Here is a 120,317-nt window from a genome sequence, read left to right as displayed (position 1 = left end):
GGAATATTGACACGTTTTTTGTGGACTTTTATGGACCTTTCTGTCTCGGGCGCCATAGACCTCCATTATTTGAATGTCAGCAGACAGCAAGAAGCCTCCCAGATCTCCAGATGCATTTGAGATATCAAAAAAGTACTCCAGAGTGTTGTTCAGCATGGGGGTGAGTAGAAAATGAAGGCTAATCATGTTTTGGGTGTACTATTCCTTTAAAGGAAAGGTCCGGTCATATTCAGAACTCAAACTTCTGAAAGAACTTTAAATCTGATCCATTGATTATTCCTTGCTACTGTTTGCAGCTTTTAGCAGCGGCTCAGATGGAGGCTTCAGCAGCAGCTGAACCAGTGGATCTTAGTGGATTCACAGTTCCAGAAGCTTCTAGCAGCTCATCTGGGAACAGAGATCAGATGTTCTGTGGGTCGACCAGGACCGGGTAGTTTCTCATCTGCATCAGCAGGTGGGTTCCCAAAAAACTGCGTGCAACTTGATTTGAACCACAGGAAAAACAAGACTACGTTCGGCTCCTCTGAAACGCAGGCAGCGTGGAACCTGATTCTACCTGCTTTGGTGGCTAGGAGGTAGGCGTCAGTCTCACCTGTAGAGGCCCGAGAGCCACAGGTAAGAAGGCGGGATGGGGGTCAGCTGCTTAAGTTAAGGGAAACGGCATATTTTCTTACATTGTTTCCTTGATTTTCCGTTATTCCATCATGTTCTACTCACCCAGATGAGTTTAGTGTCATTTGGAACCGTTCTGAAGATATTCCGTTAGGTTATATCCAGTAACGTCTTCCTATGGGCAACGACTTGAAGGCACAAACTAAACTGTTCATCATTTATTCTTTATGGTACGCCAGCATTCAGAACATGGAGGCCAATCACTGTCCCCCAGAAATCCGCCGTTTGATTTTTATATTTATATCTTTTAAAACAAAGCGGCGCCGTGTATGACGTCATCCGCGCGGTGGACTGTAGTAGTGACAGGCAGCCCGGGTCACAAGCGGCTACGCTCTACCCCTTCTATTCATTCTAGCTCATCTGAATCGTTCATCTGGAGAGCGAGATCATCTGTGGTAGCAGCTCTAGACATCTTCCAGGCATGGGAGGAAAACTAGCATCAGTTCAGCGGACAGGATGAATGAACGGTAGCCGGCGCGCGCTGATGATGTCAGGGGGGGTGAGTAGAACATGATGGAATAACGGAAAATCAAGGGCTAAATGTAAAGAAACGCCGTTCTCCTTTAACAGCGACACACGCAGACGATCTGGTTTCTGGGTATAAACCAGGCTTCATGAACACAATGAAAATTATTGATTTTATTTTTTATACTGATTAACGCTAAATTCATTAAATTTACGCGAACGTTTTAGTTTTAGGTATAAATAATGTTCCATTCATCATTCTTTGCTGACTGGACTTTTCCTTTAATACTGAGGCTGTTTAAGTTCGGTCACATGGCGGGTAGCGAGGCTCCTCCCCTAAATGAAGCGCGGTTCGCAGAAACGCCCCCTCCGCTCCGCACGCGCCTCGAAGCCTCAGCTCATCTCATAACATCACTGCTTTACAGTTTTCTTTATCTTATTAATAAACATCTTAATATTCTAGTTGTTCCATTAGCATGTTCTCCCAGTGTGTATCGGTGTCCTCTCAGGGTACTCTGACCTGCTCCTTTGTCCAGAAAGGTGTGTCTAGATTCCCCTCAGGTGTGAGTGTGCGTGGCTCTGCGTGGCTCTGCGGGACAGAAACCATTTTAACAAAGAAATGGAGAATAAAACCATCAATATGACAGATTTCTAAAACAAAAATAAAAAAAAAATCAAAACAGCAAAATCAAACCGAGACCATCTGAACTGATGTGCTATTCCGCCCCCTGCTGGTCAAAGCTCAGACAGCAGCTGCTCTAATTTCTCCTTGGATGGAGGGTGAAGGGCACCAGGAGGTGTGTGTGTGTTTACCCGTCTAGCGCTCAGAGTGAGGACCAGCTGTTGCAAAGGGAGGACATTTAGCCGGTCCTCTCATGCTATTTATCTAATGGTCAGGTTTAGGGCTAAGGTGTCAACTGGTTATGGTTAGGGTGAGCTATGCATTGGTAATGGTTAGGTTTAAGGTTAGTTTAAGGTTAGAGCAATAAAAGGATTAAAAATGACTGAAAATCAATGAAAGTCAATGGGAATCAACACATGGTCCTCACTATGATGGCAGAACCAGTGTGAGTGTGTGTGTTAGCTTGTGGGGACAGTGTGAGTCCAGTTTCCCTGGAAGATGCTGCATTGTGGGGACTTCCTGTTGGAAGGGGGTCTGGTTAAAAATAAAAACACAGAAACTGAACATTAAGAGCAAAATAAGTTTAGAAGATAAATCAACAACTTCTCATCATTGATGCTGATTTTTAAGAAGCTGCCATTAATTCCTCTGAATATGCAGGTTTGATGTCTGAATGTGTCAATTCAACATTATTGAATTCACTAGTTCCTATGGACAAGGACCATCAGTTTATTTTATTGTACAAAACTAACAGATATAAAAGTTAAAAGTAGGAGTCTATGGTTGCCCTGGCAACCTTGTAGCTGAAATAGGGAGTTAAAACTCAGGCGTGGACCTCTGCCCTGACTGATCCGCCTGTCTCCTGGTATTCTGCCCCCCTCCCTCAGCAGCGTGTCTGTCTCTATCACCTGCGGGATCATCGGCGCTCTATACGCTCTATATCTAGCAATGTTACAATAAACCAGAGGAGGAATCAAAAATAGTGATGCTTGGGGCCCATAGAGCTGCATTGATGCACAGATCGTTTCCAGGAAGTCATGTGACCGATCCAGCAGCTGTTTCTAACTGAATGACTCACTAAATAAATAATAATTAAATAATTTCTGTCAACATGATGCATCTGCTAAAAAAAAAAAAGTCTCATCTTTTACGGTTTATCATTAAAATGATCCAGAATTTTGGAGCCTAAAAAAAACGATTCAGCCGCTGGGTTTTTATTTTAAATTTTCTCTTTGTTTCATCCTTTTCCTCTCAGTTATCACTCAGCTTATCTGAATTAAAGTTCATTTCAAATTGACTTTTAGTTTATTTACTGTTTTTACTGCACTTATTGTTTTAAAATTATGATTTAAAATCCTGGTCCAGCAGCATCCTCATTCATATTTTCATCTAAATTTCCCCATAATATGTTCACATTATTCATTGGCTGCATCTAAAAATATCAAAGATATTTTCAGTTTAATCATAGATATAAAATAATAGAATATAACCTCCAATAACTTCAATGATATCAGTGCTGTAGGTCATCAAATTAATTCAGTTTATTCTGTCCAATCAGCTGCCTGTAGTGTCTTTAAATGTCCAGCAGGTGTCAGTATTCTGAGAAACAGAATCAAGATGCCCCAGTAACCATCACTAGTCATTAAGCATCACTAGTCGTTAACCATCACTAGTCATTAAGCATCACTAGTCGTTAAGCATCACTAGTCATTAAGCATCACTAGTCATTAACCATCACTAGTCGTTAACCATCACTAGTCATTAAGCATCACTAGTCATTAAGCATCACTAGTCGTTAACCATCACTAGTTTACCTCCAATAAACCAGAGGAGGAATCGGAATCATTCTCCCGCTCATTCCTCAGTGGGAATCATCTTCTGGGATCTGATCTCAGATTTACCTGCTTTACCTGTAAATCCTGATGACCTGCTGCTCTCTGTCACAGCGAGAGGAGGAGGGCGCAGCACCAGACTTCCAGGACAAAATGCCCGGCTAATTATCATTTTGGCCCCCATAGCAGTTTGGAGAAAGTTGCAGTGAGCTGTTTGATCCCTAAAGCCTCCCCTCTGGGTCCCTGAGTAAGACCCTTAACCCCTCACTGCTGTCAGATCAATAAAGTTCTGTTATTATTCCTTGTTTTCATTGGAAACAAAGTCCAGGTTGTTTTTTTTACTTTTTCGGATTAACCAGAGGTCAGATCTGAAGTCCCCAATCAGAGAAATGTGTTGTTGGGGCGCTGATGTTCTACAACAAAGGTCTTCAACAGGGGGTCCGCGACCCCTAGGGGGTCCACGGAGGTATTGCATGGGGGGTCAAACAAATTTTGTTTTTTTTATATATATATATATATATATATTCCCCCCTGCATTTTTTTTCCACTAATTAAAATGTATTTAAATACACATTAACATGAATTCAACATGAATTCATCATCATTTCATTCACACCTGTCCCATTACGAGGAATACGCATCAGAAATACTTTAAAGGAATAGTACACCCAAAACATGATTAGCCTTCATTTTCTACTCCCCCCCATGCTGAACAACACTCTGGAGTACTTTTTTGATATCTCAAATGCATCTGGAGATCTGGGAGGCTTCTTGCTGTCTGCTGACATTCAAATAATGGAGGTCTATGGTGCCCGAGGCAGAAAGGTCCATAAAAGTCCACAAAAAACGTGTCAATATTCCTCCATACTGCTCGTCCAATGTATTCCAAGTGTCCTGAGTGGGTAGCGTCCAGAATTTACTCTAAACGAAGTCATTTAGAATGTTTTTAGAGCATAAACAGTAGTGTATAGGATTTCCTGAAAGCGCGTTCACGACGCTACGGAAACCGCGGCAGACCAAACCAGATGAAAGTACGCATTCAGCTCGGCAAAGAACTCATGCTCTTCCTCAACACTAAAGTCCTCAAACATTTTTCTTTCGTCGTTTCTTTTTTTGCACAGGTAAACAGCACATTTCTTCTTCTACGCTTGCATTATTGGCAGAGCAGACGCTGAATGCGCACTTTCATCTGGTTGGTTTGCCGGCTTCCGTAGCGTCGTGAACGTGCAGGCTCGCGCTTTCCATAGACCTCCATTATTTGAATGTCAGCAGACAGCAAGAAGCCTCCCAGATCTCCAGATGCATTTGAAATATCAAAAAAGTACTCCAGAGTGTTGTTCAGCATGGGGGTGAGTAGAAAATGAAGGCTAATCATGTTTTGGGTGTACTATTCCTTTAATAATCCCAGGGCGAAATTACTTTAGTTACATCACTCCATCTGTAATAGAGTGACTATAGGACCAGTTTGATAGAACACTATTTCAAACAATATATATAATTAGGGGGTCCCTGCTTCATCTCGCCATCAGTTTGGGGGTCCTTAGGCTGGAAAACGTTGAAGACACCTGTTCTAGAAGCAGCATGAAGGCCGTCCTCCTGAACCAGTCTGGTCGTCTCTGATTTAAACCGGTTTACTGAGAACATGTGCAATATAATAAAAGTATATCAGATAGTTTTTTAGATTAATTACAAAAAATACTTTTTTTTTTTAAAATAAATGGTTTTAACAGACATTGAGTCAACTTTCACTGAATGATTCACTTAAACATCTGCTCTGGTTGTCAGGTGTCTGCCTCTCTTTCCCTAGCGGCCTGTGGGGGGGGGGAGGGGGGGGTCGGGGGTCAGAAGCTGCTGATGTTACCTTTACATTAGTGAGGAACATTTTCCTCAACCAATCAGATTAGCCCTACAGGATCAGCTAGAAGCCCCGCCCCTACGTCAGCATTTCCTGTCCTCTGATTAGTCAGTTAGAGCTGAACGTTTAAAGCCAAGTTAAGCTAGAAACAATCTGCATTTTAGATTAGCTTTAGTTCAAAGTGTTTCTGAAACTAAAATGGAGAAACTAAGACTTCCTGCACAAAGAGGGAAGAATCTGTTAGTTCTATCTCTATTCTCCCACTCTGCAGAATCTGTTAGTTCGATCTCTAACGTTCTGCTCTATCTGCTTTTTCTCATAGTAGCTTCATCTGGTTGGCCTGTTTTAACAACAATCACAAATTCATCATCATGTTAGCCCCGCCCCCATGACAGTTGTATAAATTCAGAGTTTGCTACATCCCGTAAATTTAAATTAAAACAATTTTTGAATCTTTTCCTGCTTTAATAAGCTGATAGTCACCTTGAAGATGTATTAGCCATTTATTGAAGTGGGGCACTTGTGGGCTTCCGTACCATCCTGGGCTCAGGGTTTTATCTTTTCCATCTGGGAATCAAACTCAGGAAATGGGAACTTTTTCTCAACTATTTATTTTCAGTACTCAGCAGTAAGGGTTATAGTATATGGACAAGTTCTCTGTTAAGAAATGAATTATCAAAACATAGTTTATAAAAGTGTATAGTAAGCATTACATCATATATAGGCATGAAAACAAAAAGTTAGAGCATCAAACGGACGATTACAGCTGCTCCCAACTTTCTTCTCTAAATCTACTGAAATGCAGGCAGGAAGTGTCGGAGGAGGACAGACGGGGGGTGGGGGGTGGTACTTCTGTGTTCTAGATCACATGGACTCCTACAGCACTTGACGGTCACTGCACGGCTTTCACTTTATTTTTTTAAACTAGCACCGGAGCTCCTGGACACGCTGACAGACACACACAGGCTTCCAACAGTTAAATAAGGGAACGGGAAAGAAACACCAATAAATACAGGAAGTGGGACAGAACCGGGACGTCCTGCCGACTGGGTCGGGAAGTCCGTAAGGAAGCAGAGAGTCTGCAGGACGTCCCGGGGAGAAGAAGGCGGGATCCGGATGAGTCCATCAGCTCCCAGAGGAGCGGGCTTTATATCCGCACGGCTCTACGGTCACATCCTAAACACTACGGCGGTCCAATTACTAAACCCGTCCTAAACCATACTGCGACTTAATAATCCACAATCGGATTCATATAAATAAACACCATCTGCTTCCTTCTTACAAAACTGCAAATATACAACAAGTAGGACACAGGGGGGGGTCCACCGGCGTCAGGCAGCCGCATCGGGACCAGATCCAGCATCAGACTGGGATCAGTGTCGGTTTGAAGCGCCACAGCTGGGCCAGAAATGTCCCGTTCACACACATGGACTCATCCAGGAGCTAAAGGAGCCGCTCCGTTTCTTAACAGGGTAACTCGGCTCGGTTCTAATGAGGTTCATCGGTTCATTAAGGTCCAAAACATTCCTGTCTGCTGCCATCAGGTGGCGCTGTGGGCCGTATAAAGCACAGCAGGGACGCTAAATTCCGATTTTATTTTTGTGAAACCCGTTTTTTTTTGACGTTGCCGTTCATAGTTCTAGTATTATTGGATTGTTAATGGAACCGTCAGGTGACCCGCTGGTTCTGGGCTCAGAAACATTCAATCAATCAAATATTGATGGAAGATCCAGAGTCTGGGTTCAGAGGGACCAAACAGAAAGCCCTCTGGGTCAGAGGTCACCTGATGAAGATGTCAGGTTCTGCAGAGATGTTTGGAACCAGATGATCCAGATCGTTTTGAAAACAGAAAACGTTAATTAACTCTTTAAATTCTAGTTTTGGATAGAAAGATCCGGAAACATCCACTGAAAGCATAAGACGACTTTAACCCTGAGAGAACGGATAGGGGGGAAATGTTTCTTCTTTAACCTCCAAGCAGAGGCCTAAAGGTTAAAGGTCAAAGACGCATTGATGCTGGTCCAGAGCGTCTTCATGTGGCGCCGCTAGTGGGCTACGCCCGAAATCACACATCCTCCGCCCGCTCCGTTCCAAACCACCCGCACAGAGCAAAGCCTCCATGGGTCCATCTTGCTCCAATCCGACCTCCTTGGAATTTGAAGACAGTTCGCAATATTATTTAATTCATAGGAGCAAAAAAAATGCGTTAACGAATGCTTAATTCATTACGACATGATGAAAAGTCACCATGAGCAACGATCTCTGCTTCTGGAAGGTAGAAGTACCGATAGTTTGCATCCAACAATTTAATTAAAAGCTTTTGGTTTTGGGGAATATATAAGAAATATGCTCTAAATTGTAGTTACCGATCTGTCGTTACCATATTTTACTTTGACAAACTGGATCGTCCGTCTTGATGTTTTTTCCTGTTTGGTGCGATTGCAGCGGTAACGAACCGGAACTGAAAATAGCTCGGCTGAGAATTTAGACGGTGAAGAATAGAGAAAACGTATGTGGGCGATGGCGTGCGGAGGAGTAGTCGTGGATGTGGAACAGCTGTCGTTGATTAACATGACAGAGCGGTTCTCCGCAGGACGTACCCGAGCGGAGACGGAGGATGAGGAATCTGGAAATAGGTCATTTTTAAAAGACTGAGAAGATGAAGCTCAGAGGACTGCGGACCAGTTAGTTATTTCTTAACTTAGCTTGGCGTCTGCAGTTTATCTTGATCCATGTCATTGTTTAGCAGCAGCGGCCATTCAAAATATCCCCTCATTCCTTGATGGGTCCTTGGTTGGTCCCCTGTGGTTCCTTTTTAAACCTCAATCTTTGTTCTATAATATTCTGTCATGATTTGTGGACATTAGGATCTAAAGAGAAGCGCCATCTGCTGGTCAGACCCTGTAAATCAGTGAAAGGGTGGAGTCAGGGTAAAAAGTTGGCTGCCGTCCTTTGGACTGAGAAAGGCCTTTTTGAAAAGCTGCTACTGTATGTTTTAAATAAAGTTAATTAAAAATGATTTAGAGGCCTGAAAAAAGCTGTCTGAATGGAAGCCAGTTCTGTTAAATGTGTCTTTATATCTGTAAACATGATGAATTATTAAAGCGTTTCTGCAGTTGGGAGCCTTTTAGTGCCGATCTAACCAACGGAGTTTATTTTAATCCTTTAATGTCAGCTGTCAATCAGATGCTAGCTTCTGCACTGTATAACCAACCAGTGGGACCTCGGGCTTTTCTTCTTCCTTTTGCAGCCCTAAACGTTGCCATGGCAACAACATAAAGGAGGAGCAACAATCCAACAGCTCAGCAGCCCTGAATCTGGTCCCTGAGGTCTCTGAGCACCGCAGCTGCCAGACGATAACCGAGCTAAATTTTGGCCATAAAGTTTATAAAAAATTTTAAAAAAAAGGTAAGAAATCCTTTGAAACTAGAAAAACACTAAGAGAGCAGACCTATAACTAAAACACACACGATCTGGATCATCACCAAAATAAGAAATGGATTAAAATCCCTCCTTAAATTTTCCTTTTCCTTGGTTTAAGCCGGTTTGTTGGAAGCATCTTGCTAACCAGTTAGCAACTTAGTGCTAGCAGGTTCCCAATGGGAAATTCCATTGGGACCAAGTAGCACTAAATTGGTGACTTAGAAACGACGCTGTCAAGGAACGCTATGGACAGAGGAAACATGCAAGAGGAGGAGAGTTTAGTGTCGGAGGTCGTGGATGAGTCTCCTCCGTCATCCATTTTTTATTTAGAGGAGGAAAGCGGGGACGAAGATGTTGTGGAAGAGGACACCAGGGCGGCAGAAGCTTGGTTTGGTGTAGAAGGCTTCCAGCCGTACATGTTTGAGCCCTTGCCTCGCAACGCTGCCAGTTCTGTTAGCTCTACGCCTGCTGAAGACACAGACGTCCATCCCCGTGGACACTGGGACGCAACTCAATGGGAAAGGAAAGGATTCTGATTTCAACCGTTGCGTATATTAGCTGCGACCCTACAGATTTTAAGGCAGGAGAACAAACTTCTAACTCACCTGCAGTTATGATGTCGTTTGCCTTAACGTGTCGCTGTGACAAAGGTATGAAAATGAAAAACAAATCTAATCTGACCCAAATAAAAAAACGGGAAAAAGATTTGAAATGAAGGAAACTACTTTTCAGAATCAAGCTCTCTATATCATCTAAGCCCCGCCCACACACAGCAGTTCAAAACTGAAAATAAAAAACTTAATTAGAAAAAAAAAAAATCGGAAAAAAGATTAAATCATTTTTTCAAATCTTTTTTTCTTTATAATTTTGTTTAAGCAAACTTTATGGCCCTAATTTGGTTCCACAGATGGTCCATCGACGTCTTTCTGAACCCAGAACCGGTCAGAACTTCCAGCTCCTTCATAAACACCAAACCGTTCCCTAAAGATTTTCCTCCAGAACCTTTTAACTAACTTTGAGGGTTCGGAAAGTTTAAATTTTTCTGCGCTTTACTCTTTGCGTCCTGCAGGATGAACCGAACACTCGCTTCACAGTACGGGATATAAAAACACATCTATGGTTTGATCAAAGCCGTGTTAGAACAGGCGCATTACCATGGAAACACAGCTGTTACGCTCTGGGTCCATGTGTGTGAATCAAAGAACAGGATCTGGTTTTTCCGCTGCAGCAAATACGCGTCTAAAGTCTGATAATTCCCATGAGTCATTGCTGCCCGGCGGTGTGGGCGAAGGTCCAACAGCTGAGCTCCACTCGTGCTACATCTCAGAAAGAGGCGGCTTTAAAACTCTGACAAAAGGCCACCAGAGGAACCAGCAGCGACCCGACGACCCCGAGTCCAGGTCGGTTCGGATGCTGTAGCTGTAGGCGGGGGGGCAACATGCAGCGGGGTGAGGGGGGGGCTGTGAACAATCTGTGTGTTCGTCTGTCCTCACACAACCAGGAGGAGGAAGTAGGCTACGCTTTGGCATCGCCAGACCCCACAGCCGGGTCCCCTCAGCCTAAACAAAAGGTCCGCCGGGCATGCCCAGATAGTTGGGCAAAGCCACGGCCGGCGGGGGCGGCGTGCTGCTGCTCCAGTGCACCTTCATGTGGTGCCGCAGGTTGGACTTTGAGGAGAAGCGCTTGTCGCACTGCTGGCAGGAAAAGGGCTTCTCCTTGGTGTGGATCCGGCGGTGGCAGATGAGCTGCGTGGAAACCCGGAACGACTTCCCGCAGTCGGGGCACTGGTAGCGCTTGGGCTCGGTGTGAATGCGCCGGTGGTTTTTCAGAGACATGAGGTTGGGGAACTCCTTCTGGCAGGAGGAGCAGAAGAAGGTCCCGGTCTTGTGGCTGTTCTTGTGGTTCAGCAAAGAGCTAGCGTGGCGGTACGAGCGTCCACACTGGTTGCAGACGTGAGGCTTGGTGACCTCATCGCTGCCCTCTCCGCCACGGGGTTTGGCCAGGCTGGTGGGATCCAGTCCTTGTTCCTGCATGAGGGTGTGGTCGAGGCCCGACCCCCAGCCCAGCTCCTGGGAGCTCCCCGGCCGGTGCTGCTGGGGTCTGGGCTGGCGGGGCTGCGGCACCTCTCCGTGGGTGATCTCCATGTGGAGCCTGAAACTGGCCTGCGTAGGAAAGGCCCTCTGGCAGGACCGGCAGGTCAGCTCCCGCTGCTTCTGGTGGACGCGCCGGTGGTTATACAGCTGGGAGGAGACGCGGAACGCCTTCCCGCAGTCGTGGCAACGGTGGCGGCGGGTCTCGGAGTGGATGCGGCGGTGGTTCTTGAGGGCGAGCAGGTTGTTGTAGGTCTTGAGGCACACGGCGCAGTGGTAGATGCCAACAGTATGGGTGTTCTTGTGGTTGAGAAGGGAGCTGGCATGGCGGTAGGAGCGGCCACACTGATCACATCTGTGCAGAGACAAACGGTAAGGGGGAGCATGGGGGAGCAGAGGGGGGAGACGGGGGGAGCACGGGGGAGACGGGAAAGAAAAGCATAGATTAGTGATGGGATGCAGCTACAGAACGTTGCTGTAACATCTTGATAAAGTTCACATACAGGTATATGATCTGAAATCCGGCTCAGAGCTTTCTACAAACTGGTTCACCAGCTAACGTTTCTACACAGGTCACTGGGGGACTGCTGGGTGTTACGGATGAAAGAGGGGGGGAGGGGGTGGACATACAGGTGGAAGGAAAGGGCGAAGTATCTGCTGCTTCCTGCACTGCACACACAGCTTGTTTAGGCGGGATCTAAAATGATGCACTGAGCGAGTCTGCAGTGTGTGGGGGGCGGGACAGTCGATGCTACGCTAGGTCTGCGGCGGACATGTGCAGTGCAGCTAGCCCCAAATACTCTCTGCTCTTCCCAAACAAACATGAGGTTGCAGCAGCCTCGTCCTGCTCTGTTCGGCGGCCATCAGATCAGACACAATCAGAGGAACACACACAAAGCTTCAGTCAGAGGAGAGAACAGCATGTAAACAACATCTGAAAATGACATGATTGGTTAAAGGCAGCCTACAAACTACAGTGTGTGATATATGCTAACTGAAAGCAAACGGGGATGACTTATCTGGTCTCTAATTCAATCTGTCCAAACTTCTGAAAAATCCGAATTCCGGCACGCGTATGGTCCCAAGGAAGCCGGATTGGAGATCATATACCTGTAATAGACACGCAGACACCTAAATTTATCCGCACTACTAGTTCTTTTTTTTCCAACTTCGAAGAATCACAAACAACTGACGGGAACTCACGTGTACCGACACTCTTCTCCTTCTCCTGGGGCTGCAGCGGCCTTCCTCCTGACCTCCATGCCTACCTGGTTGTCCCCGCAGCGGTGCCGGGCCAGACCGGACCTCCCCTGGAAACTCTTCCCGCAGCTGGGGCAGCCAAACGGGGTGGCGCCCTCTTCGTGCACCTTCTGGTGGTTACGAAGGAACCTGGCCAGTCGGAAAGCTTTCCCACACGTGTGGCAGATGTGTTTCTTGCGTTGCGTGTGGATGCGCATGTGATTGCGCAAGGCCATGTAGTTCGTGTAGGGCTTGTCACAGAAGTTGCAGCGAAAGTTGCCCGTCTTGTGGGTGTGCTTGTGGTTGAGCAGCGAACTGGCGTGTTTGTACGTGCAGCTGCACAGGTCGCAGGCGTACGGCCGCTCATCCGAGTCCATGTCCACCGAGTTCCTTTCCATGCTAACATTGGCCGAGCTGCTGGTGGAGGAAGACGAAGGAAGGTGCTGGGCTGGACAGTCGTGAGCCGAGAGCTCGTCGGCCGTGGCGAAGCCTTCGCAGCAGCCGTCGCACTCAAAGTCCATTTGGACCCCGGGGCCCTGTGGTCCTTTGCACAAGCCTGCTGTAGTGTGTGTGGCGAGCTGCCGCTGCGTGCGAAACCCTTTGCCACACTCCTGGCAGTTGTGCTTCTTCTGGGCAAAGTGGAGGCGCAGGTGGTTCTTCATGGCCAGCCGGTTGGGGTAAGTGGAGTTGCAAACATTGCAGTGGTACTCCCCAATCTTATGAAGGTTCTTGTGATTGGCCAAGCTGCCAGCATGGCGGTACGTCTTTCCACATTCCTCACAGGCGAATGGTCTTCGCCCGCTTTCAGCAGGGTCAAACTTCTGCGGCCTGGAGGTGCCGGCTGACGAGTAGGGCTTCTTAAAGCCTTGATGGCTGTACTTGACCCCCCCCATGGCAGGGCCCTTTGAGGACTCGGCTCTCATCGCCTGCATTTGAGATGGGCCAGGCTGCTGGAAGCGGGAGCCGTTGGGTCCGGTCCGGACAAGACCTTTAGCCCGGTGCTCCTCATGGAGACGGAGGTGGTTGATGAGCTGCTTTTGAATCTTGAAGGCTTTGCCACATTCCTCACACTTGTGCCTAGAGCAGGGAGGAGACCAGGTGAAGGAGACGCATAACAACCACAACATTCCAACAAGCATAGAAACATGGCTCACATAGTTTCTTAGACTTAGGGATAAAAAAAATGTGGCTCAGAATTTTCTGCAAGGAACCCAAGTCAAGGAACAACAATAGATCCAACAATGGATCCTCAGAGATCCATTGTTGGATCCGTTTTTTTTTTTTTTAAGCAATCTTAATGAACCACCTTTTTCATATCCTTAAGAACTGCGATACATATTCAGTTCCTGTATCTCTCCAGCTAAACTAACCCAAATGATAAAACTGTGGAACCAATATTCTCAATAAAACCCTCAATGAACAATGATTTGATAAGTTGGTGAAGATTCTCAGTCCTGCAGGTCATTGTCATAACCAGTGTTGTGCCTGAACGCGTTCATTGAACGAAAGTTCATGAACTCGTTCATATTTTGGGCGAACGTGAACTGAACGTACTGCATTACCGCCTGATGAACGTTATTGTGAACTCGTTCATTCTGGTGTCTGTGAACGGCTCGCTCTCTCAGTTCAACTCCGTTTAATAGGTTGCCAGATTTCTATAGAGCCCTCCAGGCGAAACCCCGGCTAAATCACACCGTAAACAGGCCTTAATATGTAGCGGGAAAAACACCCAATCTGGCAACAGCAGCTACCAGCGTCATAGCGTGTGTCATCAAAACAAAATGCAGCGTTAAAGCTGCAGCAGCATGGAGGCGACCGTTGAGGCGACAAAGCAGCAGTATAATCACTTAAAACAGGTTTATGACCAGGTGGTCGGTGAGGATGATGGCAACAAGTTTGCCCGCCGGCTTTCAGTAAAAAAATCCGCACTTCAGTAACCTTAAATTCCTACCTCAGCCTGGTCCCTCAGTTTGTGTTAGTAAAATCTTCTTGAGCGGAGGTCTTTAACAGGGGATCCGCGACCCCTAGGGGGTCTACGGAGGTACTGCATGAGGGTCATGGTTAGTTGATATTTTTATAGTCCCCCCCTGCAATTTTTTTTCCCACTAATTTAAATGTCTTTAAATAATCATTAACATGAAATCAACACACTGTAGTAAACAGATAAATGGAGGCAGAAGATGTCTTTCAGTCATCAATGCTCCCATTCAGCGACACACAGGAGCTCTTTCAAGCTGGGCACCGTTTCCTTCACAACACCTGTCCCATCAACCAGGAATCAGAATCAGAAAAACTTTAATAATCCCAGGGAGAAGTTAATTTCTTTACATTACTCCACCTGTAATAGAGTGACTATAGGACACAATTTCATACAATATATATAGTTAGGGGGTCCCCGCTCCATCTCGCCATCAGTTTGGGGGTCCTTGGTCTGGAAAACATAGAAGACCCCTGTTCTTGAGGGTTTTACTATCCATGTAACTTGTTTGTTAAACCTGCCTGGTATAATTTTCCAGGATTCCAGTATTCCTTTTTAGTATGTATTGAAATGGAATTTCAAATGGAAAAAATTATTAAAATAAAAAAAAAACATTTGCACCTTAAAGACTACTTTCCTATTTTTCTTTTAATAATTACTCATAAAAAAGACCATTCAAGCAGCACATTTTTCCTGATGTTTTTGAGAATATACTGTAGGGGTGAAAGCTGCAGCTGCTACTAGTGTGAAGTGAATGGACAGCAACAAAGCATTAAAGCAACAATGGGGAAATCTGTCCCCTCAATGCTAATGTAAACCCTGGTTGGATAAGGATTCAAAACTGCATATGAAGATGAAATCTGACGCACAGTTTCAGTGTTACAACTGATAAAATAATTGCTGTCTGTGGTTCTACAGTAGGCTATGGTGTAATTGAGCAATATATGAAAAAAAAAGAACTATGAACTAGTTCATTTTTTGGAATTATGAACTGAACTAGTTCATTTTAAAATGTGTGAACTGAACTTTGAACTAGTTCACGTAGAAAGAGAACTTTCCCAACACTGGTCATAACCTGGATGGGACATTTTGAATTGACAAAGCTTCCTGGATGGGAATAAAAATGTTTTCAAACTTGGAAACAAAGTCCAGAGGATTGTTTTTTAACTTTTTTGGAATGACTTGATACAGGGATGCATTCACTGTTTGCTGGAAAAGGCAGGAATCAAAAGTCTTATTTCTACTTCGTGGTCCGGTCCAAGAGACCACAGTTTGGAAGTGTTGATTCGGTGCTCTGTCAGATGAGCATACCCCGTCAGACCAGCATACGGATAGTAAGCACACATGCAAGACGTCAGAATTGCGAAAAATACACTTTAAACTACGTCAACGGGCGTGTATCCCTTTAGCTATGTACAAAAAACTATTTAAAGCCAGCTCGCCATACGCTTCAAAAAACACATAATACTAAGTAGTAAAATTTTTTGTACATGACGAAAGGTTGAGGTAGTTTTAAGTTTATTTTTCGTACAAAACTAAAGGGATAAACGAGTATTGACTACGGGTATGCTCATCTGACAGAACACCGGCCAGTTCAAGAGAGTGCTATGACCACTAGTCTCTCTCTGCTAGAGATATTCGAGGATTAAACCAATACCATTGCCTTGCTTCCAGCCGTAGGATGGCATACTACAGTCCACCACTCAATAACGGCACTACTCTCACCCTAACAAAACTGAATCATCATTATATAGAGCTACGTCATAGTTATGACCTTAAACTATCTGCTTTGGTAGAGTGGGCCAGCTGAATAAAGCAGACATGTTTTGTCAGACTGGACCAAAGCGCGGTGTGCCACTCAGTGGAAAACAGGCTTAACAGACTTCCTACCAATACATGGAGACTGTTGATGAGAACCTGTTTACTCAAGAAACATTATTTAAACGTAAGACCAAATAATCAATGAGGACCTAATCTTTATTGTTCTAGCAACAAAATCTTTCCCAAGTGGAAAACAAACAAGCTAAAGTTACAGGGTTACAGTCTTTATTGCTCAAGCGAACGACAACAGACCACATCAAACTAGCCTAAGCTAGACTATTACAGGCAAAGAAAAAACATTCACGCCTGGAACAACTACGGCCGTTTAGAAGCCCAAAGCCTACCCTAGTGTGGCTGTTTGGAACGGCTGAAAGAAACAGGTCCTCGGTATAAAAACAATATGGCAGGTGGAACTGGGTTTTCCACGCTGCATCTGAATGAAGGACAACACTAGTGGAACAACATCAAAACTGAAAGTTGGTCCAAGATAAGGAGGAGGCATGCTTTTAAAGAAAGCTGAGACAATCATTCAGTCCACAGGTATCAAACATCGGTCCTCGAGGAACGCTTTCCTGCACCATGAGATGCATCTCTCCTTCAACACATCTGAATTAAATAATCAGGTCGTTAACAGGACCAGGAAGAACTCCACTGCAACCAAGGAGGCAATCAGCCCCTGGATTCAGGCGTGTTGTACCAGGAAAGCCAGCCCTCTGGGACTGGAGTCAGAACTTCATTCCTAGGGGACCAGTTTGAAGGACATGGAGCCAAATCATGCGACACCTATGACTCCTTCTCCTTGGACAGCAAAACAAACCTTTGGTACAAAGAAAACGACCTTTTCTCCAGATGACATTGGCAACACCAAAAAATGGTAACTGTGTGCTCAGCGTATGGGTGTACGAACCAACCAGGAAGGAAGGACAGCACCTTGTTTTATTGCTTCCCTAAAAACCCTGAAATACGAGCGAGATGTTTGCTGCTGTGAAGAGACAGAACTATAACTAGCAGAATTTGTAGCGATCACTTCTACTTAAAGTCATTGGGAAATCATATTTAAATGTCAAATCATTCTGGCTTAAACATTTATATAAATGTTATCTTTATCAGATCATATTGTCCCAAAATTTAGAAAATTTCTACCAAAAAAAAAAACAAATCCTGTCTTAAAATCTGTGTTGGTTTTTTTTCCATTATCTTCTGCAGGTCAGTTAGTTCTACGTCAGCCTGAACACCTAAATTCAGCCAATCATATATCAACGGTCACCTGTCCATCAAATATTTTCGGTCATATCATCTTGATTCATATGTCGCAGCTAATATACGCAACGGTTGAAATCAGAATCCTTTCCTTTCCCATTGAGTTGCGTCCCAGTGTTCACGGGGATGGACATCTGTGTCTTCAGCAGGCGTAGAGCTAACAGAACTGGCAGCGTTGCGAGGCAAGGGCTCAAACATGTACGGCTGGAAGCCTTCTACACCAAACCAAGCTTCTGCCGCCCTGGCGTCCTCTTCCACAACATCTTCGTCCCCGCTTTCCTCCTCTAAATAAAAAATGGATGACGGAGGAGACTCATCCCTGACCTCCGACACTAAACTCTCCTCCTCTTGCATGTTTCCGCTGTCCATCGCGTTCCTTGACAGCGTAGTTTCTAAGGCACCAATTTAGTGCTACTTGGTCCCAATGGAATTTCCCATTGGGAACCTGCTAGCACTAAGATGCTAACTGGTTAGCAAGATTCTTCCGACAAACCGGCAACAACCAAACTTGCTTGCGAACCTTTCGCCAGAACAATCCCGCCCCCTTGATAATCGACCAATCACATTCACTTTATTCACTCGTGTAAAGCCGGTCACCACTCGGGAGAATTCAGAAATGCAACAATTGGAACAGCCACTCCCCTACGACTTTAAACAGTTGGTGACGCTGAAATTACTATTGTAGAGGTTTTTTCATTTAGACAGATGTAGAAAGTACCTGTGGCGCTAGTTAGTTTAATCTTTTAGCAGGCATGCAGGGTTTCCCCCAGCGTATTACAAGCATGGCCGTCTATCTTTGTATTATAAATGCATCGATGTTTGAAAGCAACATAAAACAGAGGGTAAGGTCCCACTCCCAGAGAAAACCTCCTGGTCTGAAGAGATAAGATGCTAGCTGTTAGTATAGCTCAGTGCACAGTATAGGTGCATGTATTCTCCTGCAGCGTGTGTCGCAGTTAGCTTGTCGCAGGTATGATGCAGATATTTGTGATTTATGCCCAATTTTTAAGCATGGTCTGCGCTATGTTATTCCACGCCACAACGCCAGAGGGCCAATCAGCAACTAGCTAGGACTGTGGGTGTCCGTGTCGGTTTGACGAGCTGGTTCGCTGTCTACAACCCCTCATCCAAAGCTGGACGACACACAGTTCACCCGAGTGTTCCACAAAGACTGGCTGTGGTCCTGCAGCGCATCTAGAGCAGCTGAAGCAGCGCCTCATTAGCTTCTGAAGCGCGTGACACGCTTCACAAGTTGCTTGCTGCTGGACGCACCTCATCAACCAATCAGAGAAGCTGATCTGGGAGCTGGCAGGGAGTCAGACACAGCACTGCTGATGCAGAGCGCTATGATCACTCCTCTGAAACAGTTTATTAACACCTAAATTAACTTCAAATGTAGAAACCTGCCGGCAGAATATGTTGGCTTTTCTTATCCTGCTGCCTGCAGTTTGTAGCACAGACCTGAAAAACGCTAACATCTACTTCCAGCCGCCACCAACAGTAGGGGAAAACCCCCAAGAGGCGAGCGGGCCTGAGGCAGCTGCTGCTGGGGATTCCCAGTGACAGCGCAGCGCCGGAATGTGGGGGTCTGAGCGGCTCCCACAGAGAAATAATCTTTGAAGGCAGGATGTTAATCTGGATGAACTGACTGCACAGACCATGTTTTCAGGAGGACCTCTCTCACTTCAACATAGATTCTAACTACTTTTTACCCGCTGATCACAGCTAATATAGCAAAGCTGCTCTCTGGCATCGAACACAGGAGCAGCAGAAGCATCTGGACTCACTTTACTGGACGGCTGACCTTAATGAGGATCAGAGATGAAGCAGCAGAAGCTTCTTTGCCACTCAAATTGCGTTAGGTGTGAACGTAGCATTAATCTTTCACAAACAAAAAGCCAGAGTTGTATAATGATCAGATATAGTAACAGTTCTAAGCGGAAAAAATGGCCACCATCAGTCCAGTAGTGTTTTCACTAGGACACACCAGGCTGAGCTGAAACTCAAAGCAACAGAGAGGCCACCAGGATCTGGGTCTGAAACTTTATGGTAACTTTCTTGCAGGCATTGATCCGTGTGCTAGCTGCAACTTTTTCCCCTTCTATGTATGAAGCAAACTAGGACTGAAAGTCGTAGGGAAGCGAATCAAGATGCTATGACCAAAAACATTTGATTGACAGTTGATGTATGATTGGCTGAATTTAGGTGTTCAGGCTGACGTAGAACTAACTGGCCTGCATAAAATAACGGGGGGGGGGACTGATTTTAAGACAGGATGCAATGGTTGAAATAAGAATCTTCGAAGAGTAGCGGTGACCGTTAGAGGAGTATAGTTGGAGAGCGAATTGTTGGCCATTTGTCAATTCACAAGAACACGAGTATGGACTTGTGTCCTCGCCAAGTATGTTTTTGAGGAGAACTCAGGAAGGTCTGGACTTGGGAAGCACAAATCAAATGAACATTTTAAAATTAAAACAATCAAACCTCCATCAGAGCCAGCGGTACTTCACAGAAGGCTATGCAGAGAGAGGGCTGCTGCAGACGGGCTAACGTTAGCCCTGGCTGCTGCAGACGGGCTAACGTTAGCCCTGGCTGCCGTTAGCCTTGGAGGTCCGCTGGTTGCTACAGTCCTCTCAACTTTGGAACATTTTTTTTTGCGCATTAAATCGGTAAACAGGCCATATAGTGAAGATTAAAGTATAATGTTCTTGCTTTAAATTATCTTAACGTACTTTTATTGAACAACAGCAACAGAAAAGAGATGTGAATACTCTGAGCTCAGTGAGAGCTCCATTGAAAGGAGACGGAGGAGACTCATCCACGACCTCCGACACTAAACTCTCCTCCTCTTGCATGTTTCCGCTGTCCATAGCGTTCCTTGACAGCGTCGTTTCTAAGTCACCAATTTAGTGCTACTTGGTCCCAATGGAATTTCCCATTGGGAACCTGCTAGCACTAAGTTGCTAACTGGTTAGCAAGATGCTTCGAAGAAACCGGTTGCAACCAAACTTGCTTGCGAACCTTCCACCAAAACAATCCCGCCCCCTTGATAAACGACCAATCACATTCACTTTTCATTCTTTTCACGGTTGGAACAGCCGCTTCCCTACGACTTTAAACTAAAATTAAGTGATTTGAAAGAGATTTGAAAATGGAGTTTTGTTATGTTGTAATTATACTGCAAATGCAATGAATTACCCAGGTCTAGATCCAAGGCCAATGGCTTGGCCTGGATGAATGGATCCAAGGTTTGTTGCAACAACAACAAGACACTCAATATGCAGTCCCTGATATCAAGGGGGCGATAGAGACCTTCTCACCTCCCTGCTCCCTTTACCAAACCGCTTGGGCAAACCCGCTAAACTCGTCACATAAATTGGGCACATGCCGGTGATTTCATGACGATGTCCCTCCTTATCAACCTACTGTTCCCTTGCCAAGTTTATCTCCTCTGCCCTAGATTATTAAATCCCACCCGCCTTGTCCAGGGACTTGTTGAGGCTCCATGTCAGGATGGACATGGGGGTTTGCTCGTTAAAACTGACGTACTTTCAACACTTTTGAAAAACAGTGTTGAGTCTTTGAGAACAGAAAACCCAAAACTAACTTGGAAAATTCTCAATGTGAATAAACCGAAGCGTTTTATCACATGTAAAAGTGAACCAAAGCGTACCTCTTCAGGTCAAAGTGGGTCCTTTGGTGATTCTTTAGAGCCAGCAGGTTGTAGTAGCGCTTTTGGCAAACCAAGCAGCGAAAAACTCCAGTCTTATGGGACTTTTTGTGGTTGAGGAGCGAGCAGGGGTGTCTGTATCCTCGCCCACACTGGTCACATTTGTGGGGCTTGTCGCTTTGATCGACCATCGGCCTGCGGCCATCACCGCTGCTTCCAGCCACGCCGTCACCTCCAGACATCCCTTTGCCACCATTAAGGCCAGGCTTGTTCATTGCTCGGTTCTTACCGGGACATAAGTGAGTGACCAGATGGTGCTGGTCGGCAAAAAACATGCCACAGTCCACACAAATGTGGTTGCGTCCATCCATCTTATCGCCGCCATTGGCTGAGCTGCTGGTGATACCCTGCTGCTGGTTGTCTGGCCTCTGGGGGCCGTGGATCAGCTGATGATTCAGAAGGTCCTGCTTCCTGGAGAAGCTCTGGCCACAGGTTGAGCAGATCATCCTCCAGTCCTGATCTAGATTTGATGGTACTGCCCCAACGGGGTTATTGGCGTGGCTGCGTAGGTGGCTTCTGAGAGCTCTGAGGCTGGCATAGTGATTGCCGCAAACAGAGCATTGATACACCTCTCCATCATCGTCATCTTCTTTATCGTTGCTGCCCATCCTCTTCCCTCCGCTCTGGGAGTAGGGTCTCTGGCTGCCTTCTTTAATGCTGCTGGAGCTCCCCGAGGGCATCGACGTCCCGGTGGAGCTGTGGTAGTTCATGGTCCCCATGAAGCCGTTTGCCATGTTGCTTTGCTGCTGTGGCGGTGGCTGCTGCTGCTGCCCGCGGCGAGGACACATGTGCGACTTGATGCCCGAAACATCCCCGTACATCTCACCGCAGTCGGCACAAACGTGTCTGTCTGCCTGGCGGTGAGTAGAGCTGCTCTGGGAAAGCGAGCTGCCATCAAAGCGATCGTGGAAATCTAGGGAGTCCAACCCACTGCTGTGGCCGCCGTCTGGCACAAAGTGGGCGGAGTCCGCAAGGTTTCCAGGAAGTGAGATGGGCGTGTTTGTGGTGTTACCCTCCTGGACATAGCTCTGCTGGGAGTCCAAAGTGAGCGGCTCAGGAGAAAGCCAATCGCTGCTGTCGTTGTTGATTGGTGGGTTGGAGGGGCGGGCCTTGTGGCTTCGCAGGTGGCTGTGTAGTGCTGCCAGGTGGGGGTACTGCTTACAGCAGATGGTGCACTGGTAGTGGCCAGTCTGGTGGCACCGTTTGTGGTTCACCAGGCTCCCTGCATGTCGATAACTTTTGCCACATTCTCCACACTTAAAGCGGCGCTCTTCATCATCTGGAGAACTGGCCTGAGGCACGCGGCCGCCAGAGGGGGAGGCCACCGAGCCCTGAGAACCAGAGCTGAGAGTGTCTGAGTTTAGTATGGAGCTGTCCTGACTGTGGGAGGGCGGGTGAGGATCATGAGTCAGATAATGAACTTTTAAAGTCTCAAGGTCAGGGTGCCCCGCCCCACAGTATGCACATGTGTAAATGGGATTGTTGACTGGAGGGCCCATGATTGGATCGTACGGGCCCCTTTTATCTGCGGGAAGAGGGGGCAAGGGCAATGGGTCCCCGAGGGCCGGGGTGTATGCAGGGGACCGAACGGCGCTCAGGTTGTGCGGCATGATGCCAGGGAAGCTGCGCGTCAGTCCCAGCGAAGGCGAGGCCGTGTTGTGCAGCAGAATGTGCTCCTGGAAATCGCTCTTGTTCGGAAGCGCTATCTGACACAGGTGGCAGAAACAGGAGGCGGATTCGTCGTTCTGAGATGACTGCGAACCGGCGCTGCGCTCCGAATCATGGAGGCTGCTGCCGGTCCCGCCGCTTACCATGGTGGCACCCGGCGTCTTGAACTTTGAGTGAGTTCTCTCGTGGCCGTTTAGCGCAGCCAGGTTGCTGAACTGTTTAAAACACACAGAACACTTAAAAGTTCCTTGTTGGTGACACTTCTTGTGATTCACCAAACTACCGTGATGCCGATAGGTTCGGTCGCACTGGTCACACTTGAACGGTCTGTCCCAGGCGTCGTCGGATTCAGGGGAGCCTTTTTTCCCGTGGTCGTCTGTGTCCTGGCCAGGCAGGATGCTATGTCCCATACCACTGTTGTTTAAATGGGAACGGCCAAATCCATCCGCGAGGTCCTGGGTGAGGCCGAAGTTCCTCTCGTCGTGGCCCCCCTCCTCAGGGGCCTCCTCGTTCTCCTCCTCAGCGTGCGCACTGCTTGGGGATAGAGTATGGATTCGAAGGTGATTTTTCAGAGCTACCGCGTTGGGCAGTGTACGAGTACAGACTGGACACTGGAAAGAACCTACTTCATGAGATTTCTTGTGATTAGCGAGGCTGGCGGCGTGCTTGTAGATCCTTCCACACTGTTCACACTCAAAACGACCGTTCTCTTCTTGCTGATAATGTGCTTTCATATGCTCTAGAAGACTTGGAGTACTCGGACAGACCATATCACATTCTTTACAGGGGAATCCCTTGGCACGACTCATATCATGCATTGCCATAGTACTCTGCACCGGCACAGTTGGAAGGAATCACGGTTCACAACATAGTAATGAACAGTGAAGGGGTGGGGGGGTGAGGGGGGAGGGGGGGAGACAATCCTCCTTTGCTCTTCAGCCAAGACCCGACTCCATTTTCTCCCAGGAAGGAGCTCCAGCCAATCACGGCCCGCCTTGGGCGGTGGCGATGGGCACAGCAGCCAATGAGGAATCACTGTGGAGGAAAGGAGGACAGGATTATTGGTTGGAAAGAGTTTTAATTCATCTTCATTTAATGCAGGAAACATTCAAACATTCAGTTCTGATGTGGAAATGATTAAAAGACAGTTTTAGGGTTTAGGGATGAACAATAGGCGGGGAATAAAAACACCTTTATGACAATATTCTGCTGTATGGGTTGTTATGGAAATAAGACTAATGATAAAAACATATTTAAAAGTAGGCATGTCCCAATAATCCTCTAGTTACTATACAGATATTACCCCTTTAAGAAATTACAGATATTGATTCGATACAATATAGGGATCAAATTATCTATACTTTTATTCTTTATTTTGTAGCGTAGAATATTAAAAAAAGGTTTAATAAATAGATTCTACTTAAAGAGACAAAAATAGAGCAATGAACTGACCCTCTGATTATAAACCAGACGATAGAAGCAGAGTGTTTTTATCAGCGAGGTTTTAGGTGCAGGCGTTATAAGGTCATATTTCTTTTTCTTTCTTTGCCTGAAATTGGACCGATAACAAATATCCATATTGGGAAGAAATTCTCTTCAGTTTTTTTGGTAACTCTGTTGGTTTTTGACTCCCTTTCCTTCATCAAAGCCCCAAAAACTTCTTCTGGATTTAGGCAAAGGTTTCAACATGACTCCAGCGTCACGACAAAATGTGATTCCGATCAGCGAAGCCGGGCTAACACTGTGCGATTTTTGCCCTTTTCGGGCCGACCTTCCAGTCGTGTGAGAGTTTTTTGATCATAACATATAAAAATGTGACAGGAAGTAATCTGTGAGATTAAGGTTCAGTAACTTCAACATTTAGATGAAGATGAAGGGAATGATGGTAGAATTTAAGAACTGGAATTAATCTGTTATTGCAGAAGAGATAAACTGAAAGCCGCAGATAATCTAAAAGAGAATCATCTGGAAAAAGGTCAGAGAATCAATTTTTAATGTGAAGCAGAGGAAAGATTCAAAATGAAAAGAAACACATGAAGATATCAGTCTGATTTTTCGCCATAAATCAATTCAGTTTATTTATAGAGCGCAAATTCACAACACATTTCCAGTTCACCAGATCATGGTTCAAAGTTTTCTATCTAAGGAAAACCAGCTGATTGCATCGACTCATTGACTCTTCAGCAATCCCTCACAGTTACGGTACTAAAAGTACACATTTCTATCCTTAAGTCACTAATGACTCAAGGATAATCGTCCAATATTCTTCTCTCTCACTGTGCAATAACACAACTACTGTGTAGTCTGTGTCATTTTTTACTTGCATACACTGATCAAACCGCAGGGTTTAAAAATTCACAGCTCACGATGTTTGTTCTCACGCTGTGCGACCCGATGCTGTGATACGATCTACCTGCTCACACTGTACGTCTAAAAACCAGGTGGGACTCAGCTCCGCAGTGAGATGGCGCTACTTGGACTCGTCTATCAGGAAGCCGAACTAGTAGAAGAGGAACATGAAGCTCACTAGAGTGAAACGCGCTGCCTTGGATATTTGGGCAATTTAGTGCTGAAAGCCCTTAAAAGAAAAGGAGACGACGTATTTGGACAAAGACATGGCTGAGCTAACATGGCTGCTACGGTCTGTCAGTTTGACAGAAAGAACTCCATTTCACTCATCTAATCAAGCTTCTGGATCAGGTCTAATCAAGCTTCTGGATCAGGTCTAATCAAGCTTCTGGATCAGATCTAATCAAGCTTCTGGATCAGATCTAATCAAGCTTCTGGATCAGGTCTAATCAAGCTTCTGGATCAGATCTAATCAAGCTTCCTGATCAGATCTAATCAAGCTTCTGGATCAGATCTAATCAAACATCTGGATCAGATCTAATCAAGCTTCTGGATCAGATCTAATCAAGCTTCTGGATTAGATCTAATCAAGCTTCTGGATCAGATCTAATCAAGCTTCTGGATCAGATCTATTCAAGCTTCTGGATCAGGTCTAATCAAGCTTTTGGATCAGGTCTATTCAAGCTTCTGGATCAGGTCTATTCAAGCTTCTGGATCAGATCTATTCAAGCTTCTGGATCAGGTCTAATCAAGCTTCTGGATCAGGTCTAATCAAGCTTCTGGATTAGATCTAATCAAGCTTCTGGATCAGATCTAATCAAGCTTCTGGATCAGATCTAATCAAGCTTCTGGATCAGATCTATTCAAGCTTCTGGATCAGATCTAATCAAGCTTCTGGATTAGATCTATTCAAGCTTCTGGATCAGGTCTAATCAAGCTTCTGGATCAGGTCTAATCAAGCTTCTGGATCAGATCTAATCAAGCTTCTGGATCAGGTCTAATCAAGCTTCTGGATCAGGTCTAATCAAGCTTCTGGATCAGATCTAACCAAGCTTCTGGATCAGATCTAATCAAGCTTCTGGATCAGATCTATTCAAGCTTCTGGATCAGATCTAATCAAGCTTCTGGATCAGATCTATTCAAGCTTCTGGATCAGGTCTAATCAAGCTTCTGGATCAGATCTAATCAAGCTTCTGGATCAGGTCTAATCAAGCTTCTGGATCAGGTCTAATCAAGCTTCTGGATTAGATCTAATCAAGCTTCTGGATTAGATCTAATCAAGCTTCTGGATCAGATCTAATCAAGCTTCTGGATCAGATCTATTCAAGCTTCTGGATCAGGTCTAATCAAGCTTCTGGATCAGGTCTAATCAAGCTTCTGGATTAGATCTAATCAAGCTTCTGGATCAGATCTAATCAAGCTTCTGGATCAGATCTATTCAAGCTTCTGGATCAGATCTATTCAAGCTTCTGGATCAGATCTAATCAAGCTTCTGGATCAGATCTAATCAAGCTTCTGGATCAGATCTAATCAAGCTTCTGGATCAGATCTAATCAAGCTTCTGGATCAGATCTAATCAAGCTTCTGGATCAGATCTAATCAAGCATCTGGATCAGATCTAATCAAGCTTCTAGATCAGAGGTTTCTCTGCTTTAGCACAGCTGATTCTGATGATTGCAGTTCATGAAAATCAGCTGCTGGAGCAGGAAACCTCCAAACCACAGGTCACAGATTAGCGGACCGCGGTCCGGATCAGGACCCAGCTGCTAGCTAATCCAGACTGCTGGAAGAACTGCGGTGAACTGGTGAAAGAAAAGTGAAATGGCGTGCTCAAAGATGACCCTGCACATTTAGAGGATGTTTGGCTCAACCTGCTGCTGTGAAGCAGGATTCTCCACCATGAACAGAATCAACAATAAATCTGGATCCAGGCTCAAAATGAGCTCCTTGATATGTGCTTGAGAATGGCTTAGTCTCTGGTTAAACCCAGGTTTAAAGCCTTGCAGGGCAGCCTAAAGCCCACTGCCAACATTAAGACAGAAACAAGAAAGAAAATAACAAACCATCGGTTCAGGGGTTTGAGAAAATATGGGAATCAGGAAATTCTCTATAAACCAAACTGAACGATTGTTTTTCTCTACTTCAAAATTCAGATTTTAAAATGGAAATTTTTTCTTTTTTTTCATTTAAAAAGTTAAACATGGACGCATAGACACCTTATTTTATTTCTGTTTTAAATTCTGTTTAAAGTAACAGATTATAATGAAAAATGTCTCTGGACCTTTACTGGTTGATGATTTTCTTCATTCTGAACCCAATGATTTTTAATTGGTCTAAAACCTCCAGGACCAACTATGGGGATGCTGGATCTGGATCTTCCACAGGGTCGACCTCAGATAGGTTCTGCATCAGGATTTGGATGATGATTAGGATCAGGATTAGGATCAGGTTCTGGATCATGATTAGGATCAGGATCGGGATGAGGTTCAGGATCTGGATCTGAATCAGGATCAGGATCATGATTAGGATCCAGTTCTGAATCAGGATCTGGAACAGGTTCTAGATCATGATTAGGATTCGGTTCAGGATCTGAATCATGATTAGGATCAGGATCTGGATCATGATTAGGATCAGGATCGGGATGAGGTTCAGGATCTGGATCTGAATCCGGATCAGGATCATGATTAGGATCCGGTTCTGAATCAGGATCTGGAACAGGTTCTAGATCTGGATCAGGTTCTGGATCATGATTAGGATTCGGTTCAGGATCTGGATCATGATTAGGATCTGGATATGAATCAGGATCTGGATCAGGTTCAGGATCTGGATCAGGTTAGAGTCTGAAGTAAATCTGCAGCCAATCACAGCTTCCCTTTCAGCTCATCATGTAAACAAACGGAGCCGTTCAGGGATGATCCGGTTCCGTTCACACACAGCCCAGCATGAGCCGCTTCTAAACGGGTCGTGGATGACCAGTCCTCCTAGGTAGAACATTGAGGCTCCGGGCAGACTCGGACCCAGCAGGCGCCCCTCCGCCGCCTGACCTTGGCCCGTCTTCTCCCTCTCGGCCTCGGCAGGAATAAATCGGGACAATCCGACCTTTCCTGCCGCGGACCCCCCCACTCTGAGCGTGGTGAGGAGCGCGGTGTTTCCGACATGATGCAGGACCCCACCTGCGGCCATCAGCCCACTCCCACAGAGACCCACGATCCTCTGAAATGGCTCTCAGCCGCGGCGGCGAGCCATTTTACCGCAGCTAGCGGGGTTAGCCCGCTTTTCCATCGGCAGCGCGGGCCCACCGGGTCCCGCAGAGCTCCGGGCCCCATTTCCACCGAACCATGGGGCCCCACCGTGGGCAAATCTCGCGGTAATTTCAGGATAAAGTAACGGGAATGGGGAGCAGGGGACGCGGAGGACTGATGCTCGGCCAAGCTAAGGGCTAGCCCCGGCTAACGGTTAGCATCCCCGCGGTGACAGAAAGAAACAAGTTAGAAAGAACCGAGCAGAAACACACTAACCGCCGCCCAGCGGGCCTAGGTGGCCCCTGGAGGCCCCCCGCCCTGCCGGAAAGCTCCTCTCCGGCTCCCCCGCTCATGAAGCCTCCTCCGCGGCAGCAGCTGTTAGCAGCGCAGCTAGCTCCGAGCTACACAAAGATCCAGACCGACACACCGCGGCCCCTTTCATGCAAAACATCGCCGCCTTTCCTCCGTTTTCCGCACAGAACTCACCCCCCGGTTGGCCTCCGCGCCGCCAGCGGAACGATGCACGACCCGGACCCGCAGCTGGTGCAGCTTTCACAGGCCAGACATGCTGATTTTCTCCCCTTCTCACCCTCCGACTTTTTTTTTTTTTTTTTGCTGTGCTCCCCCGCCGCCGCTTCAGCAGCACACTTCCTGCCGCTGACGCGCGCGACGAGCGACGCGGTGCGGTGCGCGCGTGCCGCGGCTCTTCTGTAGCAGCTGGAACTGAATAAAAACCCTATTAGCAGCTAAATCTACAAACACCCAGAATCACAAAACTGATTCTAACAGAAATAATTCATGACAATAAATAAACTAATTAAATATAACCGCTTCTTACAGAGAGAGAAAATATGGAGGGAAACGACATAAAAGTAAATATATGAAGATTTAAGCTGCACACACAAGAAAAAAAGCATATGGATGAAAAACATTGACATAAAAAAACAAATCAGCAGCAGAAGGATCAATAAGCTGCAGGAAACTAGAAGGTTTCATTTTTATAGTTTTAAACACATTCAAGTTCAAACTAATCAGGAAACACAAGAAAGACTTAGTTTTATTTATTGTCTTTTTTGAAAAATACAGAAAACAACAAACTCCCCACAGACAGGCTGCAGCAAGGAGTCAAACTCTGGACGTTGGTTCTGTACGGCTGTCATGATGATAATCTGATATCTGAGAAGACGGTACTGCTGCTGAAGCTCCTCAGAGACGTTATTAGCATTAGCAGTGAGAAACAGAAGCGAAACTTTCTGAAGGATTGGGGGAAACAGTCCCAACCAATGCTTTACTGTTAAAATTCTTTGCCTCTCAGAGGACCATGGCTCTCAGTTACAGGTTAAAATGAACGCAGGTTTTCTTATTGAACAGACAGAATCAGGCTGCAGAGATTCTGCATCACTTGGAATTTAGTTCCTGGCATCATTATATTAGTGAAGAGGTTCATAAATCTTTTTAAACAGAGAGAAGCAGGGAGAGCTGCAGATTTAAAGGGGAAACTGATTTACTGGGAAATGCAACACGTAATAAAATATATCTCCAAGTTTACCAGAAAATTTACAAGAAAAAATATGCATTAAAAATGCATCAAATCCAGATTTTTCTGGATGGATGGAATTGAAATTGTTCTTCTGGGGATGCATGATTTATTGATTTTGGCATCAGAATCGGCTTTTATTTGTTATCTTTTTATAACAATGTTTTTGGGCCCTTTATATATATAACGCAGTAAAAGGCGTCTCTCTAACATCTATAAATCTAAATATCAGAATATTCTGGTTCTCTTTTGTTCTCAGCAATAAAAAAGCATTTAATTAATAGATGTTTGAGCTCATTTTAGGAAAATATATATAAACCTAATGAAAGCATTCGGGTGGAGTAACTGTAGGTCCACCAGCCCCCACCCTTTAGATCGCCCCCACCTACTTTCATGGTGAAAAGTGAATGAGAGTTTTTGGCACTGGATGATTTAAATAATTTTAACACCTAATTATAAATTACATCCCAAAAACTTTAATTTAGTTGAATGTTGCCTCAGTAATGTTCAATTTCCTAAACTTCATATTTGATTTTCAATTTACTATTGAAAAAGCTTTTTTTTTATTGCCGTTTTGCAAATTAAAAGTATTTTTGTTGTTGAATATAAGAGATTTTCAGATCTATTTCTGCAGAAGTTAAACAGGAAGGTTAATGTACTTTAAGTCAATTTAAGTGTAATTAGGGGAGGCGGGGGGGTCTGAATAATAATTTTTATTTCTTCCTTTTCAGATTTTCTCCATGAATGGAAGTCATTTCTCCGTTTATACTAACAGGTTTATCTGGTCGCAGGTTTGGTTTCTATTTCTGTTCAGGTACATTTAGTTAGTTTGGTTGATGATAACTAGTCTCTTTTGTGTTTATTTGGTTGATTCATTTATTGTCGTTTGTCAAAATTGTCTGAAATAAATTCCTATTCTTCCTTTTATATCATTACATTTGCTTTTATTAGTTCCTGCTGCCGCTGGTTGTCTCCTTTATTCCACTCTGGATTCTCATGAGTCTTTGTTCACTTTACAATAAATAAAATATTAAAACAGCAGTGAGAAGTTCGGTATTCATTCTTTTCCTGCTTTGTGTCAACTGTCCCGGTTGCTAGGCAACAGAGCATACAGCGGTGAAAGCTGCAGAAGGCTGGACCGGTTTGAATCCACAGCCAAAACTCTTCTGGTCTCCTGATTTTCACGGACCTGAAAGAATCTGGTCCAGGTGGACCGGGTTCTTGGAAATCCATTTTAATGCTGGTATATTCACCAAAAACAGAATAAAAAAATGCAGCAAAAAAAAAAACAAAAAAAACCCAATACACAACAAATAGAAAGGATTAATTACAATGTTTGCTGATTTATGAATTTGTTTTTTGGGTTTTCTATGGGAGAGTTTGTCTCTGCCGTCGCCTACAGTTTCCTCTAAAGATAAACAGCTCAAACCGTTTAATGTACAGATTACATAGAGCTGTGAATTAATTTAAAGTCCACCAATGTAGAAATATGAGCATAGTTTTACCAGCAAGGACCCAAATTAAAATCTGGTCCATCTTTAATTCAGTTCTATTCAGTTTATTTCTATAGCTCCAATTCACATCATGTCATCTCAGGTCACTTTCTAGTCAGATTGAAACAGGACTACACTGGAAAACAGGCCAAGCTCCAACATCTAGAAACAAAGGTGTTGATGGCAGCAGCACAGCTGATATTTCTCTCCAGGATGGAGTCACAGCCAAACAGGAACAGACCAGATGAAGCTACTATGAGAAAAAGCAGAGAGAGCAGAACGTTAGAGATTGAACTAATAGATTCTGCAGAGTGGGAGAATAGAGATAGAATGAAGCAGAATGATGAAAAAGGGGTCCCTATGTCCTCCAGCAGTCTAAGCCTATAGCAGCAGAACTATAGAGATAGCTCAGGACCATAAAGGAAAAGTCCAGTCAGCAGCAATAATCTACAGATCTTTATACCTAAAATTACTAAGTTTGTGGTGATTTAATGAATTTAGTGTTAAATAGTAAAATAATAATTTTCATCGCGATCACCAAGTCTGGGAGTGGCTATTTTTGCCCAAATATAGTAGCCCCTCCCTCCTGCCATCTTCCAGCAGTGACGTCACGGTGCGGTAAGCCTAGCGCCATTCTCCCCGCTTTACAAGCTAAATCAATGGGAACTACTAGACACATCTGCAATCAACAACAATTATTGAAGATTTCCAGAGGACTTCACCATTGAAATTCACCAGAGCTATAGTGAAACTGACAATGCCCACGTGCATGGCAGCTGGATGCTGGAATACATCGGATAAAAGTGGGAAAAAAAAAAAAAAAAAGAGTTATTCCACCTTTCTGATTCCTGATCCTCCACGGACGGGTTGGTCGTTGGATCGCCAACTTGAAGAGGGAGGATTTGCCATCGAACTTCTGGCCAGAGAAAAAACCCGTAATATGTAGCCAACATTTGGAAGAAGAATGTTTTCAAGATGACTTGGATAATAGCGCGTTGTGACAAACACCAGATACAGCACTGGGACTTGATCAACAGCCGATACCGCACCGTGACGTCACTAACCAGTAGGTGGCAGTAGTGTTCTTTGACAAACATGGATGCCTCCAGTAAAGCACATTCACATGAAAATTACTCTGAATTAAAAACACTGATCATTTATTGAACAGGATGGAATCATTTCAGATTTAAAGGGATAGTTCGGTATTTTTGACATGAATCTGTATGGCATCCCCATCACCAGTGTCATGCAATCACACTGACTTACCCCTGGCAGCGTCCTGTGAGCAGAGTTATCGTCCAGTTTTGGTCAAGCCGAAAGTAGTCCGGCAGGTTTTTAGGACCAGCGAAATAAAACGTTTCTCTTCCCAAAACATTATGTGTTCAAAAGAGTGATATTTTTGCATCCCAAAAACATTGTAGTGGAAAAAGTCACACGTCGTTATCAATTGGTCCTATTTTCTCTCTGTTCGTATCAGTGCGCGCCGTCATTCAGACAGCTAGGGCCTACTAACCTGACAACAGCCAGATGCATGTCTCCCTCCGCCTAGCTCCTAGCTGAACACATGTTTTGGGAAGAGAAAAGTTTTATTTCGCTGATCCTAAAAACTTGCCGGACTACTTTCGGCTTGACCAAAACTGGACGATAACTCTGCTCACAGGACGCTGCCAGGGGTAAGTCAGTGTGATTGCATGCCACTGGTGATGGGGATGCCATACAGATTCATGTCAAAAATACCGAACTATCCCTTTAAAGAACTTTCAGAAGTTTGGATTCTGAATATGAGCAACTTTTCCTTTAAATGTTTTGTCTGCAGGAAAACTGGGTTTGTCACATTTTTAGTTCTGCAGAAGCAGAGGTCCTGGGTCGGATCCTGGAGGGATTCCCGCTCCAACGCTCCAGGCCAGCGAATCTCTCCAGGACCAGACTTCAGCGTTGCTGCGTGCAGAACGACCTCCAGCTCAGAGGGAGCGGCTCTAAACCTGCAGCTCTGGATTAAACCGCCCAGCAGCTTTAGAAACATCCCAGTTAGTCTGGGCTGGATGCAGAGTTCTGCTGCAGGTCAGATCAGGACCCATTTGGACCTTGGTGTTTTTTGATCTGCAGCTGCTCCCGGATCAGATTCATCATCAGAACAAGCAGCAGGAGGTTCAGTACAATATAGACTTTATTAGTTCACTAAACTTTAATATGAAATCCAAAGCAGATCGGCTTTAAATCATTAACAATTCAGCAATCATCGAGTTTCCAGGTCACCATGTCAACACAGGAAGTCCTTCATCCTGCAGATGATGCATCTTTACAAAATAAGAGCAGGAAACAGACTTTCAGCGTGAATCATCGGGCTGAAAGCGGTCGGAGCAGCTGACGGACGCAGCAGGAGACGCGCCTCGAGCCGTGAGGTTACAAAAAGAAAAAAAAACAGGAGCCACCGTGGTTGGACAGCAGGAGGCGCCAGAGTTCAGCTTCCAATCAGAGTCCAGAAGAAGAGCGAAATCACCAGAACTGCTCGGGGAATGTTTCATATCATTTTATTGTTTTTAACTTTATTTACTCATCATAGCAATGGAAAAATAGAACCTTTTACAAACGTCTTCAATTTTCTGAAATCTTTGAAACAAGCAAAAACGGTGAGTGACCCGTTCCCAACCCAAGTTCAGCGGGGAAGCCGACGTGAAGCAGCCGCAGGCCTTCAGCTAAAACTACTCCCATTTGGCACTCGCTCCGCAGCACCGAGCTTTTACTCTGAAGGGCTCCAGTGCTGCTGTTGCCAGGTAAGAGCGCGGAACGCCGGAGCCGCTCGGCCGGCGCGTCTCCGTTTTAGTGCTCAGAAGAAGAAAAGTAAGAGCAACAAAAATCAAAAGTTTTCCACAGAAGAAGTCCACAGTCGCTCGTTAATCTGATTCCACAAAAGTCTGTAAGTTTCTCTCCCCCTCCTCCCCTCCTCCCCCAAGCGTTGGGGGCGGAGGCGGGTCTGTGACGTCATCGTGATGTCAGAGGAGGGGCCAGCTATATGGCGAGAGGGCGAAGGAGGGGCTCGCTTCTTTAAGGGGGTTCAGAGTCCACAGGCCGTCCAGGAGGAAGAGGAGGAGGAGGGGGGGGTCGCCAGCTGGAACTGAAGGTGGTGTGATGTCATCATCTCTCGCGCTCACACAGACACTCATCTCACTTCATCTCACGTCACTTCTTCTGCTTCAGCCAACGCTGCGACAAACACAGAAGAGTTCATTCCAGACGATTCCACGTCGCTCCGATCCGGACCGGACCGCACACATCTGTGGAGCAGAACCGCCGCCATCATCATCAGTTTCTGATCCTGCGCTCTGATTCTACACCTCTACAGTTAAATCCGTAAGAATCAAAGATCCAAATGGATTTAAAAACTAAATCTAAGCTTCATATTTACTAGGATGAAGCAATAATTCCAGACAAATATTAAATATAAACTCCGTCCATTTATAAAAGTTAACCCCTTTAGCCCAGAAGGTCCTGAAATTACATGTGAATTAAATCAAGTTCAGCTCCTAAACTATAAATTGGAAAAACAATAATCTGTATTTGTGTGACAGGAAGTTAATGAGGAATATTTTTCAGGTGGAAAAACTATTTTAAATTTCACCATGTCTGATTTATAGGTGATTAAACAAAGAATTAAAAATGTTTTAGCCATGTCATTTTCATTTCCAAAATAAACAGAGCAGCATGGAACCAGTGGAGCCACTAGGGGGCAGTGCTAACTAGCTTAGCATTTCCTCCCATTCAGCACAGCCAATAAACCAAGATCTGAGGAGCCGTTTACCATAACCCTGAAATTATGGCTTCTAGTTTCAGCTGCCACCCCAAGATTTTTAGTAGCCCCATCTGCTTCACGTCTGAACCACAGAACCCAGCTGTGGTTCTGATGCTGCAGGTTCTGAGCCCGTTTGGACCCAGCAGAAGCTCAGGGTTTGATCTCCTCACCAGGCTTGGCTCTTGAGCTTCCGCAGCTCCTTGGTGGCCCAAGTGGCCAGTGTCTTGGTCTTGACGATTTTGGAACGCCTGCCCTCCGTCAGAAGGTCGTTGATGAGCGGACGCATCTCCACCAGCTTCATCATGTCTTTGCCGAAGGCGGTGCACAGGTCCCTGCGGACACACAGGCACACGGTCGAAGGTGCGGCTTGAACCGGCGGCTCCGGGCTGCGGGGGCCCCGGGCCGCTGGTCTCAGAAGCTGTGGTTGGGTTCTGCATCACGCTGTCAGAGTGGTGCATGGTTTCTCCTCACGGACCAAACGGAACGCGAAGCGGGGCGGTGCTTACCCGATGAGCCCGGCGGCGTTGGCCACCACGCCGTCAGAGTGGTCCTCGTCCTCGGCGATGTGGTGGATGAAGGAGAGGATGAACTCCACGCGGGGCTGGACCAGCATCACATCAGCTGCAGGAGGAGAAACGGAGAAGATCAGGAGAGGAAGGGGGCGGGGCCTAACACAGCTCTACATCCTTTTGTTGGGTCCCGCAAAACCAGGAGCGGCTTTGATTCCGGCCGAAGCCTGAAGCCTCCTGGGTGAAAAAGACCCGAGTTTCTCTGCGACGTCGTAAAATCCTCCCGTCAGTCTTCAGACGGGAGGAGGAACCGACGTCGGCGCCGTTCAGACAGGAAGTGTGTGTCTTACGGTGGACGTTCTCCTGGTCTCCCTTCAGGCCCTGGATGATGCCGGTGTAGGCCTCCAGGCAGCCCTCCCTCAGCTCGTTCAGGTAGTCCACCATGTCGTAGTCCGTCTGGAAGAAAACCGCCGCGTCTGAGTCTAACATCACAAACATCACATCCACCTCGCCACCTGCCTGATGATCAAAACCTGCAACGCCAGGTGGTGGGCGTGGCCAAACAAGACGCAGCAGCACGGCTGATGCTGCTTAAGGCCTGGTTATCCTCCCGCAGCAGCGTGTCGCAGATATTATCGATTTATGCCCAATTTTAAAGCGTGGTCTGCGCTACGTTATTCCACGCCACAACGCCAGAGGGCCAATCAGGAACTAGCGAGGATTAGCTAGGACACGCAGACGACCTGGTTTCTGAGCATAAACCAGGCGTTAGCATTTCTAGCAGATAATGATGTTTAACACTAGAACTCCCAACACCGTCATTTTGATGGCTCAGATTTTAAACGGAAACAGCTTTATCATTATTCACATGTTGCTCATATTAACTGACTTTTCCTGTTTTTATGTTTCTTCATTTTCACCTAGTTTTTTTTTATAAATATAACCAATAAATATGGTTAATTTTACCTCGATCTCTAAAAGAGTTCAAGGGTAAAATCATAACGTCTCTGGCATGATGTCAGAGACGTTACGCTACATGATTGGCTGAACGTTGCCACATGATGTAAAACACTGTGGTTGCCGAGACAACGATATCACACACCGTCCGTGTGCAGAGTCGCGAGCATCTGTAGCGTTAGCGTCTCTAATGAGCGATTAAATTTGACCTGATTAATAAGAAAACTGAATAAAAATTGTTTAAGGTGAACAAGGTAAATGTGATACAAAGCTAGCTATGGCTAGCTGTGCTAGGTAGCTAACAGATTAGCTTTTTAGCTCGCTCAGTTAGCCATATTAAGCTACACTTTTAAATTGGTATCAACTGTTCGTTTTCTACAAGTAGAATAACTGATCAGTCTAAAATCTCTAGGAAAGTAATTTTTAAGATGTTCCATTTGTCCTTTGACCTCCGACCTTAATAAAAAGAATAAAAATAAACTGAGACTTTTTTTTTCAGGAAAGCTAGGTCTAAGTAGGCAAGACTTGAATGACATGATTGTTTTCTTCGGCTACTTTAGATCGCCAATGAAATGTAAAATGGCAGCAAATATCTGTAATAATATGTTGAGACTCCAGAAGAGATTTGATTCCTAAGAAACGGGAGCGATAGAGTTTGAATGGAGTTGCCATATGATGACCTCTTGAGAAGAGGCGGGGCCACAGCAGATCTGGTACCTACACCGTCATTTGCACGGCTCCATTAGATGCATTGTAATTTCTTCCCATGGTTGATTGATGTTTGGTACCGTTGCCTAGCAACCAACATCTACCTAGAACTGTTTGGCTAATAGGGAAAAAAATGGCTTTCAGAAGAAATCCACGAAACAAGATTTAGAAAAGCTTCAAAATATTGATGATAGAGATTCGGGAGGAGAGGGGGAGACCGATGAGGAGGAAGCGGCTCAGATTCTGACAGCGAGTCTGAGGACGATCATCCATCCCCGGGAAAAGGCGGCATATCAGTGACCCATCAGGCAATAGTAGAACTTTTGTTTAATTCTTGGATAGCTCTGCCTCAGCGGCCTAAAGCCAAACCAGAGCGCCTGGTCTAATCACTAAAGCTCAGCGTGGATGTGTCGGATCAAATTATTTCAGTGTTCAGTAAAAGCTCCGAGGCGAAGGACGGTAGCTGTGATTGGTCCTTGGCCCGCCTTTCCGGCCGTCTGTGTGGTCGTCCTTCTCGATTCAGTGCCGGGGCGCGCCATTTTTAAAAACAGAGGAAAATCTGTCATAAATGTGAAAAGGTGGTCTGCAGGAAATGTTCGGGGGAATCAATTAAGTTCTCTAAATAAAATTGTAATTTTAAACTTTGAACCTGTGTATTAAAGGATTGATTTAGAATACAAATTTAGACCAGACGTATTAACATCATACAGTACAGCCTTCTAAGATCATATAAAACCTGTTTTAAAGTTTACATTTCCACAATGGGTTTATATATCACACTAGAAGCCTTTCAGGTGATGACATCATCACTGCTCATGCTTTCAGTGGGTAAAATGTCCCCTGTCAAACTGACGGCAGGTGGGAGTTCTAGTAGGATCAGAGTTCTGGGAGTTCTGGTGTTAAACGTCTGAGCGACCGCCTGCTAATCCTTATTTTGTCTTGTTGATGTAAACTCAAACCCATGACTCATCCTGTTTCAGGCAAAGATCCACGTTTAGAGCGAAAATGAAATAATTTCGTCGTTGTCGATAGAAAGACAGGCCGTCCGCTGGAGCTGCCGGGCTTACCTTGTCCACCTGGGCCTGGGAGGCCTGCTGCAGCGTGTCCAGGACGATGTCCAGGTACTTCTTAAACTCTCCTCCGATGGCCAGAGCGATGTCTCCGAACGCAGAGAGGATCTGAGGCTTCACCGAGCGGTGGACGTTCTCGTTCTGAAAACGCAGAGAGGGAGACGGAATGACCCAGGTTCTACAGAACACAGGTCCCAGTGGACCAGGAGGAAACCCAGCAGGTTCTGATGCGTCCAAACTGGTTCCCACAGGTCTCAGATAAACGTGGTGGTTTTACATCACGGTCAGAGTGGTGCATGGTTTATCATCACAGACCTAAACCCAGACAGGTTCTGGTGCTGCTCACCCCAAGGTTCTCCAGGAGAAGCTGCATGATCTCGTCACAGTAAGGCAGGATGTTGGTCTGGAGCGCTCTGCAGAGGTCGCACACCAGGCCCACGGCGGCAAGACACACCTGCAGACAGTTAGCACGTCCAATCAGAGCAGAAAACGCGCTTTGCTACTTTCTGTAGTAACATTTCCTAAAACCGTTCTGAGGCTGCAGAATTAAACCGAATCAGAACCTCTGGGCTCCGGTTCTGTCAGGCTGAACCGATTTAGAAGCGTCCAGGACCCACTGGTTCTGGATCAGCGGTGTAAAAACCTAACAGCTAAATTACATAAACACACTGCAATAAAATATAATAATGAACATAAAATAGAATAAAATAAGATAATTTTTTCCTTTTTTATTTTTAACGGCACTAGTGGCTCGTTTTCTGGCAGCAGGCTGACAGGAAAGAGGGAATGAGAGAGAGGGAGAAACCTCGATAATCACATTTAATTAATTTTAATGCCAATTTTAGCCTATATTTAAAAAAATAATAATCTAACGCCTTTTAATGACGGGTGGAGACCGCGTACCTGGTACTCGGCGTAGTTCTTCAGTCCGATGGCCAGGAAAGGTTTGAAGGCATCCATGTATTTCTGGAAGTCACTCCCCAGAACTGAAACGAGCAGCAGAGACACTGTGAGCTCCACCGGAACCCGACGGCGCGGCGTGGCGGCGCGACGGGTCGGTACCTTCCACCAGCGTGGACACGGCCATCAGGGCGTCCTCCTGCACGCCGCCGGAACCTGCCGTGCTCTGGAACATCCTCAGGAGAGACGCCATCACTACATCAGAGATCTGCAGGGCGTCCTGGTGCTGAACCTTCCGGAGAACATTCTGCAGGGAAACAGGAAACGCTCAGCAGGCCCTTCACAATAAGAGCCCGGCTGCAGGTGCGACGCCTCACCTGCAGAGTGGCGCAGAGCAGCGACTGCAGGTCGTTGAACTGGATCCTGTCTGAGGTGCTCTGGATGTGGGACTGCAGACAGGAAGACGGCGTTAGCGTGTTTTCCTTTCACAATAAAAGCTCTGCAGGCGGGAGACTCACCTCCATCTGCAGGACCTGCTGCAGCCGCTCCATGATCACCAGCGTGGTCTTCTGGACTGCAGGGTAGCAGTCTTTGGCGCTATTCTTCACAATCTCCATCAGAGCCTCGTAGGCGGCAGAACGCAGGTTGTTCTGGTGGCCGTCGGGCCTGAGTGGACCGGAACCGGACAGAGGGACAGCTTAGCGGAGCGGTTCTAAAACCACCATCAGCCTAGCTGCTGTGGTGACGGCCTTCAGTGGGTCTCCATGGAGACGCTGACACCGAAGCTCTGAGCCCAACGGTTCTGATGGGTTCTACTATTAAGATCTCAGTCCGTTCCTTCAGAACCAGGGGTCCAGCAGAGTTCTCCTACCTGTCGGTGGTCTCCAGGAGCTTCTGGACGATGATCTCGAAGGAGGAGGACAGGCAGTAGGTGCTTGGCTCCTCCTGGTCCTCTGCAGCGTCCGTGGCTTCGTATGCTGCCTCAGCCAGAGATGAGAAGGCCTGGTGGGGAACAGAACAAAGGGTTTGGGTCAGAGCGGGTTCAGGCACTGGTCCGGAGACTGGAGCAGAGCCACCGTCCTTCCCATCAAAAACATTCAAACCATCTGAACGTCTATATTGGGAACGTTGTTGGTCATCAATACTAACAGGATGAGACCAAATAGCGAAGTTCAGTTTATCTTTCTGGGTTTTTTTCTTTTTCTCTCCCGTCTGAAAATACAGCAACGTCATGTGGTGGAGCCTCTGATTGGTTAATGTGGTGCAGCTAAAGATAGATGGCCGCTCACACTGAGCCTGGTTCTGCTGGAGGTTTCTTCCTGTTCAAAGGGAGTTTTTCCTCTCCACTGTCGCTACAAGCATGCTTAGTGTGAGGGATTGCTGAAGAGTCAATGAGTCGATGCTATCAGCTGGTTTTCCTCAGATAGAAAACTTTGAATCAATCTGACTGGATGATCTGGTGAACTGGAAAGTGACCTGAGATGACATGATGTGAATTGGAGCTATAGAAATAAACTGAATAGAATTAAAGTTCAATAATTCCAATTACAGCTGCTGCTGCTGCAGTCAGAGCGTAGCATTAGCCCGACCCAGCGGCGGGCTTCAGGAGGAAACTAAACTAGAGATTAGCATCCGGCTATAAATGACAGGCAGAGGATCTCAGACCCAGACCGGTCCGGATCCAGAACCACCTGCTGTAGTTTAGTTTCTCCCACATACGGACTTCCTGGCCTCCCACCTCTCTATGTAACGCCGACAGCTGCTAACATCTTTCATCTTGACTCATAAACGGGTTTCACAGCTCAAACACCACATCAGAATCAGATGGCGGCATGGGACGCTCACCCAGCAGACGTTGGAGGCCACCCTGGGCTCGGCCCCCAGGCCCTCGATCAGACACTGCAGCAGAGGGGCCAGGTAGATCTCGTTGATGGCGGCTTCTGGCTGCAGCTCGCAGATGCGCCCCACGGTCCACGCCGTGGTGTCCCTCACCACCACGCTGGGGTCCTTCATCAGCTCGATCAGCGTGGGCATGGCCTGTGGGGGGGCAGCGTGGTCAGGATCCTGGTTCTGAGTGACCGGGTGGAGCTCCGGCACCAGCGGCTCACCTGTATGACCAGTGGTTTGAGTTGGTTCAGGTCGGGTCCCTCCAGGATGGAGCCGAACGCCATGATGGAGGCGTCCCGGTACCGCCAGTCCGGGTTCTTGATGTTCTCCTTGATGAAGGGCAGAACGTGAGGAACCACGTCGTCCTCGCAGCAGGTGGCCAGCAGCATCAGACACACCCCCGCCGCCTTGCAGGGGTTCCAGTCGTCATCGTCGTCGTTCTCGTCCTGCAGAGACACAGAAGGAGGTCACAGCGCCGCCGCTCACCATGCGAGGGATGACGGCGCGGCGGCTACGGTACCTGCTTGGCCAGGGTCTGGGTCAGGATGGGGACCAGGTACTGCAGCGCTCCTTTGGCGTAGAACTTACTGGTGTGCTCGGGGGGGCGTCCCTGCTCCGAGGCCTGCCATTGGACCAGAGGAAACAGGAAGTGAGACCGACAGCGACGAAGGGGGAGGGGTCAGAGAGGAAACAGAAAGTGAGACAGTATACCTCTGAGGCCTCGATGGCCAGGTCCATCTCCTCATCGCAGACGTTGGACCAGAACTCGATGCCCTGCAGCGCCACCTCATCAATGTCGCTCTTCATCGCCTCGATGGTGATCTGGACCACAAGATCAGAGTTCAGCTGTAGCTGCAGAATCACGCCTGAGGGGGGCGCCAAAAACCCCAGTTCAGATCAAACCCAGAGTCCAGCGAGTTCTCTGGGTGTCCAGAACCACAGACCGTCACCAGCAGAACCACGGATCAGAACCAGCAGAACCACGGATCAGAACCCGTCTACTGGGGGACTTTAAGCAGAACTTCTCGCTTTCTGACTGATTCTAAATGTTAGAAAAGATTCTATGAAGAAAATCAAAATAAAACCAACTGAAGACAGATAATTGGATCAGGACATCCCATCACTTCTCCAAAATGATTCTGACCCGTTTCTGATGCCACCATGGCTTTGTTTTATGACCCGGTGGAACCAGAACCTCTGGTTCTGCTGTGGGCTAAAGTCAGTTCCACCAGAACCGCTCCGCTTTAACCAGCAGGGTTCCACAGATGGAGAAGTTCTGAACCAGCGCCGCCTCACGTCGCCAGCAACGGCGGAACTGGTCAGAACCACCTGGTTCCCTCCAGGCCCGGTAAGCAGCTACTGGAAGGAACCAAAAGAACCAGAACACTGAGGATTTATCAGAACCGGACCCTGGATACAAATCGATTCAGCGCATTCTGGTTCTGCTCAGACCCGACAGCGAGCGGCTCAGAACCGGACAAATCAGAACTGTGGAAGTTCTGGAGGAACTGCAAAGATCAGCAGCTCAAGTGGAGGTTCTGAGGCCATCAGGGTTGGTTCTGATCCAGTGAGGCGGGACAGCACCACAAGAAGAGATCAGCCCTACAGCGAGCTCGGTGAAGGCGGTATCATGCTGGACGGATCAGAACCTGGAACCCGTCCCTCCTGCTACGTCTGACCGACCCAAACTTGGACCCGATCGGACCGACCTGCAGGAAACAGCCCGACCAGATTGCTGGTTCTGTCCGTCATCCAGTCCAGTTCCTGCCATAAAAGAGACCCGGACCCGTTCAGAACTTACCGCGAACAGCGCCGGGCCCATGTACGTCTCCATGTACTGATAATACAGAGACATGATCTTCACCAGGTTCTGGAGGGCCGCCACTCGGACCTGAGGCAGAGGAGACGGGGGTTAGCGCCGGGTCGGCTGAGCGGGGGTTCTACCGGACAGGGAACTGGACCCACCCTGGTGTCGGGACACTGCGTCGCTTCGCAGACCACCTGCATGATGAAGTGTCGCTCCGTCTGAAAACACAAACGGGTCAGAACCGGGTTGATCAGGCCTGGCACTCAGCAGGTTCTGGTTCCGGTTCTGGTTCTGTACCTCTTTGTCAAAGTTGGCTCTGGTGAACTCCAGCGAGTTGAGCAGCGCGTTGGTGGCGGCCAGCTTTACGTTGTTGCTAGGCTCCTCCTTCCTCATCCCCTGGATGATGGCGGTCAGGATCTGGTTGGCGGTCTCCTGCAGCTGCTCCGGGTCCTGCAGAACCGGTCGCATCAGAACCACCGGGCGGCTGATGGGGTCGTAACGCAGTCGGCGGTTTTTCTACTCACGATGTCCTGGCAGATGTACCCGATGGCCTCCAGCGTGGACTCCTTCATGTGCTCGGTGCTCAGCGGGTCCGTGACGTTGGCCACCAGCTGCGGGATCAGTTCAGGCCACTGGTTCACCGGGATCTCCGCGCAGGCGATGCCGGCGACGCACTGCGAAGCCGAGCTGGGCCGGTACGTCTCCGTTCCCAGGGTCTGTAGAACCTGAAGGAACCGGAGGAACCGGCATTAAGAGGCGGCGCCGACAGCGACCCGGAGAGTGAGGCGGACCCGTACTCACGTAGTTCTTGATCTCGCGGCGAGCGTTGACGTCGATGGCGAGCCACCTCTGCTGATACTGCGTTTTCACATCGGGGTCTTTGGAGGTCAGGGAGTTCTTCACCTGCAGCCCGGCAGCGACCCGAGCCACCTGCGTGTTCCCGGGGTTCGCCAGAACCTTGGACAGCTCCACCAGGAAGGTGGGCTGGAGGGAGAAACACAACCGGCTGAAGCAGGTAAGCATCTATAGATGTTAGAAACCAGATATCCCTCCAAGCAAACGGAGGGTTCTGACCCGGTTCTCACAGAACTAAAGGTTCTGCTGGACTTTGTCCTGCCAAGATAATCCAGAACCTCAGCTTTAAGACATTTACTCTAAAACAAAAACAATTATAAATAGAAATAGAATAGAAATAGACGCCTGGTTGCTGCCTTCATTCTGTTGCTGCTGCATGATGGGACATTGAGTCCCATCATGCAGCAGGAACTGCAACCTTCTCAGGAAAGACGTAGCATCCCAGAGACCTGAACAGGTCACAGTAGAACCATTACAGGTCCGGTCTGGGTGGATCGTTGAGTCCTCAGCAGACTCTGAAGGTCGGACCTCCAGAATCTGAGCAGAACCCTGAAGCGGCTGCAGATGTCAGGGATCCGGCCTCCTGGTGTAAAGTGATTGATCAGAGACAAGCAGGTCCTACCATCATCATCATCAAAAAGCCCCTACACCTTCATTACCAGTGGGGGCGTACATCGACGCTCACTTGATGATCAGACACCTCCCATGATGCTGTGATAGTGTTCTCCTCACAAAGCATCATGGGATTTCTTTTGGGGGCAATAAGAACAAAGATGGCGTATGCACCGTGCGGAGAGAATGACCATCTGTTATGTCTGGCTGCCTGGACCATCATCTACCTCAGCCAACGCTCTCAGTACGTGCATCTGCATGGCTGCCAGTCAGAGGTGGCAGTCTGCAGCGCAGGGGCCCCCAGGGGCCCGTTCTATCTCCCTTCCTCTTCACCTCCAACAGCTGCCATCTCCAGAAGTTCTCCCGTGACTCGGCCGCCGTAGGCTGTGATTCTGAGGGGCGGAGCTGGAGGATCGATCGATCATCATGAACTTTGTGGACTGATGCGTCTGAACACCAGTAAGACCAGAGAGATGGTGATGGACTTCAGGAGACCACCCCCACCTCACTCCTCCATGAACTTCCAGGGAAGGACATAGAAACTGTGGAGAGTATCCAATCCCTGGATGTTCACCTCAATAATAAACTGGACTAATAACAGTGACGCCCTGTAGGAGCAGGGCCAGAGCCTCCCTCCACCTCCTGAGGAGGCGGAGCTCCTTCGGAGCAAGCAGGCCCCTGCTGATGCTGGCCTCAGCCCTCCTCTGTCTGAACTATAAAGTCCAGCATATAATGATGGAGGGGTCAGAGTTCAGGGCGGCCATCAGGCCACAGCTTCCCCCCCCAAACTAACCAGGTTCTCGATGGCCGCCTGCTCCAGAAACTTCTGCGCCGCCTCCAGTTCATTCCGATCTGTGGACAGAGAGGAAGAGGAGTTATTGAGGAGGAGCTTCTGCTCTCCTGGTTCTAATCAGCTAATGAGGAGAAAACGCCAGTTCAGCTTCACTCCATCCTGTTTGCTTTAGGACACATTCAGTCACTCTGTGAGGAGTTTAAAAAACTTAGATCTGACTAACCTAGATGCTCACATGGAGGACAAGCTAACATGCAGCAGTAGCAAATGAGAAGATGTGGCTAGATTAGCGCAAACATAGATGTATTATTTCAGATTAATCGGTCGACATCCTAAGGTTTGTGGACTGAAGCTAAACTTTCAAACCTTCCTGCCTTTGGAACAGACCCTGAAACGGCGCTTCTGTCATTTTTTAAATTAGAGCAACACTAGATTAAATAAATGGAGTAAATCCTACATGAACGTGAACATCAACGGGTTTTCTAGGTAAAGAGGTTTATGAATCTTTATGAAATGGTTATGGTGCTGTGGGCCAGAGGGGGTAGAGTACCCAGAAAACCGATTATTAGAAAGTAACCAAAGAATGTACTAAAGCAAGAGTAAAAAGGTACTTTCTACAAAACACTACTCCAGTAGCCATTTTACCTTCTGATTTAAAGTAAAACAGGAGTTTTTTAAAATCCTGCTGCATCAAAGCGTAATATTAAATCAGAAAATACAGATAAACATTGTTATAACATTCTAAACATGAGCAGAAGAAACATTTCCAAATCAACCTGTAAAGCAGGTAATAGATGGAGACCAGGCCGGGATTGATGACCTCCAGCTACGATAAAAACTGTTCATCGGGTCACAGAATACCTCGTTACTCAGGGCGGGTAGAGTAACCAGATATTTTACCACATTTAGAGATAATCTCACAAGATTATTTCTTCACTAAAAGGAACCAGAGCTGCAAAGTACAGCAGCTTCAAGATGTCTTTCTAAAGGTGATTCAGGTGAATGTAGCTAATTGCTAACCAGCTCTGGCTAAACGGATTTATTGGTCGATTATCAAGCGGGCGGGATTGTTGTGGCAGAAGGTTTGCAAGCAAGTTTGGTTGTGGCCGGTCTGTGGGAAGCATTTTGCTAACCAGTTAGTATCTTAGTGCTAGCAGGTTCCCAATGGGAAATTCCATTGGGACCAAGTAGCACTAAATTGGTGCCTTAGAAACGACGCTGTCAAGGAACGCTATGGACAGAGGAAACATGCAAGAGGAGGAGAGTTTAGTGTCGGAGGTCGTGGATGAGTCTCCTCCGTCATCCATTTTTTATTTAGAGGAGGAAAGCGGGGACGAAGATGTTGTGGAAGAGGACGCCAGGGCGGCAGAAGCTTGGTTTGGTGTAGAAGGCTTCCAGCCATACATGTTTGAGCCCTTGCCTCGCAACGCTGCCAGTTCTGTTAGCTCTACGCCTGCCGAAGACACAAACGTCCATCCCCGTGAACACTGGGACGCAACTCAATGGGAAAGGAAAGGATTCTGATTTCAACCGTTGCGTATATTAGCTGCGACATATGAATCAAGATGCTATGACCGAAAACATTTGATTGACAGATGACCGCTGATATATGATTGGCTGAATTTAGGTGTTCAGGCTGACGTAGAACTAACTGGCCTGCAGAAGATAACGAGAAAAACACAGATTTTAAGATGGGGTTTATTTTAACATTTTCCAAATTTTTTGGACAATATGGTCTACATGTTTTAGCCAGAATGCTTTGACAATTAAATATGACTTCCCTGTGACCTTAAATGCAGAGTTAATTCTGTTGTTTTGTACTTGTAAGAGTGTTATGGCAATAAAAACAGGGGGAAGTAAACTTTAGAAAGTACTATGATGTTGCTCAATGTTTACTGCAAACGGATACGGATTTTCATCCAGATGGTGGAAAACTTCATCCAAACTCTGCTGCTTCTCATAGTTACTGCAGACCAAGTCATCCTGAAAACAAGAACTAGATGACTGGTCACTGATGGGGAAGGACATGTTCATTTTATGTTTTGAAGAAGCATTCCACCTTGGACAAAAAGAAAAAACATTTAATCCCAAACATAGAATGGTATGAGAACTTTCCAGAATCTGGTCCTCATCCTATAACAGATTTAATCTAGAAGATGTAGGACCTGATCTCAAACTGAGTTTCATTGTGTTCAGGATTCCTGAACTAAATTAAATCTAAGGTCCAGATATTTCTCTATACAAGGTTTCTGCGGTTGGAATAAATTTTCTACATCTGTTTTTGGAAGATACTGTTTAGAGAAGAAAAAAGATCCAGATCGATTTAAATTCTGACCCAGAATCGGTTGATATTCCTTAGAAACGGCCAAAATGCTAAAGCTAAGGATCAAATGCCAACTTCGGTAAAATTTAAACCATGAACCGGCTCAGGAGCGGATCCACAGCAAACGATGCGCAGGAGTGGGTCCTTTTCCACACAGGACCAACCCCGCTCTGCCGCAGGAACCCGCCGAGCATCTCAACATGTGTGTTAGCTGCTAACGCTAGCCGCTGACCGGAACCAGAGCCGCTCTGCTGACTACAGCCGCTAAAACTGGATTAAAAGATCAACTTTAGGCGACAACTGCTCGGAACTTTTAACACTTAACTAAAAGTATTGGTCTTAGTTTCGTTTTTGGTTCTGGACGCTGAATCGGAGGAAAAAAGGAGGCCGACGGTGTGAGTGAGCTGCGCTAACAGGCTAACACCGGGCATGGGCAGGGTCGGCGTCCGGTTCAGCCTCCCGCAGCAGCAGCTTCGCCCGCAGAGGGACCTGAACGCCCCCAGTAGGGTCTCCCATTCAGCCTCAACTGGGGCGGAGGATCCCGGTTCGTTTGGATCAGACTGAAACTGAGCTGAAACGCGGCCGGAGTGCGAAGTCACCCGCCGCGGAAGGCCTCAGTTAGCTTTAGCATCAGGAGCTAACAGCTCCATCCGCCCTAACAGAAACCTTCTCCTGGTCCTCAATCACTAACCCGTCAGACCCGAACCTAGAGCTCCAGGTCCGGCTGGAGTGAGCGGTGTTCCCTCCCCGGTACTCACCCGGAGAGACGGTTTTTTCCAGGATAGTGATGAGCTCCATCCTGTGGCCCGGCTGCTGCTGCTGCCGCCGCTCTTCGCTTGGTCGGTTGGATAACAGTGCGTGATGTGGTTCCCCTTAGCCCGGTCTGAGCAGCCACAGGGCGGGTCCGGACAGCTTCGGTTGGATACTTTTGGGATTTACTCCGACGGTGCAGGAAATGTTCACGGCCGAAGCTCGCAGAAACGCCGCCCGTTCGCGAGGGAAAGGAGCGCGCGGTTCTCTCACGCGGAGGGATATCACGCACTGACGCACGTACGGCGTCGCCGTGCGACGCTTTAATCGCGGAAACATTGGGCGAAATGGGATCATTATCGCCACCTGCTGCTGCGGAGGAACCAGCGACCGTCTAGACCAGCCTGATCAGTGAGACCAGGACCTGCTGGTGGTTCTCCAGCCTGAATTACAATTTAACAGTATATTTAATAAATTAACAGAACCAACCCCCCCTTTTTTTTCTTTTTTTTTTACCTGATAGCCGTATCCCTCACTAATCAGATCATTTTATTCTCAAACAGTTTATTACAAAGGATTAGAGCTGTTAAAGCTTAATGCAGCTGAAGAAATAACATTAGTCCAGCTGTACTGGGCTGTTAATACTGCAAACGTTTTGTTTTAATACTCAATAATGTATAGTTTATTTACAGTACAGTATAATAAGGTTTAAAGTATAATTCGCTTGAAGAACAATACCGGCGTAATTATACAGAACAGTCATTTTGCCTGTTGACTTAACAGAAATATGCTTTACATGTCATTTTGTTCCAGGGAGCAGACAGAGGAGTGGATAAATGACCACCTTATCATCGGGGCCAAAAATACTGCTGCAGGCGGATGGAGGGAAGAGTTGAGGCAGAATTCCATCTACATGTTGCATTTCTATGTAAAAGTCACACAAGTTAAAAGAAGTCCTGTTCAAACACCAACATACAAATATAATCTTTTGATCACAACAAATGATGCTCAGATGACACTTTTTGTAAATCTCATATTTGTGATAGAAGTGATCCTTGTGTGAGACAACTTAAAAAAAAGTTCAGGTTTGGATAATGTAATGAAACACACACACACCTATATATGTGTGTGTGTATATATATATATGTGTGTGTGTGTAGGGAAATTACATCTTACATTTATTATATTCATGTTAATTTCCCCTTTGAGTTATCTCCAGGTTACCATTCCAAAGTCTTTTTCTGTAGAATTTCATTAATCCATCCAAATCATGAAACATTCCTTTTTTCTAGCATCTGTTGATACAAATAGTTTTCCTCTACTTTAGGAATGCAAAGATCCTTGGACAGGGCAGGGGGTCAGTGGGAATCCTACTGCTGCCACCTGGCCCTGGTTTGTCCTCATGGATGAGGTATTAGGACGGAGGCCCTCTGTTGCCCCACCTGTCCTAATTGCCTCCATCCCTGAGGACACACCAGGGCCAGGTGCTGCAGAGGCTGGGCAGCATCGGGGTGACGAGGAAGAGAATGAGAGGCCAGGAGAGAGGAGGGAAAGGAGGAAGAGAAGAATGAGGAGAGACGAGTTGGTGGATTTAATCAGGGAGGAGATGAGATGGCAGAGGGAGGCAGGAAAGGATGGACAGATTATTTCATTTATTGGAGAGGATTGTGGACAGACATTATTATTTTTTTGGTGTTTTTTTTAAACAAGTTGAAGTTCTGTGTTGCTGTTATTAAATTAAATTATTAAATTGTTTATAAAAGTTATTGTTGTCAGTGTGTTCTTAAAGTCTTTTAACCTTTTTACATTATCTGTTTCATCACTTCTTTGTAATTTAAGTAAACTTAGAACAACTTCTCAGTGACATCAGTTTATTTTTAGAGAAGCAAGTATTTAACAACAAACTATTAAACATTTTTAACTATTGACATTAGATTTTAAAATTAACTACTACAACTATTTACAGAAGATATACAGTAAATATTACTAAAGAACATATATATACAATTGTGACTGAGCAGGTGTCCCTGGTGGTGCTGCTGGACTGGATGGGATGCCACACAGATGAGCTTGGAGTCTTCTGACTGTGAGTGGGACATCATCTGGGGGGTGGGGGTTGCCTCTCTCCACTGCTGACCCAATCGATGGCTGCCATGTTACTACAAATGTTCAAGAAGACGCAGAAAATAATGACTTTACTAAAACTGTTTTTATAACCCTTAAATAAGAACAGCTAAAATGTGATTCTACTTGCCATCTAAATGTAACGGTGGTCAGGTAGACCCTCCTCCAGAGCAGACACCTCGGCAGACAGCTGGTCCCTCCATGGAGCAACACTGCCTCCTACACGTTCTCCCCTCCTCATCCTCTGCGGCCGTGATGTCACCAGCTCCCAGGCAGCACATGCCGTTATGACCTGTAGGAAAAAAATATATATATTTACTTTTATTCAGTCATCTATCTTTTTTTCATTATCTTTAATACATAATTTATTAGAAATTAAATTTTACTTCATCTAGATCCACTATTTAACTTATTTTTTCGTTTTTATATTTTGATTTTATATATATATATATATATATATATATATATATATATATATATATATATATATATATATATACACTATATTGCCAAAAGTATTTGCTCACCTGCCTTGACTCACATATGAGCTTAAGTGACATCCCGTTCCTAATCCATAGGGTTCAATATGACGTCGGTCCACCCTTTGCAGCTAGAACAGCTTCAACTCTTCTGGGAAGGCTGTCCACAAGGTTTAGGAGTGTGTTTATGGGAATTTTTGACCATTCTTCCAGAAGCGCATTTGTGAGGTCGCACACTGATGTTGGACGAGAAGGCCTGGCTCTCAGTCTCCGCTCTAATTCATCCCAAAGGTGTTCTATCGGGTTGAGGTCAGGACTCTGTGCAGGCCAGTCAAGTTCATCCACACCAGACTCTGTCATCCATGTCTTTATGGACCTTGCTTTGTGCACTGGTGCACAGTCATGTTGGAAGAGGAAGGGGCCAGCTCCAAACTGTTCCCACAAAGTTGGGAGCATGGAATTGTCCAAAATGTCTTGGTATGCTGAAGCATTCAGAGTTCCTTTCACTGGAACTAAGGGGCCAAGCCCAGCTCCTGAAAAACAACCCCACACCATAATCCCCCCTCCACCAAACTTTACACTTGGCACAATGCAGTCAGACAAGTACCGTTCTCCTGGCAACCGCCAAACCCAGACCCGTCCATCAGATTGCCAGATGGAGAAGCGCGATTCGTCACTCCAGAGAACGCGTCTCCACTGCTCTAGAGTCCAGTGGCGGCGTGCTTTACACCACCGCATCCGACGCTTTGCATTGCACTTGGTGATGTATGGCTTGGATGCAGCTGCTCGCCCATGGAAACCCATTCCATGAAGCTCTCTGCGCACTGTTCTTGAGCTAATCTGAAGGCCACATGAAGTTTGGAGGTCTGTAGTGATTGACTCTGCAGAAAGTTGGCGACCTCTTCGCACTATGCGCGTCAGCATCCGCTGACCCCGCTCCGTCAGTTTTTACGTGGCCTACCACTTCGTGGCTGAGTTGCTGTCGTTCCCAAACACTTCCATTTTCTTATAATACAGCTGACAGTTGACTGTGGAATATTTAGGAGCGAGGAAATTTCACGACTGGATTTGTTGCACAGGTGGCATCCTATCACAGTTCCACGCTGGAATTCACTGAGCTCCTGAGAGCGACCCATTCTTTCACAAATGTTTGTAAAAACAGTCTGCATGCCTAGGTGCTTGAATTTATACACCTGTGGCCATGGAAGTGATTGGAACACCTGATTCCAATAATTTGGATGGGTGAGCAAATACTTTTGGCAATATAGTGTATATATATATATATATAATTGCAAATAAAGTCAGGCAGTAAGGGGATAACAATTTAGACAAAAAAGGATTTATTTCTCAACAGTTTGGCTTCTCAACACAACATTAGTGATAGTGAAAGTAGTGATTTAAGTCAGTTATTTACAGGGTTTGTACACATTTAACTATTCAAATTACTTATTACTTATTATAAACAAATAAATTACAAACTTACAAATAAATATAAAACTTGATATTTAAACCTATTCATCAATCTGCTGACAAGCGTTTATTTAATAACTGGTATATTCTGATCATTAGCAGGCCCCTGTGGGTTAGAATAATAGCAGGTAGATCTTACCTCTCCACTGCGCTCTGCCAGCCTGAGAAAAATCCGTCGCAGGTTTTGCTGCCGCCGAAGCCGTCAAAGCGACTCTCCTCCTCCAATAACAAGTAAATAAAAGAAATAAAAATGTCCATATCTATTTTTTTGTTGTTTCTTTCCGTATTTCTCGAGCTGTCGGATTTTGTTTCGCGCTGTGTTTGGGGTAAACGTGATGACGTCGTGTCGCAACCAGGAAGTGCTCCAAAGGCTAGACCGTCCCATTTACCAACGGCTGAGGATCCTCCGGAGCAGCCTACCAAGTCTGGGTCCTCCGGAGGCTAGGTAGGCTGCGTCCTCGGAAGTACGCAGCCTGCGAATTGAGACGCAGCTTTATTTATAATTGAAGGCGTACTGAACCAGCATGGCTGCCAAAGCATCCTGCAGAGGCATGCTATTCCATCCGGTTTGCATTTACTTTTCAACAATGACCCCTAACACACCTCCAGGCTGTGGAAGGGCTATTTGACCGAGGAGGAGCGTGATAGGATGCTGCCCCAGATGACCTGGCCTCAACAATCACTGGACCTGAACCCAATGGAGATGGTTTGGAGTCAGCTGGACCCCAGAGTGAAGGCTAAAGGGCCAACAGGGTCCAAGCATCTCTGGAAACTCCTTAAAGACTGGCTAAAGCTAAAGGAGGCTACTTTGAAGAACCTGGAATATAAGACATCCAGCTCGACTTGCAGAGCCTTCAGCCGCTCTGCTCCCCAGCTCTGGAACTCACTCTCTCCCCTTATTCAAAGCCAGACTCAAAACCCATCTGTTCCAGCTCGCTTATCTGTGAATACACTGCTCTTTTCCCTATCCATAATTGTTTTTATGTTCCTGTATCTGTATTTTTGTATTTTCATTTATTTTTCAGTATTTTCTGTAAAGTGACCTTGAGTGTCCAGAAAGGTGCTGTTAAATAAAATGTATTATTACATATTTTCAGCTGTTTCACACAGTTTTGTTAAGTATATAATTCCACGTGTTCATTCATGCCTTCAGGGTGAATCTACAATTTTCAGTCATGAAAATAAAGAAAACTCTTTGAATGAGAAGGTGAGTCCAACCTTTTGGTCTGTACTGTACATATATATATATATATATATATATATATACATATACACACATACATATACACACATACATATACACACATACACACACACACATACATATATATATATATATATATATACACACATACATATACACACATACACACACACACATATATATATATATATGTAAAATTCCTACATTTTTTTTATCAATGTAACATGCAAAATATTTCTGACACATGATATATTAATAAATTTAATTACTGGATAGTGTACGTGTTTGTGCGTACATAGATACCTGTATAGTTTTTTTTTTTAATAATCAGATGTAATTACCACAACAATGTATTACATGTTCATCAATTTATCACTTTCGGCATTTCTGTATTATTCTGCTCTAACACATTAATTTTATTGTGATGGATTTGTATTAAATGTTATATTAAATGATTTATTGACTTCATAATGACTATTCAATGTGATTGGCCTATTTTTTATTCTAAGTTAAAGTTAATCTACTGATGCTGTGAAGCAGCCAGTCTGTGTCAAAGTGATAAATTTATATTTATTTTAAGTCTTAAACTGAAAATCATTGTTTGATCCTGTAGCGCACAGATTGTTTACATCGGGACCGGTTTAGCTAGGGAGTACCAATATGGCGGCCGGTGGCTTCACTCCACCGTGTTCTACCAGCAGGCGATCAGCAATCAGTGAATAGAGCTCAGTAGTTCCACCATGTTAGCTGTTCATCATGAAGGACGGACCCAGAACCGTCCGAGTTAAATCAATGGATGAACTTTGACCTCCAGGTTCTTCTGAGAAGCAGAACATCAGGAATAAACCAGACGAGACACGAGGAGTAAAAACAAACCCATTGCTTCTTTATTCGTGGTACAGTAGTCATTCATACGTAGCTGCCTTGAGTTGGTCTTTTTTTTTGTCTGTTTTCAGCGTTTGTTCCGAAGTCTTCCTGGTTTCCCGTCGACGCGTCGGAAGAGTCGTGGACAAAATATAAAAACAAACCGAAACACAAAGAAACATGAAATGCCCTTTTTCACAAAAACAAAAAAAAACATTTGGCCAAAACATGAAGCAGGGCAACGTTGGGTTGATCCAGTGCATCGAGATCCAAACTGATATGTTCGTCCAATCAGACCCCCCCCCCCCGGAAAAATAAACAACTGAAAAACACATAAAAAAAAACATTTATGGCACAACGAGGGCGGAGGAGCCGCCACATTCAGCCCGTCAGCCAGAACCTCCTGGTACCACTGACAAGCAGAACCAATCAGAACCCTGCTTCCCTCTCAGGAATAGATGGACGGGTCCACGCCCCCCCCCTCCAGCAGGCCCGGAAACGCCGGCGGATCAGAACCAGTCCGGTTCAGAATCTTCCCTCCGCTCTCTGCTGGTTCTTTAAACCACAGCTGGACAGGAACCGGATCAGAATTAATGGGTTCTGCTGAAGGTCCGGTACGGCTCACTGTGACCCAGAAGGGAGGGCGACTTCTGGTTCTGGTTCTAACAGCCAGGGATTAGATTCAGAACCTTTTCTATTGGTACCAGCGTCAGGCTCTGTTCTCTAACTGGTTCTGATGAGCGGGTCAGAAAACGGGTCGGTTTCATTTTACAAATCCTGGATCCAATCGGGTCCAAACGTTCTGCTAGAGGTCAGAACCAGGAACCCACCCAGATTATGAAGAACCCGTTCAGAACCAACCAGATGTCGGGAGAAACACTGATCAGAACCAGCTGAGGAGGTGCCAGGGGGGCGTGGCTCCACCAGGTACCGCTCCGACCCAATCTGCCTCATCAGAAGTCATCCCAACCAGAACATAAACCAGTTCTGGGTCTCCTCCAGAACCGACCCACAACTCAGAACCAGGGTGGTCAGAAGCGGACCAGAACCGGTGGGATTGGATCAGACGGGAAGTGCTGCGGCGCCGCCAAATGAATTAAAAAAACAAAACAAAAAAACCTGAGAAACAAGTGGGGGAGGGGGGTTCTGATGAGGCTCAGTTTAAACAGGAAGTAAACGTCCAACCGGACTCATCACAGGTTCTGATCTTACAGCAGCAGGAGCAGAACCTGCTTCCGGGTCTGGTCGGGGGGGGGGGGGTCTGATGAACGGGCCGCCGTGATTGGTCGCAGGAGGGAGGGGGGCGGAGTGTTGGGAGGTCAAAGGTCATTTACAGTAAACTACAGATATATACAAACACCCAGAAATATGTACATGCTCAGGGTTACGATTCACCTTCACCAAGTACCCTCCTCATCCTCATCTTCCTCGCTGGTCTGTAGTGTAACGAGGACGGAGGCGGGGCTTAGAGGCTGAGCACAGCAGCTGTCACATGACCCAGAGGGCTTAGCTGTTCTTCAGCAGCGTTCTGTCGTCAGGAGCAGCGGAGGAGGAGAGAGCAGCGACGGCGGTGGGGGCTGAGGAGGAGGAGGAGGCCGTGTTGGAGGAAGAGGAGGAGGAGGCGGAATGGAAGGGGAAGGAGAGCAGCTGTCCAGACTCGGCGGAGAGGAGGGAGCAGGAGCGCAGGTCTACGGTCTGCAGGGCGGAGCAGCACTGGAGCAGCTGGACGCTCTGCTCCGTCAGCTTCACACAGCCTGCAGAACCAGAACCAACAGAGTCAGACTGAGGAGGAGGAGCAGGAGGAGGAGGAGGAAGAGGAGCAGCGGGTACTGGACCCTCCCTACCTGCCAGGTTGATGTGGGTGAGGCTCTCCCTCAGGGGGGAGACGGTGAGGTTCCGCACCGTCTGGTCCGTGATGTTGACGCAGTGGCTCAGGTCCAGGCGGGTGAGGTGGGGGGTGTGCCGCACCAGGAGGCGGGACGCCGCGTCCGTCAGATCCAGACCGGCCAATCGCAGCTCTGTCATGTTCTGGAAGCGTACCGCTCTGCTCTCGCTGTGAGCTGACGGGCCAATCAGAGCACAGAACACTCAGAGTCCGCTCGGCGGTGCATCGGGTCTGTGGGTGAGGGGGTTTCTCACCTGTCCGGGACTCAGGGGGCGGGGCGAGCAGCTCCCTCAGGTGGGAGTCCTTCAGGTCCTCCACCCTGCTGAGGTCCAGCAGCTTCAGGCAGGGACAGACGGCCTGGCAGAGAGCAGAGACGGACGTCCAGGGACAGCCGGACACGTCCAGCTCCAGCAGACCTGAGGGGGGGGAGGCAGAGAGAGGTGAGACTGGTTGCCATGGAAACAGCAGGCGGTTCCGGTTCTGGTCCCACCTGGCAGGCGGTTGATGAGCCACATCAGCTGCTTCTTGGAGATGTTGGTGTGGCCCAGGTTGAGGGAGACGGGCTGGCGGCGGATGATCCCGCTCAGCATGGGGGGGGTGATGGAGCGCTGGCGGCTCAGGTCGATCTGCGTCCACAGCCTCTTGTCGCAGCACCTGGACGGAGACGAGGGAACAGGCGGTCAGCGGGAGGCGGAGCCGGTCAGACGGCGGCTAACCACGGCGCGGACACTGACCAGCGGCTCCAGGTCCGACAGACCCGCATGCAAACGCACAGCTCCCTCTGGCTCAGGTAGGTGAAGACCCGCAGCCAGGCGTCCCGGGTCATGATGTGGGCGGAGCCGCAGTCCAGCAGCAGGCAGCTGGGCTCCGGGCAGGCGGGAGGGGGCCGCACCAGGTGCCTCTCCATCTGGACGGGCCGGGGCGGCGAGGGCACCGCCGGCGGGCTGCGCTTCATCATCTGAGAGCGCGGGGCGAGACGTGAAGGCTGGCAGGGCGACGCCGCCATGGCCGACATCAGCAGGCCGCTGCTCGCCATGCCCCCCCCGTTGGAGGTGGGGATGGAGGAGGAGGAAGAGGAGACGCTGGTCCTCTGGTTCTGGTTCTTGCTGTTGCGGATTTTGTTGCCGCGGCTGCCTTTGGCCCCGCCCCCTGCGGCGTGTCTATGATTGGTCAGAATGCCGCTGGCGTTCTCCTTCTCCCCGCCCCCCGTCCCGCCTCGGGTCCGCCCGTTCCGGGTCTCTTGCCCGTTGCTGCGCTGCTTGGTGAAGCCGTCGTGCAGAGCGGAGGGGGGGATGAGGTTGGAGGAGAGGGGGGGAGGGCGGGGGGAGGGAGGCGGAGTTCTTTCTGCTCCTCTCAGACGGGGGAGTATCCTCCTCCTCCGTGTCCATCAGACCTGATTTCCGTCCTCGTGAGGAGACGTCTCCTCCTCCGCGCCTGCGTCCTTTGTCCCCGCCCCCTTCATCCTCCCTTTCCTCCTCCCCCCTGCCCCCCTCCCCCTCGGACTCCTCGCTGGCGCTGAAGCCGAGCTCCGCCAGCCGCCGCGCCCTCTCCCGCTCGCTGCGGCTCCGCTCCCTGTCTGCCCGGCTCCCGCCGCTGTTGCCGTAGACGACAGGAGGAGGTGGGGCTGGGGAGGACGACGAAGGCGAAGACCCTCCCCCCTGCTCCCCCCTGAGGGAGTCGTCCGAATCGGACTCGGAGTCTGACTCGGAGCTGGAGGAAGAGGAGGAGGAGGACTCGGGCCGGCGCTCCAGCAGGCACATCCTCTTGAATCGCTCCAGTTTCTCTCTGTGATGAGAGCGCTGGTCTGCATTGGACGCCGCCCCCGCTGCTCCTGCGCCGCCCCCTACAGGCTGGGAGGAGGAGGAACTCTGCTGGCCTCCTGCTGCTCCTCCAGACGTGGGCCCGTTTGACTCCGCCTCCTGTTTGGGTTTCTGATCAAAGAACAGAGATGAGATTCGTTACCGTGGCAACATGAAGGAAGAACCGCACCAAGGTCCACACCCAGAATCTCACCACGTTAAAGCGTAAACCTCCCCCCATCTATCGCCTTCATCTACGGGCCCGACATGATTTGACGGCGCCATCTTTGGGAGGTCGACAGCTCGGCTTAGTGTAATGTGTTCAACAGGAACAGAAGAAACTTTAATCTACTTTAACTTTTTGAATATTAAACTAATTTTTTATTTTTTTAATTCAGTTTTTAATTTTTTGCTGAAAACAAACAAAAGTTTCAGTTTATTTAAATATTCTTAGTGGGATTAAGAGTAATAGAATATTCTGACAGGATGGATGCAGGTTGCAAAGAACAGCCAACCGTGCATTTTTAGCATTTATTTTTTACTATATTTTTTTTGACTGTGACTAACTGGATGTGCTCTCTTCATCCTCTGACATGGGAGCTGGCTCGGAGCTCGTCTGCCTGGCTGTGTGTTTCCTGGACGGGGCCGCCTGTGGAGCTGGTTGACAGTTGCCTTTTGTATCTATGTTTCTTTTTCTATGTCTGCTTCTGTCTCCTTGAACCCCAGTGGGCCTCAGCAGATGGCCGCTCACACTGAGCCTGGTTCTGCTGGAGGTATCTTCCTGTTCAAAGGGAGTTTTTCCTCTCCACTGTCGCTACAAGCATGCTCAGTGTGAGGGATTGCTGAAGAGTCAATGAGTCGATGCAATCAGCTGGTTTTCCTTAGATAGAAAACTTTGAATCAATCTAACTGGATGATCTGGTGAACTGGAAAGTGACCTGAGATGACATGATGGGAATTGGAGCTATAGAAATAAACTGAATAGAATTGATTATACAGAAACATATTTATACAGGTATGTAGAAATTAAATATACTGTAAAAATGTCCACAGCTGTATTTAAATTTGTAAAAACACTGTACATGCAATATTTAATGTTTGTTTTATATTTATTCATATTTTATGTGAATGTTATTTTTACCTATATTTTATCTATTTTCTTTTTTCTTTACAGCACTTTTTTTTAAGCGCTTAATAAAATTGAATTACATATTTTTTATCACTTATTCTCTTACTTTTATAAACTTTTTAAGCTCCACAGTTGTGTGACCACTTTTGCTGCTGTGACGCCACAACGTCCCCACTGTGGGACAATAAAGGGAGTTTCTATTCTATGTAGTGTATATCTGCTGTTTATTTATCAATGTCTCTAAAGCTCTGATTCCTTCAGGAAGTTCTCCCTGATGTCAACAGTCTGTTAATGTAAACCAAAATACGCGGCAGTGCTGACGCATCCAGCCATAATTTCTGTGCCGAGACATTCAATGCGGGGTCTACTGTTATATACAATGGCAGTGTTTGAATCCATTGGCTGCGTCCTCTGAAAGCCAGATTCTGAGGCCGATTACATCATGAGGTCTGGTCCGACTCCTCGTTATGCGGCCGATAAAGGCGTCGTCCTTTTTGCCCGATTTGAAGGACGGGTCCGATGTATCCTTGGATATCCCATGATTCGTTGCGAGTCCAAGCAAGCCAGCTGCTCCGTGCTCGCTATGGAAATTATTTAAATTTTTTTACTGATTAATGCTGATCTCATTAAATCACCACAAATGTATAAATAATGATCGATTATTGATTATTTGATTATTCCTTGCTGACCAGACTTTTTCTTTAAGCTGCACTTCCAATATTCACCACTGTTTGGCGCCAATTTCCTCTTTCCTCTGAGCACGGAGCAGCCGGCTTGCTTTGTTTCGCAATGAATCCTGGGAAATCCGACGCTACGGAGGATACAGCGGACCCATCCTTCAAAACAGGCGAGGAGGAGGCGTTTTTTGGCCGCATAACGAGGAGTCTCCAATCCGAACAGACCTCAGTGCGGCGCTGTGATGTCATCGGCGGATGAATCTGGCCTTTGGACGAGGCAGTCGCTGGATTCTAACTCAGCATAAGATAGTTGGTTCTGGTTGTTATCCAGCTAATGGTTTGCCTCCATTGTTCCCGCCTGCTTCCATGTGATGTAACAGACTGAAGCATTCTGATTGGCTCGCTGTTTCCTGTTACACAGTGAAATGAAAGCATCTCTTTATGTTTATATCTATATTCGGCTGACGTAGTTTACTGGCCCGGTTCTGCTGGGCTCACCACCCGGTCCATAGGCTGAATTCAGCAGGTTAAACCCTGAAGGGGTCAAAGGTCAGGCAGGGGGAGGGGTGTCTCACCTTTTTCAGGCGTTTCTCGTGCGCGCCTTTAATCTGAAGGACAGGAGGAAACGGAAAGCAGTTAGCGTCAGAACAGAACCCAGCAGCTGGAACAGAACCTGCAGAATCAGCCCACCTTCTTCTTCGGACCGCTCTCCAGAGGCTGCTCTTTCTCCTTCTTCCTCTTGTGCCCCCCCTCCCCCCTGGCGGCCTCCTCCAGTGGAGGAGGGGCTTTCTTTTTAGGTGGAGGCTCGTCCGTGAGCTTCCAACGGCCCACCTCCCCGTTATCCAGCCTCCTCTTGCCCGACCCGTCCTGCTGGTCCTGGTTTAAAACAGAACTGGTTCAGATTTTCAGAACTTTCTGGAAGCTAACTGCGAGGGCAGGCTAACCTCGGAGCGTCCCGAACCCTCACCTTACTGGTCTTCCCCTCCTTGTGGCACTTTGGACACTCCCAGCAGTTGGGGATTTCATCGTTGATGATTCCGTCAGCTTTTCCCATCTGAGGAGGAAGAAAACTCAGCGGTGAGCTCTGGATGCGGCTCCTCCGCTTCACTCCAGGTTTATAACTACAGAGACACTGCGGCCCCAACACTGGGGCAAAACCCCAACTTCCTGGGGGGGGCCAAAAACTGTTTCCATGTATGGTTATTCCAACTATTCCTTATTTATGCACATTAATTATGTTTTTGATCAAAATCCTTTGGCTAAAATGCCATCAGAACGCTGATAATATTAAGTGTGTCTCAGCCCCCCCCCTTCAGCGTCCACCATATTGGATCAGTCCATTTGCTGCACATGTTCAGAAAGGTCCAAACAGACAGCAGCAAACCATTTGAAAACAAACCATGCAAAGAGCAGTGTTGCCAACTTAGCGCTTTAGTCGCTATATTTAGCCACTTTTCAGACCCCTCTAGCACTTTGATTTCTAAAAAGCTCCTAGCACCAAATCTAGAGACTTTTTTCTGCTACTGGAGACTTTGGAGACAACATCTAAAAGCAGCGAACTCTGCTCTCCAGAGCAAGTAGATTGGTAACCCCGCCTCCTGCTCTCCTCTATCTTGTCTGCTGTCATGATTCATGCAGCTATTATTTCATCCAAATGAAAAATGGAGAACAGATAAGCAGATCATGGCTTGTCTACAGTGAAAAGAAGGACTGGGTTATTTACTTTGGCCTTTTTGGAAACACAGGAAGGAGCAATCAGCTAAGTGAGCTTAGTGCTTGGAAAAAATCTTTCATTCCTTTAGAGACAGCATGAAAAGTCAGCTGAGTACAAAACATAGAGAGGAAAACAAGAAGAAAAGGGACAAGAAGAGAGGGACACAACCTAGAACAGATAATGGATGTCTATTCTATTAACATTTCTCTATCTGGAGAATGGGGCTATTTGATGTGTTGTCTTCTCCATTCAGAGGGGCCCCTGCCTGTCTTTGCCTAGGGCCCCACATTTCCTAAATCCGGCCCTGCCCGTAAATAAACAGAAATTTTTTTTCATGTGTTTGAGGCCCGGTTCTACCAGAACCTGTCGGTTCTTCACAGAAACTTCAAACCAATTAAACAGAGAAGGAGCCTAAAGTTTGAGGCTGATTCCAGAATCAGGACGTCTGATGAAAATAAACCAGAAACAGAAACATCGTCTCTGTCCTGAAAGATAAAATCGTTTCCCTAAACATTGTTTAAAATGAAAGAAAAACCCAGAATAGAGACTCTGAGAACAAAACGGAAAACTGGAATTAAATTTACAGACGATCAACCATCATCGGTTCTTAGATGATATCGTCTCACTAAATATTTCTGATATTATTAATCACCTTGAAGGGAAAAGGTACAAAAAAAAAAAGATTCATAGCTGAAAGATTCGTCTGAAAGGTTTTAATAAATGTATAAATAAAAGCCAAAAGGCTAATTAGAAAACTTTATTTTAAACACTAATTTTATTAAAAAGATCTAGATCAGATTATTCTATTTTTGCGGATCTCTTCTAAAGTGGTTACCATTTTATATTTCACTTTTTCTTTAATAAATAAGCAAAATTTTCTTCATTTCTGTTTTATTTCTGTCAAGATGGGGGGGCTGAGTGAACATTAATCAGAAATAAAATTAACTTTATTGATTTTAGCAAATGTTTGCAATGAAACCAAGAGTGAAACATTTAAAGGGGGTGAATACTTTCTGTATATAACATTAAAACAAACTAAGGACCCGGAAGAACTGGACCAGTATTGGTTAATCTGACCCCATGGAGCGGCGGGTCAGGGCGGGGGACTCACCTTGAGGCAGCTGGGGTGGATGATCTCGTTACAGATGGTGCACTCCATCAGACAGAGGCTGAACTTCTCCTCCTCCGAGTCCACCGTGTCCTCCTTCCCCGCCTCGCCGCAGGCGAAGCACACGGCGGTGTGAGGCAACACGGGCTGCAGACACACACACAGGCGGGTGAGGTGTGAGCACGCCATGGCGGCAGAAGCAGCTTTTAAATGAAACCCATCATCTGCTGCCTTTAAAGGAATAGTACACCCAAAACATGATTAGCCTTCATTTTCTACTCACCTCCATGCTGAACAACACTCTGGAGTACTTTTTTGATATCTCAAATGCATCTGGAGATCTGGGAGGCTTCTTGCTGTCTGCTGACATTCAAATAATGGAGGTCCATGGCGCCCGAGACAGAAAGGTCCATAAAAGTCCACAAAAAACGTGTCAATATTCCTCCATACTGCTCGTCCAATGTAATCCAAGTGTCCTGAGTGGGTAGCATCCAGAATTTACTCGAAACGAAGTCATTTAGAATGTTTTTAGAGCATAAACAGTAGTGTATAGGATTTCCTAATAGCGCCCCCATGCGCGCTCACGATTCTACGGAAGCCGGCAGACCAAACCGGAAGAAAGTGCGCATTCAGCGTCTGGTCTGCCGATAATGCAAGCGTAGAAGAAGAAATGTGCTGTTTACCTGTGCAAAGAAAGAAACAACGAAAGAAAAATGTCTGAGGACTTCAGTGTTGAGGAAGAGCATGAGTTCTTTGCCGAGCTGAATGCGCTGGTTTGGTCTGCCGGCTTCCGTAGAATCGCGAGCGCGCATGGGGGCGCTATTAGGTAATCCTATACACTACTGTTTATGCTCTAAAAACATTCTAAATGACTTCGTTTCGAGTAAATTCTGGATGCTACCCACTCAGGACACTTGGATTACATTGGACGAGCAGTATGGAGGAATATTGACACGTTTTTGTGGACTTTTATGGACCTTTCTGTCTCGGGCGCCATAGACCTCCATTATTTGAATGTCAGCAGACAGCAAGAAGCCTCCCAGAACTCCAGATGCATTTGAGATATCAAAAAAGTACTCCAGAGTGTTGTTCAGCATGGAGGTGAGTAGAAAATGAAGGCTAATCATGTTTTGGGTGTACTATTCCTTTAAACTTCCTCACATCTCTTTCAATTAAAAAAATAGTTAAATTTCAATCAACATAAACAGTCAGTCATTAATAAACATCACAGAAAAATGAAGTTATCAAAGAATGTAAACCTAATTAGTGGAAGTAAAAATGTCCCAGTGGATCAAAATGTTTCCTGTTGACAAATTAAACTACAGTTATAAATAAATAAATAAATCCTAAACAATATATCAAAGGGTTTAAAATTTGAATACCATTCTAATTTTTTTTTTCATATAGATAATTTTTTTACATAAATGAAAATAAAAAAATATATAAGGAGTAAAAGTTCAGGTTTAAATGATAAAGTTTGTGAATAAACTGGAAAAAATGGGAAACATCAGTGACCAGATTAATGAACTACGACGGAAATAAGGTTTAAAATCATTTTATATTTTTACCAAAAAATAAGATTTACTAATTTATCCGTTATTAGATGAAACATCTGGTTTCCAGATGAGGTTTAATAAAAACTTAAAGGATCAGAAGCGTCCACCTTCAGCGCATCATCGATTACATCATCAATGACGCCTTCCTCCCGCAGGCTGAGGAAGAGGAGGGTCAGAACGGATCAGATCTGGTCAGATCAATGAAGTTCTGGTCTAAAAACACAAACAGGAAGCTCTCCTCCTATTGGCCAGTAGGGGGCGTCCCTGACCCCTCCCCATCAGAACAGAGCGGGCTGCGGCACCTTGCTCTGTGGTAGGAATCCTGCACAGATGGATCAGAGCTAGAGCTCGCTCGCTCGCTCTCACAGCAAGAAACCATCTGCGGTTGCCATGGAAACCCAGCATCTAGCCTGCCGGGCCGGTGCTGCTGCTATTTGGAAGAAGGCAGAAGAGGTGATGTGGTTCTCTGGGTTTGTGAGGACATGGTGGGACAGAACCGGGTCAGAAACGGAGAACCGGGCCGCCGTGTCGATACGGGCCGTACGGCACCATGCGGGCGGGGGACATTTTCTGATGTCTCCGTTTGTTACGAGGAGAGAAATTTGTTCCATTATTATTTGATTAAATCAAAACCGAGGGAATTTTTTATTTATTTTTTAATAACTAATAATTGAGCCGTTAAAATATTTATGCAAATTATCAAGCAAAACTTTCCCAGCTTGTTATTTTATCTGATTTTATTGTTTTTTGACTGTTTTTTTACAGACTGTTATTCTGTGGGCGGCCTGTGAGGACATACAGCTGCTGCGTCTCCGTTCTATTAGTGAAGGCAGACGGAGAAATCAGTCTTCTTAAGAAATAAAACAGGTTTGATTAAAAAACAGGGTTCCTCCAACATAAAGACAGTTAAATTTAAGACTTTTTAATAAAAAGTTAAAACCAACTTTACAATAAACACCAGAAAACCTTGGTAGCCATAAATTTACCCAAATATTTATCTGAACATAAATCCTAACTTTCTGGCCCAGTAGAAAAAACACAAATAACAGATTTATTTAATATTTATTTAGTAGTTTATTATATAAACTACTGAACTCAATTCATTAAATTAGTTTTGTTCCTGGCTCAAAGTCCACAAAATATTATCAATTATTTTAATCTTTGATATGGATCATACCAATAAAATCCTATTTATGACTTGGTTACAATATTATGACCTATGAAAGACTGAATTAAGACATTTTAAAACCAAAAGGGCTTTTTTAAGTCTTATATTGTAGAATTCAATAATTTAAGACTTTTAATGATCAACGGAAACCCTGAAAAAAAACAATATCAGCTGAAGTTTTGCTTTAACATAATGAATTACTGACAAATTAAACCTTTTGGATTTAGAAGTTTTTCATACTTTCTTTTTTTAAACGACTTATTTTATTTTAATGAAAAAGGAACAAAGTTCTCTCCAAATTGGACACCAGTGAGGACATTGGTCCAGACTTCACCCTCTGTTGCTAACGGTTAGCTTTGGGCTAAGCCTGAAGCCGCTGTCACACCTGGACTATTTAGACCAGCGCTTGACTGACGCACGAAAAATCTGGCAAAACTCTGGCGTAGGTTGGATAAGTTCTGAGAACGCCGAAACATCCGTGGTCCATCAGTTCCAGGTCAGTTATCTGATGGTCGACATCCGTTCAGTCTCAGTTCCTCATCAGTCGTGGCGTCTAGCTGATCCTAAACCTCTGAGTAACTTCTGCGTAACTTATCCAGAACTTCTCTCCAACATATCAGCGTATCCGACGTGTTCCAGACGAGCGCTGAACGTGTTTCTAACTTCCAGCTACTGTATAATGGCGTATTGGCAGCGTTTTGGTATAAAGGGGGTTCACAGGAGGAAACCGTCAGTTCTCCTCCAGACTTCATCCCCGTCATAAGGTGAGCCAGAAGGTGAGTGATGGATCCTCCCTGCGTTCACGCCCCATCCAACAACCTTCCTAGCAGACATGACGCTCAATCTACTGGCGGTAAACAGCAGCTAGGTTAATAGCGTGATCAAATAAATCTTTTAATGCAGACCAGGTGCCCCCCCACCCCCCCTCAGGGACAGCGATGCGTCTGAAGGAAGCAGCTTGAACTGATGCTTCTTAATGCCCATTTAACAATGATTGTGCATCATTTCCTGGGCATTACGCTGCTGTGCGTTATGCAGAAGTTAGGCTGTGGTTGGACAGAAGTTCTGGACTCGTTATGAATCCTCTGTATATTCGCCCAGAATAGAAAAATCCATGGAAAGTTTAGGAGATTCTGGGACGTCAGGTGGACGCTGGATAAAGGTGTGACGGGGGGTAATGGTCAGGGTGAAGGTATAGAAACAGCTGAAAATCAACGGTCTGGTCCTCATAACATACAGTAAGACGGTGAGGTGTGTGTGTGTGTGTCTCACCGCTGTGCACTGTCTCTGCAGGCAGGACTGCTTCATCCTCCCCGGCCCTCCAAACTTCTTCATGTCCTTACAGAAGTGACACTCTCCACACTCCGTCCTCATGCAGGCCTGGCAGCGCCGGCACCGGGTCCGCCTGCGCCTCGCCCCGCTGCCAGCCCCCCCGCCCAGCGCCTTACTGCCCGACATCCCCAAACAAGTCAGCTGGAGGGAGAGAGACAGAGAGACAGACAGAGGGAGAGATGAAGCTGGTGGAGAGGGAACGCGGCTCTGCTGCTCCTCAGAGGAAGCCGGCGCAGCTTTAGGACCAGAGATGCTCTGCAGCACCAGAGGCAGGAGATCAGCTCATTCAGCTCAAAGATTTGATCTTTAGAAGCTTTCTGCTGCGTGACGGTAGAACCGGAGGTACTGCTTACAGATGGGACGACCTCAGACACCCGTCTGGTCCAGCCACTGGGAGGAAAGTTCCTCGTTTGGATCTTAAAGGTTTGATTCATTAAAAAGTTGATTTATTTTACTGCTAAACCGAGTTGGTTCTAGTTCAGGATTTTACCGGTTTACCTTACAAAACCTTTTATCCTGCAATAAACAACAGATAGGAACAGGCAGCCGAGCCCGGCTCTGATGTCCCATCCATTTAGAGACTCTAGAGGCGGACGCCCAGCAGAACCGGGTCAGAACAAAGGTGCTGCTGGATCGGTCCACCGCCTCCTGGATACAGAACCCAGGATGAAGGCTCAGTCAGGTTAGGATGAAGGGAATTAAAGAATAGGACTGATGGGTGTAACCTGCAGCATGGGATTATGGTTACCAATATTCTGCCTGATTTCTCATTTCTTTGCATAACTGTCAGATTTTAGTCATTTAAATATTAGCAGCAGTTTAACCTGAAATCGATCCAATCATCCATCAGGTCCGTATTCAGCTCTTGCTAAAGGAGGAACTTTTGGTTTCTACTTTTAAGGCTAGGCTTAAAACTTTCCTTTTTTGATAAAGCTTCTAGTTAGTGGCTCAGGTTATCCTGATCTATCTCTATAGTTCTGCTGCTATAGGCTTAGACGGCTGGAGGACATAGAGCCTCCTTTTTCATCATTCTGCTTCATTCTATCTCTATTCTCCCACTCTGCAGAATCTGTTAGTTCAATCTCTAACGTTCTGCTCTCTCTGCTTTTTCTCATAGTAGCTTCATCTGGTCTGTTCCTGTTTGGCTGTGACTCCATCCTGGAGAGAAATATCAGCTGTGCTGCTGCCATCAACACCTTTGTTTCTAGATGTTGGAGCTTGGCCTGTTTTCCAGTGTAGTCCTGTTTCTCTGACTGTGACTAACTGGATGTGCTCTCTTCATCCTCTGACTGGCTCGGAGCTCGTCTGCCTGGCTGTGTGTTTCCTGGACGGGGCCGCCTGTGGAGCTGGTTGACAGTTGCCTTTTGTATCTATGCTTCTTTTTCTATGTGTGCTTCTGTCTCCTTGAACCCCAGTGGGCCTCAGCAGATGGCCGCTCACACTGAGCCTGGTTCTGCTGGAGGTTTCTTCCTGTTCAAAGGGAGTTTTTCCTCTCCACTGCCGCTACAAGCATGCTTAGTGTGAGGGATTGTATTGAGTCAATGAGTCAATGCAATCAGCTGGTTTTCCTTAGATAGAAAACTTTGAATCAATCTGATTGGATGATCTGTTGTTAAGGTTCTGCTTCTTCAGAAGGGCCGACTGAGGATTGGATTTATTGCACCATATTAATATTAATAACCTTCAGTGTTTTCTTGTGAGTCATTGATAAACATTTAGATTAGTTTGAATTTCTGGAACAATTAAGTGACCAGCATGATAATCAGGAGGAGGGCAAACAAAGTTTTAAGATGGTTATCTGATAATAAACTTTTGCTGTTTTTCTCCAATAGTTTTGGACCCGCCTGTTTTCCTGATACCATGAAGCCAAACTTTCTCTGCTCCAACAGAGGTGGAAACTGAAACCAATAAAATCTTTAATCAATTTCCATAGAGTTCAGTTTTCCAAAGCATCAAATAATAATAATATGTTGTTTGATAATTTTATATTTGAAATCAGAATTGGTTCCTCTTCATTAGCAGGACCAGGTTTATTCTGGAGGAGCCATGTTTGCTCAGATTCAACACGTCTGTGTTTGGAGGCTGCAGCTATTCCGACCCAAACTCCCTGAACCAGAAGGTTCTGGATGCCGTCCAGAACCGCCGACTCACAGATTAAAACATCTACATCATCTGTCCTTCAAAGAATCAACGAAACAAGAACCGCTTTGTTCTAAATGTTTAGCTGAAGCTCCGCATCATGCCACTGCCACCGCCATGAGTTCTGGCTTCTTTCTCAGCTCTGACTGGAGTCTCCACAGCTCATCACGACTCAGAAAGTTTCTGATCTTCAGAACCAACCTCCATGTTTAGAAGCACAGGTGGACTGGGTGGCGTTGCAACCATCACGCTGCATTTCCTGCAACGTTTTTTAGGGGATTCCTGTTGGTCAGAGTGACCCAGTTCATTCAACCGCTGCGTCCTGATGAGCAGAACCACCTACTGATCAGAACCTCACCCTCCTCATCTGAAATCATAGGCACAAATGCTTTTTTTAACAGAACCGACCCAGAAAATATGATGAACATCCAACTGCAGCAACCTGCATGTGTCCTAAAGGAGTTTATGAAGATCCAGCTCCATGTTCAGAGTCTCGGGTCCCTAAACCCAGCCGCCAGTCCACCGGGACCAAGTCCTTTAGGTTTTAGAGCCCTCTCTGGACCAGATGACACCCCCTCCACCTCATCCATCAGAAACCTATTCATCAACACTTATGAAGCCCTCTGAGCAGCAGCAGGAACACCTGGACACCCGGTTCTGGTCCGGCTCACAGAGAACCAATCAGATTAGCTTCTATTTAAAAAAAAAAACATCTCTGAAGTGTTTGGACCTGTGGATCAGAACCAGAACCAGCTTCTATCTGAAAGCACCCCACAAGCTGCAGCAGGTTGTCATCATCAGGGTCTGTTGGAGCCAAATGCTTGATTTATGATTGAATATTTATTTCTAGTTTACTATTTTTGTCTGGTTTTGGTATGATAAATATGAACATGAAATATTTTGGTGCAAAGTATGAGTTGACTAACCTAATTATGAAATTATGAATTTGTTTATTTGTGTTTTGCTGCCGTGCATAATTTACGCTGTTTCTGGCCTCCGCCCCTTCATTATGGACAGGTGACTGCCGCACCTGGATTATAGTGGAGGTGGCTATTGGGCTCTTGGATTCAGTCAGCGCAACCATACAGTTTTTGACCGCTTTTGATTATTGTTGTTTTTTGAGTGGCAAAAAAGGAACGAAATGAGCCGATATGATCTGCCCGTCACGTCATACTGCGGTAAGAAAATCTAAGTTTGTTTTTACTTTGGAAAATAAAGCGTCTTGATCAAGAGGAAAGAGAGTTTGATGGATTGCATGGTCACTTCTGAACCAAGAGACACACGCATCTTTATTAGAAAGATTGCGCTAATAGGCTCTGCTAACGTTCCTAACCATCAGCGGTTGATCCCCACCATAGTGGATCAGGTGGGTAAACACCCGAATGACTTAAATCTCTGACCTGATGTTTCTCCCTGTCCCACTGACTGCGTATAGAGAGGCTCCGACTAGACATGATGAGCAGATCAGAGATTATTTTCATTTCTCTCTGTTCTATAAACACATTAAAACTATTTCCCACGTTTGACTGGAACAGATTATGAAAAAGTTATTAAAAACTCACTGTCTCATTCTATAAAGCAAAGCTCTACTTAAAGAGTCTGTGCAGCATCTAGAACCAGAACAGATAGAGAATGTTCATAATGAAATCTACGTTTAAAGAAAATAAAAACACAGCAATGGCGTGGGACGGTTTCCATGGTGACTGAGGCAGAGAGGTGATTCTCAGAGAGATCTGGGAAGTTTATCACAGTTTTTCTTTCTTTTTTCCATAAAGAGGTGAGAGAGATCCGCTGCGCTGACCTGCTCTGTCTGCTCCTCCTTATTCTGGTTTCTGTGAGGCTCAAAGAGGATCTCTACTTTATCCGTTTCTGTCCTCCTGAACTCCTATCATGGGGAAAGTTTCTATTTTAATGTTTCATTGTTTTTGCTCCAGTCTGTCCTGCTTACTATAAACGCGATGGGCGACTCAAAACTGACTCTTTTCCCGTGAGACTAACAACTGTGATCATCCCTCATTGACGTTCAATGTGCGACTAAACGCCATGACCTCTGAGGCGCGATTTCCTATCGGATCGGACGCTAAATCAGATCGGTTCGGCTCTCCAACACAGCTCAGACACACCGTGCAATGTACTGACATTAGAAAATATTATTTCTTCTCTTGAATACTCAAGTATTTTCAACACTAAGTACTTCAGCACCTTAACTCGAGTATATTCTTCTCTGAGAAGCTTTTACTTATATTTGAGTGAGATTCGACCGTAAGTATCGATACATTTACTAGAGTTCTATACTCGAGTACTTCCTCCACTATGAACCATTCAGAAAATGCTGCTGATAATTACAATAAAACAAAAAAAGATCAATGATCACCTCAAAGCAAACATCCTCCCAACATGATCCAACACTTCTAGGGAAATATTCTGTGTTCTTTTAAATCCAAATTCATCATATCTACAGACAAACACGGTGGTGGCAGTATGAGGGTCTGGGAAGAGTCGACTGATGCTGATGAATCTGCAAACTTTCTGTTTTCTGGAGCCGCTCTTCTAAAGTGAAACTGAAGATTAGAGCTGGATGTAAACTGTCCAATTTGGACATGTCTTCATTCATAAGCAGGACCTTGTCCTGGAAGTGTCTCCATGTGTTTTTCACGTCCTTTCTGTTAATAACTCTTTCAGAAATGTGGCTAACCTGGTTATTGTCACGCTGATTTTCACTCCTCTAACAGAAATCTTACTTCCTGAAGCTTCTGAGGGACGATGTAAAAATTACAGCTGATGTTTTCTTTGTTTCCCCTCAACAGACTTCCTCTGCAAAGATCTTAAAAATGCATAATATTCCCCACATCTGATCCAATAACAGAAGCACTGATCAGCCTGTTAGCTCCATGTTGGTGGACAGAATAAGAAGCTGCTAATGGCTAAAAGCTACCGGTCTGCAGCAGCATCCATTCAGCCACCTGCAGCCGCCAAACGCTCTTTGTTTTATTAATTATACAATTAAACACCTGTACTAACAGAGTCCCTCATCATCTCTCCCACCCCTACAAGAAAACACACCAGCAGCAGGCATGCTAACGTGTTAGCAGGCTATCGGGCTGTTCGCCCCCCTGCGGCTGCTTCCTCCTTCTGTATCCCAGCGCTGAGCAGCGGCAGCGGGGAGCGTTCACCGAGGAGAGCCCCTGGCTCAGCCGGACACACGGAGGCCTCTCACCTCTTCCTGCTAGCTCGCATGCTCCTCGCTGGCTCATTAGAATCGATGTTAGCCAACAGTTAGCCGTTAGCTTCGGCTATTAGCCGTTAGCTTCAGCTCAGCGCTTCCTTGTTTGTTCCTCCGTCGGGGCTGCTGCAGCTGCTCTGCGATCCAGGCTGCTGCCTCACTTATGTCCCATCACGCTGGCTCCGCCGCTCCGGGGCCCGGGGGGCCAGCTCCACGGACCCGCGCGGGGGTGGAAGCGTCTCAGTTCGGGGATCGCTCGGTGTGGATGGGATGAAGGGCGCAGCGCCGCTGAGGAGCTGGCTGAGTCGTGCCCATTCACTCCCCTCTCTCTCTCTGTTTCTCCGCAGTGAGTCCTCCCCGCTCTGCTCCTCTTCCTCCTGCGAGACTTTAGCAAACACAAAAAACACGCTAACGCCTCGCGCTCACCAGGAACTGCCTTCCCTATCCCAGAGTAACCATCCGCCAAACAAATAGTCCTCGCGCATTAACATGAATCAGATAAAGCGCGGCGCGCGGCTTTTGTTCTCATGACTATTGTGTGGGGCGCGTGCTGCTCGGTGCGCGTCGCGCGTGCTTTAGATCGTCGCAGTTGTCAGCTAGCTTGCCACCTGTGCGACATTCTCTAAATCCCGCATTGATTACGTCACGCGGGTGGCAGCAGAACCCGCGCGCCGCTTCACTCTTGGAGCGTAACGACAAAAATAATGAAATAAATGCGGGAATAAAATGTAGTAAATAAAATCTGGGCAGGAGCTCTGCGCGCATCCCACCTTTACGTGATGACGTCACATTTGAAGTCGATTTTGGGACATTTAAAAATTCTTAAATCATTGGCACTTTAATCCAAGCAAACTGCATCTCAGTTCCTTAAGTCATTTCAGTCTGGAATAAAACCTTCTCTCTACCCAATAAATGTTTCATAGTAAATAAGGTTAAAGAGGTTTATTTTTTTTATTTCACCGCTGTTACCCAGTAAAGTCATTTTTGATTAAATATAAAAGAGCAAAAAATAACTTTCTGACCATTTCTTCTTATGTAATCTTTTACTACCGTTGGCCAAGTTTTATAAATGTAAAACCATTATGATTTAAACCATCATGTATTTTATTTTTTTAAAGGAAGTAAAAACTTATTTTTCCACATTGTCCTCCTCCAATAACAAAAAGGCTGTTAAACCTTTATGCTGTAAATTCAAAGTATGTATTTAACCCCCTTGCATGCTTCTATGCGTAGCTTTACTTAATCAGTATCACTATTTTTACTTTTATTCAGTTATTTTTTATTTATTATTATTATTTTTGTTCAAAACCCTGGCGATTATTCACTGGAAACTCATTTTGTTTTGTATTTTAAAGAACTTTCTAATAAATTTTATTAAAAAAAAATTAAAACCCTTAAAACGGTTTGCATAAAAAATGTATTTGACAATAATAAAATAAGGACAAAACATCTGGAAATGTATGAATAATGTAATGTTTAACGTTATATACAAGTAAATAAAAAACACAACAATCCACTACACTAATTTAACTGAATTAAAATGATCATATAAAACTGATAATTATTGTCATTGATTTTATTCCACACTAATTAAAAAAATTACTTCCATAATGAACTGTTATTGGGTCGCTCTGCTGATACTCTGATGAAACTTTGGTATTAACCTTTCAAAGGTCAACATAAAGCCAAATAAATGCAAAGTAGAGCTAATAAAATAACATAGATTGCAATACGATGAGTTGTACAATTAATCTACACCTTATATAGTCAACGTATGTTTTCTTCTGATTAACTCTGAAGTGGAATTTTCATCTGAGAATGGAAAAAAAACCTCAAATTAACAAAGATTGATCAGCAGGATTCACTATTTGTCACACTTGGTCGCCAGACCTAATGCTGTTATACGATGAAATATATTTTTTTTCAAAATGTTAAGTGCTAAAAGAAGATGTTTGCAAAAATTGGTTCTACATATATTTGTGTTTACTAATACAGAAACAATCAGGGATGCAAAAATAATCATATTTCAAATGCATGGAAACCATATTGTATAAGAAGGTTGTGGTTGGTAAGGAAACTTGGAGTTTGATAATCTGTTCATTTCATTCGTCTTGGAAATATTATCTGAGTTTGCGTTTTTAAAGGAGCGCGATATAACCACAAGAAAATATTAAATAATTTATCTCCTTTTACCCTCGATTCTTATGAAAATGGGAAGGACATGTTTAGATAAAGCCTCTAATAATGATGACAAAACCTATCAAAATCCCTAAATGAATAATTTGTCGTTTAATTATGGCCAAAGTGCGGCTCTCCTCCGCCTCAGAAAACTTTTCCACCTGATGTTTTACCTTACCAATATGGCGGCCGAGCTGACGCGTCACATCAGCGTTGATGGCTCCTCCCTACCCGGCCTCTGCGCAGCTAACAGGCTAAGCTGGCTCGACTTGCAGCTTCTCTCTGCTTGCTTAGTTAGTTTGAGGCGCACCGGCTCCATCCTCACCACGGTGCTGTTCACACCGACCTGACTGAAGGTTCACGCCCGACACAGGGACACCGAGTTCGGACATCAGCTTACAAACAGTTGAAGATGATTAAGCTCTTCTCCCTGAAGCAGCAGAAGAAAGACGAGGAATCTGCTGGAGGAAACAGAGCCGGAGCCGGGGGGAAGAAAGCCAGCGCGGCCCAGCTCCGAATACAGAAAGGTGGGTCAGCTCCCCCCCAGGGAGGCCCCTGCTGAGCCGCTTCATAGCGGCCTCTCCTCCCCGGTCACCTAACAGCAAACACGGGATGAAAGCAGCAGCTCTAAGGGGGAGATCAGTGATTCCAGGCCGGCTGTTGTTACCCAACCAGGCTAACCGTTAGCTTAACCACAACCCGGAGCTAACAGCGGCTAGCTCCTTCTGCCATAGTGGAAAAACAAACTGAGACGGAGCTAAAATGTTAATATTCAGTCACAAGTGTGATTAAAACCAGTTAACCAGCTACAACCAGAGCTCTTAACAAGTTAACCCTCTTTATTCAGATGTTTTAACTAGTTAACCAACTATAATCACATGATTTAACCAGTTTACCTGCTCTACTCACTGTTTTTAACAGTAATCATATAAAATCAGAGGCTAAAACTGTTAGCCTGCTGTAATCAGATTCTTTAACCAGATAACCTGCTATAATCAGAGGGTTTAACTAGTTAACCTACTGTAATCAGATGGTTTAAGTAGCTAACCTATTATATTCAGAGGTTTAAGTAGCTAACCTGTTATATTCAGAGGGTTTAACTAGTTAACCTACTGTAATCAGATGGTTTAAGTAGCTAACCTGTTATATTCAGAGGTTTAAGTAGCTAACCTGTTATATTCAGAGGGTTTAACTAGTTAACCTACTGTAATCATAGGGTTTAAGTAGCTAACGTGTTATATTCAGAGGGTTTAACTAGTTAACCTACTGTAATCAGAGGGTTTAACTAGCTAACCTGTTATATTCAGAGGGTTTAACTAGTTAACCTACTGTAATCAGAGGGTTTAAGTAGTTAACCTGTTATATTCAGAGGGTTAACCTACTGTAATCAGAGGGTTTAAGTAGTTAACCTGTTATATTCAGAGGGTTTAACTAGTTAACCTGCTGTAATCAGAGGGTTTAAGTAGTTAACCTGTTATATTCAGAGGGTTTAACTAGTTAACCTGCTGTAATCAGAGGGTTTAACTAGTTAACCTGCTGTAATCAGAGGGTTTAAGTAGTTAACCTGTTATATTCAGAGGGTTTAAGTAGTTAACCTGTTATATTTAAAGGGTTTAACTAGTTCACCTACTGTAATCAGAGGGCTTAACTAGTTAACCTGCTGTAATCAGAGGGTTTAAGTAGCTAACCTGTTATATTCAGAGGGTTTAACTAGTTAATCTACTGTAATCAGAAGGTTTACGTAGTTAACCTGTTATATTCAGAGGGTCTAACTAGTTAACCTGTTATATTTAAAGGGTTTAACTAGTTAACCTACTGTAATCAGAGGGCTTAACTAGTTAACCTCTTATATTCAGAGGGCTAAACTGGGTAACCTGCTGTAATCAGATGGTTTAAGTAGCTAACCTGTTATATTCAAAGGGTTTAACTAGTTAACCTGTTATATTCAGAGGGTTTAGCTGGTTAACCTATTGTAGTCACAGGGTTTAACTAGTTAACCTGCTGTAATCTGTAGAGTTCAAAGCTGAAATTGTCGAAGTTTTTGGGTTCAGTTGAATTTTCCGGAAGTGGTTCCTGAAAACATCTCAGCTGATGCAGACCTTCCACGCCTCCTTTAACACCTTTAACCAATGCTGTTACCATGGTGATCTCTGTGTTGCTAACCTCTCTGTGGTCCGTTGATGATGATGATGATGTGTTTTTCTGGCAGACATCAATGAGTTAAACTTGCCAAAGACGTGTGAAATCAGCTTCCCAGATGACGACGACCTCCTCAACTTTAGACTCATCATCTCACCAGACGAGGTGAGCTGAGTTCAGGAAGCCCCCACCTGCAGATTCTCAGTTACATTTAGGAAACTTTAAAAAAGAGCTAAAGTGTTTTGGTGTTTTTTTACAGTTTGAATCCCTCAGTTTGAATTTTTTGGTGAATCTGTTGTTTATTCAGTGAACCCAGAACTGAACTTACTGGATAAGAAGAAAGAGATCATAAATCAAACTGACTTATTTCAAATGTAGTTTGTATAAAAACAGAAAGTTTGTTTTTACCACCAAAGTTTTCATGGTTTATATTTCAGCTCTATATATTTAAACATTAGTTGTTGTTTTTTTTTTTTCAAATGTATTAAAGTTTTCGATGTTTTATACTCTGAGATAACATCAACAAAAACAAACAATAAGAAATAAAAGTCAGTAAATAAAAAGATAAAAAAAAAAAAAAGAAATGTTCTAAATTACCCATGAGCCTTTGCTCAGAAACCGGCAGAGAGCAGAGAGGAGTCGTCCGGTGAAGAGCTGATCAGCACACCTGAGTGAGCTCAGGTGTGCTGATCAGCTCTCTCTGCAGAATCTACATCTACCGTCTCTACCTGCTCATCCTGCAAAGCATCCGCTGGTTTCTCTTACAAACTCTCAACATTTAATCTGACTGGAGGATCTGGTTGATCTGGATCTATGAAGAGACAACATGATGCAAATCGGCGCATAGAGATAAACCGATTAGATTCTCAGGGCTGTGGGGTGAATTGTTTTTTCTCTGATCAGCAGCTGCAAACGTTTTTTCTCATTGATTCTTGGGAAACATTTTCCAGCGTTTCAATGACTAGAGGAGACGATCAAACTAAAAGCTAGTTTATTTTTAAACATTAATATCCCACTCGTATTTTTAATATGAAAGTTAATAAAGATGAATGGGGAAAAGTCTGAGTTTAGATTTAGAACCTGAATCTCTGAGCTCAGATTAAAGGCTTTTGTCTCTTTCAGGGTTTTTACAAAGGAGGAAAGTTCGTCTTCAGCTTTAAGGTAAATAAAGCTCTTTGAATCGTCTGTATGCTGAATAAACCTGCTTTTACCTAAATAAGATCTAAAAAAATAATGTTAAAGTTTTTATTTTCTGGGCTTCATTCCAGAAAGTGAAGCTTTTTTTGATCAAGGTCTTTTTATTTTCTTTTTTTTCTTTATATACACCACACATACACATACACATCAGAAAAACAAAACAAGAAGGAAAAAAGAAAGAAAGAAAAAAAAAAAAAAAGACGAAATATATACAACAACAAAAAACCCTCCCAACCCACCCCTCCTATACCAGATCTACTACCCCAACAAGAGTACACCTTTTAATCATACATCAACCGAAACAGAACACAGGTTTGCACACACAGAACCAATATTTGACCTTTACACAAAGTTATCTGCCGACATATTCCCAACATAAGATATAAATGGCTGCCAAATGTCAAAGAATTTGTTTACAGATCCCCTAACAGTATATCTGATCTTCTCCAAATGAATGTAAGACATAACTTCTCTTAACCAATGTCCATAACTTGGAGGATGTGGATCCTTCCATCGAAGAAGAATGAGTCTTCTCGCCAGTAGAGAGCAGAATGCTAACACAGTCCTCTGATGTTTGCTGAAGGAGGTCTCTGCTGGAGCCACCCCAAAGAGAGAGATGAGAGGTGATGGACAGACAGTTTGTCCAAATATTCCTGAAAAAGTGTCAAAAATGCCTTGCCAATATCTGTGTAACTTTGGACAAGACCAGAATGTGTGTAAAAGTGTGGCTGGAGATTGTTTACAACGGTCACACGTCGGATCTAAGTCCCTTTTGAATTTGCACAATCTGTCCTTGGACCAGTGTAAACGATGTACTACCTTGAATTGAACTATAACATGTTTCAGACAAATTGAGGACAAATAGATATTTTGAATAATTTTTTGCCAAACTGTATCTGATATGGACTCCTCCAAGTCCGTCTCCCACTTGACCCTCAAGGAATCTAAATTGGTATCATTAAATGAGCTGAGCAGAGAATAGACTCTACTCATAGAGCGTCTTGTTACAGACTTGCACATCAAAACCTCATCAATAAGAGAAGTTGGTGGATGTAGAGGAAAACATCCAGAGTTTGACATTACAAAATGTCTCAATTGTAAATACCTGAAAAACTGTGACTTGTGAATGTCAAATTTCTGTGTGAGCTGTTCGAATGAGGCAAACTTATTGTCTATATAAAGATCATTTAAAGAAGCTATTCCCTTTAAACTCCAGGCATAAAAAACAGAATCCATTAGTGAAGGAGCAAACATGTGATTGTTTGATACTGGAGCGGATATTAATAAATCCGTACTTTTAAACATCCTCCTGCACTGATTCCAGATTTTTATTGTGTGAGTTATAACCGGATTAGAAGTATAAGTTGAGATTGGTTGATTAAATGGTAACCGGGAGCAGAGTAAAGCAGATAGAGAGCTAGCCGTAACTGAATGCCTCTCTAAAGTCACCCAAGTGGGAGCAGGGTTGTCCTCTCTCAACCAGTACAGTAAGGCTCTAATATTAGCCGCCCAGTAATAATATAGAAAATTAGGGAGTGACAGGCCACCAAGACCATGGGGTAGCTGTAGCATCTTACAGCCTATCCGCGGGTGCTTCTTATTCCAAATAAATGACGACAACTCACTATTTAAATTTGTAAAAAATGTCTTGGTGAGAAACACTGGCACGCTCTGAAATAGATAAAGTAATTTAGGAAGTATTACCATTTTGATTATATTGATTCTACCTCCCAAGGATAGAGGCAGAGATGCCCATGTAGAGATGTCTTTCCTAAGGTTCACCAGGAGAGGCAGATAATTTGCTGTATAAAGATCTTTGTGACTGTGAGTAATCCAAATACCAAGGTATTTAAATTTAGCAGGGCTAATTTTGAAAGGGACTGGACCCATATGCTGCACTTCCATTGGAGTCACAGGCATCAATTCACTTTTTTGAAGGTTAACCTTATAGCCAGAAATGTTTCCAAACTTTTGGAGTAAAATAAGTAACTCAGGAATACTGGATAAGGGATCTGAGATATAAAGAAGTGTATCATCAGCATATAGGGAGACTTTATGTTCAGTGCCAAACCGATTAATACCTTTAATTTTGGGGCTGTTTCGCAAAGCCACTGCAAGTGGTTCAATTGCAATTGCAAATAAAAGTGGCGAAAGTGGGCATCCCTGCCTCGTCCCACGTTTCAACTCAAAGTAACTGGATAGATTACTGTTAGTGCGTACTGCTGCCATTGGCAAGGTATATATCAACTTCACCCATGAAATAAATTTAGGCCCGAAGTTAAACATCACCAAGGTCTTAAATAGATAGTCCCATTCCACCCGGTCAAACGCTTTCTCAGCGTCCAGCGAGATTAAAATTTCATTACAATTGTGACCGGGCGGGGCGGAAGTATACAACACATTAAATAGCCGCCTGATATTAAAAAAGGATTGACGATTTTTAATAAAACCAGTCTGGTCAGGTGAAACAATTGTAGGGATAATCTGTTCAACTCGTTTTGCCAACATCTTTGTAAGAATTTTAACATCAGTGTTTAATAACGATATTGGGCGGTATGAACTGCAACTCAAGGAAAGAAAGTGAAGCTTATATGGGTTCTTTGATGATTTTTCTGTGAGTCTTTGTGAACGGAGGGTGGAGCAGCTGCAGCTCCTGAAGGAGCCGATGTCTAACAGAGTCTCTGTGTTCCAGGTAGGACAGGGTTACCCCCACGACCCCCCAAAGGTAAAGTGTGAGACCATGGTCTATCACCCCAACATCGACCTGGAGGGAAACGTCTGCCTAAACATTCTACGGTGAGTCCCCAGCTTCAGCTTTTTTTCAATCTGAACAGGTTTCCGCAGGTCATTAATCATAGAAAGTCATTAAATTATTTTTTAAATAAGCATTAAAATTCATTAAATGTGATTATTGAATAAAGCATATAAAATGCTTTATTTAAAAAAAAGTTAATAAAAGCAATTTGATCGTATATATCCGATATAACTGGTTCTGTGTGTTTGCGCAGCTCTGCTTCCGATTGATCGTAAAGTTCTATGTTAGGAAAAGAAGCTCAAAATGCTAATTTCGACAAAATCAAGGGATTCAGGACATGGCTGCAGCCTGTCGACAGAACAGATGACAAAGGATTTTGCAGTGTTTTATTTATTTATATATATATATATATATAAGGGATGCACGATATTGGGATTTTTGGGCGATATCCGATATTTTAAACCTCATGTAGCCGATAACCGATATCGATACCGATGTTAAAGCTGGACAAAAATAAGTAGTCATTGAAAATAGCAGTTTTGTTATCCATTTCTGACACTTTGCAAAATAATATACTCAAATATATTTTCATATGCTGATATCAAATAGATTTTTAAAAACGCGGTATCAATCTATTTTACTTTCAAAATCTCGTGAAATTTCATCGTTCTGTTACAAACTCTCGTGATATTTTGCAAATTCTTGTGAGATTTTGTTAGTAAAATAGATCGATACCGCGTCAATATATCAACATATAAAAATATGGCAACATTTGGTGAATTTTCAGGGGATTTCGTAGCATAACGATGACATATAGCAATATTTCATTAGTAAAAGAGATTGATATGGTGTTTTTAAATGGCAATATATCAGCAGATGAAGATATTGGGATATTTTAATGTATCAATATTTTTTCCCTCGTCTTTAGAAGTTTTTAAGTCTGTAAAAAAAGAAGTTTTTGAGGAAGAAGAAGAAGTAGAATTTTTTATTTTTTTTTTTAGACTTTAGAAACTCAGAAGCTGATCAAATATCGGGTTAAATATCGGTGGGGTGGCCGATGTCCGATATTCAGTTTTGAGGCCGATACCGATAGGGGGCCGATTATATCCTGCATCTCTAATAAATAAATATATATATATATATATATGAGAGAGTCATGGGTACTTGTTGATGGCATTAAATTTATTTCTAAGAGCATTAAAAGGCATTAAATTTGAGTCCCTCATTCCTGTAGAAACCCTGTTTTCCCAACAGAATCACAGATGAGTTTCATAAATGTGAAAATAATGTAAATAAAATGTTTTGATATACAGTGATTATTATTTTAATCAGAGAATGATCCAGAAATCTATAAATATTAGAAAAGGATGCAAACCCCCACCATTAGTATCGCCACCATGACAGATGATCCATATTTTCCTTATTTGTCAAACCGTTTCCAAAGTATAACTTCACATTGTGACGGTTTTACAAGGTTCATTATTTAACTTTTAGTTATTTTAAGTGGGTTTATGTCACTATTTTAGGTCTTCCAGTCAGATCTCCCTCCTGACAGGTAGGATAAATATATATATATATATATATATATATATATATATATATATATATATATATATATATATATATTTTAAACCAGTCACACAAGGACCGTACACTTCAGGGTGTTCACCCTTACAAATAATGAACAACAAATTTTCACTAATAGACCAACAAAAACATTAGGCATCATAGTTCTTGTGTTTCAGTACCTGCGTTTAAAATATTGTCAGAAAGTTATATTTGGTTCGTTTCTTTTTGCATTTATTTAAAGCAGTTTTTCTTTTCCTGAAGTATTTCTAAACTCTTCTGTATCAAAGCTTTGCTCCAGATGTGGCTGGTTTTAACAAACCGCTGCAGAGAAACAGGAGAAGTGGCTGAAAAAGAAGAATCTCTGCTTCTAATCTAGATCATCTCTATATAGAACAGATGCTTGGGTCTCAGTTATGTTCTGCTCTTCATGCGTCTGAGCAGAGGTTCCCGTCTAACTAACTGTCTCTTGGCTCTCGTCCACAGAGAGGACTGGAAGCCCGTTCTGACAATAAACTCCATCATCTACGGTCTACAGTATCTATTTCTAGTAAGTCTATGTTGTCTGTCTTTAAACCTGCAGACCCAGAGAGGCTCCAGTCTGGGTCACACTGCCTGCTTCCTCTCTAACCCGTCCACGGGACCGGCCCAGTCTGGTTCATTATTGTAATCAGACTGAAACCTGTCCATCTGTCCTGCTGGACGATCTAATCCATGTCCCCCCTCCTCCCCCCCCAGGAGCCAAACCCAGAGGACCCGTTGAACAAGGAGGCAGCAGAGGTCCTGCAGACGAACCGGCGGCTCTTCGAGCAGAACGTCCACCGCTCTCTGAGGGGCGGCTACGTCGGCGCCACCTACTTTGAGAGATGTCTGAAGTAGCGGGTCGTCCCCCCGTCCTCCAGGCTCCTCCCACATCTCCCCCCTCCGCCTCACCTCTCCTCCTCCCCCCTCCAGCTCCTCTTGGATTTCGCTCGTCGACTGAAGCGGGAGCCGCAGCGACGGAAAGCAGCACGGCGCCGCATGCTTTACCGTTTTAACGCAACAGAAGAAGCTCCGCCTCTCCTCTCATCCTCACCCCTCTCTCTCCTCCTCCTGCATTTCTCTCTCACTTCTCACTTCAGCCATTTGCACGCCAATGGGGGGGGGGGACGCCGACCAACAGCTCATCTGACCGGACTCTGCTGATGAGGAGGAGGAGGAGGATGAAGATGGAGGACTATGGATGGACAGGTGTTTGTGGATGTTGCCCTGGTCAACGTCACAGCGCTGATGATGATGATGATGATGCTCACCAGATTGTTTTCCTGTTTTTATTATGATGCGTGTGGCGAAGCGCTGACATCACACGGCTGATCAGAAGGACCCGCCCCTCCCTGTCACCGCCTTCATTCATTGGTTACAGATCAGAGCAGAAGCAGCAAACTCCAAACAGCAGCCCTACGGTGGGGCGGGGCTTCCCACCGGATCGGACCGGTTCTATTGGACGACCCGTCCAGAACCGTGTCAGCGAGGTTCCGAAGGGGCGGGGGCCAAGAACCCAGCAGCTGTTTTTGCACAAAGTTTAAAGGAACGGCGATTTTCTTAGCGTTTCTGCAGAAAGTGGGCGGAGCCTTTCCCTTTTAACCTGTGGAAGGTTAAAAGGGAACTTCTGCGGGAAGTCTAAGGGGCGGGGGGGCGGCGGTTCAAACATGGAGCCGACGCCCCTACATTTATTTTCTAAAATATTTTTAGTTTTTAAGCTTGAAGACCTCACAGCGCCCCCTACAGGACAGCAGAGGGAGGCTGCTATCGGCGCAAAGCCTGGGGGGCTGTTTTAGGAGGGGTGGGGGGGTAGAGGAGTGGGGCTGTTATGGTGGGAGGGCGGGGCTCATTGGAGGAAACATGCCTTAAAATATGGAGCTGTTCATCAGTGTGGGCGGGGCTTAATCCTTCAGGTCGTCTGTTTGGAGTTTGCTGCCGAATCAGTCCCATTAAAAACGCTGGAGGGCGGGGCATAAAATGATGTGGGTGGGGTCATAGCTTAATGGGGGGGGGGGGTTATCAATGGGCGGGGTTTGTGTGGGTGGGTGGGGTTTTTGATTTTCATTTTAGGGTGTGGTCAGGGGGGAGGGGCTTAAAATGTTATGATTCTATTGTGTATATGGAAACCCCAGCTGTTCACTTTGACTGCAATATGATTTATGTTAAATAAAATATGAAATTGAACAACGCAGTGATGTCAGTTCTCACCCGCCGGGCGTGAGTCTCGCCCGCCAAGCGTGAGGTTCACCCATACGGGTGAGACTCGCCCATCTCAGTCTCTTCACACGCTCTCACTCCATAGCCACATATTTTCATACTAAAAAAAATGACGGAAATTAAATCTCGACTCCATTCCACTTATTTATAACTAAAAACCCTATGCTGAAAAAAATCGACATGCCGCGTTAATTCCAGTCCATGTTTTTGCTCCAGCCCACCTATTATCTGCACCAGATACTGGAAAAAGGCCTGGATTTCTGAGCAGTTATGAGGTATATTATTAGAAATGTTATCTTATCTGGAATAAGATGATTGAGTTTGTAAATTAAGATTTTAAGCAATCTAGCACTTGAGTAAATCCGAACAAAACACACAACAGCTAGATTAAGTTATCAATGTGGAGACTGAGTGTAGAATCACATCAAATGCTTTGTTTTCTCTATACCTAGTGAGCTTTTTTTTTATTATGGATGTAATTTCAGGAGGCGGGGGGGGGACATGTCCCCTGCACGTTTTCAAACATCTATTTTGCCCCCACCCCCCCAGCATTTTTTACTGTCCAAAAACAACGTTACGCTCCTGTACACCGACATTCGTCGAGCACTAGGACCAAGCGGAAAACCGCAGCACAAAATAGTTTAGTCCATGTTTTGTTTACAAGTTAGATAATTATTTCCCAGTCTAGTTGAATAATCTCCCGTTGGATTTTAGGATTAAATAAAGCAACAGAAATATCTAAATTCTTGTGTGTCATATACAGAACCATTGCATTTTATTTTTCCAAAGATCAGCCTTCTACACACAGAGAGGAGGTGCAGAACAGCTCAGTGATCCTGGATTCAGAGGAGACAGGGATGTTCTTATTTTATTATTATTCATTTATCCTTATTATGGTCCAATAAATATGTTTGAAAACTTAATTTCTATCACATTTTCCAAATTAATCATCCAGAGAAGTTCTGTCTCCTGTCATGGAGAGTTTTTATAGAATCTACAGCCTCCTAGAACATCTGACTTATTTAGCTTTTTGATCAATTGTAAAAAAAAAAAAAAAAAATCTAATAACATGAATTAATTAAAATTTTGGCAGCCCCGACGACGAGAACTGATTTGATCTTCGTTAACGTTTTTGATCTTCCTGGTTTTAATAACCGGCTAGAAACATTAAAATATCTTTTCACTAAAGTCACTTCTTTGCTCATTAAGTGGATTTTGAATATTTGTTTCTCCAATTCTATTCAGTTTATTTCTATAGCTCCAATTCACATCATGTCATCTCAGGTTACATTCCAGTTCACCAGATCATCCAGTCAGATTGATACAAAGTTTTCTATCTAAGGAAAACCAGCTGATTGCATCGACTCATTGACTCTTCAGCAATCCCTCACACTAAGCATGCTTGTAGGGACAGTGGAGAGGAAAAACTCCCTTTGAACAGGAAGAAACCTCCAGCAGAACCAGGCTCAGTGTGAGCGGCCATCTGCTGAGGCCCACTGGGGTTCAAGGAGACAGAAGCAGACATAGAAAAAGAAGCTGTAAAATAATTTGTTCCAATCCATTTTTTGATTGTTTTCCATCATATTTTTAACCCAAAACTGCGCAGCAGCTTTCCCTTTGGCTGCGCTGTTAGCAGTTTGTGTTCTCGCTCTGGGGTTCAGTTCAAGAAGCAGGTTTAACAAACTTAAGACTTAAATCCTCAAATGAATTGATGTATCCTGAAACCACGTGGTTTTCAGTTTATTAAAGTTGCTATGAGTTAATTTTATTAACTTTATGTCCACTTAGAGTAAATCATATTTAAATGTCAAATCATTCTGGCTTAAACAAGTATATAAGTGTACTTTTTATCAGATCATATTGTCCCAAAACTTAGGATTTTAATACGATAGAAATTTTCAACATTTTCTGTCTCAAAATCTGTGTTTTTTCTCATTATCTTCTGCAGGCCAGTTAGTTCTACGTCAGCCTGAACACCTAAATTCAGCCAATCATATATCAACGGTCATCTGTCAATCAAATGTTTTCGGTCATAGCATCTTGATTCATGTGTCACAGCTAATATATGCAATGGTTGAAACCAGAATCCTTTCCTTTCCCATTGAGTTGCGTCCCAGTGTTCACGGGGATGGACGTCTGTGTCTTCGGCAGGCGTAGAGCTAACAGAACTGGCAGCGTTGCGAGGCAAGGGCTCAAACATGTACGGCTGGAAGCCTTCTACACCAAACCAAGCTTCTGCCGCCCTGGCGTCCTCTTCCACAACATCTTCGTCCCCGCTTTCCTCCTCTAAATAAAAAATGGATGATGGAGGAGACTCATCCACGACCTCCGACACTAAACTCTCCTCCTCTTGCATGTTTCTGCTGTCCATTGGTTCCTTGACAGCTTCGTTTCTAAGTCACCAATTTAGTGCTACTTGGTCCCAATGGAATTTCCCATTGGGAACCTGCTAGCACTCAGTTGCTAACTGGTTAGCAAGATGCTTCCCACAAACCGTCTACAACCAAATATGCTTGCGAACCTCCCACCACAACAATCCCCCTCTATCTGTTGTTCCATTTATAGGTCAGTAAAATAAGATTCTTTCTGATCAAAATCACAATCCTATAAGGAATTGTTATAACACATTTTCTAAATTACATTTTTAATTAAAAAAAAGTTAAGGGGCTTGCTCTGTGAAGCACATTACATTTTATATATCTAGAAATGTTTACCCACTTTCATTGGCTGTTCTTACATTTATCAGCTTGAAAGAAATGTATTTAATATATCTGAAAAACATTTCTTCATATTCAAAATAATATAAACGCTGACCTGTAATATTAGGAATATAGAGATCTGAAATTAATTTCTAGACATCCAGAATGAAAAATGTCATTTTGTTTGAAATGGTCATTTCAACAAAGAAGAAATATTTTTCAGATATCAGAAAAACATATTTAGTCAAACTAATAAATATCAAATCGGCTTGCCATAGGTGTTGTGACCATGATAACATTCCGGGTTTATGTCTTGAATGATGGTGGATGGATGTATCTATTTAGGTCAAATCATCTGGCAGCAGAATAAAAGCATTGCTCTAATAGATGGGAGCTGTTCATCACCTCATGGGTTACTCCTCATGTTGATTCTTTTTTTACACAGTAAATACTAAATTTGTTTGCAGCCGTGCTTCAAACGTTATCATCCCCATAGAACGGCTTCAGATTGTGACAGTAGGCGCAATCATTTAGTAATCTGGATTCTTCAACCTTCTGCTAAAGATCCTTCAGATTGTTGCTCAAATCATAAAATCCATGTCACCGGAACCTTCTTCCTGTTGCACGTCTCTACCACCCATCTGAAGGAGGCAAAGGTCTTTCTTCATGGTGATTCAGCCGAACGCATCCTGGACAGAATCTTTCTGTGGTGAACCACCCGGACAGAACAATTAAAGCTCTGAGAACCGTTGCATCATCACAGTGAGACGCGTTTGGCGTCCAGGTCTGCTGCAGGGAAAACTGCTTGCAGTTCATCCCTGAGCTTCATTTCCTTTGGTTAGTCTGTTTTCTAAATCAGCTCTTAACGCAAAAATGGTTCATTCCTTTATTCAGGCAGAGTTAGGAAATATGACTAAACTAAAACCTCAGATTACCTCTGGAGTATTTTATGGTTTCTAAAAGAAATATTTACAACATTTCCAGTTTTTTTTCATATTTTATTAATTCAGTAGTAAAATGTCCAACTTTCCCACTCAGATAAAATTCTAACAAGCATTTCTGATTTTAGCCAATCTATAAACTAAATCTCTATGTAATAACTTGGTATCAGTGGCTTAGTTTGGGTGGATCAGCAGTCCTCGGTGGGTTCCTGATGTAGAACTAAAGGCGGCTCTGGTTCTGCGGATCTTCGTGGTGGTTGAAGAGATGATCCTCGCTGCTTTTTCACGTCTCCTTCGCTTTAAATTCATTATAATTTCGTTATTTTTTGTGTAAACCAGTTTCATGGAAGTGATCCGATCCAGGAAGTACTTCTCTTTACATCATCATCATTGTGGTAAAAGGAGGCGATGGCTCCCCTGCAGCATGGAACCGTGGATCCTGTGGCTCATCTGTGGCGTCCCTGACGGTTAGCTTCCATGTTCTGCAGGAGAACCACATCGCCTCCTTTCTCCTCCCAAAAGTCTGGGTTTGAGCCGATTCTAGTCCGGGACCTGGTGCCGGTGGTTCCCGTCAGGCGGGTAGCTACTGGGTGGTGGCCAGGATCAGAGGGACCTCTTTGTCCCCGGTGCCGAACAGAGGGAACATCCTCTCAGTGAACTCTGTGTTGGTGTTGAAGCTGTAAATCTCCGAGTTTGACTTCACGTTGAAGAAGGAGACCTGACCCTCCTCCACATCCAGGAAGACGCCCACCTGTCGCAGTTTCGTATGGTGACCTTTCACCTGCAGGCCAGAGAGCAGCAGTTAGCAGAGAGAAAGATTAGGTTCCACTAACATTTCTATATAATGCAATAATCCGCCACTGTGGCATTAATGGTTTGATGTTAAAACTTTAATCTGAAATGAATCCGATACGCAAACATTAAATGTAAATTTCTGAACTAGAAATATTCAGGATTAGATGCAGTTTTAGTTGGAGGTAGACCTTGGTGAGAGGTGGAGCAGTCAGCGCTCTCAGCTGGTGGCCGCTCCACCAGATGGCGTAGTAACCGTTGGTGGGACTCATGTCAAACAGGCCTTTCTTCTGGGCTGACTCACTCACCACACCCAGTTTCCAATCCTTGTTCTCTCCAACAGAAACCTGCAAGGACAAAACACCGGGTGCAACAACACCTATTAGACCCCAGCTTCTGGTTGGGTTTACAGTTTCTGATCCATAGCGTCCCGGTGAGAAACCCGACCCTCAGCCGGATCCCGATCTCCGGCTTCCTTCAGGGCTTCTCCAACCAGTTGACCCGAGTCCCTCCTGGTAATTTCCAAAACTAGAAATTACAACTGATTATTAAATAAACATGTTGCCTGCAAAGTGAATACGTACTGAAATGGGTAAAAACTAAATAAGTTACAAATCTACGTTTTTTGAATAAGGCCCCTTATAGTCGCATCTGAACTAATAATATTCAGATTCACTGTCATTCTTACTGTGTTTTCATTGATCGCCGTGTTAATGAGACCCCTGACCTCCTGAACCGCCAGCAATGGGATGTTTTAGCCATTTATCCTGGACTGGCTGAAGCCAGGATGAATTGGAAATCAAATGACTTCCTACGACTTTATCCGTTGGATGATGATGAAGATAGTCAGAGTACCATCTTCATCATCATCTTCTTCAGCACCCTCACATAACCAGAGAAGACTTAGGCATCCTTGTTCCTTTGACAAATCCTGACCTCTTAAATTGAGATTAACCCAACAGGAGTGAAACCGGATCAACTAGACCGCATGAACATGCCAAAGAATCAGGATCAACTTTAAAGGAAGATCTGGTCTCTGGTTTTCTATCGCCAGAATTTTAATCGATGGTTAAACAAGAAAATGGTCTGAGAAAAGAAAAGGGGAAATGAAGACGACAGGATAACAGCAAAATGTACATGAGCTACAACGGAGGTCTTCAACAGGGGTCCGCTACCCCTGGGGGTCCATGGAGGTACTGCATGGGGGTTGCAAAGGTTTCTGTTGATTAGACTTTTTTTTTTTATATTCCCCCCTGTAATTATTTCCTCTAATTGAAATGTCTTTAAATCCACATGAATCCAACAGACTGCAGTAAACAGATAAATGGAGGCAGAAGATGTCTTTCAGTCATCAATGCTCACATTCAGCGACACACAGGAGCTCTTTCAAGCTGGGCACCGTTTCATTCACAACACCTGTCCCATCAACCAGGAATCAGAAATACTTTAATAATCCCAGGGAGGGATTACTTTAGTTACATTACTCCATCTGTAATAGAGGGACTATAGGACCAGTTTGATAGAACACAGTTTCATACAATATCTATAATAAGGGGCCCCCGCTCCATTCGCCATCAGTTTGGGGTCATTGACCTGGAAAATGTTAAAGACTCCTGCTCTAATATGAGTAAGATGTATCCATGACTGGATAACAAATTATCTTTTTACTACAAGGTGTTGAATTCATGATAATGTGTATTTAAGGACATATAAATTAGTGGGAAACATTGCAGGGGGGGAAAATAAGTCTAATCAACCAAAAAGCAGTTTAACCCTCACAGACCAATAAAAACTATCCCACTATGCTTCAACATCTCAGTTCACTCCGTGACCGTAACCATGGCGTATTGTCCCATCTGCACCAAGGTCCTGGCCCAGACCTGATTCTCATCTGCGTGGAAAATTTAACCCAGGAAGTCTACTTTATCTTCAGAGTCCTACTCCATGATCATCACCCTCATCTCACCCTCTGGCCTTCAACCAGATTTGGTAATATTGCATGTTTTATTAGATCCCGATTCTCCTCCTGATGTCCATTTAAAAAAAGTTAGTTCCCATCTCTGAACCCATGGACAGAACCCAATAAAGACGTAGATCTTCTTCTGCTCTCCTTAACAGTCAACATCTAGATCCTGACCCTCAGAAAGGACTGGACCAGTTAAAGGAAAATTCCGGTTTTTAACACTTTTAGCCCATTTTCTGTAGTGTCCAGGATGAAATCGAATGATCGACACCAAAATTTTGGCAATTGGTCCTGTCTCTGCTATTTGGCTCATGCAGAATCTCCCCCTGGCTGCTTCAGAATGGCTTCCATAGTGCATGTCCGATAATGTCCTTAAAACAACCTTAAACGTTCTTTTTTTTAAAATATGCTACTCACCGGGTCGTCAGCGCTGTTCAATGACGTTCCAAAAAAAGTTTCGTAAAGAAAAAACGTTCCTGTCTTGTTTTATTTAGCATTTTGTAAATCCCATTGAGTTCTGTTGGAATAGTCAATATCCCTCCGCCACCGGAAACGGAAATGGGGCCTGTTTACACTTAGTTGTAGTCTTTTCGCAAGGCCCAAGTGTTTATGCTTCACTCTGTGTACTCCGACATCGAGGTGCTAACGGCTCTGTTAAACACTTTAAAAAACTCTGAAAATGGAATACGAAAGGTGGATTCTTGAGTAGGACATATTGGACTTTGAGTTTCCCAAAGTATAGAGACATTGTCACTAACTAGTGGTCTGGAGTGTGCAACGCTTCAGATTCGAACGGGAGGCGGAAGTTTATAAGCGGTTGTGATGTATCGGAAAAAATAGTTCTGGGATTTACAAAATGCTAAATAAAACAAGACAGGAACGGTTTTTCTTCACGAAACTTTTTTTGGAACGTCATTGAACAGCGCTGACGACCCGGTGAGTAGCATATTTTAAAAAAAGAACGTTTAAGGTTGTTTTAAGGACATTATCGGACATGCACTATGGAAGCCATTCTGAAGCAGCCAGAGGTGGATTCTGCATGAGCCAAATAGCAGAGACAGGACCAATTGTCAAAATTTTGGTGTCGATCATTCGATTACATCCTGGACACTACAGAAAATGGGCTAAAAGTGTTAAAAACCGGAATTTTCCTTTAAAGGAAAGTAAAAACCACTTAGATCAAAAAGACTAATGCTGGTGTCCCACCAGGATTCTACAGATTCACGTCATCTTCTCTAGCTCCTCACCTCCCAGTAGTGACGTCCAGAGCTGAATCCTTCCTTGGCGATGACGCAAGACCAGACGTCAAATCTCTGCTGGCTGTTTCGGAAAAACTGCAGCTTCTCTCCTCTCTTGACCTGCTTCCTGTCTTCTGACAGGATCAGGAAGGGGTACGCCGTCACTGGATTCAGCGTCACGTCCTCTAGAGTGTCAGAGGGGGACAATCTTCAGACAAAGCTACTGTAGAAATACACCCAGGAGAGTACGGGTCTGCTCACTAAGACCCAACACTAAGGGACGGTTCTGTCGCACTACAGGAAACATTCAGACCTTCTAGACATTTAGCTGATAAAGAAAAACTGAATTACAGAAATATGAACAGGTTAACGATGGGAGGTAAAGCTCACCTATGTAGGCCCGGGCTTTCTTGAGTCCTAAACCAGGAAAACATTCAGATTAAAAACACAAATCCATAAATGAGCATAGATTGTCTGATAATTCATTGACCTAAACAACACATGGAAGCAGCGTTTGAAACTGAAGGATCATCAGGAGCAGAGTTGTTAAAGCAACCATTACTAGATGGTGTGATATTGCCTAGCGCCATGTTGCCTTCCTGATCGGGGTGTTACATTTGTTTCAAAAGTGAAAATGCATAACTTGTAAAGTTGAATTTGTGACTCACAGCAGCAGATTCATGCAGTTGTATTTAATGATTTGTATTTGTGTTCAGAAAAAAAAAATAGAATGACTTTTTTAAGATTTTAACACGTGCTTGATTTTTTTTGCACCATTCGTTTTGGATGAATTGCAGCAAAACTGAATGGAAGACATTTTTAATGTGTAACTCGCAGAACACGATTTGTGTACTTGTACTCACGAATTTGAAGTGTAACTTTTTTGTAATTGTGACAGATTAAAAAAAATTTACAATTTACAATGCACAAATGGTTTTGCAACAATAGTTCTGAACCATTTTGGGCAAAACTGAGAATCTAAGAGGTTTTTGTTGTGCAACTTGTAGAACAGAATTTGTGTACCTGTACTTAAAATTTGAAAGGTGTAAAACAGATGGAATTCTACAAATACAAAACTTAGAATGTAGCTCACTCTACAACTTCACACTTACAATGCCCAGATAGTTTCTAAACAAAATAACCTTCATAGGTAAAAGTCCAACTTGTAGTTTTCAGATTATTCTAACATGAATTTTTCCCCTAAGTCTAAATAAAGTTTCCCTTGAAACAGAAAAAGTCAGACCTTGTTAAAGGTACGCACCTGTAACATGTTTGCTCTTCTTAATATCTGAGGGGAAAAGGGAAACTAGAGTCAGAAAGCTGCAGGTCCGTGACCATAAACACGAACCCATCCTGGGTTCTGGCTTCACCTTTCAAAGACAGCTGACTCATCCTCAGGGTCCCTCTGCTTCCTCTCAGACTCATCATGCTCTCTGCTGCCATCAGTTCTCCCGCTGGAACTGAAACACCGCCGGGAAACAGACCCGTTAGACAGAGTCTACGCTTGGAGACCAAACCTCTGACGACATTGGACTTACAGGAGTCTCTGGAATCTCTGGAGCCTCTTGAACCTCTGGAGGCTCTTGGACGGAGCTCCCCCATCCAAATTTCATCTACCCTGATCTTCACATCTGACAGGTTGGTCTTTATGTCATCCAGTTGGAAGTGAAGGGAAAAGTCAGAGTCTTCTTCAGCGTTGTCCTGCTTTTCATCCTCCAGAGGAGCCATGGCCTCCTCAAAGCTCTGGAAAAAGAAGAAGAGGAGAAGAAGAAGAAGAGGGGAAAAATAGGTCTTTTAATTCTCCTCTGATTACGTTAACACCTCAAACATCGGACGTTCAGCTGCTACCTGCAGGAAACTGATGTGGTCCTGACTGATGGCCTGAACCTCAAGCGTGGCTCTTCTGTCCTTCAGCTGGCTAAGCTCCGCCTCCAGACGGTTCACCAGCCCTTCCCCCTTCGACATCACACCCTCCAGCTGGCTCTGGATCCCACCCACCACTTGAGTCCGGATTCTGTCCAGTGAGGCTGACACTTCGTCCAGAAGGTGTTCGACATCGCCTCGTTCTTTGTCGGCGTAGTTCTGAGACCAAATCACACAAAAAAACTTGTTGCTTCACCAATATGAACCATAACAGGATAAAGTTCACAACCAGTCCTGGATAATCAGCCAAAATCCGCCGGACATCTTACGAAAACTTTAGAAAGTTCTGGAAAACAGCAGCTTAGGACGGCTGTGAAAGATTCCAGAAAAACAGTAAGAAACCAGGACCGGATCAAGACCTTTAAACTGGACTTTATGGCTGTTCAGTAGAACATCTCATCAGAGCTCAGGCTGTTTTCAGACCTGCACGCCTTCCAGCTTCCTCTTCAGGTCACCCAAACGGATCTCCTTCTCCTTGATGCGGTTCAGGATCTCCTGCTCTGTCCTCGCCACCAGTTTCTGAACACACAGACGTAGATCACATGAGGACGGCGATGAGAACTCGGGTTGACCAGAGGCCAGGAGTGGGTCCTGTCCTCTCTACCTGTTTTCCAAGTCTCTCGGTCTGGACGGAGACGGTCTTGTGAGTCCGATGTTCCTCAAGGACACAAATGGCGCAGATGCAGCGCTGACATGTCTTACAGAAGACCTGATGAAAGGCAGACGATGTTGAAAACGTTCAGTTGGTGGAACGTCCTCCATTCATTAAGACAAAATCAGAGGAGAGGAGACAACCATGACGAGAAGGAAATACCTATATAGCAAAACGTTATGATCACCATGGGGAATTAGACTGTTGTCTTGCAAATTAAGGGTGTGCATCTTATGACTTGCTAATAAAACCTGGAAAAATGGGCAGAAGAAAGATCTAAATGACTGACTGCCATCAAAGTATCAGGATCCACAGAGCATCTCTTAAGCCAATGTGGTGACTAAACAATTTGGAACGAGGACTAAAGGGCTGGTTATCGTCCAGCAGCAGGGTGTTGCAGTTAGCTTGTTGCAGGTATGAAGCTAATATTTTTGAATTATGCCCAATATTGAAGCATGGCCTGCGCTATGTTATTCCACGCCACAACGCCAGAAGGACAATCAGGAACTAGCTAGGATTGTGGGCGTCCGTGTTGGTTTGACGAGCTTGTTCGCCGTCTACAACGCCTCATCCGACACTGGACGACACACAGTTCACCCGTGAGGGTTCCCCAAAGACTGGCTGTGGCGCTGCGTGTTTTGGCTTCGGATGCAAACCAACAGACCGGCGCTCAGAGCTACAAACTAGCGTCCTGCACGGTGTCTGGGATAGAGTCCGAGGTGTGCCAGGTGTGGTGGACGGCGCTACAGCCAGAGATTCTGCCATTAGGTGCCAAACAGGAAATACGCGTAGAGTAGAGAGGATGTAGATTTGACCAATCAGAGGCCTCCTGTCTGCGGTCGCCTACAATTATGGAAAGTTAAAGCAGAGTGTCTGTGGAAGGGGGGGCATATCTGCGTTAACTATGAGGCTCTCTGGCAAAAACTGGAAGTAGAGATGGGGGAAGGTCACCTGGTAGATGAATGATCGTTTATTTTAACTCGCTCTGATACAGGGTGAGAGCCTAACTGATGAAACCTGAGGGGTTTGGGGACTCCATGGGTTCCATGTTTAAATGGAGCTCCTATCAGACCATAGAGGAGGTACTCCCTCTTTCAGCCCTCCTGGCCTCAGGAGTCCAATCGCTTTAGGATCTGCTTGATCCACTCAGTCAGGAATTCCCCAGAACTCCAGAGGCTGCAAACAACCTGGTGCTAGATGGTCATTATGAGAACTATGCTTTTTTTCTTGATCTTGACTGTTCAGGATAAAATGGATTGATTTCTGCATTTCAGGCTGAAAGACATTCCTTAAAAATCATAGGAGAGATCTGCTGAGAAGCTAAAATCATTGGACTCCCCAAACCCAACCTTACAGACACAAACCAACAGGCCATTGGACGCTTTTCACTCTCCATAGAACGAGACTCCCCTCACCCACTACAGGACTACCTCATACCCCTGCCCTCTGGACGGAGGTACAGGGCACTCAGGTGTAGAAGGGCCCATTTTGGCAGGAGCCTGATCCTTTCAGCCATCACTTTTTTAAACAACAGGCCCCGTTGAGTGTATCATGTCTCCTATCATGTCTTGTACTTTTGCTGGTGTTGGTGTTTACTAGGGGTGTCTTTTTTTATGTCTTGTGTAAACGAGCTCTGTGTATGTGGAAAAGAATCTCCCCTTTGGGGACAAATAAAGTCTAAAGTCTAAAGCTGTGATGGTCTGAGAGTTTTTTTTAGGATGGACCATCAAGGGTCATCTCTTCTATGATGGTAGGAGGTGATATTATGGTACAGACTTGGATAATCCGCATAAAAAATAACCTATGGAGGCTTTAGAGGAACATCTCCTGCCCTCAGAACCTCATATTCACCAGGGATGCCCATCATGCTCAACAGTAGGATAGAAAGCACCGCTCCAGAGACCTGGCTGAGGAAGAGGAGACGAGTCTGAGGGAACTATGGGTTAGGCTGGGACCTGGAGGAAAATCGGAACTGAAAAATATTTTTCCAGAATGTGTTGGAGGCTAAAATGCAGAAACTGATGGACCCAGAGAACAGCAGAACTTTCCAGGAAAATAAAAGGAAACCAGAAGTTCTAATCCTGTCGGATTTGGGTGGATCGGCTCGGAATCGTTTGCTCTTACCTCCATCAAGCGTCGGTGTATGGAACAGGTGCGGCCCCTGAGGGCCTCCATGGGGTCCATCAGAGGGTGTTTGGCGTAGAAGGGGGTGTTGTAGTGGGGCTGCAGATGCTCATTGCAGTAGGAGGCGGTGCAGGTGAGGCAGGAGCTGACGGCTGGCCGTTTGACGCCGGAGCAGACGTCACACCACACCACATTCTCTGGAGCTGCCGCCGCCGCCGCCTGGGGCGGCGACAGGAACGGGTTGGTACTCCTGCCGTCGTCCATGGAGTCCAGAGTCCCATTCCCGACCGGCGCTGAAAGCCCAGTGGCTCCATAACGGGTCTGTTTGAATTTATCCGCTATGAGAGCAAAGACTTTGTTGATACTGAGCTGCGGACGTTCGTCAAACTGCCGTTTACAGAGAGGACAGGTGCAGACGGAGCTGGAGGCCCAGTAGCCACCGATACACGCCTGCAAAGACACCACAGCACACAGGTCAGACTTCAGCCTCCAGAAACGCTCTAATGAGCCACGCCGCCTCAGGAGGAGCTCACCTGACAAAAGTTGTGTCCACAGGGGGTAGAAACCGGATCAGTGAACAGGTCCAAACAGATGGAGCAGGTCAGTTCCTGTTCTGAGAAGAGTTCTGGTGCCTCTGCCATTATCAGAGACCTGCTGCTGGACAGAAACCCAGAGGAACCAGACATTAATCAGGACCCGTCTTCACCTTCAGCTGAATATTGATATTTAGAACAACATATTTCGTTATTAAATAACTTTATTTTCTCCAAACAAAATGCAGATCCCTGCAAGAAACCTCAGAACCAACAGAATCATGAATGTCAATCATCTCATTTCCTTTTATTGGGGAAGTTCTGAGGTCTTTCAAGGAGCAATCACCAATTTTCACCACTAGGTGGCGCTTAACCACCAAAACAAAATGTGTATCCATCCACATTACAATCCACAGTTATCCTGAAAACTCTTTCAATCATAGCGAACCTCTGGCACCTTTGGGATTTCCTGTTTTTAAGGCCAACAACAAACTATTTCTTGCAGAGGAAGAATTGTTGACACCCAGACACTAACTGCAAAAGTATTCAAATTTTTTTTTAATCTAAATCACTGGTTGCTATGGCGATTGCATTCTCACTTTCAAGACTAAAACAAAAAGTATTCTGGATAAAAAAAATAAAAGTTATATCAAATAAACCGTTGACACGTTGGCATCAGAAACTTCTGTGGTTCATCTTTATGAGTCTGCAGTGTTTCCTGAAATCCCATTAATTAAACAGAACCTTCAGCTCCTGTTTCTCCAGAAGCATCCAGAGCTAAAGTTTACCTGGACTCAATGAATGTGGGCGGTCTCTATGAAAAGGTTCAGGAAGATCCTAAAAAGTCTCATGAAAGTAGGAGAGGCTTGTTGTGGGGATGAGCGCATGGGTTTAGCAGATGAGGATGTAGTCAGGGCAAGGGGGAAGTGGAGGCTAACTTAGCATAGCCACTGGACTTTGTTTCCCAGTTTGAAGACGTTTCTCTTCCATCCAGGAAGCTTTTTCAATTCGAAATGTCAGAAATAGCGTTTAGTTCCAGGTTTTATCCAGCAGCCCAACAAAGCCTGGTTTTAGTTTAGAAAACATGCAAATAGAAACGGATGAACGGGTCCCCCCCTTTGGAATGGGGGTCGTTAGCTTCTCTGTTAGCCTGCAATGCCCCATACCTGTCTATGTCTCTAAGAGGGGGGGTCGTTAAAGGGAATTGTTGGCCTGGAAGAACAGGTGAGGTCTTCTGTTCTCCTGTAAAGGGGTGGGGGCTGCGATGATTACGGGAAGGAATGAGACAAGGGCTCTGTTCGAAAACCTAGGACGGGTCCTCCAAGGACGCGGTCTACCTAGACTGGATCCTTCGAAGTCCTTGAAAATAAGGAGACCGGAAGAGTTTTGGCTGTTAATTCGACCAGGTCTACCCTTTGGCGGGTTTTACCGCCGTATGCTCTGTTGCTTAGCAACCGTGAACGCTGACACACAAAGCAGGAAAAGAATGAATACAGAAGTTTTCAAAACTGTTTATTTATTTCTTTTTTATTGTGAAGTGAACAAAGACTACACTCACAAGAATCCAGAGTGGAATAAATGTTCCAACCACCGGGAGCAGGAACAAATAAAATCAAATGTAATGATAGAAACCTTAGTCAGTTAAATAACCTGCTGCTGTCATTCTGCACATCTCTGATGTTGCTGCTATTTTCAAATATCCATTACTGTAAAAATGTCCATAGCTGCATATTGGTTATTTATTCTCCAGTTTTATATTGTTAAAACACTTTACAGGATTTTATTGTTTATATTTTAACTCTTCACTATTATGTTATGCTTATACATTTTTCTAATGTCCTCATTTGTGTGACCATTTTCAATAATCTTTCTGCTGCTGTAAATTTGCCCATTGTGGGACAATAAAGGGATTTTCTATTCTTTTCTATAAAAGGGTTAGAAAGATATAAGTAAATCTAAACAATATATTTATAAAAAATATATCTGCAAAATCTCTAATATTCAACAACAAAAATACGAAGTTAAGCATATTGTGCAAAATAGCAATAAAAAGATAAAACTATCAGATTTATAGTCCCCACTCTGCAGATATATTAGAATCTGTCCTTAAATTCCAGCCAAACTCATTTACACAGTAACAGATAAAAACCTTTAGATAAATCAAACATTACCGCCACATATCTGACTCAATAACCATTAAAACAGCTATTTTCATTCATTTCAGACGGAACTATTCACAGAGTTGTATTATATTAAACTGAACTTCCAATTTTCACCACTGTTCCGCGCCAAGTAACCTTTCCTCTGATCACAGCTTGCTTGGTCTCACAATGAATCCTGGGATATCCAAGAATACCGAGGATACATCAGACCCGTCCTTCAAATCGGGCAAAAAGAAGGACGCATTTTAAGGCCGCATAACGAGGACTCTTGGAATCCGACCAGACCTCGGCGCCGCGCTATGACGTAATCGGCCTTCGAATCCGGTCTTCTAAGGATGCGTCCTAGGTTTTCGAACAGAGCCATAGACAGGTATGGGCTGCTGTATAAAACCTGGAACTTGACGCTCTTCCTGACAAAAAGGTTCCTGGATGGGAAACAAAACATCTTCAAACTTGGAATCAAAGTCCAGTGGATTAATTTTCTTTAGTTTTTTGGAATGACTCTGATCTGGACGACTGAGGATTTTCTCCCGCTAACTCAGCCTAGCATTGCTGATTGAGGGGGATGCTGGTTGTTGGGGCATAAACATCTTTTGAGGTGCAGAACTTTCCATCCTCCTCTGAAGCAGAGGTTGAAAGAGGCCCTAGCTGAATACCACTTGTTTGGGCCCCTGGCCCCTTGAGGCGGTGCAGGCTGGTTTTTGTTGTGCAGGTTCAGCTGTGATAAACTCCTTCCTTGTCGCTACAGAGGGGCAGTGACCTGATTGGAGCAGCAGAGGATTGTCAAAGCAATCAGGCATTGATGAGGCCAACCTGCACCATATAAAGACTCCTGAAATCATTTAATTGGGACTGCTAGTAGGAGGAGGGTTTGTTAAGCAATTCCCCCACCTTTGGTGTTTGAAACTGCTTTGGGCAATTTGAACGATTTGCACTTGCTTGTTCTGTAAGTTGTTTGAATCTGCTTTAGTTGAACTCTGTAGGCGAGAAGCTTGTCTTTGGGAGGTTTGGTGCTCCCTTTTGTCTTTTCTTTGGGTTTTATTTTAGTTTACTTTAGACTGACTTGTTTGGACATTTTGAAATTTAATTTGCACTTAACCATTCCTGAATTTGTTGCCCCTTTATTTTCGTTTTAATTGGGTTTAGCTGTATTTTGTTATGGTTTTGTGAAACATTATTTTGTAATAAATCATTTTAAATTCCACTTATTTTCTCTGGACACATTTTTATGTTACTGCCCCTGAACCCCCAGACCTTCAGGAGGGCGTAACACCACTAATCAGAACAACTCAGAGGTCAAAGGCAACACGTGTCAGCGGTCACCATGATCAGTGGTGTCCAGAAAGTGCTAGCAGAAAGGAAGGGAGCAGGAAGCTTCCTTTCACTGTTCATTTACCGCAGGGACCTCACCATCTTACTAGCTCGTGCTAAAGAGCTGCACAGTTTCCCACAATCCTTTGCAAGATGGGCGTATAGATCACTGATCTCTATTCACTGGGTTACTGATAGCCCAAAAAAAGTGAAGTCACCTGCCGCCATATTGGCACTCCCACTCCCACAGAGACGCGCTATAAAAATGGCTACCTGAGTAGCATTTGGCTTCCACTGGTAATTTCCCAGTCAGTGGATGAACCAACCAATAAATCCATCTAAACGCTGATGGATGCTATAGTATAGTCTGTAGACTGTGCAGCTGAGGCAGTGGAGGACAGGAGGAATCACTACGACCATGAATGTTCTATGCTGGGCTATGGTGACGTTAGCATCATAGCCCAGCATTAAACCACACGCTGGGCTATGACAACGTTAGCATCATAGCCCAGCATTAAACCACACGCTGGGCTATGACGACGTTAGCATCATAGCCCAGCATTAAACCACGTGCTGGGCTATGACGACGTTAGCATCATAGCCCAGCATTAAACCACGTGCTGGGCTATGACGACGTTAGCATCATAGCCCAGCATTAAACCACATGCTGGGCTATGGCGACGTTAGCATCATAGCCCAGCATTAAACCACGTGCTGGGCTATGACGACGTTAGCATCTTAGCCCAGCATTAAACCACGTGCTGGGCTATGACGACGTTAGCATCATATCCCAGCATTAAACCACGTGCTGGGCTATGACGACGTTAGCATCATAGCCCAGCATTAAACCACGTGCTGGGCTATGACAACGTTAGCATCATAGCCCAGCATTAAACCACGTGCTGGGCTATGACAACGTTAGCATCATAGCCCAGCATTAAACCACGTGCTGGGCTATGACGACGTTAGCATCATAGCCCAGCATTAAACCACGTGCTGGGCTATGACGACGTTAGCATCATAGCCCAGCATTAAACCACGTGCTGGGCTATGACGACGTTAGCATCATAGCCCAGCATTAAACCACGTGCTGGGCTATGACGACGTTAGCATCATAGCCCAGCTTTAAACCACATGCTGGGCTATGGTGACGTTAGCATCATAGCCCAGCTTTAAACCACATGCTGGGCTATGACGACATTAGCATCATAGCCCAGCATTAAACCACACGCTGGGCTATAACGACGTTAGCATCATAGCCCAGCATTAAACCACGTGCTGGGCTATGACGACGTTAGCATCATAGCCCAGCTTTAAACCACATGCTGGGCTATGGTGACGTTAGCATCATAGCCCAGCATTAAACCACATGCTGGGCTATGGTGACGTTAGCATCATAGCCCAGCATTAAACCACATGCTGGGCTATGACGACGTTAGCATCATAGCCCAGCATTAACCCACACGCTGGGCTATGGCGACGTTAGCATCATAGCCCAGCATTAAACCACACGCTGGGCTATAACGACGTTAGCATCATAGCCCAGCATTAAACCACATGCTGGGCTATGACGACGTTAGCATCATAGCCCAGCATTAAACCACGTGCTGGGCTATGACGACGTTAGCATCATAGCCCAGCATTAAACCACGTGCTGGGCTATGACGACGTTAGCATCATAGCCCAGCATTAAACCACGTGCTGGGCTATGACGACGTTAGCATCATAGCCCAGCTTTAAACCACATGCTGGGCTATGGTGACGTTAGCATCATAGCCCAGCTTTAAACCACATGCTGGGCTATGACGACATTAGCATCATAGCCCAGCATTAAACCACACGCTGGGCTATGACGACGTTAGCATCATAGCCCAGCTTTAAACCACATGCTGGGCTATGGTGACGTTAGCATCATAGCCCAGCATTAAACCACATGCTGGGCTATGGTGACGTTAGCATCATAGCCCAGCATTAAACCACATGCTGGGCTATGACGACGTTAGCATCATAGCCCAGCATTAACCCACACGCTGGGCTATGGCGACGTTAGCATCATAGCCCAGCATTAAACCACACGCTGGGCTATAACGACGTTAGCATCATAGCCCAGCATTAAACCACGTGCTGGGCTATGACGACGTTAGCATCATAGCCCAGCATTAAACCACGTGCTGGGCTATGACGACGTTAGCATTTTAGCCCAGCATTAAACCACATGCTGGGCTATGACGACGTTAGCATCATAGCCTAGCATTAAACCACATGCTGGGCTATGACGCCGTTAGCTTGTACCTGCAAGAACTCTTTACCCACAGGAAAAGAAAACTACCCAAAGGGGGCAGCACTGAGAGTGTTTGAAAACAAGCACTGCAGAACAGACTCGCATGAAAATGTACCAAGTAGCTTCAACAGAGCTGGTTTATAAAGTTTATCTGTAATGAATTTTAATCTTGGGTTTAGCTAGGTTAGGCTAGTTTGAAAGGAAATCAAATTTAGCTTCATAAAGACGGTTGAGTTGGTCTGACTTTGTAACCGAGCAGAACTGAAGCAGCCATTGTTTCTCTGGATGGACGTTCAGGATGGATTTTCCTCTGGAAGGAGAAACTCCAACCTGTTTCTTCTTTAGCCTGCTTGTCTCAGCACCCCCACAGTATGATGCTGCCATCACCGTGGTTCTCTGGTCCAGAGAAGATGGTTTCCATCACAGCTAGTTGGCTAAAATGTTGGTTTCATTCTCGTGTAACGGATAATCCTGGTTACACCAGGTGAACATGTCTCTAAATTTTTACCTTTTTTTTGTTTCTTTTTTTACCTTTTCTGCCACAGAAAACTGTAATAAAACACTTTGTAGGTAAAAGAAAGCATCATTTTTCACATCTGTTTCTGGGTTTCCTTTGACTGAGAAAGTCCAGAAACGACATCTTTTGAAAAATCACTTCCTTTTAGTCCCAGGTGGTTCTGGAGAAACTGGATCCTAAAGGTTCTGATGCTCCCAGGTTGGAAGTTTGCTTGATATCAATTTTATCTTCTGAACTGATGAGAAGATGTGATCCGCGAATCACCATGGCAACCGGTGCCTTCAAACATCCCTCTTTGGACCAGATGTTCCCTGTGGATTCGTTTCGTTTGCTTTTTTACTCACTTTTCAAGCATTTCTCAAACCTAAAGCTCTGAGAAAAATGATTGAATCTGTTTTTGCTCGTTTGTCTCATTAAAAGGCAGTTCTTCTACAGACCTTCACCCAGAGCTCCTGCAGTCATCAGTCGTTCCCATGGAAACGTTTGATGCTAGCCTGTAGCCACAGCTGCAGGGATATGAGACAAACCAATCAGGCCACAAAGCAAAAAAAAAAGAGGAACCCGTCTGTCAACATGAAGCAGGCCTCATCTACAGAGCTTCAACAAACATGAACGTCCCTCAGTCTGAACGGGTCCCAAAGAACCGTCCCTGACATCGAGCGTAGAACCAAACCTTCCAGAATCAATCCAAGAGTGAAAAACCCAGAACAACTTCTAAAGCTCTACGACCTCGCTGCCTCAGAAAAGGTCAGAGGTCATGAGGTGGAGGAGAAACTGTGCCCTCCTAAGAGGGGGCGCCCTCTTCCCTTCAACGGAAAAGGAAAGCACTATGAGGTCAGGACGGCCCTAAATGGGGCGGACCCTCGGCGGGAGCGGGGAAACGGAGGGTTAGTGTTTAGGGGCCGGTTTGGGATTGGTCCATGGCCCCCAGGGAGAAGATTCAAGACAGAAACATCTTGGTGATCCTGAAGAGTTTTAGGAAGATGAAAGAAAACTGGACCTTTGAGGAAGATCTAGAACTTCTCAGAACCAGAATTCAGACCAGCTGAACGTATCCTCCCTCACCAAGAAGGCCCAGCAGAGACCATGATGGTGACCTTCTCCCCTCCATCACCCTCTGATGGCTGCAGACCGGCTCCAGCAGAGCTGCTGCTCCTTCTCCTCTGGAAGTATACACCTCCAGGACCCAGGGGGGGAGCAGCTAGCACAGCAGCTGATCCCTCCCACCCCTGGACACAGAGCTGTGGTCCAACAGGACCAGAACCTCCAACCATAAAGCTTTGCTTACATGGACCAGGTCCTCCACTGACCCTTAAGTGTTGGAAACAATATGAATATTTTAACACATGGAAATATGTAGATCCTAAAGCCAATTCCTCCTTCAGGTTAAACATTTCTTGGCAATAAAGCTTCTTCTGAATCTGGTGGTGGCGGTGTGGTTATCTGGGCTTCCTGTTTCAGGATCTGGACGACTTCCTGTTCCCAGCGGCGCCATGAAAATGAAATCCTCCATCAGAGAACCAGCTGAGGCTACGGGCTAATAGCTGTTAGCTTAGTTAGCCAGAACATGGCGTCCCTCACACCTCCACTCATCCGGTTGTTCCACCTTCATTGGTTTTAACTCACAGGCTCTGGATGCAGATCCTCATTCAAAAGCATCTTTTCATCTTAACTTTGGATCATTTCTCACTAAAATGTTTCATCATTTAGACGATATGAAAGACTAAAGAATGAAAAAGTAGAAAACGAATAAAATCTCTGTAGGTTTTATTGGACAGAGAATCATGAGGTTAGATCTTAGAAACAACTCTGAGTTTAATTGATATTTATATTCAAACTCATTTAAGGTTGAAATTGGTTAATTTTTTTAGAAAAAAAAATTCCTATTTTTCTTTTTAAAGGAAAAATCTGGTCAGCGAGGAATAATCAATGGATCATTATTTATACCTAAAACTAATAGGTTAGCGGTGATTTAATGAATTTAGCGTTAATCAGTAAAAAAATAATTATTGTCGTTGCGATCACTGAGTCTGGGAGCGGCCATCTTTGCCCAAATATAATAGCCCCTCCCTCCTGCCATCTTCCAGCAGTGACGTCACGGTGCGGTAAGTGCGGAGCCCCTCTGATGACATGGTCAAAAAAAAAAATTTAATTGTGGCCAGGAAGTAGTATTTCGCAATAAGTTTATTGTGCGCACGAAATACTACTTTGTGGCCACGCCATAAGTTTAACGTGCGCACGAAATACTTATTAATAATATTAATATAATTCCTGGACAACTGGGTAAGCAAATCGAGCGCGTAAGGTCTAAGGCGCGCTCGATTTGCTTACCCAGTCGGTCTCCGCCAGTCACGTGACATTTGTTGCTAAAACGTCATTTTAGGTGGAAAAGGCGTAGTGTAAACAACCGCAGCATAGCTAAACGAAGGACTAAACGCCCGTTTACATAGCAGCCTGTCCAAAATAAGTCATTACAGTTAACATAAGCCTGAAAACAGGGGCGGATTTATTGATATTATTAATAAGTATTTCGTGCGCACGTTAAACTTATTGAAGATTTCCAGAGGACTTCACCATTGAAATTCACCAGAGCTATAGTGAAACTGACAATGCCCACGTGCATGGCAGCTGGATGCTGGAATACATCGGGTAAAAGTGAAAATAAAGAGTTATTCCACCTTTCTGATTCCTGATCCTCCACGGACGGGTTGGTCGTTGGATCGCCAACTTGAAGAGGGAGGATTTGCCATCGAACTTCTGGCCAGAGAAAAAACCCGTAATATGTAGCCAACATTTGGAAGAAGAATGTTTTCAAGATGACTTGGATAATAGCGCGTTGTGACAAACACCAGATACAGCACTGGGACTTGATCAACAGCCGATACCGCACCGTGACGTCACTAACCAGTAGGTGGCAGTAGTGTTCTTTGACAAACATGGCTGCCTCCAGTAAAGCACATTCACGTGAAAATTACTCTGAATTAAAAACACTGATCATTTATTGAACAGGATGGAATCATTTCAGATTTAAAGAACTTTCAGAAGTTTGGATTCTGAATAGGAGCGGACTTTTCCTTTAAGTTAGAAACCATTTCATCAGTCTTTTAGCTGCTTTCTATGTGTGACTGGTTTTTGAAGCGGACTGGAAACCAGTGCTGTCAATGGTTCTGGCTGCGTAGGACATCCTGGTTCCCTGAACGTTCCTCGGTTCTCCTCCTACCTTCACAGCATGAGGTTCTCAGACCTGGAGCCCTGCACAGGAAGCACACCTGGATCTGAAAGGGCCATGCTTCCCGGCGGCCATCTTGGCCAGGTCAAACATGGCGAAGAGTGTTGTTGATTAACAAAGGAATTACAGTTCTGTAGAACCGGACAGAACTGTTAGGAGGTCATGTTGGAGCAGAAGGATAAACCGCCTGAACCAGAACCTGAGAACCTGCAGCCATGTGGCCCCGTTCCCTACAGACTGGACTGAACCTGGATGGAAAAGTTTCTCAGGTCCAAAGAACACTGTTAGGACCAGTTATAGAAGCTTCTCTCTGACCTGCTCTGATGAAGCTCCTCAGATCTACAAGAACTTCAACAACACTGGGTTCATCCAACCAGAACAGCAGCAGGACTACTGATCCAGCAGAGAAGATCTGAGCAGCTTCAGGTTGACTGAACAGAATCAGAGCAGAACCTGGTCCAACAGTCTCCCTGGAGAAGCTCGCTGCTGTCCCAGACCAGGACCTTCTTCACCAGCAGCAGCTCCACATCCACCACCACCCAAAAACACAGACAGGGAGATCTTCCAGGTTCCTGATGGGTCAACAGTTTCTCCCAGAAACCCGTCAGACCCACCAGAACCAGGACCAGAACCAGAACCAGGACAGGCAGCTCTCCTGGAGTCTGGGTCCAGCAGAACTCTGACCCGCTTCACGGTTCCGAACAGATCCGAACCAAACTCACCAGAAACGCGGAGTTACATCCGTCCGAAAGCAGGAACCATTTCTCACCTTCTCCACCGTCACTCGTCCGGTTTCTGCTCCAGACCCTGAAAATCCGGTCTGTGGCGTCACATGTGGGCGGGGCCAGCGGCTGCAGAAAGTGGCCCGGTGAGTCTGTGGGTGGAGACCCACCTGCTTCACCTGTTTGATGACGTTTCAGGTACCGAGTAACGATCAGCAGGAAGTTTAGATCCAGAAAACGTTTTTATTTTCAGGATTAAAACAGGATTGAATGGAAAATTCTGTTAAATAAAATGATTAAAAACGATTTAATCATAAATAATCAGTAACTGATTATTTATGATTGATTAATAATGAAGGTTTTTAGAAGTTTTACTAAATTCTAAAAACTTGATGATTGGAAAAGTGTCTGATTAAACCCTCCTGACCTTTGACCCCCACTGCCTGTTCTGGGGCCGCAGGTTTGTCAGCTTTCAGCTGCGGATGATGGAGGAGAGGACAGAAGGACGGATGGACTGGATGGACAACATTCCTGTAGGGGGGGGGCGGGGGTTACCTGTCCGCGCGCTCAGGCTGCATGGAAGCAACCAGGAAAAAATAAATAACTTAGAGCCCAAACAACAATTAAGTTTATTTTTCTGCAGGTCTAATTTCTCTACTGATAAGAAGAAAAAAAAAAAAAAAAAAAAAAAAAAAACATAAAAATCAACATTCCATCATTTTTATTCAGAGGTACTAATTTATATTATTTTAGCAACTTTTGGACAAAGATTCATTTTTAGAAGTTTAAATAAAATGAGATCAACGTCACAGAAAAACAGTTTTGTTTTAATAAAGACTCTAATTCTGCTTTCTTAGCTTATTTATTAAAGCTCCTGTAACCTTTAGAGGTGATAATATACAGTAAGCAGTAAATATTCTTACTGGAGGAACTGGTTTCACTGGTTTTATGTTAAAAATAAAACTGGTCTGGAAAAGTCTTGTTACGTTTATTTCTTTACTGTAAGTATTTTATAAAAGTCTTTTCACTGAACTTTACATTTAATTTGAGTTTATTATATTCATCTAAACATTTAACAATCAAAATATGCTGCTTTTACCACTTCAGGACTATTTCTGTTTTCTACCTCAATGTGAATTTATCTGTATTCATATAAAAATAAATAATGAATCAGGAAAATATTGGTGCCAGATCGGTGAGGAAGAGTCTGATGATGATGAGAGCTTCAGAGATGAAGAATCCTCCAGAAATCCTGAGAATCACCAATAAATAAAAAAATCCCAGAGATGAACTGATGACTTCCGGTTAGAACTGCTCTTTGTAATGCCGCCACTGTCCACCAGAGGGCGCCGCCGCTGCTTTTTAGGGCAAAGTTTCTGATATTTAATTTATAGGAAAAAGGATTTAGAAATTGATTTGATGAAAACTAATTGTGTTTATAGAAGCTAATCGTAAACTATGATTCATATTATTGGACTGCAGAGAAAATATTTCTGCAGCAAAAAGCAATCTTTAAAAAAAAAAAAATAGAAAGAATTTGGAGGATAATCAATTAAAAGTGTTAAAGAGGATGAAGATAGATATGAGAAGATTAAGAAATATACAGATTTATTACAGCGGAACTGCTTCAAAACATAAAAAAAAAAATAGACTGGGAGCTGGAGAGTTTTCTAAAAATGAAGGAGAAATATAATTTAGATAAACATTAATTTTACAGATAATTTGTTGTTTATTTTGGGATTTATAGAAATAAACTGAATTGAGTTCTGGGATATGATGTTCCTGAGTTGTGTGGTAATTTATCTTTGCAATTTTAACACCAAAGTAAGAGTTAAAGACAGAAATCTGATAAAGGAAACGTTAACAGGTAGAAATAAATCTATTAGGAGGAGATGGGAAACTCAGACTCGCTTGTTTTATTCTTCTAATCAGGGAACCAACAGCTTCCTGTTCTGTTACATCAATTTAAGCAAAGGCAGAATTAAAAACAGCAGAAAAAAAAAAGTTAAAATGTAATTTATTTATTCAGCATAAAAACAATTGATCCGTTATGTTGTGGTGACTTCATTCATCAAAGACGGGTTTTTAAGAAAATGGCGGCTTATTAATGATGGAGAAGGTGAGTCGCTCTTTTCATGTTTTTATTATTATTTAATAATCTGTAACATTAATGAGGAACAGATCTGGGAAAGTTTGAAGCTCTGCAGCTTCTTCACTAATGATGATGATGATGATGAAGGTCAGATCAGATCCTGATTATCAGAAACTTTCAAACGGGCCTAAAACCAGAAACTGCTGGTTCTGAAAACCCTGATTGATCAGAACAGCGTTCAGGATAAAAACCCGGTTCTGAGACGATCAGAACCTCCTGGATCTTTACTGGAAACGGATCTATTCTGGTCTGGATTCACTGATGGTTCTGGTTCGGGTCAGAATCTAAAACTAACCGGAATGACATGAAACAAACGCATCGGTTCTGGAGACGGAAAACAACCGGATCACCTTCTGATAAAAAACTCTTTTATAAAGTCATCATACAAACAGAGCAAGTGATGACAGAGTTCTGGTTCCTGTTGGTCCGACTGATCCGAACCAAACAGGTTCTTCCAGGTCCGGTTCCAGAGTCCGGTTCCATCCAGATGTTCTGCAGAACTTCTCGCGGTTCCGGCCCTCAGAAGTCTTTGTAATGCAGCAACCTGAACACAAACAGAACATGGCGTCAGTCAGAGAGCGACCCGCTTCAGGCGTTCTGCATTTTCACTGCAGGGCGATGCATTCATGGCTGCAGAAAAGCTGGGAGATCTCAGCTTTTCCACATTAACAGGAAACTGTTCCAATAGCTGAACAACAACCAGTGGAATAAAAACATTAACATCAGATTTACTGGGTCCTAAAAACACGGACCAGTTCCTCTCTGAACACCAAGGAGCGCTGCAGCGCCACCTGGTGGCAGCGACAGCAGGACGCCTGCTGAAGTAAAGGAGGATTAAAACCTTCAATCATCTTCAGAACGGACGGCTGCCTGGATGCTCCTCCTCACATTGATTCTTCATTTCAGGAGAAAGAAGCTTTAAAATGAGCCGATTTCAGCAGGAAAAGCATCAGAAAAAAAACTAAATATATTATTTTCTTCCATTTTCAAGCTTTTATTTGTCGATTCACCTCCATATTAATATTAGTTTTGTTCCTGGTGGATCATCGACCAAATTTGTGGAGTCAATCCTCTTATGATGCTGTAGCAGAGACGTTCAAAGAAAAAAAAAAAAGAAAAAGAAAAAAGTGGGAGTTTAAATTGGCATATTTACGAGAATAACCCCCAAATTTAGGTGATCATAAAGATGCAATTTTAAAAGGAAACAAGTAGAAAATGTAAGAGACTAAGAAAAAACCAGTAAATTTATTTGTTTTTACTTTAAAAACTTCAATGGGGCCAATCTTAGCGTCTCATTCCATCGCTTAGCCCCCCCGTTAATGATGCTTCTGCTTTATGTAGCAGAATTTTAAGTGTATTATATCGTCTCACTGTTCCACAAATTAACATGTTTAAATCTTGCAAATTTTATACTTTAATACTAAATTTGTGTGTTTATTCTCGTAAAAATGCCACTTTAAACTACAATTTTAAATTCCATTTTTCTCGTCTTTTAATGGCTCTAATACGCCATCTTGATCCTCTAAACCAGAGGTCACAGATTAACGGATCGTGGTCTGGATCCTAATTTCCCTTGCTCCTCTTCTCCTGTTAATACGGTAAAGCCCTGGGGAGCGTCCGGCTCCAGGCTGCACGTGATCCAAATGAGCCAATGAGCTGTCAGTCTGGGTTGCTGCTGCTGCTACTTTTAGACACAGCAGGCAAACAGTGGCAAGCCGGGCGATGGGAAAGAAGGAGAAGACCATGAGAAAAAGAGAGCAGAGAAAGTGTGGACTGCTGGAAGAACTGTGGTGAACTGGTGAAAGAAAAGTGAAATGGCGTGCTCAAAGATGACCCTGCACATTTAGAGGATGTTTGGCTCAACCTGCTGCTGTGAAGCAGGATTCTCCACCATGAACAGAATCAACAATAAATCTGGATCCAGGCTCAAAATGAGCTCCTTGATATGTGCTTGAGAATGGCTTAGTCTCTGGTTAAACCCAGGTTTAAAGCCTTGCAGGGCAGCCTAAAGCCCACTGCCAACATTAAGACAGAAAAAAGAAAGAAAATAACAAACGCTCAGTTCAGGGGTTTGAGAAAATATGGGAATCAGGAAATTCTCTATAAACTAAACTGAACGATTGCTGTTCTCTGCTCCAAAAACACTTTAGATTTTAAAATGGAAAAAATTTTCTAATTTTTATATTATTTATTGAAAAAGTCAATGTATAACATGGATGCATAAAAACCTCATTTTATTTCAGTGTTAAATTCTGTTTAAAGTAAAAAATAAAAAAATGTGTTCAGACATTTACTGGTTGATAATTTTGTTTTCTTTATGATTTTTAATTTTTAAATCATGAATCTTGGAGAATCATGTTAATGTGCGTCAATTTAAATCTTAAATTTCTTAAAAAAAAGAAAAAAAAAGAAGAACTTTCCAATAAATCAAGTAAAGCTGAGATTTTCAAGCTTCTCTGCAGCCTTGAACGCATCATCTCCCTTGTGTTCCGTCTGCAGCTTCGATTAAAGCACACCTGGTCTGCAGAGAGCTGTTGATCTGAACGGTTCTGATCAGGTTCTGATCAGAACCGTTCAGATCAGCAGAACACGGGTGTGTGAGCGGGAAGCGGCTCCTTCCCGTCTGTTTGCCTCCGTCATCTTTAAGCTCCATGAGATCCCGCCTCTCTGCTGACGGGAACAGGAAGCACTACCATATATGGGCAGCAGTTTCCTCCTCTGCTTCTGTCTCGACTGGAATGATCAGAAATAAGGATGTTTGTTCTTCTGACCTGAACAGGGGGGCGTGGCCTTTGTTGTTGGCCAATGAGAAGAAGCCGCTGTGAGGAGAGAAGTCCAGGCAGCTGGCTCGATAGACGATCTTCCTCTTGGCGACGGGGAAGTTGGAGAAGACGCTGAGGCTGGGCAGGTGGACCTGAGCGGAGACAGAAGGAGGTTAGCGTCGCCCGGGTTTACCACCATCGTCATGGCGACCCACTGCGGCAGCTCACCAGCCGCACGGCCTCGTCTTCGGCCCGCGAGGCGATGGCCAGGATCTCGGAGGTGGGGTTGAAGCTCAGCGCGGTGGCCGAGGTCAGCAGGTTCATCACCGCCCTGAGCGGCGCCGGATTGGACGAGCTCAGACACGCCTCCTGGGAGTAGATGTTGACCACGCCCGCCTCAGAGCTGAAACAGAGCGAAAGGTCAGCGCCGAGGCACAACGGCCGGCCAACAAGCCAGGAGCTCGGCGAAGTGGGCGTGGCTTACCCGCAGGCCAGGTAGCGGCCGTCGGGCGACGCGGCGATGGACGTCCCCTTCACGCAGCCGTCGTCCGTGAACCTGTTGATGCAGCGGCTGCTGCGCGCGTCCCACACGTACACCTCGCCGTCCTCTGCAGACACAGCCGGTCAGGGGGACCGATGGTGATGTCACAGGAGGAGGAGGGGTCACACGCTCACCTGAGTTTACGAAGACTTTGCTGCCGTCGTGAGAGAAGGCGGCGCCGCTGACATCACCGTTGATCTTCATGCTGCGGACGACCTCATTGGTCTGAGGGGAGAGAGAGCAGAACCCGAGGAAAGGTGAAGCAAACAGGAAGAAATGGGCCGACAGAACCGGGCTGCGACCGGGTCAAAGCAGAACCAGCGGGCCTCAGCAAATGGACCAGAACCGTCCCGATCCGTCTCTGCTGCGGACTGAAGCTGAACGGTTCTGGTGGGTCTGCAGGCCAGAGATCTGACCCTGTCCCTCAGAACCGGTTCAGAACTGGTTCAGAACCCGGGGTTCTGAACAGAACCAGAGAAGCAGACTGACCTTCAGCGTGAGCAGGTGCAGATATCCGTTGGTGCCGGTCAGCAGCAGGGCGCCCCCCTCAGGACACACGGAAAACTCCTTGACTCTGGCTTCATTCAGCCCTAGAACAGAGAGGCTTTTATTGTGAAAGGGCAGCGAGCAGAAAGGCGTGTGAGGACGCTGGGGGACACTGACCCCTGACGCTGTGGACCGGCACCACCCGGCCCTCCATCATGTCGTACAGGTAGAACATCTTGTTCCTCAGGCTGGTGGCGATCACCGTCTCGCCGTCCAGGCTGAAGCGCGCCTTGTGGACGGGGAACCGCTCCAGATGGATGCTCTGGATCTTGGGGTTGGTCTTACCGTCCACCTGCAGAGGAACCGGGTTAACGCCACGCCACCGCCAAGGTCTCAGCGGATGGAGGCGGCCCCTACCTGGAAGAGGGAGATGGAGCGGTCCATTCCCGCCGTCATGACGACCTGAGCCGAGGGGTGGAACTGCACCGTGGTCAGTTTGTCCTCTGAGGGACGGGCGCTGTTGGCGTGGAGACACTTCTTCATCTGAGGGACACAGAACGGGTTTAATCCGGATCCAGAGCTCGGAACCAGAGATCCGAGGAAAGTCCGTAAACCGACCCTCAGGATGCCGCTGGGGAGACTTTCTGAGGACGCCACAAAGTTTCCCGTCCTCCGCAGCATGTCGTCGTCCTCCTCTTCCTCCTCCTCCTCTTCATCATCTGGATGAGCTGCGGGAGCGAACAGACGGTCGGGTCAGAACCGGGAACCGGAGGAGGCGATAGATGGACGTTATATACGTAGACGCCTCATTAGACGCTGGCAGCAGAGGCCAACGTGCCGGGAGGGCGGCCATCTTGGATCAGACCACAGACAGCTGCAGTGAACAGGAGGCGCCTTTGATCTGATTTTAATCACAGACGAGTCAGAAAATATTATTATTGGTAAAATATATATTATTTTATATTAATATAAGATTATGTTTTACAAATATATATATATATATATATATATATATATATATATATATATATAGTGTATTAATATTATTTATCATTTTAAAGATTTGACAAATAAGTAAAAAAAAGATTAACATAAAATTAATTTTAAAAAATATATAACTTTAAACATTTTTAATTACCTTTTAGTCAGATTACACAGATTTATTCAGATTAAAAACTAAACTGAACTCAAACTGGATGAAATTTATGCAAAGTTTGCAATTAAATATTAATATGATAAACAGTTTTATATGAATATTTTATAATGTTATGTTTTACAAATATATATTTATATAGTATATCACTATTCTTATTTGGTATATTTCTATAGAGGAATTGTATTTTATTTATTTTATGTTATTTTTATCTTTATATAAATTTTTTGTCAGATCTTTAAAATAATATAATACACATAATCTGGCTGCTCAGTGGAGCAGTGGGGGTAGCACTGCTACTTTGCAGCTGGAAGGTTCTGGGTTCGATTCCCAGCCCGGGGTCTTACTGTATGGAGTTAGCATGTTCTCCCTGAGCATGTGTGGGTTCTCTCTGGGTACTCCAGCTTCCTCCCACAGTCCTAAACCATGCCTGTTAGGCTAACTGGCTTCTCTAAATCCTCCTTAGGTGTGAGTGAATGGTTGTTTGTCCTGTTTGTCTCCGTGTTGCCCTGTGATGGATGGACCCGGACCTGTCCGGGCTGGACCCCGCCCCTCTGTCAATCTAAAGCTTTTTGTTTATCATATTAATATTTAATAGCAAAATATATAACTGAATAAATCTCATCCAGGTTTCTGACATGGAACAGGTTATTGTAATATTATCTCTGACTCTACGTTTATCTAAGTCGCCTCCTATTCATTCTGACAGCAGCAGACTGAACTGTGGTCTGATCCAAGATGGCCGCCCTCCATGCTGTTTATAATGTCTATGGTTACAGGAGTGTCTGCTGGACTCACCTTTCTTCTTCTTCTTGAGTTTCTGTCGGCTGCTCTGAGCCCAGGATGGAGTCCCGCCCATCGACTTCTGGAACCTGAAACCAAAGTTTGCTTCTCAGATGAAACGTCTCCAGGAGTTCCACAGGGAACCGTTCTCGCTCTCATGTGTTTCATCTTCCAGCGGACATGTTTAAAACTCGCTAACAGAGCTGTTTTAATCCTGAACCTTTAGAGACAACATTTCTTTAGCAGATCAAAGGTCACCGAGTCGTTGGGTCGACTCGGTAGCAGCAGCAGCCTGGAAGCTCCCCGCTGGGCTAAAGGAGAAACGCTGTGGTGGGTTCTGGTAACTCACTGCTCCTTCATCCTCTGCTGCAGCTTCTGTTTGGACATGATGGTCTCTGCTTCTCCTTTCATCAGGTTTCTACGGAAACGGTGCCTCATGTCCACCCTGACAGAGACAGAGAGGGACACTGCTGAACGGTTCACAGGTGAAAACAGGAGGAAGAAGATGCTTGGCGGTGGGGACGGACTCTTCCTCCAGCTCGTCGTCTTCGTCCACCCAGGCGGCTTTCCTGGACTCCAGCTGCTGACGCGGCTCTTCGTCCCCCTCAGAGTCTTCATCCCCCCCCTCTTCGTCGTCCAGCAGCAAACAGCTGGTCTGCTCCTCATCCTCCTCCTGCAACATCAGGAAACATCTGAATCTTTAGAGTTTAGGAGAGACACCGAACATCACAGCTGATGACGGGAGGCTCAACGTCTTTAAAAGCAGGAAAACCTTTGGTGTGTAAAAGGTAGTGATGTCATGAGATGAGCCGAAGCTTCGGGACATGTCGAGTAACGGAGGGGGCGTTTCTGCGAGGCGCGTATTGAGGCGTGATTCTTTTAGGGGAGGAGCCAAAATCGACGACGTCAGAAGCCATAGCTTGTAATCGCTTCAGGAAGTGGTTCGAATCGCCCGGAACTTCGACAGGCATTTGATTTAATTCAGTTTATTTATATAACATCAATTCATAACACACATCATCATCTTTTGAAAGGTGCGATAAAACTTAATTATTTTGGGCAATGAGACTAATTTGTATTATTTGCACAGGTACAAAGGTGGATTGGTAAAAACACAAAAATTAGATTGGTTGGTTTAACCAGAAAATTGGTTGAAAACATAACTTCCGACCCGATTAGAACCAAAATCTGTGGAAAAACTATTATGTTTAAACAAAAATGACTAAAACCTTTCATTTTATCATTATTTTGCACAAACACTTTCACTGCTTGAGCTTATTTCACTACAATGGCAGAAAAACAGTGAACCTTAAATGATTTTTCTCTTTCTTTTACACTAAAAAAAATTACTAAAGATTTTATTATTAAGACCAAGCATTTCAATTTACAAAATCATAGATCATATAACCAACTGTAATTCTGCTCTCCACCAGTAGGTGGTGACATGTTCACACGAAGCTTCATGAACTGTGGGGATCATTGATGCAATTTGGCCAAAAGAGTTCAATTAGGCTTCATCTCACCATCACTACTTTATAGTGACCTTTAAGAGGTCAAAGGTCAGTGTTTGCTTTATGCAATAGTTTAACAGCAACTAAAGATGCTGGGCAAAGTCAGGAAAATGACCATATTTGGTAAAATTAGCTTCCTGTTCCACTCGTCTCTGTCTGCATCCATGTCAGGGATGGTTTCAGCCTTTCGTTTTATAGTTTGAAGTGTTTTAAAATCCCATCTTTTACAGTTTATCGTTAAAATTAAGAATAATAATATGGACGATTCAGCCGTTTTAATTTTCTCTTTGTTTCATACTTTTCCTCCCAGTTATCACTCAGCTTATATGAATTAAAGTTCATTTCAAATTGACTCTTAGTTTATTTACTGTTTTTACTGCACTTATTGTTTTAAAATTCTGATTTAAAATCCTGGTCCAGCAGCATCCTCATTCACATTTCCCCCTAAATTTTCACATTATATGTACACATTATTTATTGGCTGCATCTAAAAACATCAAAAATATGAATATATATATAAATAATACAATATAACCTCCAATAACTTAGATATCATTGTTCTAGGTCATCAAATTAATTCAGTTTAGTCTGTCCAATCAGCTGCCTGCAGTTTCTTTAAATGTCCAGCAGGTGTCAGTATTTCTCAGACCGAATCAAGACGCCTCATTAACCATCACTACTTTTCGCTACTTTGATGTGTAAAAGGCCATTTAAGGGCTTCCGGTCTGACCTCCAGCAGCTTGTCCAGCAGGTCGTCCTCCGTCCCGAACACCAGCGTCTCCAGCTGCTTCACAGAGCCGTCCTCTTCTCCCAGAACCGCCAGCTTCTTCACGTTCTGCCGCCGCAGTCGCTCCTCTCCCTCCGGGTCCAACGTCGGAGATCTGCTCCTCTTGTTAAGAGACTTTTTATCCACGGTCAGTGGAAGTTTGATGACGTCAGTGCCCTCCATGTCTTCCCGCAGAAAGCCGCCGATTTAAAAGCCGCAGGAGAAAGAAAAGCTGGATTCTAGCAGATATTTCTAACCCTCATGTGCTGGATCTATTTTTCCGCCTCACCACGATGACGTATTTCCGGGGACAAGAAATCTAGAACGAGAAGGCAAATAAAAGTCTGCCACCAAGCGGTCAGACAGATAACTGCAGCCTGCTGAAGAAAACTGGAACCAATGAACTTTATCTTCATTTTCTGTCTGGTTTAACTAATCAGGAGCTGATTATATGGAAAATAAAAATAAGTTTTATTTTTTTATTAAGAAAATAATGAGAAATTAAATGTTATTTCTGGGCCTAATGCATCATTGTACAGCAGGAACAGGCAGACTAACTTCTTTCTCTCTTTGCTTTCAATCTGCAGGTTTACTAGTGGTTCCTAGAATTTCTAAAAGTAGAATGGGAGGCAGATCTTTTAGTTATCAGGCTCCTCTCCTGTGGAACCAACTACCAGTTTTAGTCCGTGAGGCAGACACCCTGTCTACTTTTAAGGCAAGGCTTAAAACTTTCCTTTTTGATAAAGCTTCTAGTTAGAGTGGCTCAGGTTATCCTGAGCTATCTCTATAGTTCTGCTGCTATAGGCTTAGACTGCTGGAGGACATAGGGACCCCTTTTTCATCATTGTGTTCCATTCTATCTCTATTCTCCCACTCTGCAGAACCTGTTAGTTCAATCTCTAACGTTCTGCTCTCTCTTCTTTTTCTCATAGTAGCTTCATCTGGTCTGTTCCTGTTTGGCTGTGACTCCATCACGGAAGAGTAAAATCAGCTTAGCATGCATGCCGAACTCAACAGCATTTGATTTAATTCAGTTTATTATATAACATTCAATATCATAAAAAGTAATCTTTGAATCATAAACTAATCATTTTAATAGACTAACTTGTATATTACTATACAAAGGATTGTAAAAACCAAAATTAGATGGTTTATTACAGAATAATTTTGAAACAAATTCCGACATTAACCAAAATTGAAAAACTAATTATGTAACAAAAATTACATATAAACCTTTCAATTTATCTCATTGCCACACATTAACTCTAGCTTATTCACTAAAATGCAAAACTGACCTTAAATGATTTTCATCTATTTCTTTACACTAAAAAAAATACTAAAGATTTTATATTAGACCAAGCTTTCAATCAAAATCAAGACAATAACACAACTTATTTGCCCACAAGTAGGGACATGTTCACAAAAGCTCTCTAAACGGCGGATCATGATGCAATTGCAAAGAGTTCAATTAGCTTCACACCATCACTACTTAATAGTGAGCTAAGGAGCAAAGGATGTTGTAGAAAAAAGTTTAACAGCAATAAAGATACGGGCAAATCAGGAAAATGACGATTTGAAAACTTAAGCTCCTTTCACTCTCTCTGCTGATCCATAGTAGGGATGGTCAGCCTTGTATGTTGAAGTGCTTCAAAATCCACCATCATTACAGTACGTAAATAAGAAAAAGACATTGCGTTATTTCTCTGTCACTTTCCTTTTCACCACTCATTGAATAACCACAATGACATCTATTTATTACGTTTTACTGCACTTAAAGAAAATCGATTAAAATGCTGGTAGAGTCCATAATCAATTTCCCCTAATTCAACATAATTTCATCATATCTTTGGCAAACAACGTCAAAAATATGAAGAATATAGAAAGTAGCAACTATATCCAACTTAGATATATGTCCAGGTCAAATATTCCACTAGTCGTAATGTGTTGCAGTCTTCATCTAGCAGGTGTCAGTATTTTCAGAGATCAGAGCTCTAACCATCACATACCCAGGAATTTAGGCTACCTGTCATGCTTCCTGCAGTCCCCTGAACACCAAACTTTGTTGAAGAGCGTTCATTCTCCAACCGCACTTGCACCTGCCACCAGCAGTCCAAGCTACCTCTACCTGGTTCAACGGAGACCTTTTGAGGATTTTATCCCTGTCTAATTGTGAGCAAACTCATTCTCCGAACCATTAAAACCCAATAAGAAAACTCATATAGAGATATTTTAATCATGATGATCATTACACCAGACCCAACAATTCAGAAAGAACTAAAACAGGCAATAAAGTCGCACAACGGTTCAAAATACACTGAGCTGTGCAAGAACTGAACAGAACTCTATCCACGTCTGGCTTAACATCATGCTGTATATGAACATAAAGTTAAAGAATGAGAAATTAAATACTGCAAGCATCATGTACAGAACATGCTAACTCTTTCTCATTGCTTTCAACTTTTACAGTTGGCCAACATTTCTATAAAAGTCATATGCTTTTTATTGGTCTCTCTTTACAATACATTTTAGTTATGGAGAACATGAATTTTAAGCAATTATTTCATTTTGAATATAAATTAACAAGATGCTCATATCCTGAGCAACTCTATAGTTTGTATGTATAGGTAACTGGAAATAATTTTCACAGTGTTCCATCTATCTCTATTCCACATCTGAATGTATTCAACTCAATTGTCTAGTATTATCTGGCTGTTTTTCTATATGAAGAAATATCACTGTTGTGACTCAACACCTGTTCAGATGTTGGAGCTTGGCCTGTTTTCCAGTGTAGTCCTGTTTCTTACTGTGACTAACTGGATGTGCTCTCTTCATCCTCTGACATGGGAGCTGGCTCGGAGCTCGTCTGCCTGGCTGTGTGTTTCCTGGACGGGGCCG

General features: G+C 44.7%; 6 protein-coding genes and 1 non-coding gene across 12 annotated transcripts; 1 reads left to right on the top strand and 6 right to left on the bottom strand.

The window, feature by feature from the left end:
• Positions 1-9,738: 9,738 nt before the first annotated feature.
• Positions 9,739-28,877, bottom strand: si:dkey-89b17.4 (zinc finger protein 646). 5 transcript variants are annotated; one of them, XM_038305636.1, is made up of 5 exons: positions 28,733-28,877; positions 20,931-23,690; positions 12,163-13,275; positions 11,979-12,069; positions 11,182-11,316 (listed from the first exon to the last, which is right to left on the bottom strand). In XM_038305636.1, exons 2-4 carry the CDS (start codon positions 23,477-23,479, stop codon positions 11,991-11,993), a joined length of 3,741 nt encoding a protein of 1,246 aa, XP_038161564.1. In that variant the 5' UTR covers positions 23,480-23,690; positions 28,733-28,877; the 3' UTR covers positions 11,182-11,316; positions 11,979-11,990. The 5 variants fall into 5 exon arrangements, with proteins under 5 accessions (XP_038161560.1, XP_038161561.1, XP_038161563.1 ...); XM_038305632.1 differs by lacking the exon at positions 11,979-12,069 and having other exon boundaries at positions 9,739-11,314; XM_038305633.1 differs by lacking the exons at positions 11,979-12,069; positions 28,733-28,877 and having other exon boundaries at positions 9,739-11,314; positions 20,931-23,189; positions 23,282-23,424.
• A 4,547-nt stretch (positions 28,878-33,424) lies between these two features.
• Positions 33,425-48,539, bottom strand: kpnb1 (karyopherin (importin) beta 1). The gene is made up of 22 exons (XM_038305645.1): positions 48,246-48,539; positions 45,165-45,223; positions 43,706-43,888; positions 43,429-43,629; positions 43,202-43,354; positions 43,063-43,122; positions 42,899-42,988; positions 41,809-41,919; positions 41,618-41,719; positions 41,319-41,543; positions 41,056-41,247; positions 40,082-40,212; positions 39,729-39,876; positions 39,588-39,659; positions 39,373-39,517; positions 39,214-39,296; positions 38,657-38,764; positions 38,308-38,451; positions 35,926-36,031; positions 35,573-35,687; positions 35,237-35,398; positions 33,425-34,551 (listed from the first exon to the last, which is right to left on the bottom strand). Coding segments are annotated over exons 1-22 (2,631 nt in total). The 5' UTR covers positions 48,286-48,539; the 3' UTR covers positions 33,425-34,550.
• LOC119796916 lies at positions 35,754-35,894 on the bottom strand. Its single transcript, XR_005282530.1, has one exon. It is a non-coding gene; the product is annotated as a small nucleolar RNA SNORA79 (small nucleolar RNA).
• Positions 48,540-54,379: 5,840 nt separating the features above from the next.
• Positions 54,380-72,809, bottom strand: zgc:158376 (uncharacterized protein LOC100101643 homolog). Its single transcript, XM_038305665.1, is given in 12 exon segments — positions 54,380-56,132; positions 56,223-56,438; positions 56,518-56,679; positions 56,754-56,917; positions 56,998-57,575; positions 57,577-58,194; positions 60,444-60,476; positions 60,559-60,744; positions 60,836-60,922; positions 62,694-62,837; positions 66,687-66,887; positions 72,103-72,809. Coding segments are annotated over 11 exon segments (2,622 nt in total). The 5' UTR covers positions 66,873-66,887; positions 72,103-72,809; the 3' UTR covers positions 54,380-55,884.
• A 1,705-nt stretch (positions 72,810-74,514) lies between these two features.
• ube2m (ubiquitin conjugating enzyme E2 M) lies at positions 74,515-83,423 on the top strand. Its single transcript, XM_038305666.1, has 6 exons — positions 74,515-74,813; positions 76,496-76,590; positions 77,548-77,586; positions 80,315-80,418; positions 82,430-82,493; positions 82,682-83,423. Exons 1-6 carry the CDS (start codon positions 74,699-74,701, stop codon positions 82,820-82,822), a joined length of 558 nt encoding a protein of 185 aa, XP_038161594.1. The 5' UTR covers positions 74,515-74,698; the 3' UTR covers positions 82,823-83,423.
• Positions 83,424-87,864: 4,441 nt separating this feature from the next.
• On the bottom strand, positions 87,865-107,359 carry LOC119796909 (E3 ubiquitin-protein ligase TRIM39-like). Of its 2 annotated transcripts, none has more exons than XM_038305686.1 (13): positions 107,269-107,359; positions 97,047-97,170; positions 96,514-96,963; positions 94,342-94,446; positions 94,161-94,256; positions 93,663-93,896; positions 93,353-93,557; positions 93,185-93,274; positions 93,076-93,102; positions 92,205-92,231; positions 91,824-91,999; positions 88,805-88,960; positions 87,865-88,602 (listed from the first exon to the last, which is right to left on the bottom strand). In XM_038305686.1, the coding sequence occupies exons 2-13, from the start codon at positions 97,152-97,154 to the stop codon at positions 88,405-88,407; spliced, it is 1,872 nt and encodes a 623-aa protein (XP_038161614.1). In that variant the 5' UTR covers positions 97,155-97,170; positions 107,269-107,359; the 3' UTR covers positions 87,865-88,404. The 2 variants fall into 2 exon arrangements, with proteins under 2 accessions (XP_038161614.1, XP_038161613.1); XM_038305685.1 differs by having other exon boundaries at positions 97,047-97,167.
• Positions 107,360-109,166: 1,807 nt separating this feature from the next.
• Positions 109,167-117,736, bottom strand: utp18 (UTP18 small subunit processome component). The gene is made up of 13 exons (XM_038305692.1): positions 117,387-117,736; positions 115,673-115,818; positions 115,495-115,590; positions 115,161-115,234; positions 113,828-113,937; positions 113,627-113,752; positions 113,387-113,561; positions 113,213-113,313; positions 112,858-112,948; positions 112,667-112,790; positions 112,411-112,585; positions 112,192-112,334; positions 109,167-109,964 (listed from the first exon to the last, which is right to left on the bottom strand). The coding sequence occupies exons 1-13, from the start codon at positions 117,603-117,605 to the stop codon at positions 109,940-109,942; spliced, it is 1,605 nt and encodes a 534-aa protein (XP_038161620.1). The 5' UTR covers positions 117,606-117,736; the 3' UTR covers positions 109,167-109,939.
• Between the last annotated feature and the right edge of the window lie 2,581 nt (positions 117,737-120,317).

This window comes from Cyprinodon tularosa, unplaced genomic scaffold, assembly GCF_016077235.1.
Source record: "Cyprinodon tularosa strain WSP-4 unplaced genomic scaffold, ASM1607723v1 ctg560, whole genome shotgun sequence".
Classification (NCBI taxonomy): Eukaryota; Metazoa; Chordata; class Actinopteri; order Cyprinodontiformes; family Cyprinodontidae; genus Cyprinodon; species Cyprinodon tularosa.
The sequence above is the reverse complement of the archived record's forward strand: the minus strand, read 5'-3'. Positions and strand labels throughout refer to the sequence as shown.

What these genes read in the sequence shown, in the direction of transcription:
- ube2m (XM_038305666.1), top strand. Translation starts at nt 74,699, where the DNA reads ATGATTAAGCTCTTCTCCCTGAAGCAGCAGAAGAAAGACGAGGAATCT. An exon ending in AGTTCGTCTTCAGCTTTAAG is followed by an intron (nt 77,587 to 80,314) that starts GTAAATAAAGCT and finishes TCTGTGTTCCAG; the next exon opens with GTAGGACAGGGTTACCCCCA. An exon ending in GTCTACAGTATCTATTTCTA is followed by an intron (nt 82,494 to 82,681) that starts GTAAGTCTATGT and finishes CTCCCCCCCCAG; the next exon opens with GAGCCAAACCCAGAGGACCC.
- si:dkey-89b17.4 (XM_038305632.1), bottom strand. Translation starts at nt 23,479, where the DNA reads ATGGCAATGCATGATATGAGTCGTGCCAAGGGATTCCCCTGTAAAGAA. An exon ending in ACCCACTTTGACCTGAAGAG is followed by an intron (nt 13,276 to 20,930) that starts GTACGCTTTGGT and finishes TCCCTGCTCTAG; the next exon opens with GCACAAGTGTGAGGAATGTG. An exon ending in GGAGAAGAGTGTCGGTACAC is followed by an intron (nt 11,315 to 12,162) that starts GTGAGTTCCCGT and finishes GTCTCTGCACAG; the next exon opens with ATGTGATCAGTGTGGCCGCT.
- LOC119796909 (XM_038305686.1), bottom strand. Translation starts at nt 97,154, where the DNA reads ATGGCAGAGGCACCAGAACTCTTCTCAGAACAGGAACTGACCTGCTCC. An exon ending in ACCACATCAGTTTCCTGCAG is followed by an intron (nt 93,558 to 93,662) that starts GTAGCAGCTGAA and finishes TTCTTTTTCCAG; the next exon opens with AGCTTTGAGGAGGCCATGGC. An exon ending in CTGGACGTCACTACTGGGAG is followed by an intron (nt 88,961 to 91,823) that starts GTGAGGAGCTAG and finishes TTGTCCTTGCAG; the next exon opens with GTTTCTGTTGGAGAGAACAA.
- utp18 (XM_038305692.1), bottom strand. Translation starts at nt 117,605, where the DNA reads ATGGAGGGCACTGACGTCATCAAACTTCCACTGACCGTGGATAAAAAG. An exon ending in CAGCAGAGGATGAAGGAGCA is followed by an intron (nt 115,235 to 115,494) that starts GTGAGTTACCAG and finishes CTTTGGTTTCAG; the next exon opens with GTTCCAGAAGTCGATGGGCG. An exon ending in GCTCCATCTCCCTCTTCCAG is followed by an intron (nt 113,562 to 113,626) that starts GTAGGGGCCGCC and finishes GTTCCTCTGCAG; the next exon opens with GTGGACGGTAAGACCAACCC.
- kpnb1 (XM_038305645.1), bottom strand. Translation starts at nt 48,285, where the DNA reads ATGGAGCTCATCACTATCCTGGAAAAAACCGTCTCTCCGG. An exon ending in CCCAGACCCTGGCCAAGCAG is followed by an intron (nt 41,544 to 41,617) that starts GTACCGTAGCCG and finishes GTGTCTCTGCAG; the next exon opens with GACGAGAACGACGACGATGA. An exon ending in TGCTCTGCGCCACTCTGCAG is followed by an intron (nt 39,518 to 39,587) that starts GTGAGGCGTCGC and finishes GTTTCCCTGCAG; the next exon opens with AATGTTCTCCGGAAGGTTCA.